Source organism: Anser brachyrhynchus (genome assembly GCF_964034855.1).
Source record: "Anser brachyrhynchus genome assembly, chromosome: 16".
Lineage (NCBI taxonomy): Eukaryota > Metazoa > Chordata > Aves > Anseriformes > Anatidae > Anser > Anser brachyrhynchus.
The window spans coordinates 693,378-815,148 of record NC_137734.1 but is presented as its reverse complement, the minus strand read 5'-3'; the positions used below and the strand labels follow the sequence as shown (position 1 = coordinate 815,148).

The window sequence follows — 121,771 nt, the reverse complement described above, 5'->3', positions numbered from 1 at the left end:
CCCAGGAAAGAGGAACCCACGGCCAGGCAGGGAGCTGCTGGCCTCGGGGACGCTGCAGGGCCCAGGGTGGGGGTCCCACCAGGGTCGGGGTCCCACCAGGCTTCACATCAGGCCGTCCTCTCTGCTCGCCCCAACTGCTGGTGCGGGACCCCTCAGCCACCCCCTGCCCGCCTGCAGCAGCTCTCCGAAGGCGCAGAAGCCAAAGCGAGTTCCTGGGCTCGCTTCAGAGGTAACCAGGCAATCCCAGGAGGCCAGAGCATGATCTCATGCTCCCTCCTACCCCACGCTCAGGGAATCCATAAAAAGGCTGAAGCAGACTATGTGAACTAACGCAATTAAAGGAGCAATTGGCGGCTGGTGGGGAAGGGAGGAGCTGGCCCAGTGGGCCCCAATTGGCGTGAGGGTTCCTGGGCAGACGGCTGGGGCCGGGGGCCAGCTGTGTGCCAGCGTCGACGAAGCTGCGGCGGTGCCTGGGGGTCTGGAGCCGAGCAGGGGGCTGCAGGGGGCTGCAGCGGGCGCCCCGGCCCCGCTCCCCACGGCCGAGCCGCTGCCCGCACACAGCTGCTGGCGCCTGAGCCCCGCAGCGCTCGTGCTCTGCGCTGGCGACAAAAGGGCTCTCGCTTGCTCCCACGGAAATGGGAGGCAAACGCAGAAAGCCCTCCCTCGCGCCGTTCCTCCCTCCAAGCTCCCCAGCTGTACCTCCTCCCGCCTCGGCTTGTTTTCACAGCGTGTCCTTCGGCTGCTCGCTGATCCCCGGAGAAATCTTTGTTACCGACGCTGCCCCGGCAGCCCACGGCCCACGCTGCAGCCGGCCCAGCCATCCCCGCTCTCGTCCCCAGCCCAGCCCTGAGCCTTTGCCCGCAAACACGAGGGCGGGCACGGCTTCAGCCTGAGCGGGGAGCAGAGGGCAGGTGGGCACCTGGTGCTGTGCCCGGGGGACTGGAGAGCGGTGCCCAACGGCCGCGCTTTGCCCTGCGAGATACCGGACCTGGGGCTCTGGCTCTTGCACCGATTGTTTTTGTCCGACTTCTGGCTGCCTGATCACCCGCTCTGCCCCCAGAGAGGTACTTTCCATGGCTGAATCATCCCAGAGAGCTGTCAAAGGCACTTTGCTTCTGCTCTACCTTTGGGCCAACCCCGAAGTAAAAACTCGGAGTTCTGCGAAGTGCTCTCTTTGGCAGACACCGGCCCGTATTAATTTAAAAAGGGGAAATCCACCACAACCGGCGTACGCCTGCACGTACGAACACTCGCACACACGCGCTGTACGCATGCACGTGCACACGCCAGACTTCTGCAGGTCCCTGGTGCTGGGAAGGACGGCGATGGGCAGCGGGACGCAGCCGGGCACGGGGCTGGCCGGGGGCTTTGCAGCCCCGCTGCCCCCCGAGCTGGGCACGGAGCAGCCCCGGGCAGCGCAGCCCCGCAGTGGGGGCTCGGGGGGGGGGAGCGGAGCGGGTGGGAGCGTGGCCCCCGTGGGCACCTTCGCTCGTCGGGGCTGGCACCGCGACAGCTCCGCACCGGGACTGTGGGCGTCCCACGGCCACAGCACGGCCACCCAACGGCCACCCCAGGGCCACCCAAAGGCCACCCCAGGGCCACCCCACTCGGCGCCCCGTGGCCGGGCAGCGCTGGCAGCCGGAGCCACCGAGCGCCGCGTCCCACGGGCAGCCCCCGCTGCGCCCCCCTTCCTTTCCCTTCCCTCCCCTCTCCTCCGCTCCCCTCCCTCTCCTCCCCTCCGCCCTCCCCTCCCCTCCCCCGCCAGCGGGGCTCGCTCTTTTTCTTCTTCTTTTCTTTCGTTCTGTTTTTTTTTTCCCACATTGACGCGGCCGCTGGGAGGGAGCCTGCCCGGCCGGCGGCCCGGGTGCGCCGATGGGGCTGGGGGTGGCGGCAGCCCCGCAGCGCCCGCGGGGCACCGGGACCTCGTCGCGGGGCACCGGGACCTCGTCGAGGAGCCACCAGCCGGGGAGAAGCCGCAGCGGAGCGGCGGAGCGCGGCGGGCCAGCTGCGGGCAATAAGGCAGCGCTCGGGCCCCGAGGAAGGAAGAGGGAAGGGACAGTTGTTGCCGCGGTCTCCCCCGGGCCCTCTGCCACTTCCCATTAAGCATGGTAATGCCTTCTGCTTTCCTATCCTTTACGCTGCCGCTGCCCCGAGCACCTGCTGCCCGCGCCCCGCGCGCCCGAGCACGAGGCTGGCACCGAGCGCGGAGGCGTCGGGTGGCAGCGGGCTCGGGGCGAGGCGTGCGCGGGGCCCGAGGGCTTCAACGTCCCTGCAAAGCTTGGGGTGCACCAAGCGGGTGCCGCTGCCCGAGCCGTGCCGGCCTCGCGGGCACAGGGACGTGCGGCGCATCCTCCCCGGGCCGGCCGGCCGTCCGTCGCCGCAGCCGCACGCGCCGTTGCCTCGGGCTCCCGGGCGATGCTGCGTTGAGCGCCGGCCTCCGGCTCCTCCGTGCCGGGGCTGTGGGTGAGCGTTTGCGTCCTGCCCTGCCAAGCTCGCTGATGGGGAGCTGCGGAAGAGGGAGAGGAGCTGTTGTTCACTGCCGGCCCGAGCGTTCAAAGCTCGCTCCCTCCTGAGCTGGGGAGAGGAGAGGGAGCGGAGTCACCCTGTGGCGTTGGGTGTGAGTTAAACAACTTCCCTGCACCAAAACACCAAAGCCCGGCTCGCCGTGTTGGTATAAACCACTTCTGGAAAATATGGGTATTTGGGGAGAAATATCAATCTCTATTTAACAGCACTTTGGCTTATTAAAATGGAAATAGCTTTGCAAATGTAAATCTCCTTATGCTCCCTCACGCCTTTTGTTTCATTCCTGCACTCCCTTGCAGCTGGTGGAGGGAAGTGGGCTAATTGGTTCCTTTTTGATTTCTAATCACTCCCTGGCCAGGCTCGCCTCAGCCTCTCGCACGAACACAAAGCTGCTGCGCCGTGTTTACCCCAAAAACCTCTCGCGGTGATGAAGTGCTTTGTGACACTTAACAAAAACATTTCTAGGCGTTCGAGGCCAAAATATCCCTCAGCGCAACCCGGGCTGTGTCTGGTGCCTCCATCAGTCAATACTTTTCTCCTGGCTTTGGCCGACACCGTCCCTGCTGCTTTAGGAAGTTCTGTGCGTTTTTATTCCATTGGCAGGAAAGTGGCTCTGTTTATTCAGTGGATCCGTCCCGTAGCAATCCACCTTGCGGCTGGGTTTTGATGAGGGCGATGAGATTGCCCCCCCTGGCAGCGGGGCTGTCCCCGCTCTGACGCCCCACTTTCCCCTGGCTGCGCGTCCACCAGTGCCCCCCAGTCTCCACGGGCTCGGCACCTTCCCCGCAGCGAGTGGCAGCCAGGCAGGACGGGGAGGGCAGCGTGGGGTCTCGGGGGACGGCATTGGGGTGTCAGCGGGTTTGGGACAGGGCTGCTGGCAGCGTGCACGCCCTCGCCCCTCCGGACCGCAGCCTGCACCCCCCACCCCTCAGAGACCCCCCTGCGGCTGCGGGGGGAACGGCCGGGCTGGGGGCTGCCCGTGGCATGGAGCAGCCCCGTGGCTCAGCGGGACCAGGCTTCTCTTTCTGATTTCTTTTCTGCGTCCAGTCCCCCCCCAGCTGAGAGGGAACCCAGCAGTTTAAAGGAAAACAGAACAAAACAAAAACCCTGCAGCTTTCTAGCAGGCTTGTTCAGTAGTTTCCTTCACCGCACACAACTCATACCGCACAAATCCCACCAGCCTGTGGGACGGCACTCAAGATAAAACCTGGGACTCGGTGGCGGTGTGAAGCTCTCCCAGGCCTGCTTTACAGAAGAGCTGCCGAGGCACCTCACCTCATCCACGTCCTTTGTCCTCGTGTAGCCGTTCTTTTGCAGGATAGCCCAAGCGATCTCTGTGTCGTTGACGTTCATCTGGCAGCCATAGGTCTCCAGGTACACTGCAACAAAGACAGAGATGGGGGTGACGCAGATGTCTGCCCTGAACCAATCTCCCGTTTACAAGCTCCTTCTGTGATCTCCTCCACGGGAAGGAAGCTGCAGTCCCGCAACAGGCGAGCCGCAGAAAAGGCGCTTTCCCTTCCAGGCTATACAGAAAAGGCGCTTTCCCTTCCAGCCTATACAGAAAAGGCAAGCCAAAATTAAAGCAGGCTCTGCTAGCGGCACTGGGAAACCCGAGTGCCTCCGAGCACGTCGTTCCAGCACCAGAGGCCTGGACGGTGGCTTGCAGAGAGGCCGAAGCTACTGCGCTGCTCAGCCCCAGCACTGGGCGCAACGAACGCCCCTCTCCTCCGGGCGCTGCGGCCTGGGAGCTCTGCCCCAGCTGCTGCTGGCACCCGGGGCGTCCCGGGAGGCACGGCGCAGGCCGCTGCCCTGCGCATCTCCGTGGAGCGGGGACGCAGCAGCGAGCGTGCGGCCGCCGAGCTGGCCTCCTCCTCGCGCCGGGGCCGCTCTCAGGGCCCGCAGCCCCGCAGCTCTTCCGCCGAGAGCCCCACCGGAGCTTCGGGCTGGCCTCGGCCTGGCTGCCAGGGCCGCAAGGGCCCGGGGCCGGCGGTGCCGGCAGGGCCGGGCCGGGCAGGGCAGGGCAGGGCAGGGCAGGGCCCGGCGGCACCGACCTGTGCCGGGCCCGGCGGCAGCGCCCCGCTCCGGCTCGGGCCGCGGCTCCCCGGCGGGCGGCGGCACGGCGGCGGCTCTCAGGAAGTGCCGCAGGTCCGGCCCCGCGGGCAGCGCGGCCCCGCGCCCCCCCGGCCGCTCGCCGGGCCCGCGGCTCGCTCCGCGGGCGGCCCCGGGGCTGGCGGCGACCGAGCGGAGGCGCCCGGCCGCCCGCAGCACGCGGCCCCAGCCCGGCATGGCCGAGCCCGGCGGGGAGCCGGGGCCGGATCGGGGACCGGGGCCGGGACCGGGACCGGGGACCGGGGACGGGGACGGGAGCGGGACGGGGCGGAGGCGGCGGGGGCCGGGCCGGGCCGAGCCGAGCGGCCCCGGTGCGCGCCGCCAGCAGCGGCCCCGCCGCGTCCCCGCCCCGCGGCCCCGCGTTCCGCGCCGGCACCGTTCCGGCGGGGCTGGCCCGGCCCCTGCGGTTCCCCCCCGGGACAGGAGCGATGAAGGGAGGAGCGGGCTTGTCCGCGCTGTGCTGTCAGGCGAGGGGCACGAGGGTGTCCTGAAAGGCCCTCCCGGCCACCTCTCCGCCCCGCTGGAAGGTGCGCGAAGGGGGCTATAACAACGCGGTGACACGAGGGATTTCCATGTGGTATTTTATAGAAAGGCTCAGAGCGGGGCGCAGCCTCCGCGAGGGCGCTGGAAGCCCCCCGGCTGAGCAAGGCTTTGTACAGCACCGCGGGGAAGCGCTCGGTGAAGGTGAAGCACGTGCAGGAGGGGGAGCCGCCGCCGCCAGGCCTCGGCCCGAGCCTCGGCTCTGTCGGCCCCAGCAGCTGGTGGTCGGTGGCTCCTCGGGGCCGGGGCAGGAGAGGGCCCAGGACCCGCAGCAGCGGCGATCTGGGGTGGGCGGGGACCCCCGCAGCCCGTGGCCCCCTCAGCCCAGCCCGGGCCGCGGGGCTCGGCCCCTCGGGCGCTTCTGGCCCTCGCCTGCGCGTCTGCGGTTTGTCCTCTGGCTGCTCGGGCTGGGGCGGCCGATGAGTCACGTCCTGGCAGAACCGTTCGTTCGCTGTCTCGGCGGCGGGGACGGCGGGGGGGAGCCGGGGTTGGGAGCCAGGGGCGCGGGATGGGAAGCGGGTCCCCTCGGAGGGGCGGCACGGGGCGGGCGAGAGGGGGGCGTTGTCGGTGCTGAAGGTCGCCTTGGTCATCTATCTGCCTTGCCTGGGCTGGTAGTGAACGTTTGCTCCAAACAGCAGGAAATTCTAGGAGAAGGAGAGAGGAAGTCTGCGATGCGTCCTTGCAGCTGCTTTGCTGCTGGAGCCAGCCCTGCTCATCACCCGCCCGCTTTGGGGAGGGAGCGTGGGCATTGTGCTTCTGCCATCCTTGGTGGCTAATTTTAGCTCCGGAGGGGCTCCGAAGACGTTTCACAGCCACACCCCGCCATAAACATCCAGCATCCAGTCAGTGGCACTCCTCCGGGGCCTCCCCAGGCCTCCCAACGCGCAGGATTCCTCCCTCCTGCCTGGGTCCCACGGCACGCAGCCGCGTCCTGGGCTGCAGCTACTCAGCCGCCACACGCAGAGCCCCGTCAGGCTCGCGGCTGAGCTGCCCCGGAGCTCTGCTGACTATAAAAAGCGTCGTGGGAAAGTCAGGCCCCGGTCTTAAAATCTGCAGAACGCAGCCCTGCCTGAGCCACCGCTGTGCATGAAATTTGCTTCATCCCCCTTCTCGGGGCACCTCGCCTGACCCCCGCCTCTCGGGGGCGAGTGGCAGGACAGGCTCCGGACCCTCCACTCACCTCATGAAACTGCACGAGGAGGTCGGAGAGCTGTACTTGGGCTGGCAGTGGCAGAGGGAAGCCCTTACCTAATCTCTCTGGAAAAGAAAACACACACGGCTGTGTTGGAACGAGAAGCAAGAGGGAGCAAGGGGCTGTGCAAAGCAGGAGGCCACTTCCTACCCCCGGCCCTTCCTTTGCCCCCCCAGGCCCTGGGAAGGCAGAGGGAGCTCCTCCAGGCTACACTAAGGTCTGGGGGCTTCACGTTGTGCTGTGCCCCTGGGGCCCCTGGCAGCCTCCGGCCCCGCTCTGGGCTGATTTGTTCAGCTGTAATGAGAAGCAGCGGGCGGGGGAGAGGGTCTGGAACGCATTAGGATGTGTGTCAGGCTCATTTTTTCCATTGCGTTCACTTCTGGATGCGTGTCACAGTGCGGAGAGGCTCCCGCACTCGGTTACCCGCAGCCCTCCTCTGCCAACCCCAGACACGCCAGGCGCTGCTGCTGCTGCCTCCTCTCCGCAGGTTTTACCTTCTGAGCAGGCCTGGCAGCAGGGGCTCAGTTAACAAACTGGGCCTGCCCTGACAGAGTGACCTGACTGGTGTCTGTTCTGGCAGCCCCATTCCCCTCAGCAGGTTATTACCATTAAGACGTGGGAGCAGGACACTGGAGGCAACTATGTTCGTTATTGACTGCACCGTTTCCACCTGGAGATGCAGAGAGAGGGAGAAGGAAAAGAGCTTAGTCTGTGGGAGAGCAGGTGACCAGATCCCAGAGGATAATTAGGAAGAGTAAAATAAAGGAGAAGCTGGGATGGGTGCGCACATCACCAGAGACCTGCGGTTTTGTCTGTGCCATGCTGGTGGAGTAGGAAGCACAGGGGTGAAAAAGGGGATAGTGGCCGGCTCTGCTCCCTCGCCCAGTCTCACAGGCTGGTACGGGAGGTGCCCGTGGGGTCAGCATCCCTTGGTGGTGCGTGCGAGGGGGGTGAGTCCCTTCCTCAGCACCTGGCAGGCTCCCACCTCCATGCTGGGGTCTCTGGTCATGGTCAGGGACAGCTTACCTCGAAACTTCCAGTGCCGACATCTGAATGCTTCAGCGTGAGCTTCATCCTGTGCGGAGAGAAGCGGTGCTTTGCAGTGCCCGTGCCTGTCCCGCTCCCTCCAGCCGCAGCACATCCCCTCTGCCCCAGGTCCCCATCCCCGGCACCCCCCTCAGCAGCAGCTTCACCGGGACCTGCAGCTCACCTGCCCAGGGCCAGGCTCCCAACCATGCGGCCGGACCTCACGTTGGCGGTGGCAGACACGTTGCCTGTCTGGGGAAAGAGGCAGAGCTCTGGCAGTGCCCACCCAGCTCGCCCCGAAACAGGCGCAAGGGGAATAGCTCAGAGCAGCCCAAAGGCAGCCAGACCGCCCTGCAGTCAGGGCCCCAATCGCACCCAGCATGAAAACCGGCGTTTGTGAGCTCGGGTATTTGTGCTGGGGTGCTCCATGTACCCGACTGGGCTGCTTTCAGGAGGCACCTCTCAGCAGGAGCACGGCACGGATGGCCCAGGATCGCCAAACACGACGGGAGGGTGCTGCACAGCTCGGGAGCTCCCACCTTTGCTCACTGAGGTGCAGGCAGCGCTCACGGGGCACCACGGCAGCCCTGGACCCCAACTCACCAAGCTGAGGAGGAAGAGGGGGGCCAGGCTGCCGTTGGGATAGATGGCGTAAGCCTGGATGTCCACAACAGGCTGGAGCGAGACCCCGTCTGGTCCGATGCTCAGGAACGGGGCGGAGGGAGTGGACAGCCTGAACTTCATCGGCATGTTGGGGTACATCTCATCCAGCTGCAAAGGAGCAGGGAGAGGGGAGGAACCGCAGCACAAAACCTCCCGTGGCTCTGCAGCTTGCTGCTGCCGGGCTCCTTCCCATGCCAGCAGCCCACGGGGTGCAGGGATGCAGCACCCAGAGCACGGCCCCGCTGCGGCTCCCCCTCGCTGGGAACGTGGGGCTGGGCTCTCTGGGGGGCCGCCTCGCACAGAGCCTGTGCCGGGCAGGGCTGGGGCTCACCTGGGGAAGGAAGGCCGCGAAGGTGGAGGTGTTCAAACGGAATTCGATGTCCTTCGGGATCTGCGGGAGGAGGACGGTTACTGCCCGGCAACGCAGCGCGGCGCTGGGGCAGGATCAGCCCCTCGTGCACCTCGCGCGTGCAGCAAGGACATCTCAGCCCCTGCTCTGCGCCCAGAGCAGCTCCATGGGGAAGTGTGGAGGAGAACACGGCGCAGAGGAGCCCTGCGAGTCTGCCAGCCGCTGACCCCATCCCACCTCGCCTCCTTACCATGGAGTCTGTGATTTCAAAGACCAGTGCCCCAGCCGTGTGGTAGGCGAAGCTGGCGGTGTTGAAGAAGTAGCTGGAGACCCCGAAGTAAACCATGCGGCTGTGATCGGGAGGAAAGGCCAGCGCTGGCGGCGTGAAGGGGATGGCGGTGTGCTGTGCCAGGGAGAAGCATTCGCCCTGGAAGGACGGGAGTGGGTGAAGCAGGGCTGGTGGGGCTCAGCCACGCTGGGGAACGGCATTTGCAGGCGGTGACTGACCCCCGCCTCCCTCCTGCGCCCTGCAATGGCATCAGCCACACCGAGCTCCCCGCGGGCAGCCTCTCACCTTCAGGTCCGCATTGAGGAACTGGGCAGTGGCAACCGGGGGTGCTGTCAAGGAGTAATCGATCCCGACCGTGGTATCTATCTTGGCTGTGACTGCAAGACACGGGGCAGAGGGTGAGCGAGAGCCAGGAGCAGCTTGCCTCCGTGACGCCTGGGCAGAGCCTTGCCCCGGCTTCCTGGTACAACAGCACAATAGCAGTTTCACATGCGTCTGCTTCTGTTTAGAAATAAAAGTTGCATTTTCCTCTTCACTCTGTTTCTCAGCCATGCAAACTAATTCCTGGACGCCATCCGGGTCCCCTTGCCGAGGCAGCCCGCGCTCCACCAGCCCTGGGGCACGGCTCAGGGAGGCTGCGTGCGGGTGCCCCATCTCGGCACCGTCTCTCCCTGTGGGAGGACTGAGTGCATGGTGACAACTCTGCTGTGTGGTGCTCCCCAGCTCCCGGCACGTGTGCGGAAATACAAAGAAATGGAGTGGGCACAAGGTAAAACACCATCCCCGTGGCCAGGAAACGCTAGGAAGAAATCTCCCCAAGCCCCGTGCAGTGCTCGCGCGGTACCTGGTACGGTCTGGAGGTAAGGCTGTAGGAATCTTCTGACAGAGCTACTCAGGCTTCCGCAGACCTGGGGAAACAAAGGCAAGGGAGCTCAGCAGCCTGGCTCTGCTGGGGCACACAGCCCCGTGCGGAAGCCTCGGGCACGTGCTCTGCTGCCCAGTGCTGTTTGTATTCTTTGCAAAAGCCTGCTCTCTTCCAACGCCATACTGGCACAAGAACCCCCATGCAGGATGAGGCCGTCATCTGCCTGACCAGGCAGCCAGCAGGCAGCAGCTGACAGCGAGACGCAGAGCTCTGGAGGAGCAGCGGCCGCGCTGGCAACACCCGGTGGCTGGCTGCACTGCCGGGAGGAAGAGGAGGGACGGAGCCTTGGGCATGACTTTACCAGCAGAGGCCTGCTGGTAAGCTGCTTGTCCCCCTGCCTAGTAGAACAGAATCGTAGAAGCACAGAATAGAGCAGGACGGAACAGTTCACTTGGAAGGGACCTACAGAGATCATCAAGTCCGTATTTGTCTGCGGGTGCTGGACCCCCAGGTCCCTCCTGGCCCCTGGGGCAGGGCGCTGCCCAGCCCCGCAGCAAGAGCTGCAGGTGCCCACAGGTGGCTGGAGCAAGATCGGGGCAGGGACAGGGCTGAGCAGGGTCCTGCAGCACTCCCAGCCCTGGCCTCTCCTCTGCTCCATCTTGAGCAGGGAGAAAGCCCCTGGAGAAACGCGTGTCTGGCGAAGGGGCTCGGCCGGGCTGCCGGGGCAGATTCCCCAGCTGCCTCCTTCCAGGAGATACCGCAGCATGAAAGCCTTTCTGCCCGGCCCCAGCCTCGCTCCTGCTGCCAGCCCATCTGCTGCCAGGGCTCCAGGTGGCCCCAGGCAGCACGAGATGGCGTCGGCCAGAGCCAAATGCGCCGCGGCCAGGACCCGACCTGCGGCAGGGTGGGATTTGCCTGCTCTCCAACTGCCTCCTTCCCGAGCAAGGTTCACGGCCGGGGAGGTTGCAGCTCATGCCAGCGAGCCTTGTAGTAATTATTGCTAACAGCTTGTTTCCATGTCTTGACGCGAGTCTCCCGCACGTAGGCTTTTGTACAGGGCTGAAGGTACCAGGGCTTCCCTGGTGCACCCCATTACAACAAGACGGCAAGCAGCTGAAATCCAGAGAAGAGGATTTCTAACCTATTGCTCCCAAAAGCACGGATGAGTGCAGGCCATTTAAAGGGCGGCTCTGAGCGGGTTTCCTCTGCTACAATGAGTTTGGCCGAGGCATAAGATCTAATTAACTGACCACATGGAAAGAGAAGTATTTGTTAATTGGGAACCAATTATACTGGGCTTTGGCAAACGCTGCAGGTTTAGAATCCAGCCCGAGCCACATGCTGCTATGGCGCTGCACTTAGCATGTGCCCATTCCTCACAGCTTCCACCAAATCAGCAATGTGCCCGCACGCTCTGGCCCTGCTTAAATCCGTCGGTGTGACCTGAGCCCTTGAAACGGCTGCTACAAGTGAGGGCTACAGATCACCAGAAAGCCTGGAGCTCTACCGAGCTTCTTTCACGTACCTTGCCTTCCAAGGTTTTCTTCAATTTGGACTCAATGGTTCTACGGAAGAGGTTGTAAAGCCAACTGCAGAGAAAAACAGAGAGGGAGTCAATTTTGCTCTATCTCAGAGGATGCTGCAGAAGTATTTGTGCAGGAAAGGGAGACACCGGAGCTGTGGGACACTGGGGAATGCCATTCCCATGCCAGCCTGGAGTCAAGCTTTGACTCAGGGTTTACATTTGCAAACAAACCTGCTCGTAAACAACATGCATACAAGTCTCGTGACTGCCCCAGAACTTCTCCCTTAAATGTGCAACCACAGCAGGACAAACTCAGAGCAGATTCAAGCACCTACTGTGCCTGGCAGCCACCTTCCCATCTCAGCTGGGCTAACGCGCAGGATTTCTAGGCCTTCACGGTGATGTTACCTCAATTTGCCTGAAAAGCGTACGCGGACATTGGAGATACTGGTGCTGCAGGCAGAGATATCAACTGTTGGCTTCCCAGAGGCATCTCTGCCCAGCTTCAGGATGGTCTTGATGTAGACATGCGACAGCTTCAGGTTGAATGACCCACGTTGCCGGCTGCAGGGAGAGGGAAGACAAGAAAGGGGACGAGAGGGGAGATGGCGCTCACGTTATCTCCCCGACCATTTGCGAGAGGCATGACCGCTGCCTGGCCAGCTGCGGGTGCCCTGGCATGAGGAGAGGGACCTTGCGGTGCTCCCCCGGGGTGGGACTAAAGCAGCTGCAGCCCAGCTGGGGGGGTCAGGACATCTGCAGGTAACAAAGCAAGAGCTGCCCAAACCACGAAGGAGGCAGAGGAGGGAAAAAAGCCTGCCCAGATCCGGGGAGGGAAATGCAGAGTGAGGGGCCTGAGCCAGGGAAGGGGCTGTGCGCAGGGACAGCCGAGTACCCACAGGAAGCGCAGCTTCACACGCCAGTTCCCGTCCAGCTCAGCAAAGGCGTTGGAGATGGAGACTTGCAGGCCCTCATTGGGGACCAGGGAAATCTGCGAGTGCGGCAACTGGAAATTGCGAAGGTTCAACCTAAAATATAAAAAATAAAATAAAATAAAATAAAATAAAATAAAATAAAATAAAATAAAATAAAATAAAATAAAATAAAATAAAATAAAATAAAATAAAATAAAATAAAATAAAATAAAATAAAATAAAATAAAATAAAATAAAATAAAATAAAATAAAATAAAATAAAATAAAATAAAGCATGTGAGAGCGGTGCCTCACACTGGGTGCCCAGCTGGGGAGGGCAGGAGTGAAGGCACCGTGCCGGCAGCATCCCCAGCTCCCATCCTGCCAAGGAACAGCACTGCGTGGGCAGAGCGGTGCCTTTGGGAGCACGGTCCCTGTGGCACCGTGAGAGCAGCTCCTCAGTGCTGGAAACCCAGGGCAGCAGCGGGAGGAGAGCTGCAAGGGGGTGGCAAGGAGCTGGGACCCCGGGACCCCGCAGCCTGGGCTCATGCTAGGTGGGTTCCTGAGGTGAGGCATCCCTTCACCGAGGACAGGGCCAACATTTTGGGAGCTGCAGGGCAGAGGACAGCCCTCACTGCTCCGGGGCCCCCTGCTCCCCCGAGGCCCTCCAGGCTCCCCGCAGGGGCCGGGAGGGCAGCAAGTCGCTCCAAGCCACTGGCAGAGCTCACCTGGAGATCTCGTAGCGCACCTTCCCCAAGATCCGGATTCGGGAATCACCTGAGATGTCTTGCAGCTTCAGCTGGGCCAGCTCCTTCTCCAACATAGCAACCCCGTGCTGCTTGGCTGCGGGGGCAAAGGGACAGCATCATGGTCACGGGCCTCCCAAGGGAGCCAGGAGCGTGCAACAGGCACATGGCAAAAGGGTTAAAGGAAACACCGGTGGCCTGGATCCATCTGGGAAGGGGAGTCACGTCCTCCTCTCCCGACAGCTAGCAAAGCCGCTGGGTAAATGAGCTGTTCCTCACACAGTGTATTTCAATCCATAACAGCGCTCCGCTGGAGCCGGGGCCCTGCCTGCCTCAATAAACCCAACACAGAGCCCATCCATCTCCGTCACCTCCCTCCTGGCACCTCCCCACCGCCTCCCTCCACCGCAGCTCGCTCCCCCGGGGCTCAGGCTCGGCTGCCTGGATGCGTGCCATGAGCACGGGACCGTCCTGCCCCACCAGCCCTGTGCCTCCTCGAGCCGGGGTCTCCCCCATCGGCACCTGAGCGCAGCCCCCAGCCCCCGCAGGGTCTGGCTGCTCTGCACGGACTCGATGGAGACAGCGGCAGGGGCAGATGGGGACATCAGGCCGATGCTGCCTTTGGCACGCATGGCCGAGGCTGTCCCTGTCCTGCCCTGGAACTGCACGAGCACCCGGCTCTGCACCTCCGCTGCCAGCACCTGCAAGAGAAGAGGGAGATCAGGAGCCGAACCCACCGTAGTCCAAGCCTGCCTGGGTGATCCTGACCACAAAGCCAGGGTTGGTGGCTCCAGTGAGCGCCAGGCCCAAAGCCAGCACCGTGCTGGCCACCAAAAGGCTCCGCACTCCCATCCTGGCTGCCCGACGCTGCCGTGCTGCTGCCTGGCTCTCTCTGCCCACACCGCCTTTATATCCACACCAAAAGGGGAACTGCGGACGAAGCAGGATGCAGATCCGCTTCTGCAGCCCACACGGGGCATCCCCTCAGCCTGGTGCTTCCTGCTTGGCCGCTGCCCCGCTCCCAAAGCAGCAGGGAAGGCCAGCAAGGACCAGGAGGTAACGGCCCCAGCCCCGTGCCAGGGGCACGCAGCCCCTCCCCACAGCAGCAGCCACCCGGGGCACAGACGAGCCGCTGGCTTCGGCTCCCTGCTGCTGGCTGAGTTTATGGGGCAGTTGTTTGCTTTTTGCCCTGCCCGGTTGCTTTGCCCTCTACCCAGCAAAGGCTGCCCCTGTCCTGCCCCGCGGGGCCCCTACTCTGCCCCAATAACTGCCACCAGCACGACCCAGACCCATCCAAGGCACTGGTTGTAGCATTACCAGTGGAACAACCTTGGGGCACAACAAGGGCTAAAGTTACGTCTTTTTGCCTCCTGCAAGAAAAATCCCAAGTCACCTCACACCCAGGGGCTGGCCAAGAGGCCCTCACCTCAGCTTGGGTGGCCACAACGGGGCCGAGGGGGGACGGAATCGAGGACTGAGGGGTGCCCGCGCACCTCCCGACCCCAGCCCCAGAGCTCTGCCCAGCAGCAGCCATGCCCAGGAGATGTCTCTTGTACCACGGATGAGCGCCAGATGCAAAATTTCTGGGGTCCCAGGTGCCACAGCTCTTGGGCTCACGACGGGTGCACGAGGGGGTGCAGCGAGGCGGGGAGGCAGCAGTCTGTGGGGCAGGGCTGGGCAGGGCAGAGCCCCCCTGCTGCCTTGGGCTTTCTGCAGAGCCCAGCAGCCCTGCTGCTCCCTGGCCACCACTACGAGAGCTGGTGGAAGAAAAAGTGATTCAGAAGTGATTAGCTTTTATTTTCCTTTCTGGAAGCAGCAAGGGAAGTCCTCAGCAGCTGATGCGGGCAGATCCCTCCCTGTAACCAGGGAAGTCCTAGTTCACAGAATCATAGAATCACAGAATATCCCGAGTTGGAAGGGACCCATAATGATCATGAAGTTCAACTCCTGGCACCACACAAGTCTACCCAAAATTTTAGACCATATGACTAATTGCACAGTCCAATCGCTTCTTAAATTCAGACAGGCTTGGTGCAGTGACTCCTTCCCTGGGGAGCCTGTTCCAGTGTGCGACCACCCTCTTGGTGAAGAACCTCTTCCTGATGTCCAGCCTAAACCTCCCCTGCCTCAGCTTAACACTGTTCCCGTGGGTCCTATCTCTGGTGTTTATGGAGAATAGGTCCCCTGCCCCGCCACTCCCTCTCGCGAGGAAGTTGTAGGCCGCGATGAGGTCTCCCCTCAGCCTCCTCTTCTCCAGGCTGAACAGGCCCAGTGACCTCAGCCGCTCCTCTTATGTCTTCCCCTCTAGGCCCTTCACCATCTTCATCACCCTCCTCTGGACACTCTCCAACAGTTTAATGTCCTTTTTGTACTGTGGTGCCCAGAACGGCACACAGTACTTGAGGTGAGGCCGCACCGGCGCAGAGCAGAGCGGGACAATCACTTCCCTCGACCGACTAGCAAGGCCGTGCTTGGTGCACCCCAGGACACGGTTGGCCCTCCTGGCTGCCAGGGCACACTGCTGGCTCACATTTAACTTGCTGTCAACCACAACCCCCAGATCCCTCTCTGCGGGGCTGCTCTCCAGCGTCTCGTCACCCAGTCTGTACGTATAGCCAGGGTTGCCCCGTCCCAGGTGCAGGACCCAGCACTTGCTTTTGTTAAACTTCATGTCGCTGGTGATCGCCCAGCTCTCCTATCTGTCCAGAGGCAACATCCCTGCATTTAGCATTTGTGAAATCCAGCTATTGCTCAAGCACAGCGGCCTGGCATGACTGTGCCACGGAGCCTGGAGAGCAGCACCCCAGGCAGGGCCGCAGAGCCTGGGATGGCTTTGCTGGAGGCTCCGGCACAGGGAGGCTCGGTGCTGGCGAGACCGGGGACCTCAGATCCTTCTGTCTTTCTTCCCCGTAGTTGCAGGCTGCCTCGCCCGCGCGCGACAAGCGCACACCAAACTTGCAGACGAGGCTTTGGGGAGCAGGACCGCAGTCTCCATGTCCCCGAGCCGCCGGTTTGCTGAGCGTGATGGGTCGGCCCTGCCCCTTTGGGTCCGGCTGCTGGGGCTGTGCTGTGAGGCAGCAGCAGGAGCCCACGCGGGACCCAGCGGCCCGGCAGGCCGGGTGGTGACAGCGCCTGCCAGCACAGGGCACACAGCCCGGGGGAGAGCCGCGTCCCGCGGGATGCTCCGTGGGCTGCCTGGAGCCATCAGCACCGGCCCCAACACATCCCTGGTGCCCAGGAGCCCCAGGGCAGAGCTCGTTGTACACAGAAAGAGGAAGCCCAGAGCAGAGGAGAAGGTTCAAGAGCCAAAGCCCCGTTTCAGCTTTCTGCTGAGTCTTGCTCGCAGTGAAGGAGGAACTCCCCGGAGGCGCACGTTTGTGGCACGGCATCTCTACGGGGCAGTTTCAAAATGATATTTAAGACACTCAGGGTGAGCATTAAGGAACCAGAACCTCTTCCGTGAGGAGAAATGAAATTTCATGGGGGGCAGCATGCTGAGGAAGCACAAACACAACGTTTTCCTTCTGGCTTTGAGCAAATTTTAAAGTTGAACTGAAAAAACACAGCATGAAGCCTGACCAAACAATCCCGTGTTTGTCAAGGAACAGTTGGAACCACTTCTAACACCCAACACCGAGGGCTAGTCCCGGCAGCGCTTCCTGCTGGGGGTGACAGCAGTGAATTAACTGCAAAGCCCGGCCCGGCCCGGCCGCTCGGCGGGCTGCTGTGCTCCCCAGGGCTGCCAGAGCTGGGCCTGGCCACCCCACAGGGGCACAGGGCTTGCTGGGCAGTGCACAGCATCGCCTGGCAGAGCTGGGAGGTTCCTCTCCGCCGGCAGCCCTGGGACACGGCTCAGGACCTGTGTGCTGCCGTCCCCCTGCCATCCTTCCCCCCCACCATGTTGTGCTCTGGCCCCACATGCTCCTTGCCACGTGCAGGCAGTTCCCGGTCCTGCTCACAGCTCTTTCCACATCTCCTACATGATGCAATGGCCAAACCCATCCTGCAATTGTGTCCTTGGGCTCTCAGAGGGGACCTGGGCTTTGGCTGCGGCCCTGCTCCATCCCCAGCACTGCTGGCGTGGCCACGGTGGGTGCACGGCCTGTGCCCCACCGCTGCTGGCAGAGGCAGCACGTGCGGCCAGGCCACCACACCTCAGGCAGCGAGCAGGACACCCAGGCACGAGACTTTGGCGAGGAAACCCATCCACATCCGTTGTGTGCGGTGCCACAAACACCACGGGACTTCCCCGTGGCGATGGCTCTCTGCCAGCACCGGGTCACCAGCTGACGCCAGCCCGGACGGCCACATCAAAGACGAGCAGGCTGGTGCCAGAGGTATCTCTGATTCCGGCTTATCTGGCTTTTATTTGTGGCCACAAAGCCCAGCTGTGGTCTGGCAAATGCTCTAATGGGGAAACCGTGGGGAAACCCCAGGGGCACTCAGCAGAAAAGTGAGAGCAACCCAGCCAGTTTCAGAGGGAACCTGGAACAAGGGAAGTCCACAGCCAGGAATAAAACCCTCCCTCTATCCGCAACTCCCTTTTGCCACCAACAGGGCCAGAGGGCTCTGCCCAGGGCCAGGGGCCACCGTGGATGTCCCTGGAGCTGCAGGGATGTCACCCACACCTCTGCGAAAGGCCGCCAGCATCGGGGCGCTGGGGGCTGTGGCTCCAGCCCCTGTGCCGAATCACCGCCACTGCCCACCCTCACCTGCTGCTGGGAGCCCCCCGCAGCCTTCAATCCAGCAGCACCTCAAAATACAGTCAGGCAGCGTGGGGGCTCCCCCGACGCTGTTTTCCCAGCTGCAGGATCGGCGTGACCCAGCTCCGGCTGCTCCTGGGAGGCAGGGAAGGCTCTCGGCCAGCGCAGGGTCACCAGCTGACGCCAGCATCAAAGACAAGTGACCGGACACGCTCGGGGACGCAAGAGCTAAAACCAGGGGGGCGCAGCGAGAAGCGTCAATTTGCAGATGAGGACCCCGGGTGCAGGGGTTTGGCCGCAAGCAATGGGGCTCCCAGCGGGAGCTTGGCCCCCGGGACCTTCCCCAACACCGGGCTCACCACCCGCGCTCTGCCTCTGCCCCAGCGTCCTGGTGCTGTCCCAGGGCCCCCCAGAGCAGCTCCACAGCCAGGGCGTCCCCCACCCGCGGGGGGCTGCCAGCACCCCAACACGCTGCTCCCCCCCAGGGCACGCCGCCTCCCGGCACGAGTCTGGGAGCCTCGGGGAGACAAAAGGGGACGCGGAGAGCAGAGGGGGTGATTTTGCAGAAAAGTAAAAATAAAAATGCAGGAATGATGACCTCAGGCAGGGCCGGGGCTGGGGAGGGGGGGCTCTGAATGGTGGCTCTGTGCCGCCGGAGGGGCAGGGCGAGAGGCCACATGCAGCCTGCCCCAGCAGCTGCTCGGGCAAAACAGGAGGTGGAGAAAGGGAGCCAAAGAGGAGGGTGAGCTCATGGGGCCAGGGGTCCCGGGAGGCCCCCAGAAGCTCTGCCCTTTGCTGGGCAGGCCTGGCCCCTGCCCCCCTGCCCCCCCACCTGGCTGTCCCAGGGCAGCAGGGGGGTGCAGGGAGCCGCTCTGGGGGGTGCGGGGCCAGACCCTGCCATGCTGGGGGCAGTCACAGGGCGAGCACCCCAGGAAAGAGGAACCCACGGCCAGGCAGGGAGCTGCTGGCCTCGGGGACACTGCAGGGCCCAGGGTGGGGGTCCCACCAGGGTCAGGGTCCCACCAGGCTTCACATCAGGCCGTCCTCTCTGCTCGCCCCAACTGCTGGTGCGGGACCCCTCAGCCACCCCCCGCCCGCCTGCAGCAGTTCTCCGAAGGCGCAGAAGCCAAAACGAGTTCCTGGGCTCGCTTCAGAGGTAACCAGGCAATCACAGGAGGCCAGAGCATGATCTCATGCTCCCTCCTACCCCACGCTCAGGGAATCCATAAAAAGGCTGAAGCAGACTATGTGAACTAACGCAATTAAAGGAGCAATTGGCGGCTGGTGGGGAAGGGAGGAGCTGGCCCAGTGGGCCCCAATTGGCGTGAGGGTTCCTGGGCAGACGGCTGGGGCCGGGGGCCAGCTGTGTGCCAGCGTCGACGAAGCTGCGGCGGTGCCTGGGGGTCTGGAGCCGAGCAGGGGGCTGCAGGGGGCTGCAGCGGGCGCCCCGGCCCCGCTCCCCACGGCCGAGCCGCTGCCCGCACACAGCTGCTGGCGCCTGAGCCCCGCAGCGCTCGTGCTCTGCGCTGGCGACAAAAGGGCTCTCGCTTGCTCCCACGGAAATGGGAGGCAAACGCAGAAAGCCCTCCCTCGCGCCGTTCCTCCCTCCAAGCTCCCCAGCTGTACCTCCTCCCGCCTCGGCTTGTTTTCACAGCGTGTCCTTCGGCTGCTCGCTGATCCCCGGAGAAATCTTTGTTACCGACGCTGCCCCGGCAGCCCACGGCCCACGCTGCAGCCGGCCCAGCCATCCCCGCTCTCGTCCCCAGCCCAGCCCTGAGCCTTTGCCCGCAAACACGAGGGCGGGCACGGCTTCAGCCTGAGCGGGGAGCAGAGGGCAGGTGGGCACCTGGTGCTGTGCCCGGGGGACTGGAGAGCCGTGCCCAACGGCCGCGCTTTGCCCTGCGAGATACCGGACCTGGGGCTCTGGCTCTTGCACCGATTGTTTTTGTCCGACTTCTGGCTGCCTGATCACCCGCTCTGCCCCCAGAGAGGTACTTTCCATGGCTGAATCATCCCAGAGAGCTGTCAAAGGCACTTTGCTTCTGCTCTACCTTTGGGCCAACCCCGAAGTAAAAACTCGGAGTTCTGCGAAGTGCTCTCTTTGGCAGACACCGGCCCGTATTAATTTAAAAAGGGGAAATCCACCACAACCGGCGTACGCCTGCACGTACGAACACTCGCACACACGCGCTGTACGCATGCACGTGCACACGCCAGACTTCTGCAGGTCCCTGGTGCTGGGAAGGACGGCGATGGGCAGCGGGACGCAGCCGGGCACGGGGCTGGCCGGGGGCTTTGCAGCCCCGCTGCCCCCCGAGCTGGGCACGGAGCAGCCCCGGGCAGCGCAGCCCTGCAGTGGGGGCTCGGGGGGGGGGGAGCGGAGCGGGTGGGAGCGTGGCCCCCGTGGGCACCTTCGCTCGTCGGGGCTGGCACCGGGACAGCTCCGCACCGGGACTGTGGGCGTCCCACAGCCACGGCACGGCCACCCCAGGGCCACCCAACGGCCACCCAACGGCCACCCCAGGGCCACCCCACTCGGCGCCCCGTGGCCGGGCAGCGCTGGCAGCCGGAGCCACCGAGCGCCGCGTCCCACGGGCAGCCCCCGCTGCGCCCCCCTTCCTTTCCCTTCCCTCCCCTCTCCTCCGCTCCCCTCCCTCTCCTCCCCTCCGCCCTCCCCTCCCCTCCCCCGCCAGCGGGGCTCGCTCTTTTTCTTCTTCTTTTCTTTCGTTCTGTTTTTTTTTCCCACATTGACGCGGCTGCTGGGAGGGAGCCTGCCCGGCCGGCGGCCCGGGCGCGCCGATGGGGCCGGGGGTGGCGGCAGCCCCGCAGCGCCCGCGGGGCACCGGGACCTCGTCGCGGGGCACCGGGACCTCGTCGAGGAGCCACCAGCCGGGGAGAAGCCGCAGCGGAGCGGCGGAGCGCGGCGGGCCAGCCGCGGGCAATAAGGCAGTGCTCGGGCCCCGAGGAAGGAAGAGGGAAGGGACAGTTGTTGCCGCGGTCTCCCCCGGGCCCTCTGCCACTTCCCATTAAGCATGGTAATGCCTTCTGCTTTCCTATCCTTTACGCTGCCGCTGCCCCGAGCACCTGCTGCCCGCGCCCCGCGCGCCCGAGCACGAGGCTGGCACCGAGCGCGGAGGCGTCGGGTGGCAGCGGGCTCGGGGCGAGGCGTGCGCGGGGCCCGAGGGCTTCAACGTCCCTGCAAAGCTTGGGGTGCACCAAGCGGGTGCCGCTGCCCGAGCCGTGCCGGCCTCGCGGGCACAGGGACGTGCGGCGCATCCTCCCCGGGCCGGCCGGCCGGCCGTCGCTGCAGCCGCACGCGCCGTTGCCTCGGGCTCCCGGGCGATGCTGCGTTGAGCGCCGGCCTCCGGCTCCTCCGTGCCGGGGCTGTGGGTGAGCGTTTGCGTCCTGCCCTGCCAAGCTCGCTGATGGGGAGCTGCGGAAGAGGGAGAGGAGCTGTTGTTCACTGCCGGCCCGAGCGTTCAAAGCTCGCTCCCTCCTGAGCTGGGGAGAGGAGAGGGAGCGGAGTCACCCTGTGGCGTTGGGTGTGAGTTAAACAACTTCCCTGCACCAAAACACCAAAGCCCAGCTCGCCGTGTTGGTATAAACCACTTCTGGAAAATATGGGTATTTGGGGAGAAATATCAATCTCTATTTAACAGCACTTTGGCTTATTAAAATGGAAATAGCTTTGCAAATGTAAATCTCCTTATGCTCCCTCACGCCTTTTGTTTCATTCCTGCACTCCCTTGCAGCTGGTGGAGGGAAGTGGGCTAATTGGTTCCTTTTTGATTTCTAATCACTCCCTGGCCAGGCTCGCCTCAGCCTCTCGCACGAACACAAAGCTGCTGCGCCGTGTTTACCCCAAAAACCTCTCGCGGTGATGAAGTGCTTTGTGACACTTAACAAAAACATTTCTAGGCGTTCGAGGCCAAAATATCCCTCAGCGCAACCCGGGCTGTGTCTGGTGCCTCCATCAGTCAATACTTTTCTCCTGGCTTTGGCCGACACCGTCCCTGCTGCTTTAGGAAGTTCTGTGCGTTTTTATTCCATTGGCAGGAAAGTGGCTCTGTTTATTCAGTGGATCCGTCCCGTAGCAATCCACCTTGCGGCTGGGTTTTGATGAGGGCGATGAGATTGCCCCCCCTGGCAGCGGGGCTGTCCCCGCTCTGACGCCCCACTTTCCCCTGGCTGCGCGTCCACCAGTGCCCCCCAGTCTCCACGGGCTCGGCACCTTCCCCGCAGCGAGTGGCAGCCAGGCAGGACGGGGAGGGCAGCGTGGGGTCTCGGGGGACGGCATTGGGGTGTCAGCGGGTTTGGGACAGGACTGCTGGCAGCGTGCACGCCCTCGCCCCTCCGGACCGCAGCCTGCACCCCCCGCCCCTCAGAGACCCCCCTGCGGCTGCGGGGGGAACGGCCGGGCTGGGGGCTGCCCGTGGCATGGAGCAGCCCCGTGGCTCAGCGGGACCAGGCTTCTCTTTCTGATTTCTTTTGCTTTTTCATCAGTGCCAAATGAGCTTGGCCAGGGAGAGTTTGGTTTGGTTTCAGAAGAGCTGGTTTTGGGACGTGCCAGGGCTGTGCAGGGCTGGCCCATCCCCGGCCCCGCTCTGCGCCGCCACGCCGGGACGGGAAGGAGCCGAGCTCGGGGTGTTGGGGCAGGAGGGCCCCTGGCCGAGGTCCCCCAGGAAGGGATGTCGTGCAGGCAGACCAAGCGTGAGAAAAGCGGCGTTGAATGGCACGCGTGAGGGGAAATCCACAGGGAGCGCACGTGCAGACCAGGCAGTGAGCAGGGCCTCGCTTTCCTCCCTCTCTGCCCAGGCCCCGCAGCTCCTCCTTCCAGGCCCGACGGCGGCAGATTTCTGGGTACAGACACAGAAAATGTCAAGAAGAATTAACCAAAGTGTGACTGCAAAGTGCTTTAGCTAAAGCACATTAAAGCTAATTAAGCTGCATTAACCAAGGCCACGTTCTCTCTGGGCGGGTTCCCAGACCCGCCGTCGGCTGCCCGAAGCACGTTCCCACCTCCAGCTCGTACCCGGCCCCCCTGAGCACGCCTTGCTCTGTGCACTGCGGGGCCAAGGGTGAGCTGCAGCTGGCCAGGGAGGGGATCTGCCCTGCTGCCGGCCACCGGGAAAGATGCTTGTCCCAGGGGCACCAGGATCCCCCCACCATTAGACCTGGAGCCCAGCCCCGGGTCAGGGGCTCAGCTTCGCCATTGGCTGTGCCTGATGCCAGAGCCTGGGTAGCTGTGCGGTGCAGGGCCACACGCAGCGCTGGACACACAGAAGGAGCAGGGGAAGCGTCCAGAGGAAGAGGGCAGAGGGCAGAGGGCAGGCTCCCCCCAAACAGGCTGGCCGGCCCCTATCCCGCACAGAAAGGCACAGCTCGCCCACCCGCCGGCCAGGATCGAGCCCCCACCAGCCTTGTCTTGGTGCTTCTTGGAGCCTCTCCGGCAGAAATACCCCCAAACGAGCTGGTGACATCGACATCTCTGTCACCCTTGCTCACTGGCACGGCGTTCTTTTCTGCAGCCATGTTTATACTCACCCTTGCGCTCTCTGTGGTGCAGCTGAGATTTAATATGAACGCTCTGAATGCTTCCTTCCATGTACCATTGCATCCGTGAGCTCTGTGTAACTACTGTCTTCTGCAAAGCCGGGAGAGCAAACTCAGGCGATCTTATGCACGGCACAAAACCCGGCGTTCTTGACCCAGTCTGGAAGTCTTTGGCAGGATGGGGCTCTGACCCAGCAGAGCACTTCCCAGAAAACACTCAGTGATTAACTTTGAGTTCATCGTATCCAACAACGGGTCTGAACCGAAACACTCCATCCATCTTCAGATGTTTGTCCTTTCTCCATCTCCCTCCGGCCGCTGCATTCCTACAAGTTGCTGAGCGCGGCACATCTCCGGGGCTCAGCTTAACCCCTCGGCTGCTGCGCGGCCGGCTGTCTGAGCAGGGCAGCGGGCTGCGCTCGGGGCTTCTCTCAGGCTCATTAAACCACAGCCAAACCCAGCGAGCTCCAGGATCTGGACCCGCCGTGCTTGTGCCCCCAGCTCCGCGGTGCTCTGTGCGCTCTGTGCCCGCTTTCCCCAGCTCCCAGCACAGGAAGGGTTTGAGCCTCAAGCTCAGCCACACTGCAGGTGGATGTGGCATGGGATGGTGGCACAGGCTCCGAGGGGTGACGGCATCCCGCCCCGGGGCCGCTCTCCCCACCAGCGACATTTTCCTCCCGCAGGACGCGCAGTCCCTGGACGCGGCGGTGCAGGGCGCCCTCCGTGCCCTCTACCCGCCCTTCGAAGCCACGGCCCCGACGGTGCTGGGCCAGGTCTTCCGCCTGCTGGAGACCAGCTACCGCGGGGACGGGCTCTGCTGCCTGCTCGAGTTCCTCATCCCAGCCAAGCGCCTCTTCGAGCACGTGCGGCAGGCGGCCTGTGTAAGCTCGCGCACCGCCCCACGCCTCGCTTCCATGGCCAGTTTTCCCTCATGCATGATGCCCTGCGGGGCCGGGCCCTACCCCGAGCTGTGCCTCCCTGTCTGCACATCCCCATCCCTGCCCCTGTGCCCTCCCCACAGAGCGGGCGCTGTGGTGTGCCTGGCACGGACCCCAGCACGCACCGTCCCCCTGACACTGGAAGGTGGCCCTCCTGCGCTGCCTCGCCCCATTAGCGTGGGGGGAGCGCGCAGCACCCCCGGGAACGGCCACAGGCTGAGCATTGACGGGTGGGCTCCGCTCAGGGACATCCTGGTGGGTCTGTGGGTTCTTCAGTCTCCATCCCGGGAAGAGCACGCGGGGCCCAGCTGGGAGGGCATGGGAGCAGGCGGAGGCTCTTGCTGATGCCCTGTGTTCTTCCTCCCTCCCAGGCTCCCTACTTTAACTGCATCTTTCTCCATGAAGGCTGGCCCTTGTGTCTGCACGAGAAAGTGGTCGTCCACCTCGCGCCGCTCAACCCCCTCCTGCTGCGCTCCGGGGACTTCTACCTGCAAGCGGAGCCGTGCGAGGAGCACTCGGCGCGCATCACCGTCAAGCACCTCTCGCAGGACCTGCGCAGCGTGGAGGAGATGCCCATCCCCGAGGCCACCTACGCGCTGCTCTTCACCAACGAGTGGCTGGAGGAAATTAATTGCGACCATGCCGGCCCCCCCCTGCACACCTGCCTGGTGGCCACTGAGAATGGCATCGCCCCGCTGCCGTGGAGCAAGATCGCCACGCCAGAGTTCATTGACAAGCCCAAGGCTGGATCCGACACCGTGCCCAAGGGTGCCCCAGATGGCTCAGCTCCTGAGCCTGCAGCAGCAATCACACCCGTGTCCCACGGCACGGCAGGCACCCCCGAGCCCTACAGCAACATCCCAGGCACCATCCCAGGCTGCAAGGACGCCTCCTGGAAGTCAAACCACGGGAGATATCCGGGGCTGATCAAGGTGGACCAAGCTGGTTCGCGGCATACGCCAGCCGCGCTGGCTGTGCCCAGTCTCCAGGAGATCGTCAGCCAGAACCTGGAGGGGGAGTACGTGGACCTGCTGGACCTCTCCCAGGAGAAGCTGGACCTCCTGGCCAGGTCCCTGCCGCCCGCCCACCCAGTGGGGCAGGGGGCTGCGGCGGTGCTGCCCTGGGCGAGCGGAGGCCCAGGGGTGGGCTCCTGGCCCCGTGTGGGGGGGCCGAGCTCGCAGGAGGGTCCCTGCAGCCCATGCCAGAAGAGGAGGCTGAGCGGGGAGCCGGGGCTGCACGGCCCACGGTGCCGCCACCGCGACTCCTACCTGGCCGCCCTGCAGAACCCGGTGAGCTTCGGCCCCGGGCTGATGGCAGCCATCCTGGAGGAGCCGGACAGCCCCGTGCCCCCTGCTGCCCCATGTAAGACCCCTGCACCAAGTGGCAGCAGGGCTGGCCACCCCAGCAGCCCCCCGCTGCTCGCCCACCGCCCCCGCGGGGCCAGTCCAGGGGTGACAGGGGGGGAGGCGGCAGGGCCGGGCAGCCCCCGGCTCCCCCCGGCCCCTGCTCGCTCAGAGGCGGCAGGCTCTGGCCACAAGTTCTCCTTCCTGAAGGGCCCGCGGCTGGGGACAGCACCCGGGGACGGCTCCACCAGCCAGCACGAAGGGGGCTGGAAGAAGGTGTCAGCCATTTACTCGCCCAGGATGGGCAGAGCCAAGCCAGCTGGGAAAGGTGACGAGCGAGCGGGATGGCGGGCTGCGCAGAGGGGTCGCAACTCATCGCCCCACTGCACTTTGCCAGCTCCTCTCCTCTCTTCCCACGGGCAGGTACGGACGCGGCGGCTGCAGCCCCCATGGAGGACCGGCCCCTGCAGAGCATGGGCAGCCAGAACGGCCCCTCGGTGCCCCGGAGCCGGCAGCCACCGGCCTGGCAGGAGCTGCACGCCGGGCTCCTGCGCTCCGGCATCATCTGCCTGCCAGGTACCGCCAGCCACGGGGGCTGGAGGGGACTTTCTGCTGGAGAGGGCGTCTGGAGGGAGGTCTCAGAACTTTGCTAGAGTCCAGAAAGCCCCCAGGTGGAAAATTTCCTTTCAGCTGGGAAAAAAAAAATAAAAATTAAGAAGACGTTAAAAAGGCAGTCTGCTCTGAGCAGCTGACACTGTGCTCAGCTGCACGGAGCCCTCCCACACCATTCCTCAGAAATGAAGCTTTTCAGCTTTTAGCTGCCAAATGCTAAATGTTTGGATTCTTCCTTTTCCCAAGAGCTGGAATAGGTTTTGCTCTGGCAAAACCGTCTTTTTTTTTTTTTTAAGGAAAACCATCCCCAGCTGCTCGGCCCTGGAAATGCCAGGGCTGGTGCTGGTGCGAGAGCCCTCGCGGGCCGGCACGGCTCTCGCTGCCCCTGCTGAAGGGCTGGGGGGAGCTGGAGCCAGGCAGCCACCGCGCCGGCTGCGGGAGCCCCTCGGTGCCGGCCGGGCAGAGCTGTCTCAGTGTGGGCTGTGCACCACGGAGGGGGTCACTCACCCGCCTTCCCCCACAGGTGGCACGGACAAGCTGGGCAGGGCCCTCCTGCAGGTGACCACCAGCGGCAGCGCCTGGGGGGCCGCCTGGTGCTCTGCTGCTGAGCTGGCGAGGCTCCTCCTCTGCCTCTGCTCCCTCCCCAGGTAAGGGCCGGGCGGACCTGGTGGGACCCTCCTGGTTGCTTCCTGGCTCGGGGGCTGCAGCAGCCCCAGGAGCCAGCCGGGACGGGTGCCCTGTGTCCTGCATGCTCTGCTTCGGGCACATCCTGCACGCTCATCACCGTGTCCTCAGTCCCCACCGCAGTCACCCTGGGGCAGGGGCGAGGACCCTGTGTCCCTGCTGCACTGCCCTGTGTCCCCGTCCCGCACTGCCCCGGGCTGGGGCTCAGCCGCAGGGATGAGGCCACGGCCCCCGTGCTGCTGTTCCTCCGGGGGGATGTGCTGCCCTGTCTTCCAGTGGGTCTAGTCCGAGGGGAACACCCACTGCCGACCAGCAGAATTTGCCCCCTTGTCACTGTGCTTTATTTCCCTGGGCTAGGAAGGATGCGAAGGACAGCGGGCTGACAGCCGTGGTGGACGCCAGGAGGCAGCCGCCCTCCCCGGCTCTGTTCTCTGCTCTCCGCTCCGTCCAGGTACGTGGGGCCGAGCGCTCGGTGGCAGGTAAATGCTGGGAGGCCCTGTCCCACGGCGGCCGAGGTGCCAGCCCTCCTATGATGGGATCCTGAGAGCCACATCCAGACCCTCCAGCTCAGAGCAGCTTTGCTGGCAGCCCGTCCCCGGGGTGCCCGAGGCTGTGCTTTTGTCTCACTCACAGATTTTTACCTGTAAGCGCCATGGTGCGGGCTTACTGGGGCAGATCTCAGCTGCCTGCTGCTGCATCACAATATATTTATCTAGAAAAAAACACATCTCTCTTGCTGCTTTCTCCCCGACAGACATTCTCATCTCCTGCCAGGCTGGCAACACTTAAACAACCGCCCCTTTGTTCCCAAAGTTGCCGTTAAGCCTCTAATTTCTGGGCACGTCCACAGCAGCACGGACAGTCCCCGACCACGACAGAGCCCCCTGCTCCCAAAGAGAGCCCACGCCAGGCACTTGCGTCTCTGGGGCCCCAGAAATGCCAGCCCCGCTGCCGCGGCCGTTCAGGACCAAAGGTCCCTCCTCAGCCCTGGCAGGATCCATCCTCTGTGCCCGCACAGAGAAGCATCGCTGGTGCTAGGGAGGGACTTGCTGGCTGGTTCCTTTCCATGGGTCCTTTCTGCCGGGGAAGCTGCCGTGCTGGCTGGGGACAGGGCCGTGCCCTGAGCAGTTGGTTGCCATTCCACGTGCCAGCGAGCCTGGGAGCCTTTTCCTTTGTTTCCCCATGGCTTCAGCAGACCTGGACCCTGGCATCGCCACGGGCAGCCCGCGGGCAGCGCGCTGGGGTTTGCCCCGGGTGACTCTTCCCTGCCTCCGCAGAGCGTCTCGCCTGGCTGCATCCACAGCGTGCTGCTGCTGGCCGACAAGGAGCTGGGTGCCCACCGCGAGAGGCTGCCTGGCATGCAGGTGAGGGCCACCCGTCCCCATCCCGTCCCTGTCCCCTCCTCAGGGTCCCCCTGCTTGGGGACCCCAGGCAGGTCCCCACCGCACCGGGGCTGCTGCCCTCGGGTCTGCCGGGCAGCGCTAGCAGGTGCTTCCCCAGTCACTGCCACTGGCCGGACACAGGTGTCACGTTAATAAATCTAAGCTTGTCAGGGCTTATTCTTCCTCTAGTGCTGCTCTGCTTAATTAATATAATGTGAAATATTAATGAGCTTGATTACCTAGCATGGCTATCGTGGCAGATTATTGCAGTCCTGGTGATCTCCCGCGCATCCAAACGCGGCGGAGCTGCAGGGAGATGCAGCCGGAGCTGCTGCTCGGCGTGCTCAGCCCCGCGGGAGCACCGAGCTCATGGCTTCGGCCTCCAGCTCCGTGCTGTCCCTGGGGATTCTCAGGGGAAGGACCCAGCATGGTCCTGCGGCGCTCACGAGCTTCCTGCCCCGCAGGTGGAGACCCTGACTTCGTTGAAGGCCCTGGGCCGCTACGTCGACAGCTCCCAGGTGACAGCGGAGCTGGACGGCACCTTCCCCTACTGCCACGGCGAGTGGGTTCAGTTCTTCCAGGTGTCTGTGATCACGCCGTCAGCTGTCTCCTCACCTTCCCGCGGTGCCCCTCTGTCCCCGAGGCTCAAAGCACGGAGCAGCTTTTGTGCCTCATGGGCATCCCCAGGAAAGCAATAGGAAAGCTTGCTTTTGGCTTCGCACCCACATCCACCCCCACTCCCTTCCTTGCTGGCCTTCATGCAGTGTCCCCAAAATATTCCCCACTGGCCTGGTAGTGCCGGTCCTCCCCCTTCTGCACCTCCTCCTCCTCCCTGCAGCCTCTGCTCCTGTCCCACCACCCGTGCAGCCGCCCGGCCCCGCTCACCCCGGTGCTTCCCCCCGCAGAAGCTGCATCCCTTCGCGGCCAGCCTCAGGCGGGCGTCGGAGCTGCTGCAGAGCTGCATCCAGGAGCTGCGGAGCGCCGACGGCCTGGCGGGGACGCAGGTACCGGGGCTGTCCCCATCCCTCTTCCCTCATGGCACAGCCCCGAGCTGCCCATCCCGAGGCCCCAGCTGAGGCCCGTGTCCGTCCCTTGGCAGGATGCGGCCACGTGCATCGGGCGGCACCAGGAGCTGATGCGCAGGGTGCTGAGCGACCCGCAGCTGGTCCTCCTGCAGCGCGAGGGGGGGGCCGTGCTGGCGCGGCTGCGGAGGGAGGCCGCCCGGCTCAGCACCTCGCCCCACGTCAGGTAGGAGCGGGGCGGTTGCGATGGCGAGGGGGGGGACTGGGACCCGCGGCCGGCAGAGCCACCTCCCTGGGGACAGCCCGGGCCCCGCCAGCACCAGCATCTTCCCAGCGCGTCCCAGCGCTGGCTCCGTGCCCGCTCCTGCCCCGCAACCTCCCTGCAGCCTGCAGCCGGACGGCACTTTGCAGGATTTCCGCCGTCATCCCACGGCCGTGGGACCGGGCTCTGGGCTGTTCGACGCCGCCTGCAGCGAGCCCCGCGGGCTGGCCTCAGACAAAGCCGCTAGATGGGGCCAGGCCCCGGCGATGCCGCACGTGTCGGCGGTGCTGCACACATGCAGCGGTGCCGTGTCCAGGAATGCTGGGCTCGCTCGGCGGCGCACACACGCCTGCAGCACTGATCCCACTGCTGCCCCCTGCTCCCTTCCCTCGGCTGGGCCGGGCAGCCCCGCAGCAAACCCCGTCCCATGGCCTGACGCCGTCAGCCCCGCTCGCCCCGCGGGACGGGGAGCTCAGGACACGGCAGTGCCCTGCGTGCTCCCCTGCGGCACGCGTGGTGATGGGGCTGGCGCGTGCTGCCCGCTGCCCAGTGCGCCCCCAGCCTGGGAATGCCTTTGTGCGGGTCCCACACGTCACGGGTGGGCTGTGAGGGGGCTTAGGGTCAGGGTGAGGAGGCAGCTTGCCCGGCTCCTGCTGCGGGCACCCACTGGGCTCCCACCAGCCGCACGTGCTGCGTCGCTGCCCGGCTGCTCCGCGGGTGCCGGCTGCCCAGGGCAGTGCAGGCAAAGGCTCCTGCCCAGCGAGAGCTGCCTCGGCCAGAGGCTTTGGGAGGCACGGAGCAGCCGAGGAGCCAGAGCTGTGCCTGGGGCACCCAGCCCTGCACCCTGCCACGGGGCAGAGGCAGTACCACCACCCCCCACCCACCAACAGCCCCATCTCCCCGTCTCCCCCCTCAATCAGGGCCAGCATGGAGGCAGCCGAGGGGCTGTACAACCAGCTGGAGGAGGAGGTTCACGACCTGGTGTCGCAGTCCAACAGCTGCCTGGAGCGCCTGGAGTTCCTCCGAAAGGTCCGGGAGCTGGAGGCTGAGTTCGGCAAGGTGAGCGGAGCAGCCCCAGGAGCTGGCCGGAGCCAGAGCCCCCCCAGGCACAGCACATTAGAGCTGTCCAGCCGGGGGAATGCCACAGAGACATTTTCACGTTTCCTCAGTTTGATGATGAAGGAAGTGCAGATAATAACAGGATTGCCTGAGCTTTGATTTTAATTGCGGGGCTGCCGCGCATAACCAGTCTGAGAGCCGGGTGGTGCAGGGAAGGAAAGGGAGGTGCCGGGGGGGCCGGTCCCGCCTGACCCCCGCCCGTCTCCCCTGCAGCTCGGGCGCTGGCTGGACGGGGAGGGAGCGGCGCGGCTGCAGGAGATGGGTGCTGAGGAGTGGAGCCCCGACAGCTTCGAGAAGTCCTTCGAGCGCTTCAACGAGTTCCTCCGTCAGGCCACAGTATGTTCGGAGGGGGTTTCCATAGCACCTATCCATGGATCATTGCTACCAACAGCGCTGGTACCTGGCCCAGGTGCTCTGCCTGGCACTTGGCAGAAATCGGAACGTGCAATATTAGAAGTGTTCAAACATCATTGCAAAGTTTGATACACTGAGCCCACGTCCTCCCACTTTTGCCAGCCCCTTTGCGGCCTCGCTGCCCTGGGGGTGCTGCCCGCTGCTCCCTGCTGCGGGTTGGGCTGAGGCTGCTGTTCCTGAACCCCGAAATCCCTCCTTCACAGCCCCCTCCCCTGCAGGGCCACGCTGCAGAGCCCACAAGTGCATCTGACAGTGATGTGGTGACAGATTTGTTCCTCGCAATCTCACCCTGAGCGGCCAGGTCCCGGGCAGCAGGTCAGCGCCGTGCTGCGAGCGGGCACCGTGCTTCCTTCCTTCCTTCCTTCCTACCACCCCGCAGGCTCAGTACCGGCACGGCCTGGCTTTGTGTCAGGAAGCGGCTGAGGTCCAGGATTCGGTGTTCCCCGAGGCAGACCCCTTCCAGGTGGCTGCAGCCCTTTTCCAGACGAAGCTGGTGAGCTTCTACAGGCACGTGGAGCGGCGGCAGGCAGAGCTGGAGATGCTGCGCGAGCTCTGCAGGTTCTCCAGCAAGGTGGGTGCATGGCTCCTCTCAGGGACCAGGCGTGGGTGGGCAGCAGAACACCGGCGGCTCTCGTCTTGTTTCCTAGATCACGTGGCTGAACGTGAGCTGCAGGCAGTGCTCAGCACGGGTGAAGCATGGGGGGAGCCCAGCAGGGTGCCCGGAGGCTCTGCAGTGCCTGGAGAGCTCCTTCCAGAAGCTGTCGGTGGAGTTCTCCATGGAGAAGCTGCAGGAGATGCAGGCGCAGGTGCGCAGGATGCAGAGCAGCAGCGGGCTGGGAGCCTGGACCGAGGCGTGGCACAAGTACCAGGAGACCCGGCAGATCCTCGAGGAGATGCTGGCAGAGCTGCGGGAGGCCTGGGGAGCACAGGCTGACGGGCAGGGGGGCGCCCCCGGCTCCTCGGGGTCTGCAGCCCCAGCCCACCCAGCAGCTCCCAGCCCTGAGCGAGCCGCGGCCGAGGGAGCAGCGCAGGACTCGGGGCAGCCCACGGCCAGCAGCGCTCCTAGCCCTGCTGTGGGCACGGAGCCAGGTGAAGCCACCTGCTCAGTGCCGAAATCCCCGCAGCCACACTGCAAGGGGGTGCAGGAGGGCGAGCACGCATCGCGGTGCCGTGGGGCGGCCGGCGGCTCCCTCCCAAAATGCGACAGCAGAGCCCGGCAGGGGACTGGAGGAAACCCGTCCCAGGAGCTCAGCCCACCCCGTCAGGCGCATCCCTCCACGTCTCCTCCCCAGGCGGGTTTTCTGGGTGCTGCCCGCTTGTGTCCCCCCCTTCCAAGCAAGACCCTGGGGCGTGGGGCGGTGGCAGCCCCCAGCACGCGAGGCCAGACGGCGGCTCAGAGGGCGGACACCACCCAGTACTTCCAGGTCTCCAGCCACAGCAGTTTCTCCTCTGAAGACTCAGACTCACAGACCTCCACCGAGGAAGCCCCAGCGGCGAGCCTGGCTGTGCCCCGGGACCTGCCGAGCCCCCGGCTGCCCAGCGCCTCTGAAAAGCCCCCCCAGATTGTTTACCTGGAAAACCACTGCACCGCGGGGCTGGGTAAAGCAAACGCCAAGTAAAAGCGGCCCCTTTCCGTCCGGGCTGTCTCTGCCCGGCTGTGGATATCTCGATCCCTGACTGGGGCGTCCCCTGCTTGGAGCTGGGGCACCGGGGCCCGCTGCCCAACACTGAGTCTCAGATTCCTTCAATTTTTTTCAGCCTTTCAGCATTTAACACTCACCCCTCTGTGAAACAGCAGTAACCTGATTTACCAGAACTCACAAGGTTAATCAATAATCCTCTAGGTGTGTAGCAATCATCATGTAAAGTGCATTTATCCGTGTACGGGCCGGGTTTGCATCACGCCAGCAGCCCAGGTGCCCAGCAGCCGTGCTGGGGCACTGCGGGGGGCCCGTGCCCAGAGCTGCCGTGCAACCCCCCCATGTGCCACTGCTGCAGCCCCGTCCCAGCGACGACAACGGGCACTTCGTTTGCGGGCGTTCGTTAACATGCGACTAACTTCATTAATAGTAATAAACCTGCGGAGCAGTGCCCAGAGTGGTCGTTGTGGAGCACGTTGGGAAGCTGCACCCCACTGCCAGCCAGGCCGCTCACCCGAGCTCCCCACCACGAAACCCAGGGTGCCGGTGCCCTGCAGCAGCTTGCAGAAGAGCCCTCTCCCTTTTTTTAGGGGTTAAGAGGAATGTCTCTGCCTGCAGCCTCGGCCCCGTCCCACCCGCTCCCCTGGTACGTGGGAGAGGTTGGTGTCATCCTGCTCAGCGGCCCCTTGCTGGGAGCGTGCTGCCCAAAGCCCCGGGGACCTGGCGGGGCCGGGCGCGACCCGTTCCATCACCATCCCCGTCGGCCCTCGGGATCCCGTCCTCAGCTGCACGGCTCGCGTCTCGCCCGCTGAGACGCCCTGCTGCGGGTGAGAGCGGGCAGGGACGGGCTGTCTGGGACGGCGACCCGCTGCCCGCCCCCCGGCAGCCGCGCCATGAGCTAATCGGGAGCCGTCTGACAAAACGCGCTATTTTGCGTCGCAGACAAACACTGCCCTACTCCCAGCCGTCATGCGGGCACGGCTCGCAGTCCCACGCGGTGCTGCTCCGCAGCTTAAAGGGCACTTGCCCATCCCAGAGTTTGTAAGCATCAGTCATACCCCCTCCGGCCTTGTTTTTGCCAAATTCGCCAAGACGAGCTTTTCTGACCTCGTCCCCCGGGGCAGGCCCGGCAGCCCCCCGCCCGCGGGCAGCGCTCCGACCCTCTGCTGCTGGCACCCGCCGCCAGCCTGCCGCGCGCTGCCCTGCGCTCCTCTCGCGGTCCTGCTGGGTCCCCGCTCCTCTCACAGTCCTTTTAAACCCCATCTTCTCCGGCTTAAATGCTAATTTCCCTAGTAGCACTTCTATCTCTGCCTTTCTGAAACCCAGATAGCTGAGGTCTGTCCCGTTCCTTTTGGCTTAAAAGTAATTATCATGCAGAGATACCGGGTGATGTCTGCCTGACCCATCTTGGGTTAAACCCAGACAATTTTGCTCCATTTTCCAATCATCTCCATGTCCTGAATTTCACTGAGGTCACACCAGCCAGGCCACTTTTCTACTTCTTCGTATTATGATATTTACCCTTTCCCAATCATCTGGCCCTGGACCAGGTCTGAGCCCTTTACTTCAGAGCTGACTCAGTGCATGAATGAGGGCACGGAGAGCAGCGGCTCTCACCGTGGGCTCTGCGAACTCTGCCCCCACCTATGCTGTGAAATCCTACTCCGTGCCCTGCTTTGCCCGCCTTGCACAAACACTGCGTTTCCCCCGAGTGTTTCCTACGAGCAGCTGGCCAAGACTTTGTGGATGTGTGGGGGCCCGAGGGCGGAGCGGCCCCGGCCCCTTGCTCAGCTCCCGCGGGGGCAGCCCCGCACCCTGGGCTGCAGGGCCCCGTGGGACCGGAGCGAGGCAGGGCAGCTGCACCCAGCCGGCGGGGTGCCCGGGGCCTCTGCTGCACCCAGCCCAGGCACACACGGCTCGTCCCTCCCGTGCCAGCCCCGTACGGGCGCTGCCCGACCACCAGGACTCCCTTCTGAGGACTCATCCCAGCCAGGAGGGGTCGGCTTGGCCCAGCATGGTCTGTTATCGAAAACGAACCACTGAGTGCATGAAACAAGAGCAGAGGAATTAGAATATTATCACTGAAATGCTGTAACGTGGAAGCATTTCCGCGATGCCATCCTTGCACATAGCCCCCTCGACGCTGCGCTGTCACACCGTGTCCCTGGGTAAGCGTCCTCCCTCCAGAGCAGGAGCTGCTTTTTATCACTTTTGCAATACTGCTGGAGTCACAGCCCTGCCAGGCTGTGAGGAGACAAAAATGCTAATCAATACTTTTGTCATTTTTAGGATTGATTATTCTAATTAATTCTGGGAGCCTTTCAGCCCGGCTGTGAACAGATAGCTGTGGATACACGAGGTGGCAGCCAGATTGGGATCTCATTTATCCCATCATATAATTCAAGAGATGAAATCTCTCTAGCGGCCACGAGTAAAACTCCTTATTGATTCTGAAGTGCTTTGCTTGTTTATAAGAATAACACCTACAGTGCTCCAGAAGATGCTTTATGCTTTGCTGTTTCCCTACACCATTTCCAGTGGTTATATGAGGTCAGAGCACCGAAACAACCCAGACACATGAAGGGCAGAAATGATGAGGGACAGAGCCTTGGGCTTTACGACCCTCTTTTGGAAAGTCGCCTCTTTGCTTATCTGTAGCAAGCAATGTCTGTTTTAGCTTCCATGTTGAAAAGAAAAAGATGCTCACCATTTTTCATTTATTTTCCTTGTGTTTAAATAAATAGTTTCCTGGGAGCCCTTTGAAAAGGCACTAAAATCCATTCTGTTCTTTATTACCATCACACAAGGAGCAAAGCCATTTTCTGCTTCTGAGCGTCCCTTAACCTTGCCTAGAGATGTTGGTGCCCGGGCCCCAGTTTGGCAGCCAGAGCACGCGCTTTACACCCATCACGCAGGCAACAGCCGGGCCTCACCTTTAAAATGAGCCTCTGGGGAAGGGAGGGAGAGCACAGGCTGCCCGAGGAACCAGAGGCAGGTCCAGGGAGTCCCCAGCCTGAGATGCAAGAAATGGGTGCAGGCAAAGCAAGTGGCGGAAGGCTGGGATTGGTGATGGGGACAGAAACAGAAGAGTCGAGTTGGGGACCGAGAGGCACGAACCCTGCAGCAGGACGGGTGCTGGGGGTGATGCTGAGCCCCTGACTGCAGTGTCAGGCCGGCACAGCCTGGCCATCGATGGCTGCATGGGGACAGAGCAGGCAGTGAGGGGGCTGCAGGGGGCACGTGGGGAGGTGGGGGGCTGACCGTGGCCAGCCCAGCACCTCGGGAACCCGGCAGCCAGGAACGGTTTCTACTTTGCCACTGTGAGGAGCAGCAGTGCGGCAGCAGTAGCGGGGATGTCTGCAGTGTCTTTTCGCGATTCCTCATATTAACGTCCTAATTCCTCAATAAAGTGCTGGGGAGAATCAGAGAAGAAATAATTACCGACATGAATAATAAACGCCTCACAGCCGTGCCCGCCTCCCCTCCCCGCTCCCCGCGCTCGGCCAGCGGAGCCGCCACGCGCCTCGCCCGCCGCACGCTCAGGGTCCCGCGGGCACCTCGCGCTCCCCTGGGGATTTGGTTCCCAGGGGTGGCAAGAGGCCAGCCAGGCCAGCCGGGTTCCTCACGCCGTGCTCGCAGCCAGCGGTGCCCATCACAGAGCAGCGAGGAAGAGGAGGAGGATTTCAGCCTCACTCCGACACGGGGCAATCTGCCCCAAATTCCCCGCAATGCCCGGCGGAGGCAGGCTGCCCGGGGCGAGGCATCCTCCCGCGCCCCGTGGGACACACAGCACCTTTCCGACCGGCCTGCAGCAGGGCCGGTCTGGGTGGCCTTTTCCACTGCTCGGGAGTACAAGCTGTGCTCTGCCCTGGTGGGAAAAGCCTTTTTCTTCCTTCTCCACTCCTTCCTCTGCTAGGAAAATGTTGTGGGTTTTTTAGTTTTGTTTTTTAAGTTAGAGGGGAGCAGCATTTCCCATGGAGAAAGAGAATAATCTTCCAAAATGGGGTTAAAATCTCTTCTTCTGAATCAAACAAACAATGGCTTTCCTGTTTTTCTTTTTTTCCAAAAGGAAAGAATAATAAAAAAAACATTTTGCAAATCCTGAGATCAACTGATAGCAGAACTGAGAATTTCCTGCTCCGCTGTAGAGGGAAAAAGTTTTCTCCTGATGCTCTGGCTGCCCTTGGCACCCCAGCCCTTCATGGGCACAGCTGGATGCATCCTACCAAAAAGTGTTTTTGCAACATTCTGCAAAAGTTTTCTTAGCTATGCTGATCCTTCAGCGCCTGATTTATGACTCTGAGTCTGACCAATTAAGCTATAACCTTTCCAGAAAGGCAAGTGCAGGAGTTAATCAATGTCTCTTTCCCACCCATGAAATGGCAAAGCCATTTGTCAGGGAACGCAGGGGGTCCCTGTGGGGCCGCGCTCCCACGCGGGGCTCCTGGGGCTGCAGCGGCTTTGTCAGCCCACGAGCACTGCTCCCGGGAGGCCTTCTGAAAATGCTTCTTTTCCAAACGCAAAAAGCTAATAAATTTTACATGCAGAAGGAGACAAAAACAGCCTGGAGACAGAAATGGGTCACTTGGGTCAGACAAAGCAGCGGGGCAAGAACTCCCCGAGCCTGGCATCGGCTGCAGCAAGTGGCTTTTAATAGAAAGCACCGCGCGTGGGACAGGAGGGGCTGTGCACAGGGCTGGGAGAGCCGCGGGGCGGCCCTGCTCCATCCTCCCGTCCCACGCCAGCCTCGCCCAGCGCTCAAGGACCCCCTGCTCCTCCTGGAGACCCGGCGGGATCCCCAGGGCAGGAGCAGGAGCAGCCGCACGAGGAGCACGGGCGCGCACAGCAGGACCTGGGCACGTGCCCTGGGTCAGCTTGTGTGCGTGCCGGTGTGCTCCACGAGGGGCAGGGCTGGCTCGGTGTCCGCAGGTGGTGGTGGCCAGAGCAGAGCCACGAGCTCCCTGCCCCGGCAGAGCAGGCAGCACCAGTGCCAGAGCTGAGCAGGGGGCTTGGTCTGCAGGTGTGGTCCTCCTCCTCATCATCATCTTCCTTAATCACCTCATCATCATCGTTATCCTCCTCCTCCCCTTCCTCTTCATCCTCCTCCTTCTCTCCACCCAGTTCTCATGATCCCGGCCTTGCAGACTGCGGGGGCAGGAGGGATGCTGAGTTATCAACCGCAGAGAGACAGAGGGAAGAGGAAGGAAGAAAGAGGCAGAGCAGGAGGCACCGGGGCTGGGAAGCTCTCCAGGCAGAGCTGCAGCTGCGCCCTTGTCCAGGGCTAGGAGAAAAGCACCAGCTGAGGCAAGGCAAAGGCTCAAGGACAACAGCTACAGGCACAGCACAAGCCCAAGCCCAAGCCCCTTCTGGACCGGGGCGCAGCTCGCTGGTGCCAGTGGAGCTGCCGCGGGCTCCATTCCTATCACAACAGCCTCTTGGCGCTCCGTAAGCTGCTAATGGCCAAAGGCATTTTGAAGCATGGGGAAAAAAAAAAAAAAAACTAGAGCAAAGGACAAACAAATCCCAGAAAACAGGGCCATAGATGATTCCAAAGGGTTGAACACCAAGGCCCAAGCACAACTCAACCCCCGCCAACCCAGGGACTGAGGGACCGGTGGGAACCTGCATGCGATGGCCCTCGCCCAGGGCCCATGGCTGGGAGCTGCCCTGGACGGGGCGGATGGGGCAGAAGGCACTGAGCCTGCCCCGGTCACCGTTTGCCACCAGAGACGTGAGCACGTCACTCGTCCTGCAGGGATCCTGCAGATTCGGGTGTTTAATTCTGGAAATTTGCACTCTGAGAGGTGCGTGAGCATTGTTACAAATCAAAGCCATGAACGAGGTTGAGATCCCGTCTTGATTTCCTCATGAGGACGCCCGTCAAAATTCGCGTAGGTGTAGGATTACTGGGGAAATGCGCCTCAGCAACACAACGACCCTGTCGGGGAAGCAGGGTTGAGGTTTTTCCAGCAAGATGATTGGAAATTACATTTGAAGACTGGAATTCAACCCAGATCAGGGTGAAGCAGTTCAGTTTGCAAAAGGAACGCTGTGCCCCGCTCACGCTTCCTCCTGCCTGCGCAGCCCCGCTGCCCGGGGAGCCCCCGCTCCGCACCGCCGACACCCAGCCCATGCTGCCCACCCGGCCCCAAACCCTGGTCCCAGCCCAGAGCTTGGATCTGGATAAATGGTGACGTGAAAGGTTGGCTTCTGCTTTTCTTAAATGGTAAACACAGGCTCGGCTTGGGAACAAAGGCTGTGAAACCATGAATTCCTCTTCATACCTCCCTCTACAAACGTGGCAGAGCGCTTTGCCCCCAGGTCTTCCAGACAAGCTGCTTATCGTCTGCCTGCCTCATCACCTCTGAGGTTGATTCCACATTTTTGCTCTCGGCAATTCTCAGGAATATCTTCTCTTGGCTGATTTTATGCCGAGAGCCTGATCCCATGTCTGATGCATCCAAAGGCATCCTCCTCGGTGCGGGAGGGGATCCAGGCAAACACGCAGATCGGTTACGAGTCAGTTGCCAATTTAGCATCAGCTCAGGGGAAGACACTGTCCCTTTTCATGGGCTTGTTTATTTGCCTGCACAAGAAAGAGCCTGAGTCAGGGTGTGCTGGTGTGCGTGTGCAGCTGAACGCCTGCAAGCTGGTGAGCAGCGCACACACCCAGGAAAGCAAACAGCCCGGCTCTGCCTGTGCCGTGACCTCGGGGGCCAGGAACCAGCCCGCTTTGAAGCTGCTCCAGGACCAGGGCGGGAGCAAGGGAAGTCACAACCCTCCACTGAACACCTTGAGCAAATGAGTTATTTTGGGCATCCAGCAGTGCAAATACCCTCTTAATGCAACCTTGTCTTACTAAGGAGAGTAAAAATAACAGGATTGGTGTGGCTGGCCTCCCATGTGCAGCATTTTCCAGTGCCTGGGCAGACAGAAGCCTCCCCTGTATGCGGTGTAAATGGAGCAGGCACCGGAAACAAGGGGGGATTCCTCCTGCTGGGATGCTGGGATCGGACCCGGGCTCTCTGTGCCTCTTGCTCTTTTCCCACAGCAAAGAGCTGCAGAGGAACTGGTAAAAGCTGCGGCCGGCGCAGGCTCAGCCCGGTGCTGCTGGCTGAGACTCCTGGTGTCTGCGTTGAGCCTCCAGGCTGCCTCTGAGACCCACGGCCAGGGCCAGATGCTGCCCGGCATCCCTGCTCCGTGCTTGGCCCGAAAACCAGACAAAAACCATGTCCGTCCCTGAAGCCCCACCGGCCTCGGGCCCCACTTGCCTGGCTTCTTGCCCCCAGGGGCACAGACCCACTGCAGGCAGCGGGCAGCTCCTGCCCCCGGGACGGGGGGAGCCGAGTGAGAAAAATGTTTCAGACTGCTCTGAGAAGGCAGTGCCGTTACGTGGCTATTTGTCACACATTAACCAGAGCAAATTAAGCACTTTCAGAGAGCGGGACCTGAGGACCTGAGGCTAACGAGTTTATCCAAAGTTCACCTGCGGTAAGACAGGAAGAGAGGGCTTGTGCGGGCAGAGCTGAGCCCGGCACCCCCAGCGTGAGCCCAGACACGTTTGCACGTGTCACCGCTGGTGGCGAAGGCGCCGGTGCCCCGGAGGCAGAGCTGGGAGCAGGGCCAGCAGAAACCACCTGCTGCCAGGGGGTCCCCGGGGCCACCAGCACGGGGCCCAGCTCCTGCAGCACGGGGCAGCGCTGCTGCAGAACCGTCCCCATGCCCCTGGAGCCCCGCAGCGGGGCCACATCCAGCCACGCCGTCAGGCTCTGGCTCCTGGGGGTTTTCCCAACTCCGCTCTGCCCCAGAAAAAGGCTCTTTGCGGAGCTGGAAGAGGCTGCGCGGTTCATCGCAACCCTTCCCAGCACAAACGCTGCCTGCTGCCAGGGGCCCCTCTCCAGGAGCGCCCCAGTGCCGGGGCCGATCCGGCTGCCCCGGGGGGCAGCAACAGGGCCGAGCCCGGGGCTCAGCACCGCGGGACACAGCAGGAGCTGGGGGCCGGCATGGTCCTGGGGTGGTGCTGGCCCCGAGCTCACCAAGTGACGGAGCCCAGCAGCTCTCAGGACATTGCCCCCCCGGGAAGGTCCTTTTACCCCCAGCAGCTGCCGAGACGCAGCGAGCTTCCAGCCCCGGGCACTCTGGAAGGGGAACGAGGGAAGGCTCCGGGGGCGGGCAGCCCCCCCGGCCCCGCTGGCAGAGCGGGACAAGGGCTGCAGGGCACGGGGCAGCGGTCCGGGGGGGGCAGCAGGCTTCCAGCACGTTTGCCTCTGGCCGGGGCAGCGCCGAGGGATGCACTTACGGGAAGGGGGCTGGCAGCTGCGGCCCCGAGGCGGCCTCGGCCCTTGCCAGAAATGGCCGCGGACGGAGATAAGGGAAGGGGGAAGAAAACTTTATAAGGAGAAAGCATTCCTCAGACTTCTGGCATCTCGGTGGGAGCTGCGCGGCCCCCTCCCCTCCCCCCCCCCCCTTCGCTCCCGGCCCAGCGCCGCCGCGCCCCGGAGGCTGCTCGGGGGGGGGCGCACGGGGGGGCTGCGGCCGCAGGTGCCGGGACCAGCCCCGCTCCTGCCCCCGCGGATTTTTTTTTTTGGGATTTTTTTTTCGGTTGTTGTTTAAAATAGGTGGGACCAGAACCGCTGTTTCCTGGAAACTTTGTTTTTGCTTTCTTTCCCCCCCAGCCGGCCCCGGCCGCGGGGGGGGGACGCTGCGCCCGCTCTATAAAGGCAGCGAGCGGCGGGGCCGGGCGGGGGTGGTCGCTTCGCCCGCACCGGCACCGGCACCGGCACCGGCACCGGCACCGGCACCATGGCCGAAGGTAAGGGCGCCAAAGCTGGGAGCGAGCCGAAGGCTGGAGCGGGTGGCGGGGGCAGCCCGGGGGGCTGGGGGCAGCCCGGGGGGCTGGGGGCAGCGTGCGCCCCCGCCTCGCCCCGCTGCGAGGGCTCCTGGAAGCTCGGGCCGAGGCGGCGAGCATCCCCTGCCTTCGGAAGTGCCCCTCGCGGGGGCTGCTCGGGGTGGGCGGGGGGCAGGGGCAAGGCGCCGTCCCGGGGGGAGCCCCCGGCCGTGCCCCGGGTGCCCGCGAGCGGAGGCCCCCGGGAGAGCCGAGCCGAGCCGGGCACCGCAGGCATCCCACCGCCCTCCTGGCGCTGACCAGCCGGGGAGGAGATGCCTCCGCTTCGAAAGAGTCGCTGCTTTTCGCTAGGACCGCCGAGGATGGTAACCCCCACGGAGACACGGAGGGAGCTGAGGTCCTGCTCCCGCACCCAGCTCATCTCCAGAGTCCCAGACACAACCTCTCACGTAGCTCGGTGTCAGCGAGGCTCGCACTCGGTTTGCGCGGCGTAGCACCGAGCAGTGTTTCTGCTCACGAAGCTGGAGGTGACAAGGACAAGGTCCCTTCTGTGCTCTGTCCCCACTGCAGGGTCCCAGGGGACCAGCTGGGTGAGCCTTGCCCTCATTTACAGGCAGGCAGCCCCAGCTCTGCATCTGCACACAAGTGTGCGCTGCGGGCTGCCCGTGCCCGGAGGAGCAGGCGTGGGGATCGCGTTTCGCTCCGGGAATGCGGGGCTCAGGGTCAGCTCTTTGCATCCAGCACCGGCCCAGGGAGGGCTCGAGAGCACCGCTCCCAGCACACGGGCAGTGGGAAGGGCACAGCCAGGGAGAGCTGCAGCAAGCCCAGCATCGCCCCAGCCACCCGCCCCGCGGTTCCTGGCTGGTGCTGAGCTTGCACTGTGATCTCCAACGTTAAATGCTTTCATTTATTCTGGCAACTAATCAGTCTGCCGCCAGAGCGTTCAAGGGTCACTGGTCTTGAACGATGATGAACGATATTGCATTGCTGCAGCGTGCTGCCTGGGGCGGCGGGGCTGCGGCCGCTGGCCCTCCGGCACAGAGCCCTGCCTGCATCAGCGTCTCGGCTGGGAGGCAGAGCGCAGCTGAGCGCCCGAGGCCAGGGAATCGAACGCTGCCTCTGTCACTGAATTTATGCTTGGTCTCTCCAATTTTTCAGCAATCACAGAGCAGGAAATGTGCCCAGCACCTTGCTGAAGCACAGAAACATCGCTGGCATTCCCCAAGCTCAGCAATGTTCCTCTTCCGAGGGGTTTGGAGGGGACAGAGAGCAAACCCCAGCACACAGGCCCAAAGCCTCCCAGAACATGAAAATGGGCACTGGGCTTTGCTCTGGCGTTGGACGCTGCCCTTCCTCCATGCTGACAGCATGGATGGCAGCACCGTGGTGTGAGAAATGGGGCACAGACCTGGGCCAGCAGAGCAGCGCTTCACTGGCAGCTCGGCTGGCTGCAGGGCTTCTGCCCCCGTCCCAGCTCGCTCCCAGTGGCGATCCCGCCCTGTCCGGTGCAGCCCTCCAGGAGGGGTGCTTGTAGCCCGGGCACGGATGTGCTGGGCACACCGGGGGGCACGGGGCTGGGGGGAGGAGGCTGCCGAAGCCCCACATCAAGGCCCCGGGCTCAGGGTGAGGTTAATGACAAATCACTCCCAGACCGAGCGCAGGGCGATGTGCGGGGCACGTCCCCGTCCCGGGGCCGGGATCTCTCTCTCTGCAAGAGAAGACGCTGCAGAGGGGAGAGCTTCACCCACTGCTGCCTCTGCAGAGCTGGAGCTGGAGACGTGGGACCTGCAGTGCGAGAGCAATGGCCGGGAGCACCGCACGGCGGAGATGGGCTGCCAGCAGCTGGTGGTGCGGCGGGGGCAGCCCTTCACCATCACCCTGCACTTCTCCGGCAGGGGCTACGAGGAGGGGGTGGACAAACTGGCCTTCAACGTCGAGACGGGTGAGTACCGCTGCGCCCCGCGGGAGAACCCCCAGCCGCACACAGCCCAGAGAGGGGGCTTCTGCCTGAGCCTGCCCCCGCTGCGCGCCCCCGCTGCCTCCCGGCAGAGGCTGAAGTCTTAGCCAGTCCCTACGCTGAGACTGTGAGAGAAGGTAGAGGCCCTGCTCCATAAAGAGAGCTGAAAAGAGGTGGCAGGGAAATAAAGCAAGAAGAGGGTCGGGGTGGGACCCCCCTCCCTCAGGCTGTGCTGATGATCTTCTGATACTGCCCCCCCCCGCATCACCCCGGGGTCAGAGGAGTTTCCCACCGCCGCTTTTAGCTCCAGCGAGAGCCTGCTCAGGGCAGCAGGGGACAGGGACGGGGACACCGCTCCCATGGCCACCAGCCGGGTACAAGCACCCTGCACAGGGGGTAGGCCAGCCACGGGCAAAAGAAGAGGAAGCTCTTTCTTGGACAAGAGCTATTTTAGGGAGACCGTATCCTGCTGAGTCAACCAGGCCAGAATTCAAAGTGAAAGTGCACCAGGGGTTCCCCACAGGGTAAAGCATTATTTTTCCGGGAAGCCGAGCTCCTCCCTTGGGGTGACGGAGGCTGTGAAGCCAGGACCCCCAGCTCCCGCACCGCTCCTGGCACGCTGGCGCAGGCTGGCGGAGCCGGCTGCAGGCAGGACGGAGCATGGCTGCAGCACTTGGAAAAAAAGGGCAAAGGAGCTTCAGCTCCAGCCAAGGCACGGCCGCACGGCCCTGCTGGCAGTGGCCCCAGCCAGGACCCTCACCAGGAGCTGGACCCACAGCCCCGTGGGGCTGGAGAGGAGCGGGGAGCAGGAGCTGCCAGGCCTGACCCGTCCCCATGGGACAGCGAAACCGCCCGAGGACACGTGCCACCTCCTGTGCCACCTCCGGCAGGAGAGAGGGGAATGGCTCGGTGCAAAAATAGAGCCTGTATTTTTAGAGTAGCTGCATTTTAAGAGCCCTGCCCCGGCCCCTGGGGCACAGGGATGCTGCTGCAGGACAGCAGGTTTCGCAGCGGGGAGGAGGTGGAGGCAGGCTCCCAGCAGGGGCCTTGCCAAAAGGACACGGATAGCTCAGCCTGGCCTTCCCTAAAGGACACGGAGGAGAAGCTGTGTCACCCGCATGAGTTCATGAGTATTTTTGGTGGCTCGCCTGGTGTCCCGCCCTCGCTGTGGGCGCGGGCTGGCAGGGGCCCAGCACGCGGCCGCTCCCCGGGGAGGAGCAGGCGGCACCGGCCGAGCTGCCTGGCTGCCAGCCCGCCCCGTGCAGGCACCAGCATCACCGGCGGGGCCAGGCAACCCCTCTCCCGGGGGAGCGGCGCTTGGAGCCGGCCTCGGCACAGGTGGCTTGGACACAAGCGTGAAGGCTCGTGGCCCCACGCAGCCGAGGGCTCGGGGGGCCGGCGCGGATCACTCTGTCCTCGGCTCGAGCGCTGCAGCCGCTGATGTAACGGCTCACTGGGGTGTTTGGAGCCGCGCCTGAGGCTGCGCGTGCTTAGCGGAGCTCCTGCTGAAAGTAGCCCCGTGGTGAGGGCTCCAGCTGCGTGCCAAGGGCTGTGGCAGGACCCGTGCTCGCACCAGGACCTGGCTGCTCGGCTGGGGAGGAGAAGCCCAGCAAAGCCTCGCCCTCCTCTCCTCCCGGGCTGCACGCGTGCCCCCTGAAACAAAACCCGCTGTCTGTCCCAGGATGGAGCAGGGCCCCCTCCATCCCAAAGCATCCCAGCTCAGGTGGCTTCTGTGAGTTTTTTCCGTCTGCCCAGCTCGTCAGGGCATCACCCTTGGGTGAGCATCTTTGCCACCATCCTGGCCCCCAGGGACCCAACGGGGTGAGTCCCTGTCCCCTCCCAAACAGGGACAGAGCCACCCCTGGGCTTCACCAAGCAGGGCACTGCACAGCCCTCCGTGTGGGAAGCCAGAGCCTGGGTTGAGCTGATGTCTTCTTGCTTGGCAGGGCCCTGCCCCATCGAGACGTCGGGAACCAGGTCCCACTTTGCCCTGACCGACTTCCCCGAGGAGGGGGCCTGGAGCGCCGTGGTGCAGCAGCAGGACGGGGCCGCGCTCTGCGTCTCGCTCTGCTCCCCTGCCAGTGCCTGCGTCGGCCGCTACAGCCTGACGCTGGAGGCCTCCACCGGCTACCAGGGCTCCAGCTTCCACATCGGGGACTTCGTTCTGCTCTTCAACGCCTGGCACCCAGGTGAGGCTTTCGCCTTTCCGACACCGGGGCTTCCAGAGCTGAGTTTCCCTGCTCTGTGGGCCCCCGCAGCAGGCCGCGAGCCCCGTCCCCTGCCCCAGGACACGCAGCTCCCCTGACCAGCACCCCGAACACCCAGTGCCCCATCAGGGCAGGCCCTGACAGCAGCTCCTGGCTGGGGAGAAGCCCCCAGCTCCCCCCATGCTGCGCTGCTGCCTGCTGGGCGCGCTGCGGTGTGCGGCGGCTCAAAGTTGCTATTGTACAGGTGAAATTCGGGTGGCAGGACACAGAAGGGAGAATGTGTGCTGCAGTGTTTAATTACAGGTGGGCAAACAACAGTTGAGATTCTCGTCTGTTCAGATTCTCATCTGTTCGTGTCCTTCCTCTGCCCCGAGGAGCAGCCCCACGCTGTCCTGCTCCCGAGACCTTGGCTGAAACGAGTGATTTCCTGAATCCCAAACGCTTTGTGCTGGCTCCAGAGATAAGGGCTTTTAGGAAGCTTCACATACCCGGGGCTGTGCTGAACGCTGATGCTGGAGATGTATGGTTTTGGTCCCTGAAAACATTTCCAGTAAAGAGCATTTTTTCCAGCAATAGTTTCTATGTGAGTCGTGACCTCAGCCAGCACTCCCAGTTCCCACTGCTCATTTCTCAGGCCAGGGAGATTTCCACTCCTGGGAAAAAAAAAAAAAACACTACATAAAACAAAAGGGGAGAGAAATAAGAGAGTTATAAGTAAAGAATGAAAAAGGGAAACACAAGCCCACTGAAATTTTCCCATCTGCTCAGATCTAACCGGGCCAAAAGCTCTTCAGGCAGGAGCAGCTCCAGCCCCAGCCCCTGTTGCTTCGTTCCCCACCAGCTCTGTCTCAGTGGCTGCCCGTGGCATGTCCTGGGGGGGGGCTCTGAGTGGGGAGCACCGGGAGGTGTGTGGCGGAGTCCCCATCCCCGTCCCCATCTGGTTTTCCCCCTGCAGAGGACACGGTCTACCTCCGAGACGAGGACGAGCGCCGCGAGTACGTGCTGTCTCAGCAGGGGCTCATCTACCAGGGCGCCCGGGACTACATCACCTCCACCCCCTGGAACTTCGGGCAGGTGCGTGGGGCACGGCCCCCCAGGACCCCAGGCTGCCGCAGCCCTCGGCTTCACAGGGCGCGGGAGCCACACGTGCTCCCCAGACGGCACGCACCCTGCACCCCAAACCCAGCCAGCACTTGGGGAGGAAGCGGCGCCACTGTGTGCCCACACAGCAAATACATGAAAATCTCACTTCCGAGCGGGAATGTGCCAACTTCAAAGCCTGGAAGAACACGGGGAGCGTTGCTGCCCGGCTTGGGGCCGCACACTTCTAATCGGTGCCGCCGGGGAGCTGCTGCTCGATGAAGCGCTCCCCAGAGCCGTGCCGGCCGCGCCGATAAGGCAGTGCCTGTGCCCCAAGCTGCATCATCCAGAGCCAAGCTGCGGGCCCTGGGTGCTGGGGGGGGGCCCGGCTGCCCCCCAAGCTCCAGCTGGGGCTCTGTGCAGCGCCCCCATGGGCTGTGGGGGCGGGGGGCTCACGGCTCTCAGGAGATCCACGTCTCAATTCAGGGAAGCCCTGAGTCATCGGATGATGGGGAAATAGGTGGTTTTCCCCCAGAGATTTATTTTCTGCCCATGCCTGACCTCTGTGCAGCAGCAGCTGCAGGAAGCAGGATCCGGTCCCAGCGTGAGGGCGGGAGCTTGCTCCTGAGCCGAGCCTCCCGCTGGCGTCAGCCCCAGCCCCTTATCGTGGTGCCACAAAAGGGACAAAGTCATCTGGCCGCTGCCGCGCTGCCCCCACCACAGCTGCACAACCTCACGTGTGTTTTCTCCCCTCCCTCTGCACCAGTTTGAAGATGACATCTTGGCCATCTGCCTCAACCTGCTGGACACAAACCCCAAGTTCCTGAGGGACCAGAACCGGGACTGCTCCCGCCGCAACGACCCTGTTTACATCGGCAGGGTGGTGAGCGCCATGGTGAGTCCCACAGGGCTCTGGCCAACACGACGCCTCCAGGCTGGCCACCAAACAGCCCCTCCACTGCAGCCATGATGCACAAGTGCACTGCGATGCATCAGTTGTGCATGCTCAGTATGCCCATGCACCCTGGTGTGCCCGTGCACGCCGCTGCAGCACCGGCACTGTGGCCATGCGCATCCCGGTGCAGCTCTTGCATCCCTACCCGCTGAGGGTGGCAGCCCACACGAGCTGGAGAATGGCATTCCTTCCCCTGCCACGGCAGCCTGCTGCTGCCCCAGGGGGCTTTGTCCCTTCGTGCCAGGCCACCAAGGGTGGCCGGTGGCATTTCCCCCTGTCGCAGCCCCCCCTGTCGCACCGCAGGTCAACTGTAACGACGAGGACCGCGGGGTGCTGCTGGGACGGTGGGACGATCATTACGACGACGGGATGAGCCCGATGGCCTGGATTGGCAGCGTGGATATTCTGAAGCGGTGGAAGAAGTTTGGGTGCCAGCCAGTCAAGTATGGCCAGTGCTGGGTCTTCGCTGCCGTGGCGTGTACCGGTGAGAGCAGGATCCCCCCCGGCCCCTTCGCTGGCTCCCGTCTCCCACCCGTGGGAGGGGGCAGCCCCGTGCTCCCGGCCTCGTGCTGCAGCGGGGGGAGCTGCTCGGGCTGGCTGCAGTCAGCCTGCAATGAATGCTTAGCAATTAAGCTCTGTTATTCCAATTTGTCAGGAAAGGGAGGGAAAAAATGATAAAGAACCTCTCTGGCTTTTCAATTAGCTCTCCGTGCCCTGGCAGGGACAGCCCAGCCAGGAGGGAGGGGCTGAATTCACGGCTTGGGAGAAGGAAAGTGGCTTTAAGGTCAAGTTTGCAATGAAGTAATGAATCCACTCAGATCAAAATAATTTCACTGCCACCAAGACAGTCAATCTGTGGCAAAAGCGAAGAAAAATTCAAGGCTATCCTCTGTTAAGGAGCGCACAGACACACGTGCGTGCTTGCGCAGTTTTGCCCTGAGCACAACGCTTGGCCTTGCTCTCTGGGTTGCACGAGCGTGTGCGCGTTCATTTATATATTTCATGTGTATGAGGTTCTTTTTAGAGGAGAGAAATAGCAGAGAACTTAAGTGGATTTTCTGCGAATCACAGAAGTTTATAGCCTTCCTTTGAAACATTATAACTGCCTCCCTGCTCCCCAGGGTGCCCCGCTCGCAGTAAAAGGCAGCTATGAGATTAAATATGAGGCTGCTGCGTGCTGCCTGGCTGTGCACTCCCTTAAAAGCACTTCCAGCCTCTTTTGTGCCTTTTTTCTACTGCGACATCAAACTGACTGTCAGTGCACCACCCGTCTTGCCCGTGGCTCGCTGAGACTGGCAGCGTCTTGCAGGGTCCCGGGGCTGGCGCTGCAGAAGGGCTGAGCAGGGGCAGGGGCAGCGCCCCGGGGACCCGCAGCCGACTCTGTCCCGCTTCCCCGCAGTCATGCGCTGCCTGGGCATCCCCAGCCGGGTGGTGACCAACTACAACTCAGCCCACGACACCAACGGCAACCTGGTCATCGACCGCTACATGAACGAGACGGGGATGGAGGAGAGGCGCTCCAAGGACATGATATGGTGAGCGGCAGCGGGGACCGCAGCCCCCCCAGCACGCCCTGACCCCGCGGAGTCCCCGGCCACCAGCTCTGCAGGGCAGGAGCTGCTCAGCCCCGCGCTTCCCTTGCAGGAACTTCCACTGCTGGGTTGAATCCTGGATGTCCCGGCCGGACCTGGCACCTGGCTATGATGGGTGGCAGGCGCTGGACCCGACCCCCCAGGAAAAGAGCGAAGGTGCGAGGCGGCCGTCTGCCCTCCCTGCCCTCCCCGCGCCCTGCGCTCAGCGGGGGCCGGTGGGGTCTCCCCTCCGGGTCCCGGGCAATAGCAGCGACCCCGCTCCCCGCAGGGGTTTACTGCTGCGGGCCGGCCCCCGTCAAGGCCATCAAGGAGGGCGACCTGCAGATGAAGTACGACATCCCCTTCATCTTCGCGGAGGTGAACGCCGACGTGGTGTACTGGATCGTGCAGCGCGACGGCTCGCAGAGGAAGAGCACGCACTCCTCGGTGGTGGGGAAGAACATCAGCACCAAGAGCGTGGGCAGGGACAGCCGCGAGGACATCACCCACAACTACAAGTACCCGGAGGGTACGGGGGCAGCCAGGAGGGACGGGGCAGCCGTCAGGGGTCGGGGGGGACATTGCATTAGCGCAGCAGCCACGCCAAGACGGCTCCAGCAAGGAGGGTGAGCACCAGCCAGAGCCGGCCCCGCTGCCTCCCCGCTAACAGGATGTTTTTCTTGCACCCCAGGGTCTGAAAAGGAGAGAGAAGTGTTTGCCAAGGCAGAGCACGAGAAGAGCTCCCTCAGCGAGGGCGACGAGGGGCTGCACGTCAAGATCAAGCTGTCGGAGGGCGCGAACAACGGCTCCGACTTCGACGTCTTCGCCGTCATCAGCAACGACACGGACACGGAGCGCGTGTGCAGGCTCATGCTGTGCGCTCGCACCGCCAGCTACAACGGCACGGTGGGCCCGCAGTGCGGCATGAAGGACCTGCTCAATCTCACCCTCGGGCCCCGCACGGGTAAGAGCCATGCCGGCGCCGAGCTCAGCGGTGTTCCCGGGCTCAGACAGGGCCGCGGGGCTGCGGTGAGGCGGCGGTGCCGGGCAGGGGTGGCTGTGCCACCCGGCAGAGCCTCGCCGTGCCTGCAGCGCTCGCACCCCGCCTGAGGGAGCTGCCAGCTCCAAGTCCATGCTGGCAGCCTCCCAAAGAGGAAATTCTTCATCCCAGCTGCCAACCGCACGCTTTCTGCACACAATGGCTTGAGCAAAAATAATGCCTGTGCAAACCTCGTCCCTGGACGCCCGCCAGGGCACAGCGGGACAAGCAGAAACCGCTGCAGGCACGCGCAAGGCCCCAAGCCGCTACGAGGCCCTGGGTGCCTACGCTAGCCCCCAGCACACGAAGCGTGAGCCATGGGCAGGGTTTCGCCTGCAGCTCTCCCACCCCTGGCTTTTCCAGCCTGCTGGGAGCACTGCCTGACCCTGCACACGTTGTACCCACCCACGTTATACAACCACCCGGAGGGTCACCAGCTCCACACTGGGGCTGGCGCAGCGCAGCGCTTTGAGCTTTGTTTGATCCCATGTTATCACGGCGGCGTTAAGGCCCCACTTGGGACGGGCTGGCAGAGTGGGGGGCAGATATCCCACGGGCACGTCCCAGCGCAAACCGCGCCGCACACGGGAGCCTGTGCGAGCTGCAGCGCTGTCACACGGCTGCACGGTGATCGATGCCTCCTTCGGGGGTTTTGTCCTTATTTATTTACCACCGTGGGTTTTTAATCTTTGATGAAAGGATAAAGAACATTACTCAGGCAGGGGGCTGGAAATGCATTTAGAGCAGGACAAAAGTTACTGCTCTTGCATTCTTTATGCGGAGGAAGCAAGCCGTGCTATAGGCAGGGCTCTCCTCCCAGGGCTGCACCGCACTCATCACGTCCCCCTCGTACTGCTCGGTGCGAGATTGCACAGTGGAGGCCGTGGCTTCTCCCCCAGGGCTGTGCAGGATTTCCCCCAGGCTGGGCAGTGCCTGGCCCCGGCCGGCTCTGTTACGGCCATCCCCGGGCCGGGGGGCCCAGTGCCCAGCGCCGCAGTCCCCCGCTGCTGCCCGCAGCGCTGACATTCCCAGCCCTCCTCCTGCTCCCATCCTCACGTTATTTTGGCCCCTGAGCTGTCCTGGCACCAGCCCAGCACACAGAAAAACTGAACCTTGGTTTGCGGTTGTTACAAATTAACATTGCTGCCTGGTAATTAAACAGTTTAGATTTAGATCATTTTTCTACAAACCTTCAGGGCCTGGAGATGTAGTACAGCTGATGTGCTGGAACAGACTTATTTTTAGCCTGAGCCAAGCTCTGATCTCCTAATGGGGCCCATAACAAATGCAGCAGTCAGCCGTGTGCTGTTTGTTAAGCGAATAAGGGACGGGGCTGCTCTCCCTGCCGCGAAGGGAAGCGGGGCGCTGCCTTTGCCCTGCAGGCACCTTCACACTTGCAAAACCTCCCGCAGCACCAGCGCTGGGCACTTAGCAGCTCCTCTGGGTGCCTGCAAAGCTGCTCCTGAGCCTGCTGCCTGGGCTGGATGGGAGCAGCGTTCGAAAGCCTTAATCCAACCTTCCCCGGTGCGTGCTGGGCTCAGGGGGCAAGCGCTGACCCTGCTCTGCTTCGCCTCCCAGTGCAGAGCGTGCCCCTGCGCATCCTCTACGAGAAGTACGGGCCGTGCCTGACCCAGGACAACATCATCAAGGTGGTGGCCCTCCTGACCGAGTACGAGACGGGTGACGTTGTGCTGGCCATGAGGGACGTCTACATCCAGAATCCGGAGATCAAGATCAGGGTGAGGGCTCGGCCCCGGGAGGGTCGGTCCCAGGGAGCGGGGCTGGGATAGTCCCAGCACGCCGGTGCTTGCACAGCGCTGCCGGGTGGCTCAGTGCCCTTTACTCGCAGGTTTTAGGGGAGCCGATGCAGAATCGGAAGCTGGTGGCAGAGATCACGCTGGTGAACCCCCTCGCAGTCCCGCTGAACAACTGCGTGTTCGTGGTGGAGGGAGCTGGCCTCACCGAAGGGCAGAGGATCAAGGAGCTGTAAGAGCCTTTCCCTCCCATTCCCTCCCGTCCCCCAGCCGGGCAGTGGGGAAGGGGCCGGGGGGGTGTGGGGGGGTTGCACCTGGAGCCTCCAGGAGAGGCTGCCTGGGGCCCAGCTCCACACGGACATCGTGGGAGAGGGGCCTGAGCTGGTCGGGGGGCGTGGGGGCTCAGCCGTGCCACAGGGGGTCCCGTGGGTCCCACAGCACCGCCACTGCCCCGTGTCAGCACCAGCACGGGGCAGGTGACGGCACGGGGAAGTCCGTACCCCACTGACCCCCCCCCGCCCCACAGCGAGGACCCTGTCGAGCCCCAGGCCGAGGCCAAGTTCAGGCTGGATTTCGTGCCGCGCCAGGCGGGCCTGCGCAAGCTGATGGTGGACTTCGAGAGCGACAAGCTGACGGGGGTGAAGGGCTACCGCAACGTCATCATCGCACCCCTGCCCAAGTGAGGGGCCCTGTCCCCCCCGCAGGCCGTGGCCACCCCTCACACCGAGCCCCTGCCTCCCTGCTGCAGCGAGGGCTGGCCGGCCCCCCCTCAGCTCAGCCCAGGACGATGCTGGGGACCCACAGAACGACTGCAAAACCCTGCCCGAGCCACCCCAAGGCCGCAGTGCCACGCTGCTGCCCGGGAGCGCTCAGTGCTGTGGGGGAGGCAGCAGGAGGGGAGCAGGGCAGAGGGGCCAGGGGCTCCTGCAGCAGCCGCCCACCCGCTGCCCACCACCCTGGTGCCCACCGAGCCCCCCTCCAGCCACTGGCCTCGGCCAGTGCTGCCAACCCCGCACCGTGGGGAAGGGGCAGGCATCGACATGGCCCAGGCAGGATAACAGCGATAACCCCGGCTGAGTTCCCCGGGGAGCAGGGGCTGAGCCCCCCCACCACCGCCTCTCCCTCACCACACGGAGGTGGAAGCCTCCCCATCCGCCCACCCCGGCTCGGGGCGCGGGGGAGCCCTGGGGCCCCCTCCCGCAGCAGCCGGGCGGCAGCGAGGCTCGCTCCTTTTTCTGCAGCTCTAAACATACCCCTGGGACGCAGAGCGCATTTTATAAAGCAAACAATAGAAAGACAATCTTCTCCAGCACTGATCGCGCAGCAGCAGCGTTCACACGTGCCAGTTAAAACGCTCTGAATGCAATTTGGTAGAGAAAAGATTGTATACTGTGAGCACAAGGCTGCTTATATGCTATATAGGCATATAGCATAAACCTATTTATGGCTATATAAATACATACTGCATAGAGCCCTACTGCATAGGTAAAGCAGGTTATTTGCTTTAACAACCGTTCCTGTCACTGCAGAGACTGTGTGGTGAGGAATGGGACATTACCTTTACATGAATTAACTATGCAAGCACTGAATAAAAACTCTATTTTTCACTTCTAAAGCCAGACCTGGCTCTCGAGCATCCTTTCCCCAGGGAGGCACCCAGCAGGTCCTCGCCCAGTGCTGGGGCAGGTGGGGGTGAAGCCCTGACCTCCGCCAAGCTTCTCCGCATCCATGTCCAGCCCAGCGCCAACGCTGGGGATTCAGTTTGGAGCTTTGCTGCACGCTGCCTTCCCCGGCTCCCAGGGCCATCGGGGCTGCACCACGGCCAGGGCCCTGCAGCTCGCCTGCACCCATCGCGTGGCTCCCAGCAGCACGTGCCGCGGGGGGTAAATTGCAGCAGAGAAAACCCCGCAGAGGAAATTACAGGAATACCTTCTGCACGGTACAGCTCTTGGCCGGGCCAGGGCTGCTGGATGCTTGCACTGCGCTGCGGGGGCAGCGGCCAAGCTCCATCTCCTGCTGGAGCCTAAGGCCAGGCTCTGCCCTGCAGCGCGCTGGAGAAGCCCATCAGCACGGTCCCGCGGGTCCAGCTGGCTCCAGCAGAGATGGGGAGTGCCCACCCCACCGTGCACGAACCAGACAGGAGCTCTGGCATCCATGGGATGGGGATTTTGTCCTCCCACAACCAGGAGAGCCAGCAGTGGATCTGAAGCCAGCCCCCAGCACCGCGGAGCGTCTGGGCCGGGAGCCGCAGAGTTCAGCCCCGAGGAGCAGCGGTGCCACACAGGGGTTAACAGGCACCAGCCCCACGCTGCTTTCCCTTGTCAGGAATATTGCTCAGAGCCAGGGATGATGCACAGCCTTACTTTAAAGAGCATTTGTTACACACAGCTCTGCTGAGCCAGGCTTCAAGCTGCTCAATGCCTGGTTTAAAAATAACCAGCTCCTCTGGTTCGAAGCTGGGTCCTGATAAAATAAACATTAGCACAGCTATTTCTGAAGGTCACTCCTATCCATCTGAAGCATGGTGGAGCAAGGCTGCTTTGACAAGGAACAAAGCTCGTATGACAGACACCAAATGCTGCATTTATGGTCTGGCTCTGGGGTTTGGCTCTCTCCAAGACTGGTTTCTCCCACATTAACCCCCACCCCACCCCACCCCACCCTCCTTCCACACTGTTTGTAGAGCCCAATGAATCACTTAAGGCACCTCCGAGCCCATGGGTGTTTGCCCCACATGTTTTCTAAGATGTTTTCCATGGACTGAGAGCGCTGCGACCGGCCCTGAAGCTCTGCTGGGGGAGCGCGCCACCAGCCGCAGGCGCCTGCCCGAGCTTCCCTCAGCACCTCCCGGGGACGGGGCTGCAGCCCTGAGACTCCTTGCCAGGCACTCCTGCTATGCAAGCAATAAATTACGAAATGAACATTTAAAGCACTCATTGCACAGGAAAAAATATAATTCAGCATTAGCCCAAGTTCCAGAGCAAGGCGAGACTGTTTACACGTGGAGGAGAGGTTATTAATACATCTCAGCTGGCTGGAGATGCTGACTTACCAAGAAACAACTGTAAACTCATTTTAGACTTGAGGACGTCCAATTTACCTTTGCTGATGGACCGAGACTAGGAAAAACCTACCTTAAATTAGAGTGCACACACACACACACACTTCTGTGGGATTTTCAAGTCTCACCAAAGGTCTGCCCCCTCGACAAACACAGATGCATTTTTACACTCCCCGAACAAGCCGGGTACCTGGGGCCTGGCAGGGGCGAGAGAGCAGCAAACAAGAAGCCACAGCTGGCGAGAGCTCCTCTGGAAGCCGGCCTGCATTCACAGGAGCCACAGGGAACAGCGCTGAGCAGCCCCTCTGCCAGCGCGGCCATTTCGGACGGGTGACAATGGGGACACAGAGCCTGGTGCCCGCCGTGCCCACCCTGTGTGGCCCTGGGAGGCAGAAGCCGACACGGCGGTGCTGGGGCTCACCCCGGGCTGCCGGTGCTGTGCCACGGTCGTGCTGCTTGCAGTGCCGCAGGCAGCGCTGCTCTCACAGGGCCGGACTCAGCCCCAAACCAGCGAGGACCCTGTGGGAGCCAGCCAGCACCCACGGACAAGGCGAGTGTCTCCCGTCAGCTACTCATTCGTCCCCAGAAAGAAACAGCCCCAAATCAGCTTACGATTGATCGTCAGCTCCCACACTGACCCATTTCGGCAGCAGCACCGAGCTTGACTGTAAGGAGCCGGCCAGGCTGCCGAGCCACGTTAATTACACGAGCAGAGGAAAACTCAGAGGTGCATTTACAATCATCTTCAGGGCTTCGGGCTCCAGCTGAGGCTGTAAAACACCTGCAATCAGACTGATGTGTGCTGGGCGCCGTTCAGGTGCACAAAGCGCTCATTCCCCCACACAAACCTCTGCAGACAGCGCCGCCACCACTGCCAGAAGCGGGGCGGGCACGGGGAGGCCGAAGGAGGCCAAAGGCTGCCTCCGCTCACCAGCAACCGTGCAAGGCTTCGAGAGGCCCGTAGGCCCCGGAGCACCACGCTGCTGGAACCCGCGCGCTGGCCGTCTCGAGCCGCCTGCTCTGCTGCCCCAGCGGTGCCAAGCAGCGGCCGCGGTGCCTGCGGGGCTCTGCCTGGCCAGGTTCCTCCCCAGCACCCCCTCTGCAACCAGCTTGGAGCCAGGTGTGGGTTTTGCTCCCCCCCCTCCAAGCTGCTGGCAGTAGAGCTAATCCAAAAGAAAACAGGAGACCTATCCGAAGCCATCCAAGTCCCAAAACAAACGTTAATCTTCCCTAGCCCCAGAGCATCACAGAAACTAAAACGCTTAAACAACATTAGGTGAGGAAAAACATTTCATAGCCTCTGCCAAATTATACGCAAGGCAGGTGCGGGACAGTGCAACGTGGGTGTCCTGTACTGACACATGCTTTCCCCTCAGTTCCCTGGACAGCACACAAACTGTCTCTAAAACCGTATTTGACTACTGCAGTAGAGTAGATGATTGTCATCTGCTGTAGCAATTACAGTGGCAGATGTCCCACCACCTCGCTGGAACGGCCGCGCCATTGATTCGCACAGCAGAAGCCTGCTCAGGAGCAGGAGGAAGGCAGTCACGGACTCGGGCGTTCTCAAGGCCGGGCTCCGTGCTGCCTCCCGCACCCCGCAGCTGTGCCAGCCCCGTCCCCTCCGCACGGACACTGCTGGCAGCGTCCTGCGTCCTGCTCCAGCACGGCCTCCATGTTTCATCTGCGCCGGCATACGCCGAGGAGAGGCTCGGTACGGTGTCAGCCTTCATTAAGCTTGTCACTTAGCGGTGCTGTGCGAAGCTCCTACTGAAAATGCAAATAAAGGAACAATTTGCTGCCTACAGCAGACGTTTCACATGAAGTGGAAAGAGAGGAAAGGAGCAGGGAACTGGGAACTGCAGCAGCTCTCTACAAGACACAGAAAGCATATATGTTATAATTTGCACCCCTTTCCTTTCAATCCTCTTTCCACAAGCACTCGCTCTTCACAGCATAATCCCTGCAAGAAGCTTTCTTGCTTCTTGGACACCCTCGAGGGGCCCTGAGCTGGCCGCCTCACCAGGACTCGCCGTGGCCCAGCCGCTCTCCCCGGCAGGGCCTAGCACTCAGCAGCACAGTAAATCCCCCAAACGCAGGCCTGCAGGTAGGCAGAAGCTCAGACCGTGATTATTCCATCCCAAATCAGGTGCCACTCATCACAACCAGATTCCTTCACTCCCAGCCCTCCCTGCCATCCATCAAACTGCCTTCTGCATTGTGAAACCCTCTGGTATTTCCTGCATCACAAAGCTGGGAATTTGAAACTCTTTACTTGCCGTGTTTGAGGAGGAACACTCTAATCCTTCTTCCCTGTGAAGAACTGATTCCATTTTACTCGGCTATTCAAACAAGAACTTTCTAAGATGATACAAAGATAACACATTCAGTGCTAACGCGAATTCAGTTATCTTTTTGTTGCAGTAAAACTAAGCCTCCTGTTCTTCCAGCTTCCCTGTTCTTCTGGATATGGCTCGCTCTCCTTCCTTGTTTATCCAAAAATCTCCAGCTAACTAGCCCCAGGAAATTTGGTGGGTCCCAAACTTGCAGGTGATAGCAAAGTTCAGGTAGGAAAAAAGCAGCCGATGCCTCTGGCACTTCCCTAAGGGCAAGTGGAATTACTGGAAAATGCTTATCCCAACCTCACTCCTCCTAAGAGGCCGTCAAAACTCAACACCTACGTGGTGTTTCACTCAAGTGGTTCCTGAGGCCTTTTTTGTTGTTTTTGATGGCCCGAGGTACATTTTATATTTTTTCCATCTAGTCTTAAAGACTAACATCCGCAGGCTGTAGAACTGACCGGCGACTGTCAGCAGCCGGCCCAAGCAAGGGGCTGGGAGGAGGCCGCAGCCCTCGTGCCCTGGGCAGGCAGCGCCCGGCTCAGCGCTGCGAGGGGACGGGGAGCACACGGTGACGGTCACAGGCACTGCACGCCTCGCCACTTCTCTCACCAGCTTTCTTCTCAAGTTATTTCTACAGCCCTGGACAGGCTCTGACCTATAAAACGTTGCCCGAGGTATGAAACGTGTTGATACATACCAACCTTGTGAAGTATTTAGGGCATTTTCTTGGCCTCCGGTTTCCAGAGAACTGCCTGTCTCCGCAATTCTCCCCTTGTAGGCACCTGGCAGCAGTACTCACCTTCCTTTTGGTGCCACAGCATTCACTTCTCTCAACACAGATTGTCGATTTACCCCCCCGCCGCTGTTCATAACGAGATTAATTTCAACTCTTTAATACACAAGGGTCAAAGCTTGCAGTTATCGCCAGGAGTTTTTTTGGTTGTTTTTAATGCAATCCAAAAGTTACAACTTCCATTCCCTCTGACGATTATTTTTTCACCTCTATTTCACGTTAGTCGTTCCTTCATCCCCTGAAAGTAAGACGTTGCTTCAGCTGTATTACAGACAAGCCCAAATCTGAGGATCTTCCCTGACACTCTCCGCAGCCAGTTTTCACAGAAGGCCGGTAGGCAGACTGGCACAGGCTATGCCAGCACTGCTTTATCCTCATTATAACCTGTCACCCCACAGACCTGAGCATTAGTTAACTAGGATCAAGTTTTCACCTTCTACAGATGTGTAAGCTGCCATTAATTCATTATACAGAAATACCTCTTGAGTACGCAGAGTGAAGGGAATACCCCAATGCACTTAAGTAGGTAATTGCATAGAAAGCTGGAAAATAGGCAGATAATTTTGGAGGAATTTGTTTCGGTTCCGGAAAAAAAAATCTCAAAGGCAAGAAAGGACATCCAGTACCTAGTCACGTTCTAGGTCACCAAAAACCCTACAAACCCCATACTAAGGTTTTTCACTGGAAGGAATTGCATCAGACTCCCTCCTATTCACAGAACGCTGTAGATGAAACTTCCCGCAAGCTTCTTACAAAAGTAGTGCTAAATATAGCCTCTGTAACGGAAGATTTGTAAATTGCTATGAAAATGTACACAGCTTTACTGATACTCTCCAGGGCATAAGAAACAATTACCAACTTCGCCCAGAGACTATTGTATAGTAATTAATTGGAGCAAAGAACTCAAAAGCCCTGCCCTCCCTCCCCACCCCCCAAAAAAATACTCTAGAAGAATTAATATAAGATGCGAAGATCCTTGTACTCTAAATCAGAAATACTTCGATTATACAGCATCAAAAACACTGCTGTAAAAGCAGACCTTGATGCTTGCACAGGAAAGCCAGCTTCCTGGCTTCTAGGTTTGGCATCTGTTTGACCATTTCAAGACTAATTATTTACTTGTCCTCCATAAAACCTAAATTAATTTACAAAAAAAACACAAGAAACTAGTCTTCTATATCTCGTGCCCCTCACATCTGAGGTTAGTCCAGGGGAACATATTTTATTTTTGCTGCAGAAATGACCTGAGAAAGTTGTACACTGATTTGGTTTATATGCTGTTAGAAAATGTAACTACTAATTTGACAAACGATAATCTACAGCTACAAATATATTAACATACGGTCTGTTCAGCAGTCACTACCCTCTTTATTGTTAAAAAAGAAAAAACCAGAGCAAAACCCACGGCGTGCCAGAGCAACACCTGCATTGTGAATAAAAAAGTAAAACCACTACTATTCAACGACACCCTCTTTATTCAAAAATATATATCTATGAGACATTTCAGAATATACTGCTGTCACAAATAGCAGCCTATATGTCTAAAGTCCTAAATCAATTAATATACAGATTTAAACTTTTGTTAAAAAAGGACGCACCTCAGGGAAATCTGTTTTAACCTTGAGAGAATGTTAACCCACTTCACCAGAGGCCCTTTGCCCCAAAAGTAAAACAAATAAAATTAAAAACCATGAGACTTCTTTTAAATTAAGCAAAATAAAACACACACATATATTTGGAAAAAAAAAATCAAAACATTTCAATTAAAAAAAGAAAAAAAAAGACATACAACTTTCTCACACGAGATCTGCCCAAAAAAACAGCATGAGATGTCAACACGTCTACATTTTTTTATAACAGCTTTTTTTTTCCCCCGTCTTATAATGGACACATTCAATCCATAGTCAAAACAATAACTGGTTAAAACAATCTCAGGGTAACTCCATGAGTTGATACAGGATAGAAATTAATCTTTTTGTTTGGGTTTGATTTGGGAGGGTTGTTGTTTTTTGGCAAAAGCAAAAAGAATATACAGTGCTTTATCTAAATATTGTTTGGACCATAAATGGTTTTATGATCAAACCCAATTCATGGAAAAAATAGTTTTGCAACTAGAAAATTTCCCGTAAACTAAAAAGAAAAGCACATTTCTTGGCTGGGCAGTAAGGATGCAAGAAGTTTCTTTTTAAAAAAAAAAAAAAAAAGAAAAGAGGGACAGTGAAGTGTCAGTAAGAAAAAGCACATAAGCTTTTTAACAATTAAATGATCAAAAATGTATTTGCTTTAACTGAATGCTGAATAGGCAACTGAATACCCTGTAAAATAAATTAATGCGAACACAGAACAAGATTTGCATTTCTGTAGGTTTCCTCTCATGTCTTTGAGAACAGCAGCTTAAGACTATAGGGAGGCACAAACACAGCACACCACTTTGACTAATTTCAGCCTCTGTGTTACAGAGCCTGTGTTGTCAGATCAAGTGTTTCCAGAAACTTAAGGTGTTTTAGAGTGACAGATAAATTTAAGCAGAATTGTTATCCAAATTGGAATGCTTTTCAGTGATCAGAATCCAGCTTGATAGACCTAACACACAAACCGAAATTTAACTACATCCACGGCAGCTAAAACATTAGCTAGCAAATTAATGGAATTAAGAGTATTTTAATTTTTTTTTCCCCCTAGTATTAAAATCAACTCACAATAATCTGTGACACAAAATTAAGTGCATCCTAATATCTACATGCATGGACATGGCACATGTGCATGCAGGGTATGTGCATATATATGGGTCTGTTTTCTGTATAAATATTTATAACACATTTAACTTCTGTTCATCAAATAAAAATCACTAAAGCTACAGAGAGCAGACAGTGCCTGTCACTGGGATATCACCCGCTGCAGTCCACCATTCTAACCTCTCAGGTAAACCAAAGCTTCTGTGACCATTTACGTTTGTATAATGAAGAAGAAAAATGTGGTATAAATCTAAGGTAGCTAGAACAAAATTTACTTCCACTCTTGTTTAGGTAATATCCAGTTCTGCATCGCTCAGAGTGTAAATTATGAAGCTCTCTAATTCACAAAGAAAAGCTGTTTATTTTTATTGCCTGTGGTGAGTTTCAATTTATGTTCATGCCAAATAGGAACTATCTTTTATGTCAGGCCTAAAACAGTACGAAGAACTGTAGATTTAAGAAAAATATTTCTGTGCTATTGTTCAGTAGATGCCTTCATCTTTCACTGACATGGTACAGTACCTGCATACACACACACACGCACGCACCCCTATGAAGCCCACTAGCCACTCTACTGCTTTCAGATATGAGGTTCAGAAACCCAACTAAAACAGACAAGACATTCGGAAATAATACAATACTTTTACAGAGAAAAATGTTATATGGTCAACATTTCCTTGAAAACTTTCCAGATATATACGTACATGATTCTCATGACTTTTGTGGGGGTAACAAGTGCTAAGAGCAAACAAACTAAAAGAGTATGGAAAAAATATGAAAAAAGTTTGCCTATATGGACTGTCCCCACTCCCTTCAGAGCTCACAAAAGCTCACTCTTTATCCTCCCCTCAGTGTGAGCCAGTGTACACAGAGAGAGCGTGAGCATGAGCAGCCAAGAGGTTCAAAGCAGGGTCTGCAAGTTCCTTCCTACGGTAGATCTTGGAAGACTGGATTTCAAGCCAACACCAGTCTTCTTACTTTTGCTGGTAATAATGGAAACTGGGGGACATCATTTGTTCTAGTCTGTTGAAAACAGGTCACCAGCAGATGGCAGAGGTGCCAGACCTCCTGTGACATTGGGCAGCAGTGACAGATCTGGAAGGCTCTGGATGTGGGATTTCAGCTCCTTGCGGACCTGGGTTACCCGAGCAAGCTTCTGTTTATATTCCTGAGGAAAAGAAGAGAGAAGAGACCAAAAATTAAAAACAAGTTAATTTACAGTGTTTTTAGCTAAGCATGGCACAACTAGCATCTGCACCCAAATTCATAACCTGGTATCAATGGGAAGTCCGCAAGCTTTGGCATCCCAGAACCCTTATTCTTGATGTGTTACTTCAACAGAAAGCACGTACAGGCTCAAAAATTTGCACCCACTGGGGCCTAGTAGAATATTTGATAGAACTGTCATTACAGAGCTGCTCTATTCTTATGTTCTTCCCAGACAACTGACTTTTGCCCACAGCCAAAGGAGCAACACTGACATACCGCTGCTCAGATACACCCTACTGACAAAGGCAGCAGGATGAGGAATACCAGAGGTATTACTATTATGCTGAAATGCTCCCCCCTCCAACTTGATCAATTTTGAATATTCAGATAATCAGATCTTCTATTTTCAGTCATTAAATCTAAAACATTTGTTGTGAAATACGGTCTCCTCTTCTTGCCATCAGATAGAAGACTCACGTTAGCAACCAGAATGGCTCTAGCATTAGACCGGCACGTTAGCAAACAACACAGAAATAAATGTATGATCACTAAATGTACATCAGAGAAAGATATGTGCACACTAGGTTAAAACCAAGCAAAATATACTCGCCGAAGTTTTCAGAATTCTACTACAGAGAGAAAAGCAGTAAGTTGAAGACCCCTGACAAAACTTGCAAGCATTTTTTTTCCACAAACAAGGTTTGGACTGAACATTCAAACTCCCATTTTACATCCAGTGCTCCTCACTGTGTTTATAAACAACCTGGACACAGGACCCAAATGCACACTAAGCAAGTTTGTGGATGATGCTAAATTAGGAGGAGCTGCTGACTCCCTTGAGAGTAGAGAGGCCTTGCAGAGAGATCTTGATAGATTAGAATGCCGGGCAATCACCAACCGCAGGAAGTTCAACGAGAGCAAGTGGTGGATTCTGCACCTGGGACAGGACAGCCCTGGGTCTATGTTCAAACTGGGGAACAAGAGGCTGGAGAGCAGCCCCACGGAAAGGGATCTGGGGGCTCCATCGGGCAGTGAGCTGCAGGGGTGGCACCCCGGGACAAGGACATAAAGCTGTTAGGGAGGGACAGGACCCGAGGGAACTGCACGGAGCTGCGGCAGGGGAGGGTCAGGCGGGTGTCAGGGGAAGGTTCTGCACCCAGAGGCGGTCGGGCACTGAACAGGCTCCCCAGGTGACAGCACCGAGCTGCCGGAGTTCAAGGAGCGTTTGGACAGCGCTCAGACACGGGGTCTGGTTTTGGGTGGTCCTGTGCGGAGCCAGGAGTGGGACTTGGTGATCCTGGGGGGTCTGTTCCAACTCCGGTTATTCTATGGTTCTACGAAATTTCTACCCATTCTCAGAAGTCTCTACAATCTAAAAGAAACCAGATAACAGTGATCTGTATTTCATAATGAGAAGTCAGAGGAAGAGGTTGGACCCTGAAAATGAAAGGAAGTATGTTACCTTGTTAAATCATGTTTAAAGGCAGTTTAAGAACAGGCAAACTCAAGTTATCAAATACAGAATCACAATTAAAGATTGCTATTTGTACCATTTTCAAAGTTCTGAAATATTTTGAGTTATATAAGTGTTTGGAATCACAAAAAACAGCTGTTTAAATAATTAAAACAACAGTATTACATCATTTCTTCTCGAATGCACCAGCTTTTACTTGATTAGGCATGTCATTTGGCAGGGGGCATCCCCAAAATGCGGGAAACAATGAAACTAAGAAAAAAGTACATAAAATGTTTCCATAAAGCCAGTTGTAGCATTAACATACTTTATTTCTTAGTTATTTGGCAAAGAGAAGACAGTTTACCAGAGAACAGAATTTCATCTTTGAAGATCAAATAAAACTAGGTGCACATTTAATCAAAACGTCTTTCTGAAGGGTTTACAACTTTAATCCAATCTTTCTAACCTTCTCAATGATGGAAATTCTCTTCACCTTCTCCCAAATATCAAAGCGAGCAGATCCTGCAGGGTTACAAGCAATGAGTTTACATTCTCTTTGTTTCATTACTTTGAATTAGAATAGTGAGAAGCAAAACTGATTGCAACAACTCAGCATACCCCTGGAATGGCTATGTAAATACATTCTGTAAATTCCCAGCCAGCCCCACATAAGAATAACCTTTAACAGCCTATTTCAAACTTATATCCTACCAGAAATACCTTCTTACTTTGAACACAGTCTTTTATACATATGATGACAAAAAAAATCAAGTCACCTTAAAACCATATCTGTGCAATTCTACCTTACTAGTTGATTAATGCAGTTGTTAACTAGTCTACACAAAAGCTTTGGTTAAAGCAGGAAGGCCTAAATCCTTTCAAGAAAAACAAACTCACAAGAAAGAAGTAGCACCAGCCTCAAATACATTAAACACTGGCTCAGAAAAAGGTCACGACATTCAGGAATGGGAACAATGTTCTAATGGAGTAATCCAGGAATCAGGATTTCCTAGAAGAGATGAACGCTTGCTGGGCAGATCCGATACGCACCACAGACTGCGTTCTGAGAACTGTGCTTCCTATGTGCTTAACACTTTCCATCTGCTCTGGTACTGAAACGTGCTGACAACTGCAGAGCGGTGAAGGAGAGCGGCTGCGGAGCACCCCTGGGCCGGGGGCTGCTGACTGAGCTGCAGCACCTGGGAGGAACAGAGCGGGCACACGGCAGTGACCTAAAGGCAGGGTGTCAGAGACAGAGCCCAGACGCAGCCACTGCTTCTGGACAGCTGCTCACTGAGGTCCCTCTGCGACATGGAAGAAATGCTACCAGCAAGACGTTATCCTGGGTCCCGTTATCTCCGTAGGCAGAGCAGGGCACGCTCATCTGGATTTGCCATTCGTCATCTTCAGGAGCACGCGTAAGAAGCAGGGACACGTAACCTCCTTTCAGGCTCACGGGCTTTTCTTTTTCCACAACCCAAGTCGCGGCCAGATTCTGCAACACAGACTCTGGAAGCAAGTTTTTCATTCAGCCGCCTTACATGACGTGCTTTGAAACTGCACATTGCAGATTTCTGCATAAAGTCCACCTAGCCTACAAACCCCACCCAAAAATGAGGTGCACTTAGAAGAAATCGCTGCTTTCTGAGGTCTTAGTTTGTCCTCCGTGAGTCTAGCTAATTGCCTTGCTGCATAGTAGGCTTTTATTAAGATTAATAGTATTTGGATGCTGTTTGCCTTTTTTAGGCAAAATAATGAGATCTTTGCTGTAAGCAGGACTTTGATAAAGAAAATCTGGCACTGCGCCACATGAATGCCTTCACTAATCAACACTCCCTTTCAGTATGCTGGATTCTACATCCCCACTGTCCAAGTGAATTAGATGCTCAGACCTTGAAACAATCACAAAATCAGAATTAAACACCCCTGAATGAACCTGATGGAAGCGCTTCATTCAGAAGCCGCCTTACTAGAACACTATAAAACTGCAGTTTTTCTTCCTGTCATGTTGATATGAGCCATTCTCCACATCAGTTATAACCAGCCAAACCTCACAGAATGCAAATTTTAAAGGGCTTGTCTGCAAGCAGAGGAGACACGGTTTTGCCTTGAAAGGAAACCCTACGGTCCCAGGGACAGAAGCAGTCTTAGTCAAAAGAAGGTAGCCGACAAGCACTTACACAAAAATCAAGAGAGAAAAGAACAGGAAACAAAACATGAATTACCCATAAACTTGCTTATTTCTACCCAAATCCAACTGCACAGAAGTGAGAGACGAGACACATTTAAGGTCTGATCCGGAGCCCAAGGCCCTCAGGCACAGTTTGTCCGGACACTACGGAAGAGCCTTCCTCCTCACCCCACGCCCACAGGCATGACCGTGGCTCGCAGCTGGGAGCACTGCCACACCGTCACTCACTGACCACGTTAACCAGGCAGGTCAGTTCCACCAGCTCCAGCACAACCCAAGCTGTCTGGGTGCTCCTCTGCACTGCGCTCTTGCCCCAGCAGGGTGCAGAGCAGGAGACCTCTGCTGCCTGGCTCCCACAGCCACCTCCTGCTCCTCGCATGGATGCCAGATGCTGACACTCGTTTCCCGGTCAAAAAACTAAAACTTCGACGTTTGTTCCCCGCATAGACCACTGAAATTAATACACCACAGCCCAAAATTCTTGTCTGCAAGGAAACAAAGACATGGCAACAGTGACATGCAACAAAAACCTAAGCACTGGAAGCAATACGACAATAAATTGCATATTAACCTGCAGAACTAAAATATATTTCAAGAAAGCTGTTGTGCAGTCCAGAGAACCCTGAGACTGCTGAGGTACTTCACCCTTCAGAGGTGCATTAGCAAAGAGGATTTGGAAATTCACGTGGGCACAGCTCAAACACCTCACAGCTGCCTTGAAACCATGACCATTACGAAAAGCCCAAAAACTAACAACAGCCACAGCTCTAAGCAAGATTTTAAGTCACAATTTTTCTGGTGTAGTGAACTATCGAAAATATTCCTCTAAAGTGGATTTTAAATACACTATGTTCCACTATGTTCTTTTATATTTATATTTGTAGGTATACACACACACACACCCATATATACCACAGCATGTTCCTCACGTCACCTTTTTTTTTTTTTTTAACAAACACAGGTACAGAAGACATGTGGAAGGCCCACAGAAAAAAAAAAACAACTCAGCACCACTGGCTGCAAGCCAAAGTAAGAATTCTGAATGCACATGCTCCTCTCTCCTTTTTTCCTTCTCCCCGTAAGACTGAAATACCCATCTTCACCTACTCTGAATTTTCTGTTGTTAGCAGTTATTTCAACTAACCACCAGGCTTCCAGGATTTGCCATGTTCTAGCACTACTTTCACTTGATTCTTCCGGTCCCATCTATTTAGTCGACTTAATTTCAGTCATTTGGTACAGCATCATGGGAGTGGGAGATCGTGGAGATCTCCCCCACATTTCAGCTCTTACACAAACTGATTCCCTGGATTTTTTCTATTTGCCTGCTGCACATTTACAAAGAATACACCAACTTCATTTTTCCCTTATTCTCCAATCAAATCACCACAATCTTTTTTCAATAAAGCAACCCTCATTATTACACTTCCAAGTTTTCAACTGCACCCTGGAAATCGCTATCTCAAAAGCAGAGTTTGTACATAAGTTATGACCTCCAGGCTCTGCCTTAGATTTCTCCCTTCAAACTACCAGTGTTTCTTAGTGCTACGCTGGTTCATCCCTTACTCATGGTAGTCTTCATCTATGCTGCAGAGTAATTCGTTGTCCAAGACCACCTTGCTCAGCATACTGTCCTTTGATAATCAGCTTTGCTACAACTGACGACAAGAGCTCTGCATCCCAGCGTTTTGGCATCACACAGTATTTTCAGCACTAGCTCAGTAGGCATAAATATACTGAGTTTATGTATATGCTTTGAGAATTTGCTGTGTTTCGTGAGGGATAGCATTAACAGGATTAGTGAACGACTGTAGCTCTTTATACAGCAAAAGCTGCTTTTCAATAGATAAGGATTACCTACTTTCTTTACTATCACAGTGAAAGACTTCACTGTGCACGCAAACAGAATGCAAGCAATAGCCACAGTGATTTTTGAATCAGGCACTTACATATCTTAAAACAAAACCCTGAGTCACGTTAACACCAGAAACCTCCATTCCCCAACTAGCAGCCCTGACTAGATTTGGATAGCAAAGTAAACAATCCACCTTCTGTCTGAAAGTGCTGTCTCATTTGAGCGTTAGGAAACTTCACACGAGACAAAAGTTACAGTCAATAGTACCAAAGATTCAGGGAAAGATATTTTGAGAGAGCAAGCCATTCAGTAAGAAGATATTTAAAATTAAAATGTTTTAAATTATTTCCTTATTTCAGCCTTTCCTTAAGAAAATGTTTGGGGTTTTAATAAACTCCCTAATTGCTGCAAGAATTTTGATACTTCTATTAAAATGCTTATTAGCGCTACAAAGAAACATCCAGGCCCTTATCAATTGCGTTTCCGTGAGAACATCAAACAAAACTGATAAGTAGATATGGCCTGCCACATCTGTAACCAACACTTGCCATTATTTATTAACCCTCCACCACTCAAGAACAATGGAGTGCTTTAATCGGGCAACATGCCTCAGCTAAGATGTGAGATTTGACATGAATATGAATTGTGCCTTCATGCTGAATAAATACTGGAGTTGCATTTCCTGCAAAGAATTTTAGACTTCTACAGTACTAAGACCACCTTGTTTCAGCAGAATGACGGACTATCCGAACGATTTAATAAAATCATTCTTTAGTTTCCAACATATTAAAAAATGTGTTTTTACTCAAAAGGGTACAAGCAACCCATCCCGTTACCACCCACAGGATTATTCCTATCAACAGAGCAGCTTGCTCAGGGAACTGCTAAATTTTCAGGATTACATTTCTGACTCTGGCAGAGTTACAGTTTTCAAATAACAACAGCACCAACTTACCAACAGCACATTTTCAAAAACAAACAAAAAACAACAATTTCAGGTTGTGCACTAGAGAGTTTAACATTGTACCAAGCCAACTCAAATGTATTTATGGATTGTTTAGGGATTTTGAAAACATTGCTGTGCATTAGGTTGCCAACTGCCTTTAAAAAAAAAAATAAACAGCAATATGTATCACATTTTCATTTATGTATATAAAAATAAAAAAGTTTCTATTAGCCAGGCATCCTCCTTTCAGCAAGGAAATAAAACTGACCTAAGATTTCCACTAGTATTCAGTGAATCTGTGCCAAAAAGTATTTGTTTTTATGGCATCTTTCTTATCTGTCTGAAAGTGCCTTTTAATGTCTCAATCATAAGACAGATGCTACAGCTAAAGAAATTCAAGCTAACCAAGCTAACAGAATTATTAACTATCAACTCTAATTCTGAATACAGCATCAGCACTTGTTTGGCCGATTTGGAAAAAATGCTGCTCTGGAAAAGCAATGTTCACAGTCATAAGACATTCAGAAACTCCAGTATAACCACACATGACAAAGAATACATTCAAAATGAAGTTTACCTCAGAACAATGTTGCCTAGCTGTTACAGAATTAGGTTTGTCATGACAGTAAACAGAACTTGCAATTGCTACACACAGTCTCCTTCCAGAAGACTTTGTCCTCTACAGCAACTCATGTCCCACCCAGCAACAGCTGTTCCTAATAACCAGCAGCCGACAGTGTAGAGGAAGCCCTTAATGTGTCGCCAAGGGGCAGTTTAACAGATGGTAGAGTGACATACAACCAAAATCATTAATTAAACTTCCATACTAGTCCCAGGGTGCAGTGCTGAAAGAACTTCCCCTGAGAAAGAGCATTCAGATAAATGTCTGTCAGCTGCAGCCTGTGCACGCTCACTCCAGGGCTTGTAGCTGATGGTCAGGTCCAGCCAGAGCAGTCCCATTTTTAGTTTCATGCCCTCTTTACTCAAGAGAGCTGTGGCAGGAAATGCAAGTCATCATCCTTTGGTATCAGCCCAATTTATATTCTACCATAGAAGCTGTAGGTAAAAGTGTCTGTTAAAGACTGGAAGAGCTTGCTTAAACTGCACCTCTTTTACCAAGTAGAGGCTAGGAAGGCAGATGAAGAGCATGCAGTCATAAGGAAAATACACAACACACCAACCAAAAAACCAGCTGATTACGGCAAAGATCTTGGCTTCTTGGGAATGGGGGTTTCATTTGGAAATGGGGATTTCATTAAAAATTAATATACCTGAAAGAAAAGAATTGTTAAATGAGCCTACTTTTCTTGATAGGTTTTTAAAGTTCTGGGCCTCCCAAAGTCAACGTGTAGTAAAACATTAATACTGTGAACATCAGAACCTATATGTTTTCTTCAGAGTTTTTACACCACTTTCCTCCCAGTTTTACTCCAAATGGAAACATAACACCTACAATTATCATCTTTTAGATACACACATACATTTGGAGTCAACTGGGACTGTTTGGTGAGACAGTCGGCTTGCTGGCGCTGGTTTAACCCGTACTCACTTCTAGTTTCTTCTCCTTCTCTGTCAATACATCCTTCTGATTCTGCGTGTACTCAATCAGCATGCGTGCCAGCTGGCGCCGGTCCTCCAGCTCTGCTGCCAGCCGGCCATTGTACTCCGCTAGTAACAGGCATGCTTCATCCACAGTCTTCGAAAGACGTTCGGCTGCCTCTTTGTCTACATGAAAAAGTGTTTGGTAATTTAGAGGACAAAGTTTAAAACCTTCTATCTTTGGAAGAAGGGCCACAATTCACCAACAACACGCACATTAACATTTCATTCAAGCACACTTCTGGCTTGATAGGAAAATAAGAGTTCTAATCACAGGGGATATAAAGGAAATGGGCAGGACTAGAAACTCCAGAATGGGGGGTTTCAGACACTGATGCAATCAGGTGCATCTTGCAGAGATGTCAGTGATATGGGGTGGGGACAAGCTATGAAGTTATTCTCTATAACCAGGTTAATTAAACACTTCAGGCTGTACTTCTGGAAATTAAATCAGATGGTATGCACATTTTAATTCCTCTTTTATTATTTTAGAATAACTCCTAATGAATCAATACAAGCCATATGAATTGCACACCACTCTTCACTGTTGGACGCAGCAAGATTATATTACAAAGGACTGGAAAAGTGACAGTTCATAATGAGTTCTGAATTAAACTACTTCCAGGAATAAAAGTCAAATCAGTTCAAGATTACTTTTCAAATAAAATTGCAAAAGTCAGTTTAAATAAAGACTGACTAAATAAAGACGTATGGGAGTAGTGAGTTTCCTTTTCTGTAACAATCAATGAGTATGTGTACACTAGGATAGTCTGCTAACACTCAAGAATATTTAACAGTCAAAGTGTTCAAAATCAAACACATCCATTTGAGAACTTGGGCCATATTTCCCTTACATTCTTGCAAAATGCTGTTGATGTTCTCTGAGCACAAAAATTTTGGTCCAGGCAGGGAAAAAAAAATTAGATAAGCTTCTTTTAAAATCCTATGAAGTAAAATCAAAATCCATTAATTACCCAAGAACTACAAAACAAGGACATAAAAGCAGAAGTCTGCTCCCTGTATACTGTAATTCTTTAGAAATCAAAGATTTTCTTACAGTTATTCTTTGGATCCATTTATCTTCCAGTTTCATACCTGTAATTTTCTCCAGTAATGAAACGTCTTGAACTTCCTGAGGCAGGGAAGCAATTTTTTGCCGCACTGTTGCGTCTCCTGATGCTGCATTTTCCAAGTCCTGTAGGGCTTTGATCAAATCCTCAGTCTACAAGGCAAGTTAGCTAACATTAAAACCAGGTTTACTACTCTGCCACTTCCTGTGGATGTAGCCACTCCATGTGAAATCACCTACTTTTAAAACCAACCATTTTCAGAATATTTTTTGCAAGTAACTTTTAAACAGGTACTTCCTTACAGAGAGGATATTCACTAAGTTTACAATATTCTAGTGTTTAGTGACATGCATAATTGGAGTAGGATCATCTTTTTCAAGATTCTGCAGTGGAAAATCTCATTCTAATTAAGAGCAGCGACCATTCAAGACGTAGCCTAGAAGTACACCATCAGGCCAGTTTGAGGAACAACCACCTGACTTTCGCATAGCATGAAATGTGGACTATTTCTGTTAGCCGATCATCTTTTTGACACTCTCTTAAACTGGCAGGAGCATAAATGCACCCTGTTTTTAATTTCCACAGGTGCATTACAACTTGGAAAAAAACCAGCTTTGTATCAGTCCAAATACAACTGTGTCAAATGTCTACAGCTACAAGTTTTAGAATTTCACAACTGGTTACCAACCAGAACTACAGCTACAATGAAAGACATCGCTGTTAAAGCACACTTCATACTGTCCCTGTTTTGCAAAGACATCACTATCCTCATTTAGCAGAACTGGCTCCTTGGAAGCCAATTCTTGAGAATTTCAGTTCTCAACTGTTTTAATGCATTGAGAAAAATGTCAGTTTAAATGAATACACTCAAAAAATACCCTAGTTTAAAAAGAACATGGATGAGGACAGCATTAAGAGCACCTCCCCTGGCCCAACATATTTGCTCTACGCTCTGGAATGGTGGGGGGAGACTCCATAAGCAGAAATAAAAAGCACTCCGTTTCTTTGTTTAATAGGAGGTTTTTGGATTTTGAATGCCTGCCCTCTAAACAACACTGACGTTTAAACAGCTTTTCAATAGTTAGTTTGAAAAACTAATAAAAACATTGAAAAAAAATAAATATTTATGGGAGTCTTACGGTTTCATCTGAACATTACAGTCCATTACCTAATAGTTACTACTAATTTGCAAACTACTAATGCTTTCCAACAGTAACAAATACAATGTTTATCAACAGAAGAAACCATAAGCTGTATTGCATCTGGAGGTAAAACCAACAAAAAACACTTGCTCATTTCTTTGACAACCATGATTTATTTCTATTTTTCAAAGTTTACAGTCTACCAGATGGATGATGTAATTTCTTGCATCCTTCTCAAATAGACAATGATTTAACATATGTTCATTTTGCAGCCTTAAATGGTCAGAATGATCCTCTCATTCCTATTATTTCCACACCACTAATAAGTCAGCCTCAAAAAAGTCTTCAAAACTGATTTTCCTAACCAACTTCCATAAAAATCTATCAAAGGTTGAACTTTTTAATACACACCTGGAGAGATATGTCCTACCCACCCCCCCCACCCCCCAAAAAAAAACGTTCTGTGTTACAGCTTTGGCTTTGAGAGATTACACTCTGATCTTAGAAATAATTAAAAATATAGTTTGTTCTTCTACCAGTCCTTTGAGATTCTTTACTGGTAGCAATATTCAGACCTTAGTTTGGACTACATGAAATCACTCAGAACTGGCAGTTTCAACATGAAAAAAGAGTCTGTCCCACGTCACACTGATGTCTCAACCCCCAACAGAACTTCTCCATTAAACATTTTACTTGTTGGCAGCTCCACCTGGTGGTGGTACCACACAGGAGGTGGCTTTCAGAACTCCCACTGTCCACCCATCCTACATACCAGCAGTGGCCCAGCACTAGGGTCTTGGGGTGAATAGCTCCCAGGGTAATCATCATCTTCCTCCTCTTGTATTTGCTGAAAAGTCCGCTTTAAAGACTTCTTCTCCTCTGCAACTAAAGACACACATAAGCAACTCATTTGGATACCAGATCTGCCCACCGTAACCATCTCTACTTCAAATAAGCTGTACCAGGTGCTCTGATGATAAGGCTCCTCTGAAGTGAAAGATGACCACAGATGGACTCTAACATTGGCATCATACTCCAAATAATCAAATAAAAACCAGCAAGAAAAGGCTGATTTTGCCCACACAGGTATCTCTGTGCATGCATGTACTCTAACTATAGGGATACAGTCTTCGTATCAGTATGCACTGTACACAGCTTTGTGTCTTCTACAGTGGAAGTAGGAAAGACAAGTAAATGTCCTAACTTGTCAGTAAATGGCAGGTCTTCAACGCTGCTCAGATTCCCTGGTTAATATCATGCATGCAGGTAAGGATTTTCTACCAGTAGAAATGAAGCACGGATCGAGGATACATATGGACAGAAGAATATCAAGTTGTTTTTTGCACCAAGCATATGCTCGCTGTAGCCCCACAATGAACTGAATAGCTGCTGGTTATTCAACCTTTTGCTCTTCCATCAAAATAGACTTCAGAACAGCTTTGTCAAACTAAAGCTCTGTAGCATGGTGTGACAGCAGCAGCAGTTATGGACTGAGCATGAACCAGTCTCCAAGGCAACCCATAACACTTCAGAAATAAATTCCATAAAGCAAGACAAAGTATGAATGAACCTTAGTATACTGCACCTTAGCTTGAAAGAGAAGACAGTTTATTTAATGAGTCAGAAGTCTTAACACAGCCTTTGATCCAGTTACAGAGCCTTCAGAAGACAGGCCATTCTCCAGACTTGCCACCACAATTCGTAAGAGTTGGGGTAAATTGCAAAAAAAAAAAAAAAAAAAAAAGCTGAGGACAGAGTCCTGAGAACATCTCTTGAACCGAATCAAATCTTACCAGGATAATCACGGAGTTAAAGAGAAACAATCTGTATATACTTTGAACCACAGAAAAATCCGAGATCGCTTAATTCAACATGAAATCAGTCTGCCTAGATATTAAGGAAGCACAGAAAGGTGTCTTTAATGCCAAATTTTGTGTGCCTTGTCAGGTGGGACATATATCTGAAAAACATTATTTTAATGGAGGGAAAGTCAAAGGAAATCCTGCTCGTGTGACAAAGGTGAATGACCTTCATGAGGCAAATATAAATGCATCCATTAGAGAACATATTAACTCAATGGAAGGTAAAGAACCACAGAAAACAGCTATCTTCAAATTAATTTTTAATGTATGCTAGAGCAAAGCTACCTAGGCTAGAAAAACCAACAGTCTAACTACTGTATGCGTACAACTGATGAAGAGTGCTTGGTAATATGGCCAACAAGCAAGACACCAGATTCACAAGAGAAATGGCTGTTGGCCAGACGCACAGAGGTGAACAGAAGATGTGCAGACAGCAAAACGGGCAAACAGCACATGAAGTTACACAGCCCAGTGCAAGGTGCCGTCAGTACTTACACACTCACAAGTGCACTTGTATGCACTTAGCCCAAAGTAATTAACCAACAGAAGATAAACACACGATAACCAATATAGGAACACATGACCACAGAGAGCACAGAAGAGAAAACATGAATGAGAATTGGGATTCAAATTGCTGAAGAACTGTTCCTGCTGTGCTGCCAGCTGTCCTACCACACGACAACTTTATGCTCGCTCATGACTAACAGAGGATCAGGCAGTCCATTGAATTCTGTGTCTCAATGAGATCCAACGAGTGTGATTGGAAAGGCTTTGCAGCAGAAGATAGGTGCACGAACACCTGCAGTCCTATGCGCCAGCAGCCAGCGTGCCCAAAAAGCAGCCGCTCCCCGAGCATGCGAACGGCAGCCAAGGGACTCGGCAGCCGGAGGAACAAGGAGCCCAGAGCGAGCAGGCACTTTGGAGCACAAGTCGCATGAGGCCGATGTGGACTGTGTCCTCCCTGGCACTGGTAAACACGGGCAGCAGAAGACCTCCCTGAAGAATCCTGCAAACACCATCTCTATTTCATAAAAATAGGGGTAAAAAAAAATCTATTTTCAAACTCAAGAGCACACGGCAGAAAGGGACCACTGAAATATAATTTACGCCTGGCATCCTGTTCTAACATACCCTGCCTGGGTGGCAGTCAAAAATCTACTAGCCAGAAGTAATTTAACCGCTGCTACACATCTGAAAGAGCCTGTCAAATCCAACAAGAGAAGAGGAAAGAAACATTAAGAGCATCTAAAACTGATCAGAATTCAACAGTGGTATATAACAGCTTCTGAAACAATCAAAGTACCCTTGGAGAAGATGGACAGCATCTTCCAGGAAAATCAAGAAAACACTCCTGACACTGACATAAAAAAGATAAAGAAGCCACTACTGGAGTGGAAGTCAGCTTTCCTGCTTCCTTTGGGGTCTTCGCAGCTCAGAAATTGAACTGCTCCCTAAAAGCCTTCAAAGAGTAAAGCACCTTTTTTCTCCACAACAACTGACAACTGCTGACATAACAGCTTTGCAGTGAAATGCCAGGTTGTTGTTGATCTTGTTGCTGCTGCACTGTCAGGAGCATCCAGAGAGAATCGTAAGGATATTTTCTCCACCAACTGACTTTTCAGTCTTCAAACTGTATCTGGTGGCTTGAGAAGACTTATAGTGTCAAATGCTTTAGTGATAAAGTGAGTTTTCCTATAAGCTGGCAAAGGGGGAGATCTTCCCATCTAGGGTCTTCACCGTGTTTCCATTTCTTGCCACTAGTTTTAGTTGTAAAGAAACTTCATTGATTTGACTCCAGGATCAAATTCACGGTGAAGAGGAACTGACTGTGGAATCTGTGTACACGTATTCACAAGGAGAACTAGGAAGTTCAAACTTTGTTCTAATAAAAACAGTAATGTTACGTTTGTTTGGGCTTTTTTGTAATCTCAAGGTAATATGAAATGAACACATTGTCTTTACTCATGAGCACTTGGTTAAGTTCACTTCCTCACTCAAGAAGCAGCCAAACAACCTGTACGGAACTCCCGATGTAAGTAATACATTTCTCTGGAGGGAACTACACAAGGGGTTCAGATTTTTTATTAAAAAAATCAAGCAGCCCTTAATTTACACGACTTATCCGTCTCAGCTACGCCATGTGACTTTTCTGACAGTTAAGCATACAGCCATACGACAAGTTGCACGAGCAGAAAATTGTCTACAGGCAAACACACGGTGACCCCACTAAATCAGATACTCAGTTCCTAGAACAGGCAAATTTGTAAAACAGGAGGGTTCTACTTCCAAATTTCTATAGATAACTGTTTACTTAAATTCAGCTGTCCTGCCTTTCAAGAGCTTTGTTTGCACATTGACAGAGCTATCATCCTCAATCTGCATAACCAAAAAAACCCTCCCAAAGCTGTAACTAAAACAAAACTTTCGTAATTTTTAGGTTCTAAATTCCAGGAATTTGGAAAGCCAGACAAGATCCAAGAAACCTTATATGAAAGACACACTTTTGGAAAGCAATTTAGGACAAAACATCAAATACAACAACTACAATAAACAGTCTTCCTAAAGAAAACAGGAGACCATCACAAAACACCAGAAGATACAAAATGAAAGAAACCTAATGGTCCAGTATACCTTCCAACTATCTAACCCATAGTTTTTCCTTGCAAGCATCGCTGCTGGCTCCCCTCTGATGTCTTTCTCCATATTTTAGTATGGGTCTTACTTCCTATGCCTGAATTTGCAATATAAGCGCAGACATCACAGGTGGGTAGCAGTTCAGTTCTGTGTTACACGGTGGCATTCCTACGTCAGAGCACATTCAAGGACTTCCTTCATCTGCTTATTACAATGACAATGAAAAGAGAACGTCAGCTATATAGATAATATTACCTAAAGGATTTTGCATCAACCCTCTAGAGACCTAGTTTTCCCATGCTTTAAGATAAACGGGTTCTTCTTCTCTTCCCTACTCCTTGTAAAAAGAAACTTTCCAGTAAAAATGAGATTAATGAGAAAGCAAATTCAAGCTTGACGAGCACACTAAGAGTTGAAAACAAGATACCAGTATTCAGAAAGTTCGTTTCCATGTATATGCATATTTCCTTAAGTAACCTGAAGGACTATGGAATGGTAGTAAGCTGTACCAATGAAGAAGTAAAAACTGGGGAATAGAACGATTAGAAAGAGCTGGTACTGTCACCTCTCCACCTCTCTTAACGGCCAGCTTCATTATTCATTAAATCAATTCTGTTCTGCGGCAGGTACCCAGCAAGTGCCTCCAACTGACACCATACGCACATTTATCTGGGGCCCTGCTACTACTCAAGCAAGCAGTGGGTTGCACCATCGAAACACGCACCAAGCTTTACGGATGTCTTTCCTCACTGAAACAGGACTCTGCTTTAGTTTGGCAAGTTGTAACCCCAAGTGTAACTGGTGCTCTGAACGCAAAGCAGAGCCAACCATCCTCTTCTGAAAGCAGCACCTGCCGACCCAATAACGTAAGACACCGCAATATGAAAAAACAGAACTATCTGCATACGCTTGTTGCCATGTGTTAGGCTGAAGAAGAGAATGCTCTCTCTCGTAACACCAGATACTCCTACGGTGCTTCAAAATTTTGACAGCATAGCCTTGCACCAATCTAAAGATACTAAGTATTTCTAAGCGACATCTCCTTGGATGAACACAAAAAGAGGAAGTCAGAAGGGTTCTGGAGGAGTGGTACACCATCATTTTCCACTTCTATGATACACATTATGTCTGTAAAACAAGACATCATTGTCCACCTCACTTACGTTCGCCTGTTTGAAAGCAGAATAGAGTAACCGCAAAGCCTTTTGCAACACAGGCCGCTGACCACCAGACAAAAACCAGTTCATCTTAGAAAGCCATAAAAATCCCTTATGAAAACAGATCTGACGATTATGAAGCTAACTTGAAAACATGCCAGTCAAAACAAAGAAAAAAAGTCAGGAGAACCCCAAGTTTTTAAATTAAGAAAAAAAAATTTTTTTTTTTTTTTTTTAAAACGAATTGACAAGAAGACTGCAGCATTCACACTCCTGAGAAGCCTGAGCTGGTCTCTCAAGTAGAACACAGTACATTAATGTCTCCGATTACCCAGACAAAAACCTAAGATCCTTGCCAAGTCTAAGTGTGCACAAAGCAGTTATGCATTCTCATTGTTTCCCCCAAAGTTCCGTTACACTCGGTGTGAGCCTGATTTTGCATAAGCAGCTTTAAGTTCTGAGGCTAACAGTACAGGGCTGACTGATGCCATCAGCCCAGCAGCCGATGACACTGAGCACCAGTTCACTGCCAATTCACCTGGCAGCCGCAGCTGTGCTTCTTGGACACATTATCACGTTGTTTAACTAAAAAAAGTGTAATTTACCTAGGTACCTTAATAAATCAACAGTTTCAAACCCTCTGATAATCAGTTTAAAAGGAGTTCAGGAACCTAGGCTCTATCCTTCCACAACAACCAGCTGTCTTACGCATTGCATGCAGACAACAGGAAAAAAACACAACACGACCTACTTCATTTACAGACCATACACGTCCCAGCCCTCCAGAACACGCTGCCCCTCTCCCATCACCAGGACAGAGGCACGTGTGGCAGGTCGCGTCCGCCCCGCTGTCCTGACACCGAAGGGAGAATCCCTTTGGTCGGGTCAGTCAGTCCTCCCAGCACTTGGGAGACAGGAGGCAATACTTTCTGAACGTAGCACTTAAATTACATTAAGTTGGAAGGTCTCTGTTGTAAGCTGCTAAAGCACCCTTCAGTAATTTTGCCTCAAGAAGCAAGTTAAAAAAAACACAACTGCAGCCTCAGATGCATGTCTCCATATTCAGCCTGCATTATTACCAACCTCGGCAAAAGGCTTAGACTTATCTTCCTTGTTTTCACCAAGAACAGCCTAAGAGTACTTTACCCATAACTGTCTCACAAAGTACAGTACTTCTGCGTGGAGCTGAGCAAAATTTGGTCAAAGCAACAGTCTGATTCAGGCTAACGTGAAGACAATGACACCATCTTTAACTGCAGAGCAGACAAATATTCTCTTGACCAGAGCACTTAATTTTTAATGACGCCCATCTTCCACAGTTTAGGCACCATGCTGCTGCTCCCTGCTTTTCGTTAGGGTACTACCCGTTAAATATTGTCAGTGCTACAGAAGAAGTATGAAAGTATAGTAACCACAAGAAGCTTGCATTGCATGAGACAGATATGAGAAACTGAATACTAAGGGTATAACCACAATGTTCTAACGATGTTAAATGATGAAAAGTTATTATGTTTTCTCCAAATGACTTCAGCTGGTAAAAGAAAAAAATAGACCTGACAAGCTTCTGGGCATATATTCCAGCTTTCATGTATTCTATTATAATTCAGCAAGGGCTTTTTAATAAAACTATGTGATATTAAAAATTAATATCATAATGAAAGCACTAACACAATATTGAATAAACCAGTATAATAACCCCGCTGACTACTCCCAGACACTTAGAATAGAACAACATTAACTCACAGGGTAGACACAACAGTTCTGTGCAACCTACCTACTTCTTTTCACATCAGATGACAGCCCTGGCATATTCTGTCTGCATGCGCCGAGGCAGAAGCTACGTGGTGTTAAGCTTACTGCCAGTCACAAGGCAACACACCTGCAAACTGGAACAACAGGCCTGACAAAATCAGACTTCTCTCCAGACAATCCTGAAGAATCTCCATGACCAGCTCTGCCAATAACTCAACCACAGTAGCCCAGAGCTTAACGCCTCACTGCTACTCTTTCAGTAAAGCATATACCGATTAAAGAATGAATAAATAAATAAATAAATCAGTAAAATACTCAACAAGAACAGTACACGTTTACCTTTAGTTTGGGGGCTATTGGAGTCTTCCATAGAAAGCTTCAGTTGTTGTATGAACTCGCTGCCATACACGCTCCTTTCTTGCCAAATGTTAAGCAATCGTTCCAAGGGCTTTTTGCAGCCCTCATCTGCTTCTCTGTTCAAAGATTAGAAAATAGTTATAGTTCAGCTGAAAAATATACATAGTATTTTTAAGAGAGCATCTTCCAAGCTAGCATCTGCATCCATTGCAGTATTTGCACGTACAAGAGAGATTCTCTCGTTGTATGAGACAAACTGTGTAAAACACATTTGTGACCGGTTTTCCCCTTTTACTGGAACCAAAGACAGCCTGAACGTGCCTCACATTCCCTCCCCAGCATGTGGGCAAAAGTTTTGAAGGAAGAAATTTGCTATCTTTCAGACCTGCAAGAAGAGTTATAAAACATCTCCAAGTTGACACGTTTACAATTCAGAGTATTAAACTTTAAACAGTTGTTTCAATCAGTAACATCCCAATTAAAAGGCGGGTTGTTTGGATCATTAGGCACTTAAATGCACTCATCTAGCACACTGAAAGTCAGCCAGCCAGCCAGAGCAGCGTACCGCTAAACACAAAGAACATTAAAGTTGTTTAGTTGGCATAATAAGAATTATCATGCTATTTAGAGAAAATTTTAACTAAGCGATAGTTTCTCTTTGATAGGATAGCTGCGTCCCTTCTTCCCTTTTAGGGATAAAATTCTTCCTTCCCCTAACAAGGAGGCCAATGATCAGATAACCATTAAAACAAGTAATACAAAAAAAGAAACTATGCTCAAGCCAGAACACTGAGGAGGATGCTGTGACCTAAAATACCAGCTCTGTTTTAAAGTCTTCCAACAACGGGGCATTCATTCCTTGAGAGGCTTCAAAAAACAGATGCAACTATTCAGTTTCACTACCCATGCACAGAGCTGCTACATCTTTTGGCAACAATTAAAATAAAGCGTATAGAAGTTGCACGCAAAGAATGTCCGTATGTCAAATCAGTGCCTCGCAACTTTACAAGTTTCCCCAAAGAGAAATATTACCACTAAACAGTTCCTAGGTGCAAAGCAGCCTGAACCTAGTCTCTGCTAGAGACAAGGTTTGAACATCCCTGATATTTAAGAACATCTCTGATATTTAAAAAGCCAATTGCATTAAGCTTTGCGTAACAAGAATGCAAATCGCTAGAGAGAAAAGTTGAAGAAATATGTAACACAACCACATACCTGGCAACATGAGAAAAAGCATCCACAAGAACAGATTCAAATTCCCTGGTAAATTCGGGACCCTTCCTCTTACTGTTCTGGATGACATCGTTTGCTAGATATAGGAAAGTAAGTTTCCTACTTGATTTTGCTGGAGGGAAAAAAAAATGAGAGAGATTACATTTACTTCTCACTTTTACCTGAAGTCATTAATATGATTTTCAAAGTTGCTTATACGGTTTTAGCCTAAAAAACAAAGGTCAAAATATTTCCATTTTACTATGGCAAGTCAGAGGCTTTCAAGTCAAGTAGCTGTTGATCTTTTAACTTCTGCTGCCTTTTTCCCCTAATCGATTTATGAAATAATCACGAGCTTAACGCTTTTTGGACGCAACACCTCGACTCTGAAGATAACTGCAAGAATTAAACTTTGAACACGTAAAGATTAAAATGAGCTGCTCTAACCTACCAACAAATCAACGCAACAGACATTTTTTATTACTTAGCTCCAGAGGGGAAAAAAAAAGTATAGAATTGCTTAATTCAGAACAGAATAAAATTGCATGAAAACACTATTGCAGAGACTCAGGTGTTTTTTCTAGACAACGCTGTGCAGTGCTAACATCCCGCCTCCTCCTTATTCCCTGACTTCCCTCACCTTACCACCACCAGACCCTATTTCCCACGGGCAGAAGCCACAGGAGATGCCGTTCCCCAGAGCACAACAGCCAAGAACACGCACGCCTGAGAGCCAATAAGAGCCCTTAACTCCACAGCAGGCCCCACTGAGACCTTTCAAAAAGTCATTTGATTTAAGCGGCACCAATTAACAAACGCAGAAATTAGCCCGACCTGGGCCTCCCACAGCACGATACGCCCCGGGGCTAACGCTGCTGGCTGCGATGAGCAGCGCCTGAGCTCGTGTCACAGCTCCCCTCGGGGAGGGGGGACACCAAAGTGACACCAGCACCTTCCCAGCCGCACGGGGAGCATTTTGGGGAGTTACCAGCAGCTACGGTAGGAAACGACGTTAATCCCCGAGGTAAGGCAGCGCGGAGTGCTTCTGGGTGACACCACCAGCTCGTAACCGCTCCCCACCGACCGCTCTTACTTCGCTTAACCCTGACTTCCTTAGCGGGACTCTATAACGGCTAAATGACGTAAATCTAAACAGAAACACGGAACCAAAGGCTAAAACCGCCACCAAAACACGGGAGCTACCCGAGGCCGCCGAGCACCGCGCAGCCCTCGCGTTGGGCCCGGCGGGGCCGGACCCCGGCCCCCAGCCCCGGTTCCCGGTTCCCCCTCCCGCCGACCGGCTGGGCCTGCCCCGGCTCCCCCCCGCTCACACCGGGCGGCCCGGCCCGGCCCGGCCCCGCTCCCCGCCCACCTTTGCGGAGCTCCCGGTGCCAGACGGAGACGATGGGCCCGGCGTGCTTGCGGTGGTGGATGAGCCACAGCGACAGCGTCTGCACGCTCTGCTGCGAGTTGCTCAGCTCCGACAGCTTCTTCTCCAGCGCCGACTCGGAGAAGGACGACATGGCGGCGGCCGGCCCCGCGCGGGGCTGCTCGGCCCGGGGAGGGGGGGGCGCGACGGGGCCTCACCGAGCCCCGAGCCGCCGCCACAAGATGGCGGCCCGGCCCCTCACCGCGCGGGGTCAGAGGGCGCCGAGCTACGGGGCGCCGCGAGGAAAGCGCAGCCCCGGCGGGGGGGGGAGCACGGCGCATGCGCGGCCTCTCGGGCTGCACACCCCCCGTCCCGTCCCGCTGTGACAGGCGGCGCGTGCGCATTGCGAGCGGCCGCGACTTTTCTGGCAGCCGTGGCCCCGCCGGGCCCCTTCGGGCGCTTTGTGGCGCTGAGGGCCCGGGCCGCCCGCGTCACTTCCTGCACGCGGGGAGCGGGGAGCGGGGAGGCGCCCGGCGGGGCCCGGGGCGGCGGCGGCGGCACCCGCGGGCCTGGCCCCGATCCCGGTCCCGGTCCCGGTCCCGTGACGCTGCCGCGGCCCCGCCATGGCCGTGTTCGCCACCCCCCGGGAGGCCTTCGGCGCCCTGCGGCCCGCCTGCGTGCGGCTGACCCAGGCGCAGACCGCCGAGAACGTGGCGCTGCTGCGGGCCCGGCTGGCGGCGGTGGGCGCGGCGGCGCTGCAGGAGCTGCAGGAGTACGTCCTCTTCCCGCTGCGCCTCGCCCTCGCCTCGCCGGGGCCCCGGCGGGAGCGGCTGGCTCAGAGCGCGGCGCGGGGCCTGGCCGCCGTGCTGGGCGCCACCCGCCTGCGGGGCCCGGAGCTGCTGCGGGAGCTGCTGGCCGAGCTCTGCGCCTGCCTCGCCCCCGGGACCGGCCCGGCCCCGGCCCCGGCCCCGGCCTCGGAGGAGCTGAAGCTGGCCGTGGTGGAGGCGCTGCACGCCCTGATCCATTCCGCGGACGGGGACGTTATCTTGTCGCTGTACCAGCCGCCGGCCCTGCACCTCCTGGGGTTCGCCGTGTCCCTGCTCCTGGGCCTGGCGGAACGGGAAAGAGCAAAGCAGGTCAAGATCTCCGCCCTGAAGTGCCTGCAGGCCCTCGTTCTGCGGTGCGAGTGCCAGCAGCACAGGCGGCTGCGTGAAGATGAGGAGCAGCAATGTGGGGATTCCTTTGCTTCGTTTCTGCCTGGCGTTTCTCTTGCGCTGTCTCGAGTTATTACCGCAGACATCAAACAAGGTCACGGAACCACCGTCGCTGCCATCAGAGTGTTTTATCGGGTTGTCGGTTTGGTCATGGCTGATGAACAGCTAGCCAGGATCCCAGAGAATAAAGAGAAGCCGTCAGTGGAACAAAGTGGAGTATCAAAACTGGCGGTCCATAGAGGACCTGACTGGAGTAAAAATACGGCAGAAAAACTCTCTCTCCTCTTACATAAAATTGTTGAACGTTCTTCAGTTCACTCGCACTGGAAAGTGAGACTGGAGCTGGTGGAACTCGTCCATCACTTAGTGAGGAACTGCAGGCAGTCACTGGTGGACTCGTTCACTCATCTTCTAAAGGCCTTGGTCGGGCTGGTTAACGATGAAAACAGCGAAGTCCAAAGCAGGTGTAACGAGGTTCTGCAGCACATTGCAGAGCAGCAGCTGGTAGCACACAACAGGGCTCTTGCTGATGTTCTCTCGGAGAACCTCCATTCCCTCGCCACAGCTCTGCCTCGCCTGATGAACTCTCAGGACGACACGGGCAAGTTTGCCACTTTGAGCTTATTGCTTGGCTACCTGAAGCTGCTGGGCCCCAAGGTTAACATTGTCCTCAACTCCGCGTCCCACCTCCAGCGTCTGTCCAAAGCACTGATGCAAGTTCTGGAGCTGGACGTGACGGATGTGAAGATAGTGGAAGACAGGCGCTGGGGCTCTGGGAGTGGGTACGAGGGCTCCTTGCAGCATGGTGTGCAGAAGGGCAGATGCCAGAAGAAATACTTCCGCTTCTTCACGGAGGAAAAAGTTTTCCAGCTCCTTCAGCAAGTTTGCCGTGTTCTTGGCTACTATGGAAACCTCTACTTGCTCGTGGATCATTTCATGGGGCTGTACAGCGAGTCTGCCATGTACCGAAAGCAGGCTGCAATGGTCCTCAATGAGCTGATTGCAGGAGCTGCTGGCGTAGGGGTGGATGTCCTTCAGGAAAGGGAAGTTTCACTGGACGTGGATGATATCAAAGGGTCCATAACGTCCATTCTTGATGAGTACACAGACCAGGCAAACTGGTATTTAGTCACCAGCATTGATGCGGAAGAAACCAGCCATGAGCTCTCCGTGAATCATTCAGGACTTGCTGCCCTCCCAGGGGCTGCCTGCGGCAGCGTTCTGCCATCCCCAGACCCGCGTGTAACGACCCGCACCATGAACAGCAACATCTGGCAGATCTGCATCCAGCTGGAAGGGGTCGGCTGCTTCGCTGCGGTCCTCGGGAAAGAATTCCGGTTGCTTCTGCTGTCAGCTCTCTACCCAGTGTTGGAAAAGGCCGGAGACAAGACTCTGCTCATCAGTGAGACGGCGATGGGAACGCTGGTGGACATATGCGAGGCCTGCAGTTATGACTCCGTGCAGTGCTTGATTAATGAGAATTCTGACTACCTGGTGAACGGGATTTCCCTGAATTTGCGCCATTTGGCACATCAGCCGCACGCGTCCCAGGTGCTGGACACTATGCTGAGGCACTCGGATGCCAGCTTGCTGCCGCTGGTAGAAGACGTTATCCAAGACGTCCTGTTGACGCTAGATCAGTCGTACGATCACCAGGCTTCCACCTTCCTCGGGGTCCTCTACTCGCTAATGGCAGCTCTAGGTACCTAAGCGATGTTTACTTCGCGCAATTCAGTGTTAGCGTAACTGAGGGTACAGCAGGATGACAACTTTGCCTTGCTTGTGGGCCAGTGCTTAAGCAAAGATCGCCAGTAGCGTCCACGCTCCACAGCCAGTTTCTGTTTGGCCTGCAGAGCTGCAGGAACGTGGCCTGTAGTGGCTCAGACGGGATGGGTGTGCTCTTCCCAGAAACGCCCTGCAGAAGCGCTCGGGGCGTCTTGCTGCATCCGTCAGGGCTGTAGGAAGTGTGCGCCGTCAGGGAGGTCACGGCGATGTGACCGCTGGTGCCTGCTCTGTAGCTCAATCCCACGAGACTCGAGAGTCATGTTCTTCTCCCAAGGAACCTGTGGTAGGCTGCTGCCCTGCAGGAAGGGATCACGAATGCTCGGTGACATCTCAGTTCCTCTTTTGCAGTCAAGTGGTTCGGCCCGTCCTGCAGCGAGGAACACCGGCGAAGGCAGGCTGCTGAGCGGCAGAGCGGGACTTTGGCCCAGGTGCAGCCGGCGATAACAAGGCAAGAAGTGGAGCAATTCTTCCTCGACTATGTCAGACAGAAGCAGGTTGCAGAGGGCAATCTTTCTGACTCTGGTGATGAGGAGGCAGGTCAGTACTGACTGACAAAGTGTCTTCAGCTTAGAGACAGACGGTGAGCTGGGAGGCTTCCTTTTGGCGGGTGGTGGGGGTAGAACTGGGTTGAAAGACTAACGTGCTCAGGGTAGTCTCAGATCTGCTTTGAGCCAACCGTAGCTCATGTGAGGGGCTGCTTGGTGTTCCTGCTTTGTTCTGTGCTCAGGGGGAGGGAAAAAGAAAATAAAACATTTGCAGATCAAGGCTTGGTCTAGCTCTAAGCCACAAAAACACTGGGTATTTTCTCACTCATAAGAGGCACGTGGGGTTCAGGGCCCAAACTTGCCTCTTTCCAGAATCCTACTGCATCTTCCTCATCCTCTCTTGGGAATCTCTGTACCATTTTCTCCTGGCTAATAATGTTGCTGCTTCCTTCCCACCTTGCCTTTAAAGGCCCTGCAAACATTCATATAGGGAACTTTTTAGCCTGTACTGGGGTATGCCGAAATCCTGACCTTTAAATACTTCATCTTTAAATATCCTGGCTTTTCATTTTCAGTAAAAATCGATGGAAAATAAAGAACTCTGTGGTAAAGAGAGACTGCAAATGTCACACCAATTGCATTGTCCAGTAAAGAAAGCAAAACTTCCCCAGTCCCACAATCTGAATCTGCCACTGAACTCACAGAGCTCAAGCATATCTGTTTATATCTAAGCATGCTCAGAAATGCCAAAGGTCTCAACTGGGAATTTGCAGAGTATTTTTGTGTGCGTGTTGTGATCTCCCAGAATCTCCAAGTCGTTTTCATGGCTTCAGTAACAGTTTTGTCTTCCAGATGAGGTTCCCCCTGTTGCTAAACCTGAGCCAAGCAACTCTGACACAGAAGGAGAAACTCCTCTGCCAAGCCACGCTCAGCTGGCCAAAGACGTGATGGAAAGGTGCATCCACTTGCTGTCTGACAGGAACCTCCGTGTGCGGCTGAAGGTGAGTGAACGCCGGCTTTGAGGGGACAGGTGGTGCCGTGGAGGGGGCTGGTAGCTCCTCACCATGTACACGGTGCCCGTCGGGCCCCCTGCCGTCACGAGGTTAGTGCTGCCATATGCCTGTTCAGGACAGCCCCTCCAAGTGTTGGCAAGAAAAAGGGAGGCGGTTTTCTGAAGGTAGTCTGTTTCAGGAACGGCAGCCAGGCTGAGCGCGATCGTAAGGGTGGCTTCATGGCAGGAACCTTTCCTCGGTGCGCACGACAGTCAAGTCTCCTGCCTCAGCCTGAGGTGAAGGAAGGAGAAGCGTCTTTCTCCCATCCTCCTTCCTCACTCAGACTGTAGTGCACAGACTAATGAACATTTCAGAAGTGCCGGGGTTATGATAAGCAGGGCTAAAAGCCTGTCTTTTTTTTTTTTTTAAATTATGAAAATCCTTTGAAGGTGTCCTCCTTTTAAACTGCAAAGCAAGACAGAAAATGCAGCAGTGAGGCATAACCCAGATTCTTAGCGCAGCAGCCCCAGTCCTACAAGGTGATCTTGCTGCTGTGCAACAGGAACAGTAGGGTCCTAGTGCACAGCCCAGCCTGCAGCATCCGGCTGGAGATTGTGCCCTGGTTCCAGCCTGGCCCCATGGCACGGTGCCGGGTTATGTCCCTGGGCTGCGTGGTGCTTTCAGAGTGGGCCTGTGCTCCGTGCACTGTTCAGTTATCCCAGCTCATGCTGAGGTGAAACTGTACCCTCTTGGATTAGAGCCCTTCTTTTTCCTTGCTCCCTGCTGTGATGCTGGGCACCCACATGAATGCCTCGTGCTGGCACTGCAGCACTCTGAAAGTCTGTCATCTGCCCCTCGTACACAGGTCCTGGACGTGCTGGAGCTCTGCGTAACTGTGCTACATCCTCACGGAAACCATCTGCTTCCCATGGCTCATCGTGTCTGGCCAGCTCTCGTCACCCGGCTGATTAGCGATGACCCTCTGGCAGTGCTGAGAGCCTTCAAGGTACAGCAGCAAATCTTTGCCAGCAGCCTTCAAGCTGGTGCTTAGAAGGCAAGCAGCTCAGGCACTGCTGTGGCCAGTGAGAGGAACGCTGAGTTTGGGGGGTGATTTTTTTTAATGTTGTTCAGAACACAGGGTCACCACCCTGCACTGGGTGGGCGTGTACCGCTCTTAACCACAGCTTGTCCACAGGTGAAACCTTGACACTGTTCCTGGGGGAAACAGCAATATTCGTAGTTACTGCAGGGAAGAGGAAAGTGGTTCTTTTACTAGCTAAGCAGCTGACTGTCAGAGGCATTACGTAGTACAACTTGCCCGTGCTGGAACTCCAGTCTCAGTAACCCCCTTTGGAAGGCTTAGACTGAAGAGGAGGGAACGTTTAGCAATTGAGGCATTGGCAGGGGAGGGGAGAGGTTAAGCAAAGACTTAGCCTCATAATAACACTTCAAAAGAGTTCCTGGCCATGTCTACTGACGGCATTCTCTTCCTGAATCACAAGTTAAACAATAAAACGCGATGCCCGAGGTTGACAGCCCCAGAGTTTCACAGGGCTTCCTGTGCTGTGCAGAATGAAATTCACTTTCAAATCCTTCAGTGTGAATAAAAGGAAAGTTTTGATTCCCCAAATTCAAGAAGCCATGCACTAGAATTTCAGAGTGCCTGCCCTAAAAGGCAGGACGAGATCACTGCATAAAAACTAACTCTTGGAAAGTTGGAAGGATAATTACAGTTAACGTTGCATTTGGGTTTTGTTGTGAGAAGTCCCGTGTGAGTGTTACCTTTCTACATCTGAGGACAGTAAATACAGTGTCAGTATAAGCCAAACACAACACAGCCAGGATCTCAGTCCGGCACACTAAGACCCCTTAGTGGAACTTCAGTGAAATTCCAAGAGAGAGCCCTGTTCTGGCCACTTGGGTGAGCCCTGTAGATTCCCCCCTTCGTTTTCATACCTGTTTAAGGCCATTCTCTAGGCCTGTTTGGATTTTATCCTGGGTGCACACCAGTAGTGCTGGGTGCCCTATGCTGTAGTGTATTGGCCTTTCTGTTACATGGCGTGGTACTGATGGGCTGTTGCCACCACATAGGTGATTTATATTTTAATAGCATTTTCCATCAGCCTCCTTCAGCACTTCTAAATAGGCCTTCACAAGTCAATCGTACTTTTACCGTGCTGAGGGAAGATAGGCAGGCCCAGGAGGTTAGCAGTGTGAAACGGAACAGCAAGAAGCAGCTCACTCAGCCTCCCCATCAAGCATTTGCCTTCTGCTTCCTGTGGGAAGTGGTGGCAGGTGAGATCACATCGCTTTCAACTGTAAAAAATTATCAAAGGAGATGCTTTAACCCGCAGCGTTGCGGAAGGGTGCAGAGAACAATATTCCCGAGTAGCCTACTTACAGATAAGGTGCACTTACCCTCCCGTAACTGATGTTTCTCCACTAGGTGCTGTGTACCCTGGCTCAAACATGTGGGGACTTTTTGAGACAGAGATTCTCCAAAGACATCCTGCCTAAGCTGACCAGTTCCCTCCTTAACCAGGCCCCAGCAAGTGCCAGAGCTGGGCCTGTGTACAACCACACGCTTGCCTTCAAGTTACAGCTGGCTGTGTTGCAGGGACTGGGGTCTCTGTGCGAGAAGCTGGACATGGGTGAGTACCAGGGGAAGTGTAGGTTGTATGAGGTCTCTGCCCAACTTGACTTCTCCTTTCATCTTGGCTGACCAGGCCTGTCCTGGTTTCTCATCCTGCTGCTGCCCCATGGGACTGATTTCCAGATCTTCACCCTCATCCCACTCAGGTCCTGCTGGACCTTAATCTGTCCTCTTTCAGAGCGCTGTAAAGAGCGGCTAGTCACTCTTTACTCCTTAAGACACAAATGGGGAGAGAGCTTCCCAGTACCTTGCGGAATCTGACTGCTCATCTCATTTGTGCATGAGAAGTGGGTATAAAGTAGGGTGCTTGAGTTGCTGCAGCCAGATCTGTTGGGTCAGGCTTTGTTCATAATTAATGGAAGAACTGGAAACCAGATGAGACTACTGGCTAAGCTGACTGGTTCCATTCTGGGGCATCTCTCTGGATGACCTTTTACATGCAGCATGTCATACTCTCCTATGGAATGGAACTCTGAAATTCTTCTGGGTTAAATTTCTGGAGTTGACTTTGATGAGGGAGAGGGTTTGCTGGCTAGTTGCTGTTTTCCTGTCTCAATGCCCTTGATTGCTTTCCTAGCTCTACAGCAAGATTTTCCAGAGGAGAGGTCATTAGAGCTCTGGGTCAGATGGTTCAAAGGCTCAGAAGCCACTTGCTGCCAATTTAGAGCAGATTCAATTAGGCGGCAGCAGCTGAGTAGGTTACCTCCTACCCTTCTTTTCCGTTCCGTTCTGCAGGTGAGAGTGACCTGAATAAAGTGGCAGATGCTTGCCTGATTTACCTGAGTGCCAAGCAACCCATGAAGTTGCAAGAAGCTGCCCAGAGGTAATGTCTTCTAAATGCAGGTGTATCTGGTGTACAAGTAATGTGGGAAGAGGGGGAGAAAGGTAACCCCTTTCCTTTTGCCCCTTTCTCATTCCTTCCTCCAGCACATCTGTGTCCTGTAGAACAGGGTCTCTCATAGAAGTTAACCCTTGCTCTGAGAAGGCTGGGAGAGGTTAAAAGAGCAGAAACAGTTTAGGTGAGCATGCATTTGCCCTATGAAGTGTTGACAGACATACTTGACTAGCTGGTGTTCAAAATCCTGCTCAACATGTTCCTGCTGTCAGGATAAGAAATCGCTGCTGCCATACGTTGTCACCTGGAAACAAGGGCAGAGATTTCAGCAGGCAGAATGAGTCCAGTTACAGAACGCGGAAAATGTAGAAGAAAGCCATGCATCTCTGTTTCTGCTGAAGGACAAGGAAGAGCCTCTCTCTCTCTGTGGCCCACCATCCCTCCCCTGATGGGAGAGGCAGCCAGCTGTGAGCAGGTTCAGCAGGCACTGCGGATTTCGGAGGGCAGAATGTTAAAAAGGGAAAAGCTGTCAGCTCCCTTTCACCTGAGTGCAGGCCTCCCAGGGGTGTGCAAGGTGTGAAGAGCTTTTGTGTGGCTGGGCAGCAGCTTAGACAGAGGGAGCTCTCAGAAGCTGTAGCCGTACCTTTGTTTGTATTCCTGAGTTGGTGAGAGTCGGTTTATTTTTACCTTAGTGGCTTTCATTGCATCGCTGCAGGCTTCAGCAGCATTTGTTCTGCAAAGGGGTTCTTTGCTGTAGGCTTGCATACCCTTGATGGAATATAATGTGCATCTGTGTAAGCAATGCTGGCATGGGAAACAGAACACCAGGATTTATCTATTTGGAAACTTAAGCTTTTAAATCGTTAACAAAGCAGGCTGAAGAGCTGTGTAATTTCCACCCCCCACACGACATGGGTGGGGAGTGAATACTGAATTGGCCCTATGATGCAGTAAGTAGGGTTATTAGAAGGTGTGTTATGAAGCAAGCTCACTGGTGTTGGAGAAAGCCGTCAGCAAAGACAGTTTTCTCATATATATATATATGTTTTTAAGAGAAAAATGCCACATTACATTGCTCCCCCCATGCCTTTGATGCACCGTACGTGACGTATTTTACTGAATGAAACAGGGTCTTCTGTGATCAGTTATCTTTGTTGGCCAGACACATACATGCATCGTGTCTGGCCTGATACTAACCATGCAGATGGTAATAATTGCAGTTTTTACAATTTCCCTACAGTCCTTGACACCTTTTTTTTTTTTAAATTGTTATTATTTTAGTGCTATCTGACTCGGAGCCAGGCTGCATCAGTGTTAAACATGTCACAATCACTTTTACCTCCAGTATGCATGGTTGATAGGAGGTTTCAGCTTGGAAAAGTCAAAATTAGTTTGCACCGTAACAGTCAACTCTAGCACCAGGATAAGAATCACTTCTCAGCCATGTTTCAGCTTCCTTTTGTAGGCTGCTTAACCTCCAGATTCCTGTACGCTCCCATCCTTTTCTTTGCTCTCCCCATGTCTGGGAGTAGTCCTACAAACTGACTTAGACTGTCACATGTAGGGCCCTTTGCAGCGAGGCAAGGGCAAATTATCAGCCTGCTACATGAAATTTTCTGCATTTTAAATGCTTCTAAAAGCAGATAGAACAGAACTAATCTTATCCACAGCCTGAGTGCCAACATACATCGCATAACTCAGCTTTATCACTACAGAAATCATACAAAGTAAAAGGATGCTTGGAATCAGCTTGCCATATTGATTTATACAAAGTGGCCTTTGCTCACCTTTTTGGATTTTTACACAACTCATGAGTTGTGACCTGCCAGGAGGAAGGTTAGCTCTTACAAAGTCAGTTTTAGCTGCAGTAACTCCCTGCATTGACTAAGTCTGATTTTAAAGTGAAGCTTCTCTAGGTATGCAAAGGGCTGAGCAGGAATTTTGGGCCAAGGTGCTGGTGTCACCAAAAAAAAAAAAAAGGCACAGGGTGGGGGGGTTGTCTGTCTTCCAGGAATGTTATCATGCTCCGGAGAGGCTATTTAATCCCATTTATGGGACCCTGTAGTTTTATTAGATGAAGCAGTGGGAATAAGAGAATTTGGTAAATGCAGCTTTGTGCAATACTCGAGGCAAAAATAGATGCTGGGAAAAAAAAATGAACCCCAGCATGTCTGAGGAAGAGAAAATGGGACGGTAGGCTTTGTTATGACTGCCGGTAGTATTCCAGGGGAGAAATACTACCAAAATCTTGTTTAAATTAAAAAAATAAAAAGAGGAGTTCGGGAATGCCAGGGAACACTAGATACATCTTTGCCTGTATTGAAAATAAACCAGTGTACCACTGGGTAAAGTGACCAGAAACACTTGAGCAGCTAAGGGGTTGTGTTGTAGGGCCACAGCCTGGGGACAAGGTCGGGGGGGAGGAGATGGTGTTAACTGGAAGTCGCATTGTGTAAAACTGAGCTTCTGATCAGTTCATTAAGTGGCAACATCTCTGACAAGCTTCTCACTTCGGGGAAAAAAAATAAAACTTTGAAGGAAAAGAGATTAAGAAATTGTCGTTGGCCTATGTCAACACTTTACAAATAGCTCTACATTTTTTCCAGTTTGAAGTGACTGTTTTGAAATTTACACTTCTTTTCAATAAATGTTTACAGTCTGTGAAGTTTACCATTTGACCTTTCAGTCAGCATTCTGGATAGGAATGTTTTTTCTAGGATGCAGAAATAATTTCTCCAGTTCTTACCGAAGACTGTGGCGAGCTGTATTTAGTTAAATATCCAGCATAGCTGCAAAAGCCAGAAAGAGCTGTCCTTTTGCCAGCCTGTTCGCACTGTGCTGTGACTTCACTTAGAGCTTGGGAAAATACAAGGCACCAGAATAGCCTAACTCTGCTTTGTGCCAGTAGAACAAGTTGTTTAGCACAACTGGAACAAATATGAACTATTTTGGGATCTTTTTAGTTACCAAATTTGATTACACAGCATTAGACCTCTTTTGGTTTGACTGTGTAGCTTATTGGATACTTATTGACAGCTGTCATTTGCAAGCTGGGCTGAAGTACACTAAAACAGGCACCTGCACAAGGCAAAATTCAATAAAATTATATTTAAGTAAAAAAAAGCCAAAACAGAAAACAAACCTGGATTAACCCCAGGTTTCTTTGCCATGGAAACAGGTTGCTTAGGAACTATCCGGGAGTTAGTTTGGAAATGTTAAAGTCAAGTTGTTCTTTAAGCTGCATAGCACTCCGGGTTATCAGGAGATAATCACACACCTTAGGCCATTATGGGCACAAGAAGCAGTGGGGTTCTCCAGGGACCAGCTCATCTCTCGAGGGCTGCCCTCTCCGGACTGAGACGAGGTCGAAGACCAGGGTATTTCAGCTGTGAATGTAAGACTTAAAGCTGTATATGCGCTGTAAAAGCCAATGCCAGCTGAATGCCATTCCCCATTCCCACGTTTACTTCCCAGTGGTTCATCTTTCTTGCCCAGGACTATCCCCCAGCCATAAGGAGTGAGGCTGATCTCTCTGCAGCTGCCCATCACAAGCCAGGGGAAGCCACCGGGGACCTGCTGCTCCCTGGCAGGCCGGCAGCTCTGTGCTCCCACCGCCACGGCCAAGCGAGCACCAGGAGAGCGCTGGCAGCTGCCGAGGCTCGGAGAGCCAGTGCAGGGCTTTCAGCAGGTGGCAGCTCTAGGCCCTGCCCTGGCAAGGCTGCCCATGCTTCTGCTCAGCCTGGCAGCCCTGGGAGGCCAGCACCTGGGGCAGGCCGGTTCTCCCTGTCCAGGCAGCGTAGCTGGAATATCAGAGAGCTAGGGGAACAGAGACCCTCGAGTTCACCTGGGCCTGGCTGTGCACCACGAAGAAGGCATTTTGCGCTGTTGCCAAACACAGCGATCACATTGGAGCACGTTCAGGTTGTATGCCTCTGGAAATGACAGACAGGCTCTGCAAGCACAAGTCTCACCCACAGAAGATGTGATCCTCTGAGTTTAGCACCCCCTCCTGCGATGCTGAGACCAAAGCCCGGGTCAGGTATTCACCAGCTGCTTGCTTGAGGTCAGTAACGTACTGTGTAGCATAAGAACTATTTCCTGTCACTCAGTGGTAGACTGAAAACACTGAGCTGTCTCTTGGGCACAGGAGCCATCTTAATGACTCTGTCTAATGAGTCTCCAAACCTATCAATTTGGAGAGGCTGCAGACAATGCCAAAGCTTTCCATAGCTGCCTGTAATGACCCTCTTGGGCACAAATCAAAAGGCCTTCTCCTTACTCTTTTTCTTCCCCTTGTTTTCTGAAGTGTTTTCCTCCACTTAATGCATGTGGACCCTGACAGCACCTGGCTCCTCCTGAACGAGGTCTGCTGCCCTCACCTGTACGAGCCTCCCCACACCAGCTTGCAGCCTGTGAAGCTTCATGGGATGGGGAAGCAGCGAAATGAGTTCACTGACAACGTCCTGCTCCTGCTGGAGAAGCTGCAGCAACAGGAGAGCAGCGTGCTGCAGGCTGGCACACAAGAGGCATCTCCTGCTTGACAGACCTGCACAGCAGCTGGCAGAGGAAAGAAGAACCACCAGGGTAGTTCTCACTTACAGAAATCCTGTCATTTAGGCCTTGATTCATTCCAGGGAAAACCATTGCATGGTCTGGGGTACTGGCTGAGACACCTTACCCATGGGCAAAAGTTTTTTGTTTTTTGTTTTTTTTTTTAAGTGTATGAAAATGAGGTGGGTACCTTACCCTGGTTTCTTCAGGCTTGTACTTCTCTGCACATGGTGTTGGAGGAAATCCAAGGGTCACAGCACATTTGTTTCTTCCATACAAAGCGTTTTTCCAGAAATGACTTCCCAGCACTTGCTTGTTGTGTGGTGCCCCTTCAGCACCTTAAACACACACTTCTGACCCTCCTCACTACTGCAGTGTTCTGTCCTCTTCACACCTGGAAAGTCATCTGCCAACCTGAAATGAAAGTTCTCTTCTGGCCTTAACCTTCCAGGAGAGGCATAAATTTTGGGTACATTAGAAATCCTTTTCTAATATTAAACTGATACTAAAAACAAGAGTTAAATGCATTTCCAGTTAATTCCTCACCAGTATTGCTGACAAGAATGGCATCCCCATATCTCCATAGAAATTCCAAGGCTCTTCCCTTACAGTTTACAGAAACTGGCCAAGCGAATTGTGCTGCTTAATTCTCACTGTTGAGCTGTGAGAGGGTTTTTAAGAAAACGTCCAGCCTTGATTTAGTGATTTAAGAATCCCCCTTATTCCCAGACTGCAGCTATTTTGTGCAGGCTGTTTCTCAGACCTGCCAGATTTTTAACACCCGCCCCAAGAACTAGACGAAGCATCTGCCCCTGCCCCAGGACAGCTTACCTGGTGGGTGCCTACCAGGTCAGATGGCAACATTTGGTGTGAGCACGTTGGTGCTGTGCAGTGCCGCTGGTTACCTGAGTGGGTGCAGTACCGTGCAGCACGTGGGGGAGCAGGTGAAGCTGCAAGTCCTGCTTTGCCCCTGCCAAGAGACTTCCAGAACCACAGCACAGCCTCACTGCTCGCTCACCTGGAAGCTGCGCTGGGGCACTCCCCAGCACCACGTCCCCTGGGCTCCTTCCCTTGAGGCTGTCTGCAAGTGCTTTGTTTGCTCTCAGACCACACCGTGCCCTGGATTCATCAGCCTCACCCAGGGTGACTTCTGGCAGCCGGCTACTTTCAGACATGCTTGTGAAAGTTTTATGCTAGTAAAGTGAAAGGACAGATCTTGACTATGAATTTGGAAGCAAGCTGAGAAATACAAAAACCAGTGCAATAAACTGATTGTTAAAGGGAACAGGCTTTGTGCGTTACTGTTGGGGATCCCAGGTGAGCATCCAGAAGGCATCTCCACTGTTGGGACCAAGGGGACTGCTGCTGATGCTCGTGCACACCCCTCATTGGAGATGGCTTCCCCTCATCTTCTTGTTCTTATTTAGATTTCATTCCTGGTTGTTTTTCCCAGGAAGACACAGCCTGGTGGCTTCGTTCCAAGTAGGACAAGGCTGCAGTTCAGCTTTCACCCCTTATGCTTTTTTAAATAGATATTCAGTGCTTAATATTGGGCTGCATTTTGTAGAAGGAGCCACTCAGAGTTGATCTGATGGGAAGATGGGAGAAGCAGGCAGGTGAAATATTACCTTTGGTCTCCAAAGCACTCCTGGGGTTGCTGCAGAATTTTCTAGATCGTTGTAGCACTTTATAAAATTCCTCTGTCAGGTGCAGACGTTGCATCAGACGAATCAGCAGCACAGCGATGGCACTCGCTGCTCCTGCCCGAGCCATCTGTTCGGTCTCTCCACCCACTGCTTCTCCCTGCCCTCTCTGTAGCCAGCAGTATGGGGCTGTCACGGGCTTGTCACGGGCTGTGCCTCTTGCCAGAGAGGTACAAGTTAAACATTGCTGTGGGAAACCCGTGCCGTTCTGCGGCTTGACAGCAGCCCCCAGCCAGCCTGGCGAGAAACACCCTTCCCATTACCGGCCTTCACCAGCTCGTCTCAGGCTGCAGATTAACGATCTGTCTGCACGTGCTCGGCTGCGTTTGGATTTGTCACCTCTGGAAAGCAGAAGTACCCCAGCCTTGCTGGAGTCACCTCAGCTGAGAGGCAAGGCAGGCTTAGAAGAAAAACCAGTACCCTTTTTCTAGTTTTTTTGTAGAACAAAAGCACGCGTGTTTCTGAAAAGAAAAGCATAAAACAAACGGACAGCTGGCTAGCGCTGGCCAGCAGCCCCATTTCTAGAGGTTGCAGGTGTGCCCTGGGGCTGTCGCCTGCTTTTAATCCCTTTCCCTTCAGTGCTGTTCCAACAAGCCTGTGTTTCCTGCCACCACAACGCAGCCTGCGTGCCTCTCACAGGCTGGGAGCAAGCCCCCTTCAGCCCCCCGCAGCCAGGGGCGAGCAGGGCAGACCCAGCCCTGCGGTGCCCCCAAAGGAAACGGCTGCAGCCACACACCTGCCCGGCTGCCTTTCCAGAACCCGCAGTGGAAAAAAGCCTGGGATTTTAACAGCCAGCCTGGCCTGCAGACCTCAGCGGGGTCTTTGAGGACACTGGCCCACACGAAGGCATGCCCTCACACACGAGGGCAGCCACGCTCAAGGGCAGCAGGGTCACAAAGTCCTTGCTCCCACCCCGGGCCTCGCACCAGCTGCTCCGCATTCCCCACAAGCATGCCAGTTCCCATTCCCGGGGTAACAGCACCTTCAGAGCCTCTCGTTTCCCTCACACGAGTGACCTGGAGCATCTCTGAGTCTCCCCACCAGGCGCTGGAGGGAGCCGGCTTGTGGACGAGCACCCAGGGAGGGGAGCCAGGGAAGGGCTGAGGCTCAGGCCCTGCCTGTGAAAGGCAGCAGTCCCACAGCACCGCTGCTGCTCAGGACCCAGCCCAGGGGATGACTGCAGGAGCAGAGGGGTGGTGGCACCGCAGCTTCTACGCGCAGCTTCCCAGGAGGTGTTCCTGCACCTCGGGAAGCCACCACACCTCCTGTGGTGCTCCGAGCCCCGGCACAGGCAGGCCCTGGGCCCTGCAGCCGTCCCCGAGCTCCTCGCCTGGTGGGGCCGGCACCCTGCAGGCCCCCACTGCTCAAGGCTACCAGAGGGACCGGGCCATCAGCCCCCGATCCCTGCGTCCCACCGCCCCGACATCCCTCCCCGACCCGGGGCTGGGCGAGGGAGGCGGCGGCTGCCTTTTCTCAGCAGGATGGCACAACCGGCGGGAGGGCTGCAACAACGGGAGAGGAATGAGCAAAGTTCTAATTACTAACTTCCCCATGTGGCAGGGGAACAACTGGAACCGGCTGCATCAATCAGGAGGGGGAGGCCTCGGGCTGTCATTTCAGCCTGGGCTTCCTGGTGACCCAATAAACCAGCCGCCCGGTTCCTGGGCTGAACACGCTCACCACAGAGAGCCCACCAAGCCGGGGGGGGGCCGGGCTGGGCTCCCCGCTGCTGCCACACCACCCCACGGCTGCAGGGACATGGCACAAGGCAGCGGGTCGCCCCCGGCAGGCAGGGGGCACGCGGTGGGGCCTGGGCTCCACGCTGCCCGCAGCCATCCCCATGCGGCGAGCAGGTCGGGGCGCTGGATCACTGCGCTGTGTGCCCCGGGGCCCGGCCATGTCCCATCCTGCCGGCCAGCCTCTGGCACGAGTGGCGGTGCTGAGACCCCGGCACTGCTGTCCCCAGGCGTCCCGGCTCTCCTGCAGGGCAGCAGGGAGAGGGGCTGGCCCGCTCCGTCACACGGCTCTTCCCAGCTTCGTTATCACCCCTGCTTTATTACAGGCAGAGTAAATTGCTTTTGTCTGAAGCAGGATAATGGTCAGAGGAGTGCCTGTGTGGAGATGGCATTTTCATGAGGCTCGGCTCCTCCCCGGCAGTGACTTGCATACTAAGCTCAGCCCGCTCGCCTGGCCCTGTTGGACCCCAGGGCTGCCCGGCTCCAGCAGGGCCGGGGGGGCCACGACACCACCCACGGGTGGGGGGGACGGGGCCAGCTGCGCCCCAGCCACCTCCACGCCTGGGAGCAGCTCTGCACCCCGGGGCTGCTGGAGGGGGGGCACGGCCCCAGGCAGGCACGCAGCCCCCCGGGGGCCCGTTCCGCTCCTGCTCCCAACATCTCACATAAACTCGGCGAAATGAATCTCTTCCAATAAAACCGGTTATTTTTAAAAGCTTGCCTCTAGGTTTTGCAAATTACTACACCAAACAGCAATTTGTTTGCTCGCCATTTGAGGTGATTTGCAGCCTTTCACCCTCCTCAAAGCAGCTCCAGCTCTTCCTTTTCCTCCCCTGTAGACTGTTTTTATTACAGTGGTAGCTGATTCCTCCCATCCCTTCTCCTCCCACCCCAGAGATACATTTCCCTGACAAGACGCATCAGAGTGCAACACAAGCACGAGCAGCTCCGTCAGGGAGAGATCTACAGAGCCGCCACTGTTATTGCTTGTGGCAAAGCAGAATTTCCAACAAAAGCCCCCTTTCCCTGGAGCTGGTTAATATTTCTCTCCTGACAAAGTATCCGGTGTATTTATAGGCTCCCATGCAGTTTACTCCCGTGTGATCATGGCTCCTGCAAATGAAACCCACAGCAGGCGGCGAAGGGGAGAGCAGCTCTTGTGGCCGTCCCCGGCCGTGCCCTTCCTCTGCCTCCAGCGCTGGCTGACACCAGGCCAGCAGCTTTTGCTTTTGTTACTCTAATGCATGACAAATTGCTTAATATCAGCACACCAAGAGGCGAGTGCAATGGAGCTCCACAGCTTCATAAACCACAAAGGAGCCGGGGGACGCCACGGCGCAGGTGCTCACCTGACGGGCAGCAGGGCTGAGCTGGGCGCTGCTGAAGCCCCGGGAGCTCCTCTCCAACTGATGGGGCAGAGCCTGGCCCCGCTGCACCCACCCCAAGCACCCCTGGTGCAACACAGCCCCCACTCACCAGAGCCGCATCCTGCACACAGACCAGCACCACCCTGCTGCAGCTCAGCCTCCCTTTTAACACCGAGCCCCAGCTGCGTGCCTGATGCTCGTCTCCACCTGGGCGCATCGCAGTGCTCAGCAGCCCGAGGGCAGCCCCAGCTGGGCCCCTTTTTTTTTCCCAAGACAGTGCCAGAGCCCCTGCCCCGTGCCCCCCCCGCAAGGACAGAGACCCACATAGGGTTTGTTAAGGAGCTTTATTAGCTGCAGGGAGCTGGGGGTGCAGGCTGGGGGCGAGGGCAGCAGGGAGCCCCCAGCCCTCTCCCCTCCACGGCCCCCTCCCCAGCAGCAGAACTTGCCCATGGGGGCCAGACTCTGCCATCTGCCCCCGAGCCGGGCGAGGGGCACGGGGCAGTGCGGCGGGAGGGGAGCATGGCCGGGAACAGGGTCACGGGCAGCAGCAGCCCCGGGGATGGAGCAGCAGCAGCCGGAGCTGGCTGTGAGCCCCCGCTTCCCCCGGGAAATGCGGAGGGCAGGGAGCAGCAATGCACGGGGGTGGGCCAGCTCCGGTCCCGGGCCTCCCCAGACCCCGCGTCCAACGGCTGAGCATGCCGGGAGCGTGCCGTGCCGTCCTTCCTCCGCTGAGCTCAGGCCTCGACGTGCTGGGGCAGCTTTGGGACAGGCAGGGGAGGGAGAGGCGATATATACAGTCCCTAAGAATGGATGCCCTAACTTATAGATGTGCTGTGGGGCTGGAAAAGAGCAACTAAACTGGGCCTCCTACGGGGAAAGGGATGGGGTTCGCTCTGCAAAGCACAAGGGGGTGAGCACAAGGGTGTCCCTGCGGGCAGGGACAGAAAGCCGGGGCGCGCAGCGCAGCGGGTGGCAGCAAGCAGCGGGGAGTCTGCCCCGCGTGGGGCCGGCGGGGACGGGGACCGCCACGCACGGGCGCATGGCCCTGGCACTGGTCCCAGCCCCAGTGGTGAGCTGGGGGCCCCGGTGTGCCCGTCCTGCTCCCGCGCTCCAGCCCCAGCACCGCTGCGCCATGGGGTGGGGGAAGAAACTGCGGTGGTGACGGGAGGAGGGGGCCCGGGGGGCGGCGGGCGATGCGGGGCGGTGGGGCCAGTCTCTGGTAGCAGCGCGGGACCCTCGACAGCTCCGCTGAGTCCGGGGGCTGGGGGGCTCCGGCGTCCCCCCCGGCACCGCCTGCCTACAGCACGCAGGAGGCGTCCACCGAGCGCTTCTTCAGCTCCTTCCCGGCTTTGTGGTGGTGGTGGTGGTGGTGCGCGTGGGCTGAGCCTGGCACGGCGGGGTCCGGGAGCGGGGCGCCCCGCAGCTGGGTGTCCTGGGGGTGCCCCAGGCCCCCCGCCTCCTCCACCCGCAGGTACGCCTTCACCTTGTGGTGCCGCGCCTTGCCGTCGCTGGAGTCGATCACCCGGCACTCGTACGTCCCCTCGTCCGCCGGCTTCACCCGGGACAGCCGCAGCTTGTGGGAGATGTTGCTGCCGACCACCTTCACCACCTGCGGCGGAGCAGACGGGGGTCAGGCAGCCCCTGTGCCCCTGGGTGTCCCCAGCCCCGCGGTGCCAGCCCCCACCCGTGCCGTGACGCCGTGTCCTGGGTCCCTCCGGGGCAGCAAAAATGACCGAAGGGCCCCCCCAGCCCCAGCCCTCGGTCACAATAGGATGAAATCCCCAGCGTGCGCCCGGGCGAGCGGGGCTCGAAGATCGATGCGTAACCACGCCGGCTAATTAGCTTTTCTACCAAATTGATTCGCTCTCAGTATTTATCACCCAATGAAATTTAAGACTTACTCACTAGCCAGAGCTGCGGCTGCTATTGGGTTAGGTCAATAAATCAGATTTATAACCCGCCCTGAGGCCCCTGGCTCTGTTCCCTATAATCACACTGGATGGCAAAGGCCATTTTTCTACTTGCCACCGCATTTGTTAGCTGAAGATTTTATGGTGTTTAGAAATTGGGCTGGGAGCCGCAACCAAAGAGTCGCAAACTCCTGGCTGAGAAGGCAGAGGGGGGAGCGCCGGAGCGGGCAGCGGCCGGGGCAGGAGCAGCAGCAGCGGCCCTGCCACGAGGGCTGAGCTGCCGCCGCCAGGGCCCGCGAACACACGTGAGCCCACGCCACGCACGCAAACGCAAGCACGTGTGAGCTCCGCACGTCCTGCACACCGTGGGCTGCCTGGAGCCGGCCAGAGCCGTGTGGAGGTGTTGAGACCACCCCAAAGGGCGGCTCTGGGGTGCTCCGGCAGAGCCCATGTGCAGCCGTGAACAGGGACCCTGCAGCAGGGACCCTGCAGGGGTTCGGGGGCTGCCGGCGGCAGCGCAGCTTCTCCACGGAGGGGCTGAGTGCAGGCGCTGAGCCGTGCCTGCGGTGGGGGAGCCTGGGGGGCTGTGGGGCACCGGGGGTGACAAGGCCGTGGCACGGAGCATGCGAGAAAACCGAGGACGTAATGCGAGAGGACCTTCAAGAAAAACCTTTGTGTTAGCAGAACAAGGAGTCACTTAGAAGTTAATGGCTGGGAAATCTGGAACTAATAAAAGAACCCCCCCATTTGCTGGCACTGCAGTCGGCCAGCAGAACCACTGCCCTGGCAGGTCAGCGAGCCTCGTCCTGCGGCTGAATTATAACGGGCTGGATAATTTTATGACTGCCTGTAATGTTCCCAGCTCCACCGGCTGTGAGCAGAGCAACGCGACCCCCGCTCCACAGCGGGGCCGGGACGGACACAAGGCCGCTCCCTGCAGTCCCCAGGCGACCAGTGCACGACCGTTTGGCAAAACATCAGGCTGTTTTGAAAAAGGACTGAAAGGGAGAAAAACGATAAACCCAGAACTGTGTGTTTGCTACTGCACAGCAAACGGCTGCTCCAGCCCCTCAAAATGCCGCTGGGGCAGGAGAACCTCTGGCTCTGGAAATGCAGCTCCACCGCAGGGTGGGCTTGCTTCAAACCCCCGCAGCGCCGCAGGGACGCCCCGCGGCACCGTCCCGCAGGGCAGCACGGGCTGTCCCGTCCCTTGTGCCGCGAGGTGAGCTGGGTGCGGGCTGTCTGATATCCCGCCGAGTCTGTTTTGGTGGGTAAAACATGGCCAAGCGGGTGCCTAGTGTGATGGTTTCTGCATGGGATCTACATTGTTTCGTATTGTTTTACTAGCTGCCGTTTGTTTTCAGTCAATTGCTTCTTTGTCTGTTGTGCGCATTTTATCAGAACCAGTTGTGGTGTTGTCTTGCCTTTGTTCATTTATCTTCCTTATTCTGTAAACATTTAATAATCAAGGACTTTTAAAATAACAAAAAGAATAGTTTAAATCTCAAGCCTCTCCCTGGTGGCTTGATCTGGAAGGAAACAGCGGAAGCATCACACCCGTTGCGCTTCGAAATAAATCATAGTTGCACACGCACATGCATTGATTACATTCCGGCATGTAATTAACTGCCTAATTATGCTGAAAAAATGCGACGGCGGAGTTGAGCAGGAGCCCTGGCCCTGTTCCCCTCCCATGCCCGGCCAGGTCGTTCTGCCCACAGCTGCTCTGCCCGGGACGTGCGGGGTGGCCAAGCTACGGGGCAGCCCGAAATCCCCGCCCGGAGGAGCAGAAGGACCCACGTGGGAGCAGGGCAGCAGCAGTGCAGGAGGACCAAGAGCTGCTCTCCCATGCGGCGCAGACGTTCTTAGCAGAGCTTTCTGCCGGCTCCTACTGCCCGCACCTGGCTGGAGGCACCCGAGCTGCTGGGGACGCTTGGGGCGGAGGGCAGCCCCGGCACCCCGGCACCCGCAGCACAAGGGGTCGGCGTCCGCAGCTCCGCAGCAGGGCCGGATCCAGCCTAAGAGCTGGGTGGCCACCTCGGGTCCGGCCAGAAGATCTCCATTTCAAAAAGGGGCTGAACTGCTGCTCCTGGTCGCTGTCAGCGCTCAGCTGCGCACGAGAGCGAGCCAGAGAATCCCAGGGAGGGATTTTGAAGGCACCTGCTGGGCTTCAGACATTAATTCTGGGAGCGTTACATTGCCCATCATGAGAAAAGTGACAAATGGGGGCTCAAACCTCGGGAAGCAATGAAGAAAATAGATCAAAGGGGATATTGTCTCCCTGGGGAATTCATTACCGGCAATAGAATTTACATGTGCTAATCCCCACAGATGAGAAATGAGAGGCAATGCCCTAAATCATGAAGCTTTTTGGCATTCTACTTGCCACGGCACTTTTTGTCCTTGCCCTGGGACGAGCACCGGGGCAGAGGGGCTGATGCTGGCCATGACCCCATGCCTCCCGCAGCCGTCCCTCCTCGCCCACGCAGCAGGGGCAGAGGGGGAACCAGCAGGACGACGGCCACACGCGCTCTGTCTCTGCCCCCCGCCCCGTGGCGAGGACAGCACCGCACCACCCGGCCAGGGCAGCCGCCGCAGGCGAGGGCGCATGTGCGACAGCAAAGGGGCCGAGAGCATTTATTTTATTTAACTAATTAGTGTCTTCTCATTCTGTTCACATGAGCCTAAATGGCTTTGGAATGCTAATCCAGGGAGTAAATCAGATTATTCTCTCCTGAGTGTAAACCCGCTCCTCGGATGCCTTCAGGAATCGCATCTGAAGGACACCCCAGAACCCAGCCCAGGCTGTCCTGGTGCCCCCAGCACACGCGTTCTGGCAGCTTGGCCCTTGCAAAGAGAGAGACAAAAGCCCCCAAAGAAACCAGCCCCCACCCACCCACCCCCCAGCAGGTCTGTGCAATTTTGAGCACCGGCGTTCTGGGGAAAAGTTACAGCTGTGCCCTCGATTAAAGTCCTTGCAAGAATCATTATCAAAACTCACGCTTATTTTTGTCGCGTCCTTCCCAGCCTCCTCCTGCTGCGATGCTTTTAGCTGCTGGGAAGAGAGGGATGGGGGAGGGAGACCGGAGAGGGGGAGAAAAAGCATTAGTTGAGCTGGAAGGAGGGAGAGAAGCCATCAGAGCAATTCCCACCTCCACCAGGAGCCCAGCTTCAAAGTCCGGGCCGGGAAGGGGCCGAGGTGGGCGAGCAGCAGCGGCTGCACAGCCCCGAGCGAGGAGGAGGAGGGCGAGGGGCGTTTGGGCAGAACCCGGGCAGACTTGAGCCGTGCGGGCAGCACGGGGCAAACAGGGAGGGGAGGGATGCGGGGGGCACGGGGAGGCCGGGCTGCTTGCCCCCACCACAGCCCAGCTGCAGCAGTGGCCGCGGGCCCACCCGAGGCCGGGGCCAGAGCCCTGCCTGCTGCAGCATCACCACTGCGGGGGGGCCTCTCCCCAAAATCCCCCTCCCGCACAGCCCAGCGCCTGTCCCAGTTGCCACGAGCGCTCCCAGAAGAGCCCCGAGCTGGGCAGCAGCGAGCAGGGTGCAGGTGTCGGGGTCCCACCACGCTGCCGCCCCCGCCCCGCGCCCGCTGCCCCTGCCCCGTGCCTCTCAATTTATGGTAATGCCGGCAGCAGCTCTGCCAAAGACACAATAATAAAGGCTCATTAAAATACCTAAAGCTGCCTTTCCATTATTTGGCCCTTATCTCTGTGTGAACAGAAAGAGAAATAAAGAGACAGCTGTTTGCCAAGACCGATATACATGGAAATGGGGGAAAACAAGGGGGGGCTGGGGGGGATGATGCAGGGATGGATACGACAGAACAAGTTTGTGATGAGATGGGCGAAGGCAGCAGCACAAAGACAACCCCCCCACCCTGTGTCAGATCCCCGGGGACGTGCCATCTGGCCCCACGGCTGCTGGGGCAGGACACCAGGACAGCCCTGCCCCGCTCCCACCGCCGAGCACCCTCGGCACGGCCGGGGGATGCGCACCCCTTGCAGCGGTCCTGAGCCACGGGAGGGCCCCGGTGCTCTGCAGACCGGGGGGGCGCTGGGGACACCGGTACGGGACGCAGGGCAACCCCCTGCGGACAGCGTGGGGAAGGGCTCTGGTCCACAGCGGGAGGGAGAGGCAGGACGGGCCGTTACCTGGGTGGAAGCCCACGTCTGTTTGTCCGTCCAGTCCTTGTGGTTGCGGACGTACCACCACTGGATCTCAAGGGAGTAGGAAGGGGAGCCGCTGCCTCGGAAGGAGCACGCCATCTCCACGTCCTCGCCGGCCTGGGCCGTCATGTCGTGCGGGGTCTCGGTGAACAGGGCTGCAGGAGGCACAGCGGGGCTGTGGGTGCCTGCGGGGACGGTGCCGCCAGCGGGGCCGCCGGGAGCACCCGGACCCGTCCCCTCCCCGGCCAACCCGACAGCCGTGGCGAGGGGACGGCCCCCCCAAGCTCCTCGCTGGACCCGTCCCTGCCGCGCAGGGGTGGCCGCTGCCATCCCCATCTCCCCCGCCGCCAGCGGCCCAGCCCCGCGGCCCTGCCCGCAGCAGCCCAGGGCAGCGAGGCAGCGGGAGCCCCTCGGGTGACCCCGTGCCCGCGGCGCCCCCCTGCCCCGGAGCGGGCGCGGGACCCCACGCGCCTCCAAGAGGTAGTAAACACATGAAGCGTGATCGCATCTCCGCTTAAATCAGAGCATAAATGAAAAACAAATCCTTGTTTAATGCGGCCCCCAAACAGTCTCCCACATGCCATATGGTTTGCTTTCCTCTCTCAAAACAAATATTGTTCGGAGATGTAATTAGAATTCTTTTCATCTTCTCTGGAGAGATTATTGTTCCTCTGTTAAGGCGGCCCCAGCGTGCAGGTCACTAGGAAATGTTATTGTCACAATCTGCGGCGCCTGTCACGGCGTCTTCTCCCCGGCACAGCGTGGGCATGGGGGCTGAGCCCCCCGCGCTGGCACAGCCGGACCCGGGGCTGCCAGCCCCCCCCGCTGCCCTGGGGTGGCCCCGGTCCCGCTGGAAACGGCTCCGGAGCGGGGCTGGACGCAAGGAGGACGCAGGCGCCCACGTCCCCAGGATCCTCGTGGGCAAGTGCACGTGGAGGGGGCAGCACGGTGCCCCCACCCGGCCCTGCCGCCTTCACCCGCCCAGCCCCCAGCAGGATCTGTCCCGCTCCTTGCCACGTGCTGCCGGTGCTGCCAGCTCCCAGCTGCCGCACGGGTCCCTTGGGTGCCCCCAGAGGACACCCACCCCTCTGGGAGCCGCGCACAGCTCCCCAGGGCTTCTCGCCAAGCCCTGATCCCGCCTGAAAACGAATTATTATCAGCCTAGACAGAAAAGTTAATACCTTTAATATCTCTCTGTCCCCCTGGATGCACGGAAATCCCTTACACTTATCGCTTTCCTTTAATCCATCTTAGCGGGGGAACTGAGGAAAATACATAGCATAAGGGGCTTAACGAGTGTCCCGCTCTCCCAGCTGAATTCCCGGCACTGCTCCCGCTGCCCCCGCTCGCACAGGACCTGGCCCCGGGAGGCACGCGGGTGCCACGCAGGAGAGCCGAGGAAGCCGCGGCTGGGGACGAGGTCCCGCGGTCTGGGGCCGCGCGCAGCGCACGAGGGCCCGGCGCTGGCTGCAAAGCGACACGTGGCACAGCCGGCACGAGGCTCAGCACCCGCCCCGGACCAGAGCCCACTGGGACCAGAGCCCTCTGTGGGACCCCTCCCCTGGGCCAGGCCCCACCGCCAGCTGTGGTTGTGCCGCGGTCACGCCATGGTCACGCTGTGGTCACGCCATGGTCACGCCGTCCCTGCACAGCGGTGGCAGATGCGTCCCCCCCCCTGCTCCCAGCTGACTGCCAGCCAGGTGAAGGCAAGCAACGCCCAGCGAGCTGGAAGCCCTTTACCGAGCAGACCCTGCAACAACCCCCGGTCTAAGAGCCCTGCCTGCTGCTCTCACTAGCACGCAGAGGCTTTCCCGTAACCCCGGCTATGGCTTTATTTAAACACTGCACAGCACAGCGAGAGGAGCCGACCCCACGGGCGCCGCAGCCGCCTGACCCCCAGCCCCCTCCCCAGAGCCGGGGTCCCGCAGACACCCCCTGACCCCCGCCGGCCGCCCCACCGGGCACCGTGCGCCCTCCTCCACCCCACCACATCTCCCCGGCTGCTCTCCGGAGGCAGCCTGCAGGGCTTTAATTGCAGCCTGAGGGGCAGGCTTTGTGCTGGGCGGCCCGAGGTCCGCAGCCCATGGCTGAATTACTCGGAACACAATTAAAATCAGCTCCCACGGACGGGAATTTGGCAGAGAGCGGAGAAAAGGCTTGACGGAATCATGCACCTTCTTTCTTTCAGATTTTAATTGGGAAGCTACGTATTAATTAACTTCAGGGCTCGGCCTCCCCGAAGCACATCCACACCCAGGCGGGTGCTGCCAGGGCCCCCTGCCCGAGGCGTCCGCCCCCAACCCAGGGCACCAGCCCCTGCCCCAGGACCCCTCCTGCTGCCGCCTGGGTCCTGCTTTGCCAGGGCAGAGCTGGGCTCCAGCAGAGAGGCTTTGAGGAACCTCAGCACCGCTCAGGATGCGGCCACACGAGGCCACAAAGGCCGCAGGCAGCGGGCAGGCAGGCTGCACCCCTCGGCCAGCCCCGCGTTTCTGCCCTAACCCTAAAAACCCACACTGCGGAACGGACTGGCGTGGGTTTGGGACCACAGCCGAGACCAAGCATGGCCCCATCCTCACCGAGTGCCGGGGGTCCCCCGGGTCCTGCAGGGATGTCCCTGGTCCGCGAGCAGGAGCACCAGCCGGGGGATGGAGCCTTCGCCCCCCACCCTGTGCGCCCCGTGAGCGGCAGGCGGGGGCTCGCAGCAGACAGCTCATAAAGCACCCAGCGAGGGCAGTGGGAGCGGAATCGGGATGTAAATAATGTCTGACAGCACGAGGGGAGGTGAGGACACCTCCCCGCACATCCCAGCCCTTCATCTCCCCCCGCCTCACCGCTCCCCCCCGCAGTGCCACAGCAAAGCCCCGTGAAGCAGGCAGAGCCCCCGGGGGTCTCCCATCTCCGGGGACGCCCGGAGGAGCAGAGGCAGCGCCGGGGGCTCAGGCCAGCAGGTCACAGCCCTGCTCGGGAGCAGGCGCCTCCTCGGATCCACTGCTCTGCGGGGTTTTTGAGCCTCACCATCGGGCCAGGCCCACAGGCAAAGCTGAGAGCTCAGGAGTTGAGGCGGGATGAACAGCGTGGGCACGGCTAGCTGCGGGCTGGCAGGGCTTGCTAAGGAAGGCGCCCGTGCGGGGCTGCACAGAGCCTCGGTGGGCTCCCAGCCCCGGCTCAATCCAGAGCCCCGGCTCAGCCATCGCCAGACCCCGTCTCGCTGCCTGCCATCGCTGTCCGACCTCCAACCCGCCGGGCACGGGGCGGGCAGCACATGCCGAGGACAAGGGCAGGAGCATCAGACCCAGCTGCCGGCAGAGGTAGAACAAAGAATCGCCTTAATTAGCGCTATTATGGTGTTACCTTCTGATCAGGCAGTGAATTGGCAGCTGGCTCCTGCGCTTCTCAATGGCCTACGAAAGCGATTAACAGTTTGGGGACCCTCCGAGGCAAGCAGTGACGGGGCTGTCACAGTGGAGCTGGTGGCAGGGCGAGGACGGAGCAGCGTGGCCACAGCAGCGCAGAGCCTCCTCCAGCCCGTGCCGTGCCCCTGCAAGGAGCAGGGCTCCCGCATCAGAGGACACCCGGTGCCCAAGTGCCCCCAGAGAGCACCGTGGCTAAAACCGCCTCCCGCAGTGGTGGGGGCACCGCTGGCACCATGGGGGCAGCGGGGATGCGGCACCGTGGGGCTCGCGCCAGCCCCAGCGCTGCCCCCCTGCAGGGGGCCGGGCAGAGGAGCCCACGGCACCGGGGGGGCTGTGCAATGGGGCAGCCCCACACCGAACGCTCCTTCCTTCACCTCCGCCCCGCAGCCCCGGCATGGCGGGGGCAAGCAGAGGTCTGCTCCACGCACACAGGGCTGCGAGCGCTGCGGCCCCCCGCCCGCCCCCTGCCCCCCCCGCAGCCCCCAGCCCCGTCCCTCTCCCGTCCGCTGGCGCTGGCACCGCGTCCTCCCAGACAAAGGGAGGGGGACTGCAACGGGCTCACGGCTCCGCGTGGTTTATGGCCTGCTACCTGTCATAAACTGAGAAAATCAGGATCAATAAATCTTCCTGGAAACAAAAATCAGGGGAAATAAAATGAACTCAATGGGGAAACACAGATAAACGGAATTGAAAACGCCTGCTGGGACAGCTTGGTGCTCTCATAAACCGGAGATATAGCAGCTGCCCGGCTCCCTCCCCGCGGGGGCAGGATCCAGCCCCGTGGCCGCCTCCACGGGAGGGAGCGGAGAGGACGGGGCCCCTGCCGCAAGGCCACATCCATGCTGGGTGCCTGGAAGCGACCGTGGGAGCCCTGCGCCCGTCCCCCCCGCACGCAGGACCCTGCGCCCCCCTCGGGGGGCCCTGGCGCTCTCTGCTCCATGGGGACCCCCCCAGGTGCCCGTGGGTCTGGTGGCTTTCCCAGCCCCAGGCACCCACAGCCCACTCCTGGTGCTGCTGCTCCAGCTCCCGAATTTGGATGTACGCAGGATGCGGCCCCGCAGGCACCGGCCTCACTGCGCAGGGCTGGGGCTGCTGGGGAGCAGAGCCCCCGGGGGCAGTGGGAGCATCGCAGAGATAAGGGGGGGGGAATTAACCTGGGGGCACCCGCAGGTTGGCAAACGTTGCGCGAGCCTGCCGGAATCACTTCATAACGCCCCACCGAACAGACGGGTGCGGAGCAGGCAGGGGCACCCCCGGGTGAGGGGAGCACGAGCAGAACGGGAGAGCCTGGGGGAGCAGCTCCGCAGGAGCCAAGGAAAAGGGCGGGGGGGGGAACCAGGAGGCACAGAGACCCCAGAGCCGGCCCCAGCAGCAGCCGACACGGCAGGGACCGGGGCCAGGAGGGACGCACAGCGGTCAGGGCGCTCCTGCGGGTACCCGGCTGGGGCAGCCCCGTGCTGCAGTGCCCCGAGCTGTGGCTTACGTGGGCATGCAGGAGGGTAATATTTGTGTAAACATGCACTGAAGGGTGGTTAAATATGTATTGGGTACTTGCAAATGCATATTAATTACCTGGTTAGTGCTCTAGCTTGCTCTGTGAATTATTTACCCCACTGAGCCACCACAGCCCCCGTCGGGCACGTCTCTGCCCGGGGAGGCAGGAGGAGCTGCGGCCCCAGGGGCAGGACGGCTCCAGCGCCCGCTCCCCTCCAGCGGGGGCTGCTGGGGGCCGATCCCCCCCTACCAGCCCTGCACCACTCCCGGCCCCCCGAGCTCCCAGGGCTCAGCCCACGGGGCTGGGGCCACCCTAAGCTCTGCAGGAACCGCCTTGGGGCCGAGCGATGAAGATCTGGGGCCAAGGGCTTGAGCAAGAGCCGGGCCGGGGCTGCAGGCAGGGGCACACCCAGCACCAGCAGCAGGCCCCATCCCGCAGCCACCCCCCGCTCAGCACCCGAGCCCCGCGCCTTGGGAAGGGGGGGGGTCTGGGCAGCATCGCCCTCAAATCCTGCCACGACACGGCCAGCGTGGGAGGGGAGAAGCAGAGGGAAAGGGGCTCGGGGATGAGGCTGGGGAACCACAGCCCCCAGGGAGGGGAGGACACAGCAGGCGGGTGCGGGGGGCGCAGGACCGGGTGCGGGGGGCGCAGGACCGCTGCGAGAGCTGCTGCTGCTGCCGCCGCCCCCGCCCCCTCCCCCGGACTGCCGCTATTGTGTTTTGGGCTGCGATCAAGTGTGGCTTATTCTTTCTCTTCACAAAGCTCCGAGTCATAATTCATGGTTTATTATGGTTCGGTGAGTCAAGACACTCAGAGAACTAATTGCCAGCTCAGCCGCGCTCTCCCGATAATCCTCTCCCTCGACCGCCCCCCCTCGCACCCCTGCAGCAGGAGCGCAGTGAGGGGCCTGGGGAGGAACTGGGAGGAAACTGGCCCCAGGCTTGGCCGCAGCGACCCTGGGTCTGCGCTGGGGCGAGGGGCATCCCCTGGCAGTGCCAACCCGGACCCCACCCCAGGCAGCATCAGCGGCTGCGTCCCACCTACAGCCCGCACCCCCAGGAGGCACCCAGCAGGGCTGGCCCATGTCTGCGCCCAGACTGCGAGCAGCAGGAGCCGACAGCGAGGTCACCCCGCGCCGACGCTCACCGCCACCATCACCAGGGGCTCAACCAGAGGCAGGACCCAGCTGCAGGAGCTGCCGGAGAGCTGAGCTGCTCCCTCCTGGCTGGCAGCGAAGTGCAGGCATGGAGGAACCTGCGAGGAGCACGCAGGGTGGCAGTGACAGCCGTCCCCACGCTCTCCGCCCCGGCGCCTGCCGGCAGCACTCAGCCCTCCCCAGGGATGCTGCCCGCTGGCATGCCAGTGGCAAACCCCCCCCTGACCCCAGCCGGCTCCCCAGAGCCGCTCCACGGGCTGGGTTTGCTCCGTGCCGTCTGCCTGCACGGCCGCAGGAGGAGCGGCTGCATCCGACAGCCAACAGCAGCCCGCGGGCGCTGCCCCGTCCCCAGGTAGCCGCGTCCCTCCTGGCCGACCTCGTGTCGCAGGCACCGACGGCCGCCGCGCGGTGCCAGGGGGCCTCCCGACCCCCGGTGCGGGTTCCCTGTTCAGGGGTCACCAGGGGACCAGAACGTCCCCGCACGCTGCCCTGCAGGCGGACAGATGCTGTTCCATGCCCTCGCCGTGCTGTGCCCCCAGGGACACGGGGTTTCTGGCTTGTTCTATGCAGATTGGACCGAAAATCGCCCTCCTGTTCCCATCTGCCCATTCAAATCTATGAATGAATCTCCTCCTAATAAGCCCGCGCGCAGGGATGCTGGCCCCTGGTCACCAAAAGCAGATCACGGAAAAAAAAAACAGCGCATAAACAGCGGTGTGATGGCTGGAGTCACCGGTGAGAGCAGGGCCGGCAGCTCTGGCTGCAGCCGGCGCAGACACCTCCTCTCCTTCCCGCAGACCCCCGGAGCTCCCCCCAGCCTTGGCTCCAGCTGCAGATCTGAAACCTGCCCCGAGGCTGCAGAGAGCAACCCCGAATCCCAGCCCGGGGCCAGCTTTCCCCACCGAAGGTCCCGCCGTGCTCCAGCACAAAGGACGCACGGCGCGGCTCCGGCGGTTCTGCACCTGCCCCTCTTCCAAGGAGGCGTCAGGTTGGAGCCCCACAAACACTGCCTGGGGACAGGGAGGGCTCGTGCTCGCACGTGGGTGCGGCAGAGCCATTTCTTTGCCGCTATTTACTGTCATATTAGCAGCAGAATTACCTCAATTTTGCAGCGTAAATTAAAAACAACATAAAAATCCAACTAATTTTGTGATTGTGATCAGGCCAGAGCTCACCTTGCCAGGGAGTTTGAATTAACCTTGAAACCTGCGAGTATTTCTAATATTTGACAACCGGGGGCTGGGCTGCAGCCCGCAGCCCCTGCCCGTTTCGCTGCAGCAGAGGAGATGCCGACAGCGAGAGCCCCGCTCGCCCCGGCGCTGGGCAAGTGCCTCGTGCAGGCAGGGGACTTTCTGCTCTCGGATTGCTTGTGTGGAGTAATGCTTCTCAGACAATTCACTCCCGAAGGGAACGAGGAGGAGCAGTTATCTGATAGCATAAGTAGCAAAAAAAAAATAAAAATTGGCCTGTTACTATGGTCCCTGAGGGACCCCAGGCGGCGTTTGGCAGCCTGTCCTTCAGACGTCACCTGCTCGTGGTGCTCATCTGCTGGGGGATGATCTGCGGCCGGGCAAGGCACCGGGTGCTGTGCGCTAACTGGGATGGGGCGCACAGAGCCGGGCGCAGCTGCAGACCCAGCCCACGAGGCCTCACGCCGGGCACCCCCAGCACAAGGCACCGGCCGCGGCAGAGCCGCCTGTGTCCCACCGCGCGTGGGCAGCGAGGCGGGAGCCAAACCCGAGCCGGGGCAAAAGGCCACGGAGAAAGGTGCAGGGCACAGCCAGGCCCTGCGCCGACGGGCTGGGAACAGCGACCGCCCCCGAGCCCTTGTGCCATGAACCGCAACCCCCACGCAGCTGCTACGGAGAGCGCCCGAGGCAGCGCCCGAGGTGGTGCCCGGGTGGGCGAGCCCCAAGCCCGGCACCCCGAGAGCAGGTGCCGGAGGGGGGCAAAGCGAAGCCTCCAGCTCCGTGCCCCCGCTCCTGCGCCCCGGCCCTGCTGCCCTGCCCGCGGCGCCAGCGCTGCTGCCGAACGCGCCGGCTGCTCGCTCCGGTGTGCTGCCTCGCTCCCAGGGAGCGTTATGATTAAAATTGGCTGTCACTGTCCTAACGTAATAATTCCCAGTGTCTGGCCCATCGTCTGTCAGCCTTCTTCAAGGGAAAAGAAAGCGCAGACATTTGATGAGGAGAGGTGTCAGAAGTAATTGCGTTGAATGACTGCACGAACAGCAGCAGGAAAAACACATCGGATGGAGTATTCCCACCAGGAAGCATGAAAAAATCCAGCACAATGCAAAGTGTTTATGAAAGTAATTGATAGAATAATCATTGGCGTGTGAGACAAAGGAGAAGGGCAGCACCCCGGGGAGTCGGGGCACCGCTCCCTCCAGCCTTCAGCCATTCAACTAGCAGCTTTATTGATGGCGAGACACTAACACTTGCAAACGATGCGAGGAAGGAGACAGGATTCTCCTCCCCGGCAATGCAAGCTGCTTACCAAGCGGCTCCCTGCCCGCTCCAGGAGCAGACAGGCTGGGAAGGAGGCTGGCGCTTCCCAGCCGGCGCAGGTTTGAAAGCCGATGGCGCCAGCCCAGTGCGCACACGCTGTCTGCGCTGGGGTGCATGAATAATTGAAGGAGCCAGCCCGAGGAGAGGAGCGCGGCTCGCGGGGGCGGCGGGGAGCTGTGCTGCTGCCCACCGCAATCCTGGGGGCCGCGGGGCTGGCGGCGGAGCCGCACCCCGGAGCCTGGCGCTGGCTGCCGGGCAGAGCCCTTGCCGTGGGGACAGGGAAAGGACTTTCTTTGGCAGAGACTTCTTTTCCCTCCCAGAGCAGCTCCTGCTGCCATGCGAGCTGGAAACGCATCGCTCGTGCTTGCGGGGACGTCGGATGGAGGAGTCGGCCTCACCCGCAGGGCGCAGGTCTCTGTAGCAGCCCCCTGATGCCCGCCGAGTTTCCGTTCGGTTCCCTCCCCGCACCTGGGGCCAAGGGAAAGATAACAGCGAACGCGCTCCCGGCCGGGCCGGACGCGGGAGAGGCTCTGCGAGATGGTGGCGGCGAGCTCGGGCGGCTGCGGCAGAGCCCGGCAGGAGCTGCCCGGCCCCGGCAGCCCCGCTCTGCCCGGCCGGCCGCATCCTGCCCCTCCGCGCCCCGGCCCCGCCGTGCCAGGGAAAGCTGCACCGGCGAGTAACGCGATGATCAATCTCCAATCTGCTAAACAGCAATTTATACAGGTTTTCAGCACACAGCTTTTATCAAATTGGTATTCACCTACTGAACACAAATGGCTTATTATACATGACCCACTTACTCACTGCTTTTCAGTATCGTTAATAAAGGTTTCTGTTGTGATTAAGTGAGTTGCTGCAGAACTGCTCGTAGTTGAAAGCTGTAATGTGGCTCCAAAGTGCACTTACCCTACCAGAATATTTTTCTCCTTTGCTCCCTTCTTCCTCGCAGCAACCATTTCACTATTTATTTGCCTATTGCTGAATTTCTGAGGGGAGCAGCAGAGGATAATGGAGGCTGTTCGCCCACATCTCCTTCCGGCATGCCGGGCTGGCGGGTCCGGAAATCCTCCTGCCTTTACCCCACCGGTGCGAAGGCAAACCTCCCGCACGGCGCAGACGGGTGACTGCCGGCCCACGTACCGCACTGCTGCAGGACGCGGCATCCCCGCAGCCCCGGCACGGCACGGCCACCGCGGGGCCGCTTCTGCCTGGAGGCTCCTCGGGGCAGGGAGCAGCTCCGGTGCCTCCTGCTCCAGAGCCGCGCCGGGGGCTGGCGGCAACCCCGCAGCGGAGCTCCTGCAGAGACCCCGCGGTCGCACCTCTGGGGCTTGGGTTAAACCCTCCCGTGTCAGCACGGCGAGAGAAAGGCAGCTCCCGGCACCGTCCTCAGAGGTGTCCCCGTCACCTGCTCTGTACCCCAGAGCTGGGGGTGCCCCCGCACTAGAGCAGACTTTCTCTTCGGGGGCTGCAGGAAGAGGCTCCCCCCGACCAGAGCCAGCAGTGGAGCTGCTCCTGCTGCGAGGGTGCGCAGCAGCGCACGGTGCTGAGCAGCAGGTGCACGGCGCTGTGCACGAGGATGCACGCTCACACGGGGATGCACGGCACTGTGCACGAGGATGCACGCTCACACGAGGATGCACGGCGCCGTGCACGAGGATGCACGCTCACACGGGGATGCACGGTGCTGAGCACAGGGATGCACGCTCACACGAGGATGCATGGCACTGTGCACGAGGATGCACGCTCACACGGGATGCACAGTGCTGAGCACAGCGATGCACGCTCACACGGGATGCATGGCACTGTGCACGAGGATGCACGCTCACACGGGATGCACAGTGCTGAGCACAGCGATGCACGCTCGCACGGGATGCACGGCGCCGTGCACGAGGACGCCCGGGGGCGCACACTTACCCGGCGCCGTGCGCGGGGCCGCGCCGTGCCGAGCCCCCGGGCTCCGCCGCCCAGCGGCAGGGGCAGAGGCGGCCCCCGGGCGGCGGGGAGCGGAGCGGCGGAGCCCAGCCCCGGCTCGGCCGGGCCGCCCGCAGCCCCCGGCTCCCCGCAGCCGCCGGCGCGACGGAGCGCGGCACCGCCGCGGCCCCCGGCCCCCGCCCCCGTCCCGCAGCCCGGGCAGGACCCGCCCCGCCCCGCCGCCAGCCCCGGGCCGAGACCGCGGGGACCGAGCCCCGGGGACCGGCGCCGCCGGGCACCGAGCCCCGGGAGCGCTCCGTGCCCGCCGGCCCCCCCGGCAGCCGCCGCCGCCGCCCGCCCCGCCGCCCGGTGCCCGCCGCCCGGTGCCCGCCGCCCGGTGCCCGCCGCCCGGTGCCCGCCGCCCGCGCTCACCGCTGCCCGCCGCCGGGGCGTCCCACGGGGGGTGCCGGGAGGCGGCGCCGAGCTGCAGGTAGAGCCCCAGGTAGTGGAAAATCCCCAGGGCCAGCGCCAGGGCGCCCATCTTGCCGCGGGCGCGTCCGTCCCGGGGGCGGCGGCGCCGCCGGGCCGAGCCCTGTCCCCGGGGCCGCGCCGCGGTCCCGGCGCCGCCGCGCTGCGGAGCTCTTCCCTCGCGCGGAGGGCGCCGCGCGGCGAGGCGGTGCCGCGGCTCGCCCGGAGCCTCCCCCGCCCGGCGGAGGGATCCCGGCCCCGCGCACACCCCCAAAGTTTTTCCCACGCTCCGTTCTTAAAGTGCGCGGGGCGGGGCCGGGCCCCACGCGCCCCACGCGCGGCCCCGGGGGGGGGCTGCCGCGCCCCGCCCGCGCCCCGCCCGCACCCCCCCGCGCCCCCCGCGCCCCCCGCGCCCCCCGCACCCCCCGCGGGCGGCACCCGGCGCGGCGCGGGAGCGGGGCCCGGCCCGGAGCTCCCCCCACGCGCGGGGGGGTCGCGTCCCGCAGCCCGCGGAGCCCGGCCTCCCCCCGCGGAACCGCTCCCGGGGCGCGGGGCGCGGCGCGGCCCCTGCTGGAGGAGAGGGCCGGGGGCGCAGCCACGCTCCCGGGGTGCCCCCAGCAGGCAGGACCCCAAACTCCGCGAGCCGCGCGGACCTGGGGGCCGCCCCCCCCGAGACCCCGGGCACGGCCCCCAGCATGGGGCAGGTCCGGATCGGGCCCAGGGCGGGGGAACCGTGACCCGGGCAGGTCCCGCACCCGGATCGGAAAGTGTGAAATGCGAGGAGGAGCCCGCAGGCGGTGCCTCTGCTGCCTAATACCAGGCTTCGTCTGGAAAGGAAGGCACAGGCGCAGCCTTCGCTCCTGGGATGTTATCTGTGCGCTACACAGCGCCCTGAAGGATATCTTCTCTCCAGATAAACAGCAAAAATCAGATTATTTCAGGTGTTTCCTGCCACAAGGAGACGGATGCTTGCTACAAAGAGATTCTTTAAATCGGACTTGGAAACAGGCGGTATTTCTTCTCCCTGCCCTCAGCGGGGTTCCTCCTGCAGCAACACCACGAGCGTTTTTCACATTACGGCCCCGGCAGGCGGGGGCTGCGGGGTCGGCCTGGGCAGAGCACCGCGCCCCAGTCAGGGGCCGCGCTGCCTGGCGCCACCGTTACAAATCAATAGTTTTAAAGAAGTTCTACGTGCTGCAGCGTTTTCCGCATGTCAGAATAAAACCCACATAAGAGCAGACCAGATAGCATTGATCTCTGCTCAAGTTCATTACTCCCTCTAGAGTTAAAAGCGGGGGGAAGGAGCGCGCGATGCGGTGATGGATGAGCCGGGGCTGCTGGTGCCGCGCAGCCGGCGGCTCCGAGGGTCGCACCTGGTGGCACCCCCAGTGCAGGGGCACCAGGGGGCTCGGGGCTTCCCCGATGGAAAGCTCCAGGCAGCCCCCACCCTGCTGGGAGGGAGCTACGGCCGACAGTGGAAGGCTGGGGGCCGCCTGCCCTCTCCGAGGCCACGTTCAGGGGGAGGGCAGCCAAGCCCCACCGCCGGCCCCATCTCCCTGGGACTGGTGGGCAGCAGCAGGGCCCCGTGCGAGTGAAGGTGGCCCCCAGGGAGCGGCTCTGGGCTGGGCATGGGGAAGCTCCGCAGCGCTGGGGTGCCCAGGGCCACCCGTGACAGCAGAGCACCCACAATCACGGGTACGGGGCTCACACCCAGAGTCGAGTGCAGGAGGAAGAAGCAGCAAAGGGCAAGGGGGCAGCGAGTCCCCGTGGGTCGGGCAACACAAGCTCGTGGCCCAGGGTCCCTGCTCGCCTTCCTTCCCACCACCAGCCCGCTAGGGGACCCCAATAAAACCCTGCCAGACTCCATCCGCACAGTGCCCCCCTCCCCTGTAACACAGGGAGCCAACACCATGACTTCACCAAGCACCAAACCGCCGCGGTCGTGGGAGCGGGGAAAAACCACGGACATGGGTCAGCCCCACACAGAGGGAACGCATGTCTGGGGGGGGTCCCTGGCCCCAGCCTGCGCTGGGGGTGCGCAGCTACACCTTGGTGCTGAACCTGCCAGGATCTTCCCTCGTATAACCAACTACATTTAAATCATGCCACGAGGAAGCAAGGAGAACATAAATTTCTCTTGGAGCTGGGAACATCTCCAGCTGCAGAGCCGGAATTAAGTTCAATTTCCAGCTGATTTTCTGCCGCCACAGCAGGATGATGAACTGACGATAAGTCTTCTGTGCAGCGGCCCAGCAGAAGGAGGAAAGGGGAGAGCCAAGCGTCCTCGCATCTTGCACACACTTGGAAGGTTTCATTTTCCTCCTCAATTTTAATTCATCAGTGAAAAGGACCAGACCAGATGCTGTCTGCTATTGCAGCCACACAGTCCTGATGAGCCCCTGTGTGTCTGAAACGGATAGGAGGGAAGGTCACTCACACGCTGAACGAGAGCAGAGCCAGCAGCTCCCTGACTAGCTGGATGCTGGCACTCGCTGCATAAATCGGGCTGTTATCTGCATGTCTGCTAATGCTCTAAAATAGCTGGCACCTCCCTTGCAGGGTTCCTGTTCCAGGGGAACATGCCCAGGGACTTGCTCTCAAGGATGAAGCATTTCTTATCTCCATTCACGCCAGGTTTTCTGCCTGCTATTTAGTTTTACATACGCCGCCCATTCTGCTCGGTGGGCACCTGCAAAAGGGGATGCAGTGGCCATTTCTACAGAGGCACGGTGCAGGCCCACCTGCAAATACGGCTCCTGCACCCCTGAGACAGGCGTGTGCGTTTCCCCTGGCCACACGTGCACAGGTTGAGCTGAAGCTCTGCAAGCAGCCGGGCAGGAGGTGCCCGGGGCCCAGCACCCACCACAGCCGCACTGCGGCACCTCCAGGGGCCCTGGGCAGCCCCAGGGGGGCACGGACAGGGCGAAGGGACACCTGGGGGGACGCCTGGTGCATGGTGCACAGGGCGCTCCCCTGGGAGAACACCCAGCAGGCACTGAGGGGGCAACCCCATAATTGCACCTTCTGCTTACCGCATCCAAAATATAACAGAAATCAGCTACTGGGGTGCTGGGAGTCGCCTCATGAATTATTTTGAAGTACAGACTCGAGAGTTGGCCAAGAGGAAGAGGACAAGAGGTGCCATTAGCGGGAACCGGGTGGCACTGGAAGGGCACTAAGCAAGGCAGGGAGCCTCGAGGCAGGGGGCAGCTGCCCCGGACCCTCGGTGCCCTCCCGCTTTGCTCCTTGTGCCAGGGGCCCCGCGAGCACCCGGCACGTCCAGGAGAGCCGGGGGGCGAAGGTGGGCACAGCCCTGCGGGCGGGGGCAAGCGTGCGTGTCAGCAGCTGCCTCGTACCCTCCGCTCCGGAGAGCGCATCGGGCTGTTCGTCTCTCTGACGGGCAGAGTAAATACCCTCCGCACTGATAGCGAGCTCATTTCTGATACTCGCTTAGAGACTTGACAATCCCTGTATAAAAGGATTTCCTTCCACAGCTGAAGTTTGACATTCCTGCATTATTAGATTATTTGCAAAGGTCTGTGTGCGCTGCAGGAAAACAATGCTACCAACATCCAAAATTACAACCTTCTCTTCCACAAATCATCCAAGAGGCAATAAGCCAGGGAGACAGCGCGCGTTTGAAGCAGGCAGATGTTAAAAAGGAGCGAGGGGAGGGCAGGGCCAGCGCTCCGAGGGGCGAGCGCCACTGCGGCACCCGTAAGGCGGCAGCCCCGGGGGGTCGGGGGGTGCACCCCAGGAAGGCGAGCGGGGGGCTTGGGTCCGGGGCTGCCGCTGCCCCCGTGCCCTGCCCCGCAGCGGGAGAGCGTCCCTGCGGCACCGAGCCAGCGGGGACCAGCAGCAGCAGCAAGCGAGGTCTGCAGGGAGTCACAGGTCTCTGCCCAGAGCTGCCCACACGCTAGGCAGGATTATCCAAAGTATAAAATTCAGGAGAAAATTACTTGGAAAGAATTATTACTTTAGAGAACAATTCATGCTCATTTCCAGTCCATTAACTCCTTCCTCCTCTGCAAAACCCACCATCAGTTTCCCAATGGAGAGAAGCGCTGCCACAGATGTCAATCATTTCTGCAATGGTTCCCTGTCTCCAAACCATTACTTAAAGGACCAAAAAAAATAAATGTGAAGGGAAGAATAAAACACCTTTTTCCCCTCCGTATTATTGACTGTTATAAGAGAAAAGCAGTTCCTGAAACCCAGGTCTCATAAAAAAAAATTTTAAAAATCAATAACTTAAGTGACTTATTTGTGCTGCTGAAGGTTTGTTTCCCAATTTTGACAGTGTCTCTTTGTATTTAGTGTCACCTGGGTCTCTCCACCAGGATGTCAAGAGAGATTCCTCAGCCCTGATTTGCACTCATCTCTCCCCGTTTAGAGAGGCTCAGGTGGGAGCGGAGCTGAAGATGGATCCAGACGCGCTGCGGGGCCCCTGCCAGCTCCTGCCGCTCCCCCCCGGGGAGCCACGGGCTCCGCAGCTGGGGCTCGGACCCCCCCGATGCCACCATCAGGGGCTGCAGCCCCATCACGGCCACGGGGCCGGCGCCCAGGGGCTCTTCCCCAGACACTCGCCCCCCGCCGCCTCCTGCTCGCCCAGCCCCAGCCCCTGCCCCTGCCCGCTCCCCGGTGCCCGATACGGACCCAGCACCGGGAGCTCGCGTCCCTCCCGCAGCAGCTGCGGGGAACGGGGGTGCAAAGCTGCAGCCGCAGAGCACCCACCCTCCCCTTCCTTTTGGGCTGCGAGCTTCCTGCCTCCCCATCACCAGAGTGCCTCATCAATCACGTTCCTTCTAATTAACTTCTAATTTACCTCTTTAGTCAAATCTGTTTACAATCGGAG

The 121,771-nt window shown here is 57.4% G+C and overlaps 7 protein-coding genes and 1 long non-coding RNA gene across 13 annotated transcripts; 3 read left to right on the top strand and 5 right to left on the bottom strand.

Moving 5' to 3' along the window:
• Positions 1-1,166: 1,166 nt before the first annotated feature.
• Positions 1,167-5,065, bottom strand: LOC308179070 (uncharacterized protein). 2 transcript variants are annotated; one of them, XM_080558670.1, is made up of 3 exons: positions 4,581-5,065; positions 3,802-3,905; positions 1,167-2,574 (listed from the first exon to the last, which is right to left on the bottom strand). In XM_080558670.1, exons 1-3 carry the CDS (start codon positions 4,813-4,815, stop codon positions 2,134-2,136), a joined length of 780 nt encoding a protein of 259 aa, XP_080414796.1. In that variant the 5' UTR covers positions 4,816-5,065; the 3' UTR covers positions 1,167-2,133. The 2 variants fall into 2 exon arrangements, with proteins under 2 accessions (XP_080414796.1, XP_080414797.1); XM_080558671.1 differs by having other exon boundaries at positions 1,167-2,506.
• Positions 5,066-5,203: 138 nt separating this feature from the next.
• LOC308179063 (bactericidal permeability-increasing protein-like) lies at positions 5,204-13,648 on the bottom strand. Its single transcript, XM_080558658.1, has 15 exons — positions 13,485-13,648; positions 12,730-12,844; positions 11,987-12,115; positions 11,496-11,651; positions 11,088-11,151; positions 9,542-9,605; positions 8,983-9,074; positions 8,659-8,835; positions 8,391-8,450; positions 8,000-8,167; positions 7,581-7,648; positions 7,397-7,445; positions 6,977-7,040; positions 6,359-6,435; positions 5,204-5,822 (listed from the first exon to the last, which is right to left on the bottom strand). The coding sequence occupies exons 1-15, from the start codon at positions 13,597-13,599 to the stop codon at positions 5,769-5,771; spliced, it is 1,452 nt and encodes a 483-aa protein (XP_080414784.1). The 5' UTR covers positions 13,600-13,648; the 3' UTR covers positions 5,204-5,768.
• Positions 13,649-13,791: 143 nt separating this feature from the next.
• Positions 13,792-32,876, top strand: KIAA1755. The gene is made up of 14 exons (XM_080558635.1): positions 13,792-20,485; positions 23,687-23,884; positions 24,313-25,612; positions 25,708-25,860; positions 26,420-26,543; positions 26,938-27,031; positions 27,858-27,944; positions 28,427-28,543; positions 28,868-28,966; positions 29,062-29,210; positions 30,167-30,305; positions 30,579-30,701; positions 31,159-31,350; positions 31,427-32,876. Exons 1-14 carry the CDS (start codon positions 20,483-20,485, stop codon positions 32,396-32,398), a joined length of 3,750 nt encoding a protein of 1,249 aa, XP_080414761.1. The 5' UTR covers positions 13,792-20,482; the 3' UTR covers positions 32,399-32,876.
• An 8,032-nt stretch (positions 32,877-40,908) lies between these two features.
• Positions 40,909-53,446, top strand: TGM2 (transglutaminase 2). The gene is made up of 13 exons (XM_080558638.1): positions 40,909-41,231; positions 43,027-43,206; positions 45,168-45,410; positions 46,384-46,502; positions 47,275-47,403; positions 47,767-47,947; positions 48,863-48,998; positions 49,108-49,211; positions 49,324-49,563; positions 49,726-49,998; positions 51,652-51,812; positions 51,923-52,059; positions 52,354-53,446. The coding sequence occupies exons 1-13, from the start codon at positions 41,222-41,224 to the stop codon at positions 52,508-52,510; spliced, it is 2,070 nt and encodes a 689-aa protein (XP_080414764.1). The 5' UTR covers positions 40,909-41,221; the 3' UTR covers positions 52,511-53,446.
• Positions 53,447-59,480: 6,034 nt separating this feature from the next.
• On the bottom strand, positions 59,481-82,949 carry RPRD1B (regulation of nuclear pre-mRNA domain containing 1B). Of its 3 annotated transcripts, XM_080558667.1 has the most exons (8): positions 82,573-82,947; positions 81,204-81,333; positions 79,971-80,104; positions 72,999-73,111; positions 71,110-71,236; positions 69,965-70,140; positions 63,890-63,945; positions 59,481-61,926 (listed from the first exon to the last, which is right to left on the bottom strand). In XM_080558667.1, exons 1-7 carry the CDS (start codon positions 82,721-82,723, stop codon positions 63,913-63,915), a joined length of 864 nt encoding a protein of 287 aa, XP_080414793.1. In that variant the 5' UTR covers positions 82,724-82,947; the 3' UTR covers positions 59,481-61,926; positions 63,890-63,912. The 3 variants fall into 3 exon arrangements, with proteins under 3 accessions (XP_080414793.1, XP_080414791.1, XP_080414792.1); XM_080558665.1 differs by lacking the exon at positions 63,890-63,945 and having other exon boundaries at positions 82,573-82,949; XM_080558666.1 differs by lacking the exon at positions 63,890-63,945 and having other exon boundaries at positions 72,999-73,105.
• A 90-nt stretch (positions 82,950-83,039) lies between these two features.
• Positions 83,040-96,369, top strand: TTI1 (TELO2 interacting protein 1). Of its 2 annotated transcripts, none has more exons than XM_080558636.1 (7): positions 83,040-85,485; positions 85,917-86,105; positions 86,906-87,054; positions 87,911-88,051; positions 89,492-89,696; positions 90,434-90,521; positions 94,840-96,369. In XM_080558636.1, exons 1-7 carry the CDS (start codon positions 83,193-83,195, stop codon positions 95,072-95,074), a joined length of 3,300 nt encoding a protein of 1,099 aa, XP_080414762.1. In that variant the 5' UTR covers positions 83,040-83,192; the 3' UTR covers positions 95,075-96,369. The 2 variants fall into 2 exon arrangements, with proteins under 2 accessions (XP_080414762.1, XP_080414763.1); XM_080558637.1 differs by lacking the exon at positions 94,840-96,369 and adding an exon at positions 90,626-92,193.
• Positions 96,370-100,220: 3,851 nt separating this feature from the next.
• On the bottom strand, positions 100,221-117,144 carry VSTM2L (V-set and transmembrane domain containing 2 like). Of its 2 annotated transcripts, none has more exons than XM_080558673.1 (4): positions 116,881-117,144; positions 105,952-106,121; positions 104,802-104,852; positions 100,221-101,499 (listed from the first exon to the last, which is right to left on the bottom strand). In XM_080558673.1, exons 1-4 carry the CDS (start codon positions 116,987-116,989, stop codon positions 101,188-101,190), a joined length of 642 nt encoding a protein of 213 aa, XP_080414799.1. In that variant the 5' UTR covers positions 116,990-117,144; the 3' UTR covers positions 100,221-101,187. The 2 variants fall into 2 exon arrangements, with proteins under 2 accessions (XP_080414799.1, XP_080414798.1); XM_080558672.1 differs by having other exon boundaries at positions 104,802-104,855; positions 116,881-117,143.
• LOC308179073 lies at positions 115,252-116,559 on the bottom strand. The gene is made up of 2 exons (XR_013940168.1): positions 116,358-116,559; positions 115,252-116,319 (listed from the first exon to the last, which is right to left on the bottom strand). It is a non-coding gene; the product is annotated as an uncharacterized lncRNA (long non-coding RNA).
• Positions 117,145-121,771: the final 4,627 nt, after the last annotated feature.

Coding starts and splice junctions, on each gene's coding strand:
- LOC308179063 (XM_080558658.1), bottom strand. CDS start 13,599: ATGGGAGTGCGGAGCCTTTTGGTGGCCAGCACGGTGCTGGCTTTGGGC. Junction 8,836..8,982: donor TCCTCAATGCGGACCTGAAG/GTGAGAGGCTGC, acceptor CCGTCCTTCCAG/GGCGAATGCTTCTCCCTGGC. Junction 5,823..6,358: donor TCCTCGTGCAGTTTCATGAG/GTGAGTGGAGGG, acceptor TCCTTCTCCTAG/AATTTCCTGCTGTTTGGAGC.
- TGM2 (XM_080558638.1), top strand. Junction 47,404..47,766: donor GCAGGGTGGTGAGCGCCATG/GTGAGTCCCACA, acceptor GTCGCACCGCAG/GTCAACTGTAACGACGAGGA. Junction 52,060..52,353: donor GGGCAGAGGATCAAGGAGCT/GTAAGAGCCTTT, acceptor CCCGCCCCACAG/CGAGGACCCTGTCGAGCCCC.
- TTI1 (XM_080558636.1), top strand. CDS start 83,193: ATGGCCGTGTTCGCCACCCCCCGGGAGGCCTTCGGCGCCCTGCGGCCC. Junction 87,055..87,910: donor ACCTCCGTGTGCGGCTGAAG/GTGAGTGAACGC, acceptor CCTCGTACACAG/GTCCTGGACGTGCTGGAGCT. Junction 88,052..89,491: donor CAGTGCTGAGAGCCTTCAAG/GTACAGCAGCAA, acceptor TTTCTCCACTAG/GTGCTGTGTACCCTGGCTCA.
- VSTM2L (XM_080558672.1), bottom strand. CDS start 116,989: ATGGGCGCCCTGGCGCTGGCCCTGGGGATTTTCCACTACCTGGGGCTC. Junction 104,856..105,951: donor AGACGTGGGCTTCCACCCAG/GTAACGGCCCGT, acceptor CTCTCTTCCCAG/CAGCTAAAAGCATCGCAGCA. Junction 101,500..104,801: donor AGGACGCGACAAAAATAAGC/GTGAGTTTTGAT, acceptor GCTCCGCCGCAG/GTGGTGAAGGTGGTCGGCAG.
- LOC308179070 (XM_080558670.1), bottom strand. CDS start 4,815: ATGCCGGGCTGGGGCCGCGTGCTGCGGGCGGCCGGGCGCCTCCGCTCG. Junction 3,906..4,580: donor TGCCGCCGGGCCCGGCACAG/GTCGGTGCCGCC, acceptor TCTTTGTTGCAG/TGTACCTGGAGACCTATGGC. Junction 2,575..3,801: donor GGACAAAGGACGTGGATGAG/GTGAGGTGCCTC, acceptor TCCTCTCCCCAG/CTCAGGAGGGAGCGAGCTTT.
- KIAA1755 (XM_080558635.1), top strand. Junction 25,861..26,419: donor CGGCATCATCTGCCTGCCAG/GTACCGCCAGCC, acceptor CTTCCCCCACAG/GTGGCACGGACAAGCTGGGC. Junction 28,967..29,061: donor ACGGCCTGGCGGGGACGCAG/GTACCGGGGCTG, acceptor GTCCCTTGGCAG/GATGCGGCCACGTGCATCGG.
- RPRD1B (XM_080558665.1), bottom strand. CDS start 82,723: ATGTCGTCCTTCTCCGAGTCGGCGCTGGAGAAGAAGCTGTCGGAGCTG. Junction 81,334..82,572: donor GCACCGGGAGCTCCGCAAAG/GTGGGCGGGGAG, acceptor TTTTCCCTCCAG/CAAAATCAAGTAGGAAACTT. Junction 71,237..72,998: donor CTAGTGCTGGGCCACTGCTG/GTATGTAGGATG, acceptor CTTGCCTTGTAG/ACTGAGGATTTGATCAAAGC.